The sequence below is a fragment of the Ambystoma mexicanum genome, chromosome 6p, assembly GCF_040938575.1.
Source record: "Ambystoma mexicanum isolate Mex_15411 chromosome 6p, UKY_AmexF1_1, whole genome shotgun sequence".
Lineage (NCBI taxonomy): Eukaryota > Metazoa > Chordata > Amphibia > Caudata > Ambystomatidae > Ambystoma > Ambystoma mexicanum.
The window spans coordinates 53,672,660-53,816,838 of record NC_090935.1 but is presented as its reverse complement, the minus strand read 5'-3'; positions in this window follow the sequence as shown (position 1 = coordinate 53,816,838).

Sequence of the window (144,179 nt, the reverse complement as noted above, 5' to 3'; positions counted from 1 at the left end):
CCTGAGTGGTAGTGCAGCAGATTGGTCGGTGCTGTTGGTAACCCATGACAATCCTCTATTACATAAATTTGGGGGGTTCCAGAGAGAAATGGAAAAACTTTTTGCTCGCCATGCCCAGGAACAAGCAGTAGACAATGAACTCTTGTCCCTCCGACAGGGGAATCAGGACTTGTTAACGTACATTGCTACCTTCAACACACTGTTGCCGAAGCTAGGTGGCCAGAAAACAAAAGAACCATGTTATTCCATCGAGGCTTACGAGGCGAATTAAAGGACATCTCAGCCCAGAAGGTTGATCCGCCCAGAGACTGTGCAGAATTCATAAATCTGGTTGTGCAGCTAGACCACCAGTTGCAGGACCGAAAGGCAGACCGTCTAAGATGGACCTGCGGACCGTGTATGTTCGACCAAGGGAAAACACACCCCGTGTACCTGAAAATGCTGTAGAACCCATGCAGATTGAAGGGATACGGCCTCCATTAACAAAACAGGAGCGGGACAAAAGAAGACAATAACAGCTTTGTTTGTATTGTGGGTAACCAGCACATTTCCTGAAGGACTGTCCAGTAAAACCCCCAGGAAGAACAGTCGGGCCACAGAGAAGGATGAAGCTAAGGAATCGGAAAACTACCAAGCTCGACAAACGTAGAGGTCAGTTTGTCGAGTGAGAAGAAAGAGTTGCTGACCTCGCACTTTGCAATACCAGGGATCTTAATTAAGCACCAACAGTCGTCAAGAATGCATGCCATTGAAGCATACATCGATAGCGGAGCAGTTGGAAATTATATTGATCAAGAACTGGTAGCAGAGATGGGGCTTCCTTTGTGTTCTAAGCCAACTATGGACAAGGTAACCACCGTGGATGGGACAGAAATCGCTTCCGGACCAGTAACCCAGTGCACAGCCAGGGTAACCTTGCTGTGCCAGGACGGACATCGGGAGTCTATTTCATTTGATCTCATCAAGGCACCTCAGTTCAGGTTAATACCAGGGATGCCATGGTTGGTTGCTCACAACCCTTTGATAGACTGGCAGGCATGAAAATTAACCTTCCCCGGTGACTGCTCCCTTGCCTGCTATTACCAAGAGGAAAAACCCGACGTCTGTATCCCCATGACTCCCGGAGCGACAGTATCAACCCTGGGAGCAACTAATACCTTGGCAAGTAAATACCGTGATTTCCAGGATGTTTTCCGAAAGCACCAAGCCAATACATTGCCGCCGCACAGGCCCTATGACTGTCAGATCGACCTTGTTCCTGATGCACAAATCCCTTGCGGCAGGATCTACACTCTCACAGAAGCAGAAAACCTTCATTTGAAATCCTATTTAGACCAGTACCTTGCAAACGGATTTATCCGTCCTTCGAAGTCTCCCGCAGCCAGTCCTTTGTTCTTCGTACCGAAAAAGAAAGGAGACTTGAGAACCTGTATTGACTACCGGACATTGAACCAGATCACCATGAAGAACCGCTACCCCTTGCCACTTATCCCTGAGATGCTAGACCAAGTTAAAGATGCCCAGATTTATACCAAATTGGACCTTTGAGGAGCGTACCACCTGGTCCAAGTCAGAAAAAGAGATGAATGGAAAACCGCCTGCCGTACTGAGTACGGCTTGTTTGAATATGAAGTCATGCCCTTCGGGTTATGCAACGCTCCTGCGGCATTCCAGTATTTCATGAATGACGTCTTAAGGGAGTTAATTGATGTGTGTGCCTTAGTGTACATAGACAACATCTTAGTATATACTCAGCCTCGGAACACGATCATATCAGGCACTTTCGTTCAGTCCTCACCAAGCTCCGGCAACATTGCTTGTTTGCAAAGCTTGAAAAATGCTTTTTTCACCTCACTGAAGTAGAATTTCTTGTTTTATCCTTACTCCAGGAGGCATCAGAATGGACGTGCACAAGGTAGATGCCATTCTGAAATGGCTTTCACCGACGTCTCTGAAATAGGGTACAAAGCATGCTGGGCTTTGCAAACATCTACCGCCGGTTCATCCCAGACTTCTCTCAGGTTGTGCACCCAATCACAGTACTATTACGAAAAAACAATAAAAAGTTTGCTTGGACCGAAGAAGCAGAAGAAGCCTTTCAGGAACTTAAACAAAGGTTTACCTCCGCTCCAATCCTGCGACATCCTCATCCAGACCTCACTTATGTCGTTGAAACGGATGCCTCCAGTCTCGCAATGGGGGCTGTCCTTTCACAGAGAGACCCGGAAACCGGCCAGCTACATCCTGTGGCCTTCTGGTCGAAAAAGTTCTCACCTCCAGAGATTAATTATACCATCACGGACCTCCAGGAACACATTTGCTAAAGTGGCTGCGTCTGGGAGGCCTTTGAGAGGAATAAAATGGGCCATATTCGAGAATAAGTTCCTTGGAGGGCGTGGTTAAGCTACATGGCTTCCCTTCGGTTCTGGTCTCTGATCGAGGCAGACAGTTTGTTTCAAACTTCTGGAAATAATTTTGTGCAATGGCACAGATCGACGTTCGGCTATCTACCAGTCACCATCCCCAAACAGACGGCCAAACCGAGAGAACCAATCAGACACTCAAGCAATATTTACGGTGCATGCTGCACCACAAACAAAGGAATTGGAAAGACCTACTATGGATAGCCGAATATGCATATAACAATTCTTTGCATTCAAGCACGGGACAAACGCCCTTCTATACCCTTTGTATTTGTATTTGTTTTATTTATATAGTGCAGACCAGGCCCAAGGGCAACCGGGCGCATATCTTGGCAGAAAATTACAAGTATGACATATCATCACAATGGTACCAACAGATTGTGAACAAAATATACAAAATATACAATTGGCGTTACAAATCAGGGCAATAAGCAGAATAGTAGTGCCGGAACAAAGCAGAGCTGGGTCCCAGGTGGCCCGTCCAGAGTCAGAAGAGCGGTTGTTAGTGAGATGTGACTAGCCAAAGCTTGGCTTTGTGTTTGAATAGGTTAAATGACGTTAAGGTTCTGATAGTGAGTGGTACAGTGTTCCAAAGCTTGGCTGCCAGGACAGGGAAGCTGGCACCCCCGGCTGTATGAAGCTTGAATCTATGGATTGCAAGACCGTGGGATTGTGCAGATCTAAATACTCGCGTCGGTATATGTTGAGTAAATCGCGAGGCTAGATATGAGGGGGCCTGGTGGTTAACACATTTGTATGTAAGGGCCAGTGCTTTCAGGGAGATCCTTTGGGCGACTGAGAGCCAGTTGAGGTTCTTACTGGTTTCTGAGATGTGGGCAGATCGGGGGATATTAAGAGCCGCTCTAATGGCGTTGTTTTGGGTAGTCTGTAGTTTGTTGAGATTACCCTGGTTAGTGCCTTGGTACAGTGCATTGCAATAGTCCAATTTGGACATAACCAGGGTCCTGGCCAGGATAATGCAGTTCTGGGTGGTAAGGAATGGGCGACAGGCTGAGATCAATTTGCAGGTGTAGGCAGACGCAGCAGCCACTGCATTAGTTTGTCGTGTGAGAGTCAGGGAGGCGTCCAGGTAGATACCCAGAGTTTTGGTATCTTTAGATACTTTAATTAGATTACCGTCAATGTTAAAGGAGCCGAACCGGGGACTCAGTTTGTTAAGTCCCTGTTGCGTGCTTAAGATGAGAATCTCAGTCTTGTCATCATTGAGGCATAGCTCGTGCTGGGCCATCCATGCTTGTATGACAAGGTAAATGTCATTGAGGGCTTTGGAATCAACAATGTAGTCACCAGTAATGGGTATGAGTATCTGGGTGTCATCAGCGTAATTCGTGTAGGTGACGCCCAGATAGTCAAGCACATCAAATAATGGTTTGGTGAAGACATTGTAGAGAGAAGGGGAGACACAGGACCCTTGCGGGACTCCACAAGGGACTGGTGTAGGGTCGGCCGATGCGGTAGGTGAGAAAACTCTCATGTGCCTGTTGTCGAGGAATGACCTAATCCAGTTGGATGCGTTGTCAGAGAAGTGGGCAGCGGACTTCAGGTGCCGACATAGTATTTGGTGGTTGACCAAGTCGAAGGCAGCGGATAAGTCCAGCAGTAGTAGAAGGGCCAGTTTACCGTTGTCTTTAAGGTCCTCAATTTGAGTTTTGAGGTCAAGAAGAGCTGTTTCAGTCCCGTGCTTGGGTCTGAAGCCAGATTGTCTTGAGCCGAGGAGGTTATTAGTTTCTAAGTAGTTCTGAATCTGCAGGTAAGCTGCTCTGTCAAGTATTTTAAGTAGGAACGGTACAATAGTAATAGGTCTGTAGTTAGTTGGTGTTTCGGGGTCCAAAGTCATTTTTTTAGGAGAGGGATAACCCACGCGTCCTTTAAATTGTTGGGTACCGTTCCAGTTAGGAATGAAGAGTTGATTAAGGTGGTTATAAAAGGAGCAAGGTCATGTGCCGCTTCCTTAATGATAGGTGCTGGGCAGGAGTTCCTTGGCAATTAGTGGGTTTTAGGTTGCGAATGATGTTTTCGACCTCGAGGATTGTGAGTGGGGTGAAGCTGAAAGGGGGGTGAATAAAGGAGGCCGTCGGCGTAGTGGAGGGTTTAGTGGGTGGATTGGTGAGTAGGGTAGTTTGTTTGGTGTTAATTTTCGATTGCAGGGCGGTGATTTTGTTGAGGAGAGCGTTTTGGATGTTGTTACACCATTGACTGTCTTTAGTGCAGGTATCAGGAGTGGGAGAGGGGGCTTCCAATTCTTTAAGGATTTTAAATAACTCCTTAGTGTTGGATTCTGCTTGTGTGATATGTTGGTTGTAGGTCTCCTTTTTGGCTTGTAGGATCGCTTCCTTGTAGTTGTGGGTAGCGATGATGAGGCGTTCTTTGTTAGGGTCACATTGGTGGCTCTTCCAGAGTGATTCAGCCTTGCGTTTTTCTTTGCATAAGAATCTTAACTGCGGGATGAACCAGGAATTCAAATGGGCTTGTTGTTTAGCTTTCCGTAGTTTAAGCGGTGCTTTGAACAGTGTTTGATTGAAGATGTCTACTAAGACTGTAGGGTCGTTATGTTGGGACACACATTTATTCAGGATAGGAAGGATGAGTGGGAGAAGTTTATCCCTGGTGATGTCTTTTTTGTTCCTTGTGGGAATGGCTGGAGCTATCATAGGAGTGGTGAGAGGGTTGGTCGCTGGTAGGTGGAAAATGATGATGTGGTGGTCGGACCAGGCACAAGCGTGGTTGGAACTTATGGTGGTGTTGCAATTGAGGTCAGTAATCCAATCGAGCGTTCTGCCCTTAATATGGGTAGGTTCGTCAATGCGCTGTTGGAATCCTAAATTAGCTAATGTGGTAGCGACCTCAGAAGCCAAATGATCCTTAATGTCGAGTAGGCCAAGGTTGAGGTCACCTAGAAGCAATACCTGATAGTTGGGTTTAGTTTTGACAGTCAGAATGGCTGTGATCTCATCTATGAAGGAGCCAAGTGGTCCTGGAGGTCTATAGATAAGGTGGAGAGTTGCAGTGTTAGTTGGAGATAAGGTGAGTTTCACGGCGAGGGATTCTGCAGAGCTGAGCTCTGTGTTGGGGATGATTCTAAGTGTGATGTTATTTCTATGTATGAATGCGACTCCACCTCCTTTGGATGTTGATTGTCGGTCAGCTCTAAGGATAGAGTAACCGTTGGGGATAGCGAGGGAGAGAAGTGGGCCAGAGGCTGCGTGTAACCAGGTTTCGGTGATGGCCACAAAATCGAGGTTATGAGTGGTGATGAGGTCGGAGATGTCCAATGCGTGGGCCGTAATAAATCTGGCGTTAATGAGGGCACCCTTGAGTTCTTTGGCAGAGATGGTGCTGTGGGATGGTGGTAACTTCTGTGTAGTAGTGGTAGCGTTTGTGTGCTGAGTGCAGTGGGCACGAGGCAGTCTGGATCCAAGTCTAAGATTCCTGACTTGGAACGTGCAAGGTTGATTGGGTGTGGGTTTAGTGGCGAAGTTTTGGAGCCATAGGGCAGGGTCATTGAGGTATGGGTTACTAAGGGGCATTGCGGGATGGTGTAAAGTAGGGTGATGAGGGTCGGTCTTAACGGTGCTCGGAGTAGGGGGATAAAGGGATGTGGCAATGATGAACCCTACGATGATGGCGAGAGTAAGGTGGCTAGCAGTTGGCAGTGGCCGCATATCGTGATCCAAGTGCCCTAACCGTCTGTGCGGTAGCGTAAGAGTGCACTGGAGGGGACGTAGAGGAGTTCTGTGCTGGGCAGAGGTAGGATCAGCCAGGAAGTGGCAGTCCAAGTGCAGCTTGCTAGGTAAGTACATGTGCACGAATGCAATCGATGACTCAAAAGGCAGAAGTTCAGCTAATCTGACTGGGTAAGTACATGTGCGGAATGCAATCAATAATTCAAAAGGCGGTGGTTCAGCTAATCTGACTAGGTAAGTACATGTGCAAATATGCAATCAATGACTCAAAAGGCAGTGGTTCAGCTAATCTGACTAGGTAAGTACATGTGCAAGTATGCAATCAATGACTCAAAAGGCAATGGTTCAGCTAATCTGACTAGGTAAGTACATGTGCAGATATGCAATCAATGACTCAAAAAGCAGTGGTTCAGCTAATCTGACCAGGTAAGTACATGTGCAAGTATGCAATCAATGACTCAAAAGGCAATGGTTCAGCTAATCTGACTAGTTGAATGCAGCAAGTTGCGAGCAATTAGCTTAACATCAAACGCTATGCAAGCACAGAACATAAAGGATGGTGCACGGCGTACATATGAGCATCTACAAGAGGCCGTGATTCGTAACTAGAATGGTGATAAAAATGTGGTACTAAGTTAGTGAGGGCGCTCCCGAATGAGAGAGAGGAATGTCCTTAATATCCGGTCGAGGCAACAAAGGACGTCAGGCTGGGTGAGTTCACCATACTGGGTTCAGCTAGGTCAGGTCAACGAAGAGTCTTACCGCATTTCTTGACGGCGTTCCGTATGTGCCCTAAGCTCAGGAGCGGTTACCGTAGCGGACCGGTGTCATTTGTAAGGGTTCAGCATAAGGCTCTCCCTCGCGCTCCACGGCGCGAACATGGAGCAAACAGGGGCCTTGGTATGGGCCTTCGTGTGGCCGCCGGCGCTTCCGCCTGTCGGCGGATGTGGGCAAAGGAAAAGGCCGCTAGTTGCCTAGCAGCGAGGCATCAGCCTCGGTTTCATGCCGCGCTGCGCCCGGCATTAGTAGGTCAGGCAAGGTGGGTCAGGCAGTGCGTGCTCGACAACGCCTGCCCGATGGCATCTGATTTACTGCAGGTGCAGTGATGGGTATCTGTGCCTTACCGCATGGATGGCTCGACGGAGGCATTCAGTGCGGCTGGGTACCGAGGATGGCGGTGACCGCGGCACGTGGAGTGCTCCTGCTGCTGGATGGAAGCTGCTGCAGGGGAGGAGGGGCTCCTGCCCTCTCCTCAGGGTAGCTGCTGGCGGTGATGAATGAGGCTCCAGGGGCAAACAGGGGCCTTGGTATGGGCCTTCGTGTGGCCGCCGGCGCTTCCGCCTGCCGGCGGATGTGGGCAAAGGAAAAGGCCACTAGTTGCCTAGCAGCGAGGCATCAGCCTCGGTTTCATGCTGCGCTGCGCCCGGCATTAGTAGGTCAGGCAAGGTGGGTCAGGCAGTGCGTGCTCGACAACGCCTGCCTGATGGCATCTGATTTACGAATTTTTCTTGGTGCAGGCAGGTGCAGTGAAGGGTATCTGTGCCTTACCGCATGGATGGCTCGACGGAGGCTTTCAGTGCGGCTGGGTACTGTGGATGGCGGTGACCACGGCACGTGGAGTGCTCCTGCTGCTGGATGGAAGCTGCTGCAGGGGAGGAGGGGCTCCTGCCCTCTCCTCAGGGTAGCTGCTGGCGGTGATGAATGCGGCTCCAGGGGCAAGCAGGGGCCTTGGTATGGGCCTTCGTGTGGCCGCCGGCGCTTCCGCATGGCAGACATCCACGTAACTCTGAACTAGACCTTCCAGCCAGCTTGGAAATGCCAGCGGTAAAGACTCTACACACAACCATTACTCAGGCTTTCAAAAGGGCAAAGGAACACCTTATTCATGCCAAAGAAAAACAAAAGAGATTCACCGACCAACACCGGAAAAAGGCCCCTGATTATCAAGTAGGAGACAAAGTTTGGTTAGCCGCTAAATTCGTACCCATAAAGGGAACCCGGACCTTTCATCCCAGATTCTTAGGACCCTATACCATTAAGACAATTATCAACCCAGCAGCTGTGAAACTGGATTTACCACCTAATCTGCACATCCACCCGGTATTCCATGTTTCCCTCCTGAAACCAATGCAACCCAGCACACGGATTGGGACACCACCTAAGCCCATACTTGTTGACGGAGAACCAGAATTCGAAGTCAAAAATATCTTGGACTCTAAATACTCTAGGACCAAGCTATATTATCTCGTCGATTGGAAAGGATTTGGACCACAAGATAGATCCTGGGAGCCCAGTGAGAAAATCCACGCACCACGTCTAATCAGGAAATTCCATCGGAACTTCACAACCAAACCTGGGCCAGACAGAAGGAACGCCATGGGAGGGGACTTAGGGGTGAGTGCTGTCATGACCCTCGCCCAAAACCCCCTCTGTCAAACCCATTGGCCATGTGGAGTCAGGACTTGGGCCACTAGAGCCTGGCATCCTCTTCAAAAGCCCTCATGGGGCCGGGCTCATACATTATGAAAAACAATGTGCTTGGGAACTACTTTATTGTATTGTCAGCCAACATGGAGGCATCCACATAGCTTGGTTCCTAAGAACCAAGCTATGCGGTCTAGTGTTTTGGGAGTGGTAGCCGAGGGACTACTTTACCTGGACTATTTTGTTGGGGCTATTTAAACCACACCCGAGCAAGACAACATGGTTCGCGTTACTTTGCAGCTTGCAACGTGACGCTCACCGTGTCCAGCTATTCCCTCGAACCTCGGAGAAGCAGAACCTGCAAGGAGACAAAAGGAACATCATTAGCAGCAGCATCTTACCTGCAGTCTTCATCTTTAAACACTCGCAGCTACTGAGAACAGCTTCCTCGAATCTGCACGCCTCCCGGACAGAATGACCTGAAAGAGGAAGATAGAGGCAACATTAAAGAAAGCAGTAGAGAAATTTACAAATTATGAACTGCTCAAAAGGCTTACCTGGCTGGTCGCCTCTCGGCTGGCACCACTCCGGACATTCCACTCGCACTGAAGAACACTGCGACCTACAAGGAAGGAAAACACAGGTTAGCAAAGGCAAGACTTTGCAGCGCTGCGCATAGCGCTTACTTACCGCATCATAGCGCTCTTAATGCGCCATCATTTACCAGCGGGGCTCAACCAAGCCAGTTCGCTGCGCTGAAGCTCTGCATACCTAAGGGAGAAAAAGAGACATTTTAAACAAAGAAAGGCATGCAGGATAGCAACAAAACTAAAGAACAGCAATAAGACCTACCTGAACAATATGAAACGGGCCAGCGTCAGTGAAGTAACTGGTCCGCACTCACCCATGAAAGACAATTCGCCCTTGCAAAGAAGGCAGGAAGGAGAGCATGCCTAATTCTACCACAGGGTGAGGAGAGGGCGCCAGAGGGACTGAAATCATACGGGGGTGGTGGGAGGACACTTAACCCAGTCGGTCAGTCTTGAACACAGTCCTCCTGTATTTTCAGGCAGAACCTTCCCCGCAGACCACATCAGGGCAAAGCTGAGAAGCATACCAGCGAGTAACCCGGCTTGGTGGCATCCCTGTGGATACCAGGTGAACGTAACAGATCGTGAGCCTCTGCTGATGGAGGCCATGCGTCTGCAACAAGCAGCCTTCAGGAGAATTCCACAAGTTATGGGGAATGGGATACATCATCGGGTTGGGGTTGATCATGTGGGTGGGAGTGGAGACAGGGTACGAAGTTTGGTTACACCTGGCAAATGTTTAAAATCAGAGAGTTTTGTTGTATCGGACACAGCTGTATTAGCAGATACTCCTAATAGCCCGAGTCACAGAACTATGATAAAGGAAGACTGTGGCACAGGTTGATAAAGGTATAACTATTAAACTCCTTTCATGGAACATCCGTGGCCTCAACAATCCGATTAAGGCGCGGAAAACCGCAGCATATATTACTAGACATAACCAGCAAATCTACTACTTCAAGAAACACATGCACTTCATCAAACCTGTACTGACAAATGAACCCGCCACCTTCTACCATATGATATGGGACTGCCGGGTGATAGAGGCCTTCTGGGTGGACTGTGTTAACACAATCTCAGCCGCTCCGGCGACACCAATCCCTAGGGATCCCAACATGATACTCTTGGGCATTGGGGGGGAAGTAGACCTGTCTAAATATGAGAAATTGTTTCTGGCAATTGCGTTGGGGGCAGGCAAAAGACTTATCGCAGCCAATTGGGGATCTGCCGACCCACTGAGCCTAAACCGTTGGAGCAACGAACTGGACAGGTGCGCAGCCTCAGAGCGCTGGATTTATAACGCACGAGGTTGCCCCCGTAAATTTGAAAAAGTATGGAGTAAATGGCTAGATGCTCACTGAGACCTGCGGGTGGGGGTACATCGGTAGCACTGTTAGCATTGTTTGCTGGCCTCGTCCTGTTGATGTCCTATGGCCCTTGACCAAGGGGGCCCATGCTAGCTGTTACGATTGCCATGTTGCCTTCATCCTATGTATACCGATGATTCATGTCTCATTCATGTTCGTCTCTTTATGTTGTGTTGTTCAAACTCAATAAAAAGAGTTATAAAAAAAAAAAAACCTGTACTGACTTCCTCCCAAGATGGGGTCCGCTAAGGTATTAGACTAAGTACTCGACCCATGCCAGGGGGGTTCCCACACTAATTCATCTGAAACTGGTAGTCCGGCTCCAGGACACCAAAATAGATACCCAAGGTAGATATGTGCTGGTTTGGGGGGAGATGGCAGAACGAGAGGTTGTTATTGTTAATACATGTGGTCCCAACATCGACAACCCCAAATTCTATAGCACTATACTTAGCATGCTAACTACAACTGACGACTCAACAGTAATATGGGTGGGCACTGCAACAAGATTCTCAATACAGTCCTGGATCGGTCCTCAACTTCCTTACGATCCCAAACTAAGGCTGCATTGACCATATGCCAGATTATGCAACAAATGTGCATGGTAGATATATGGCGAGAACTGCACCCCCAGGAAAAGCGCTTTACTTAATACTCATCAGTACACGATTCCAAGTCACGCATTGACTACTGGCTAATTAGCTCGACCCTCTCCGACACAGTCTCGAACTGCGAGATGTATTCGCGTACACTCTCAGACCACTCCCCAATATAAATCACCATAACTATTCGCAAAACTAAAACACAGGCTAAACATTGGAGAATGCCCCCCGCCATGCTAAGGGACCCCCACGTGTGCGAATCACTACATATCAAAATAGAGGCGTTCTTTCAACTAAACGAGGGATCGGTAGGCACATATGCCACGATATAGGAAACATTCAAAGTATGGGTGCAAGGCCCCATTATGGCCAAGTCCACTGGACTGTTGAGATCTGTCAGGAGAGAATTAGACATAGCGGAAGCAAGCTTGAAATACTTGAGTTTGAGTACACCACTACGCATAGTAAACCACCACGCATAGTAAAGAATCCCTCTCCGATATACACATAACACTGGACGAATTCAATAAAGTTGCCAAGCGGGAGATCCAGTACATGGCTACCCCACACAGCCCGGGCTCGAAGATATGGAGAAGCAACAAGGCCGGGAAATTCCTGGCTCAGATGCTCAAATCCGAGAGCCAATTTAGCCCCATCACTAACATTCAGACGCCCAATGGGAATATGGTGAATCGAGATCAGGATATTAATGATACATTTGCTGAATTCTATAAGACATTATATTCCAATCGAGACACTAAATCAAAGGAGGAGATAACAAATTACTTACACGCACTAGATCTCCCGACACTCACCCCAGAAACACAAGTGTTACTAGACACTCCCATCTCACTGGAGGAAATATTAGAGGCAATCAAAGCTTTAACCTCAGGCAGAGCTCCGGGAACAGACGGTCTGGGAGACAAACTGTATAAAGAATTCCAAGACAAACTAGTTCCGGTCTTGCTGAAAGTCTGGGAATAAGTAATGGAACGGGGAATACTACCAGACACAATACGTGAGGGAGTGATAACGGTATTCCTTAAACCCTGTCGGCCTGCACAAGTTATGGGCTCATATAGACCCCTTTCGCTTATTAATACAAATGCAAAAATCTTTGCAAAGATTCTGGTGACCAGATTACTGCCCTATATGCCCACATTGGTCCACCCCGACCAAGCCGTCTTCATACCAACTAGGTCCACGGCCTTCTGAGTAATGGCACAGATAAACCCAAAGGCGACTGCGGCTGTAGCGGCACTTGACGCCGAAAAGGCCTTCGAATCCATCTCCTGGTCCTACCTGTGCTTGGTTCTCGAGAGATTCGGATTAGCTCAGTATTTTGTAAAATGTGTCTGATTACTCTACACGTGCCCAGGTGCAAGAGTACTAACTAACCATACTATGTCATCTACATTCTTATTAAATAGAGATACCAGTCAGGGGTGTCCCTTCTCCCCCATTCTCACAATAGAACCCATGGCCGAATACGTGCGGCAAAACCATGTGAACAGGGGTCTCAGAAGGACCGGAGCCCCGCAAATAATCTCCCTCTATGCAGACGATACCCTACTATACATCTGAAACCCGAAACCCGAACATAACAAGAAAAACGAGAAAGACATAATCAACCATCCTGATATTCATTTTAAATCAAAAGTTTCCGTTATTTCCTAAAAAGAACAGTGTATTGGTCTACGTTCACTCCCCCCTTTTCTATTGGAATGAACTCCAAATCCTTAGGGCATACTTAACTTTGGGCCTATCCCTGCTCCTGTGCCAGAGGAAGGGTGCCGGTATCCTTCGCACATCACTATGGTGGACCCACTTACTTCACAGCAGATGGAGTTGTGAAAATCACACGGTATAGCCCAGGAAAACGCCGCTCATTCTAGAATCCATCGAAGGCACAGACGTAGATCATGTCCCCGGAGAGCAGTGCTGGCTGGTGTAGTTCGTCAGATTCTTTGCTGCTTTCTTCTTTAGACTGTTAATGAGAAGAGACAACATGTGAAGACATAATACTTTTGGTTAAAGCCCCAAGATACTCCCTAAACTCCTCACCCAGGACCTCTGCTAATTTATGTGCATCTGATGCTGTGCGTGCAGGTGAGAGTGGTGTGTGAAACCTACGCTCAGTCACAATCTCATGAGGACTAATGTTGTGATATTTCCCTGGTTGACTCCTCAAATAACAGAACAATAGGTAAACAATAGTTCAAATTTGTATTCAGATCATTTCATAACTTGGCTAATCGAACTTTAAGAACACCTTTTAACCTTTCTACCATTCTGTTGATCTGAGGGTAGTACACCTCAGTGAAGTCATGTCTGCGAACAAAGCATTAAAGAAGTGGGTCCCATTGCCAGACTTCAGGACATCACAAATTCCCCACTGTGGAAATACACCCTTCCCCAAACATATTGCTGCAGACTAAACATCAGGGTATACGCAGGGACAAGCCTTCAGCCATTGGGAAAATGGCCAGACTATGACAATAAGATATCAAATTGTTACAATTTTGAATCAAGACAAAGTATATGTGGAGCTCTTGGAATAACTCATCTTATCGTCCTCATGGTGTTACCAGGATTACATTCTCTGCAGACTATACAATTCCCTACAAATCTACGTACCTATTTTTGGAGGTTTGGTATGAACCATTGCTCCTGGAGCTCTGCTGCAATTTGTCACAGAGAAGTGTGCGATGAGTAATATAGTTGCTGTATGGCCACAAGAAGCAGTACTACCTTCCCCAGAGCTCCTTTCTCCACAGAAAATCACTGGGCGAGAGGGCACATCCTCTCTTTGCCCAGAGCTCCTGTTTCTCCTTAGCTGCTTTTCCCTGCATTTCTATAATTTAAAGCAAAGAGACTGCAGTGTACAGGCCTGGGACACGATTTATTTTTCCTGGGTATCTGGGCACAGCAAATATGTGTGGTCTTTCATTGCCCTGTCTACGGCACCATTTCCAGGCACTATTGGTTTAGTACAGTTAGTATGCGCAGCACATTTAACAATCCCTACCTCTATGGATAGTGTTAGTGCTTCGATTAATCTCGACAGCAGTGCAGCATACTGGACAGGGGTCCCGCCAGATCACCTAAACCCTCTTCTCACCACCAGGACAATCCTAAAGGAACAGTGGAGGTCACAAACGCAGCCAGAATAAATAGTGACTGCCTTCCCCTTACTAATTTCTAGCGCCTCTATAAGTGCCAAATCTCTGACCACGATGCGTAAACGCTGTGAGGTACTGCGAATCGAGTTGTAAGGCAACCAAGAAAAATGCATTCTACAAATCAATCACTGTGAAGTGGGTCGACCCAGTATGGTTATTACAGAGAATGGTAGCTGGATTCGGTACCACCGGGAATTCCACATCAACAAAGTAATTGAGAGGGTGCAAATCCTGGCCCATCCTCCAACTGGACCCCTTTACTTTCTTCACAGGGTAGATGACCATGGTCCAGCACTTTCTCCAAATCTTCCTTCCAATATGGCTAGGTATTTCTAGCGATGATCATGCTCTGTGGTACTTCCATTTGCTCCATCGATATCTGGCAAAGCACCCCAATCTCAGAAACCACCTCTGCTGTGTCTTCGAACAATTGCTGGTCGGACACGTGCGTTAGCAAGAAGGTGGGATTGATGCACAGAATTGTGCACCACTCTCCGTCTTCCTCGTCAGTGCCTGAGAAAATCACACTGTTCTTCTTGACTCCTGCTTCTAGAAGAACAGTAACAATGGTGCCTGGTGTTATCTCTTGTGGCACAGCAGGCCGAAAACAAAAATTCAATCGGTACCCGCCATGTCTTATCTCTGATTCTCAGCACCCAACCCAACCGAACCATAACTCCATAAAGTAACAAAGCTGAATATACAGGTACCCACCTTATCGTGCTTATCACTACAATATGCATGATAAAGCACTGCTTCTCTTACTGGATACAAACCTGGAGACAAACCTACCATAGCTTCCTTCGTGAAGGCGATCAACATGTGTCGACTAAGGAGTTCTCTGCCCCAGAGATTAGCCGGGGTATCTGTGCAATACAGCAAAGGAGCAGATACATTTTGTGTACCTCCCTTAATATGTAGATCCTCAGTGTAAAGAACTGACAGAATAGCCCCAGAGAATCCCTGTGTGTCCATTGTTTTGCTTGACAAGGAGAACTCAGCTTCCTTGATGCTAGATTTTGGAGCCCCTGTAACGACCATAAATGAAAATGTTTGGTCGCCAACCTGCACATCTATTCGGAGTTCCTCTTCCGGATCGGCAGTAACAGACAGGAGGTGACACATCAGATATCCCTGTGGGTTGTCCTCATCGAGTACATATTAGCACCAGGGAGTGGGAAAGGATTCCCTCCAAAAACACTTGCTCCAGTGTAGTGAGGATTTTTCTCACATGCTTGTACCGGTGCCTATGCCGACACAGCCAGTTGTCTACTTCATCAAGTAATTCTATGCAGGGACTTCGACCGGCAGGTCCCCTTGGTACCTTTTTGGAAAAATGTGATCTGTTTCTTGCATCTGAGGTGTTACAATGTTAAAGACTGTTGATTCTAGCGGGATTTTAAGGTATGGTGTAATGATTCTCATAACACAGATTGGTCAAGATTGAGTGAAATACTGACAGTTCATGACCAAAAATTGTTAAGTTCCTCTGTCTAACACAACCTGGGCCACTATCTGGATATTTTTTTATATAGTGGGCTGAATATGTTCCATCTGAAAAATATGCCTGTACGTTGGTCAGATCATATGGTTATGGTTTTCTCCATTTTAACCGAGCACGCAGACTTACGGAAAAGCACCCAAAGAAACTCTGTTTGTCTCTTGATGCTATCACAGGACCTCAATTGATAGATAAACTATTACCATTCACAGCCGTAAAAGACTGTGAGAACTATTATCAGATTAATACAGCATCATTGAAGAAGTGCTGTGCTGCTAGGACACCTCTGAAAATAAAAAAAACAAAACAAAACTAAATATAATCCCTGTTTCTCAGGATCTTTAAGAGAATTAAACAGAACTATCGAAGGAAAGAAAAAATCTGGCTGAAAACTAAAGATCTACTGGCAATATATAAACAAGGAATTGCTCAGGCAAAATCTCTGTTTGTTCAAAATCTAGTTATTTCTGCCCAAAAGAAATAAAATAAAATCGATACGAGGAACTATTTGCTATAATCAAGAACCTTTCGTACCAACTTGTCCCTTGTTTAAACTCTCTCTGTCTCGTACTCTGGCCAATGAGTTCAATGTTTTTTTCAACAGTAAGGTTAATTCTAGTCATGTGAACATTGACTGACAAATCATAACTACAGTAACCCTTTGCTTGACTCAGGATTGTTCAACATTTTCCACTTCTACGTTGCCCGATTTCTCCTTCTTATTGGCAGATTTGGAAGATATTGAAGCCTTGAATCATAAATTGAAACCCACGAATCACGACTAAGATCCCATAGCAGCTTATTTAGCAATGCAACATGCTTCACTCATTAACAATGTTTTGACGGACTTTGTGAGCACTTCCTTAGTTCGGGGATTGGTACCACAATTTCTAAAGAAATCAGTCCTAACACCATTGCTAAAAGAAAATACTCTGGACCACCAGGTGCTGGGAAAATATCAACCTATTGTAGGCCTGCCATGGACTTATAAGATCTTGGAAAAGATAGTCACCATACAGTTGCAGGCTTACCTGGAAGAAAACACTGTTCTGGATATTTTCCAGTCTGGTTTCAGACCCGGTCATGGCACAGACAGCTCTGGTGGCTGTGTGGGAGGGCATTCTAAGAGTCGCTGATGAAGGTGATCTGAGCTTGCTGATCATGCTCGATCTGTCAGCGGCCTCTGACACAGTAGACTTTGGTCAATTCCTGAACAGACTTTCGGTGGTTGGCCGGGTTTCCGAGTGTGCGCTGAAATGGTTTTCCTCCTTCTCAGAGCATAGGACTCATGCAGTGAAAATGAGGTTTATACTCCGATGACCTCCAAGTCTTATGTGGAGTACCACAGGTGTCGTCACTGTCCCTGATACTGTATCTTTTTTTAAAAACACTCTTTTAATTAAATTTTACAACATGTTTAACCAATCCCCCAACAATCCCTTCCCTCCCCCCTGCTCCCCAGAGGCAACTTCCACCGTGTCCCTGGTCCATTTCTCTCATGGACCAACCACTGAAGTTCATTGTAGATCTACCAGCCTCAAGCGCTGCGGACACCATATCATCCTAAAGTCATCTTTAAGAAAGGCCAGCGTTACCCACAATCCTTAGCAAAATTCTGTACATTGTTGTCCATGGCGTATGTTGCCCACAAGAGGGCTACTATTTCCCAAATCTTTCAAAGCCATTCCTGTATCATGGGAAACTCTGGTCGCTTCCACCTTTGTGCTATTATCATCATAGCCGCTAGCTTCAAGATTATTCTCGCTTTTTCCCTCGTTCTTGGATCCCCCACTCCCATGACCCGTCTAATTCCCAAGAGAATCTGTTCCGGTGGTCTATCATCCTCAGGTCTGTAGGTCTGCTCCTGCGCCCTTTGCACCTCCCTCCAAAATGGTTCAATTTTCAGACATTTCCACCAAATATGTTCCGCTGTGTCCGCCATCCCACAGCCCCTCCCGCAATTTCCTGAGGTTCCCGGATATATTCTGTGTAGTCGGGCTGGTGTATAGTGCCAGCCGAATAAGCTCTTGTACCAAGCTTCTTGTAGTTGGGAAGCTTTCGCCAGCTTGGGTATCCTCATCCACAACCTCTCCCATTCTTCCCTTCTGATCTCCCTCCCCAGAACTCGTTCCCACTTCTGCATATACTTTCACTGTTGTCCAGCATTTGTGTTGTCCAGTATCTTGTAAAAGGTTGGATATTAGCCCCTTAGCCCCGTCATTGGATAGGAGAAATGTTTCAAATTTTGTTGTTGCCCTAGTCGCTGCTTCCCTGTTCCCGGGGTGTAGCTCCCAATTCCTTATTTGCGCATACCTTAGTCTTTCCCCTTACTGTACGCATATTCCCTCTTGCAATCCTCAAAGTAAACTATCCCCCCCACCCTCGGAACATGTCACTCAATTTCCTACAGCCCCCGTCCTGCCATTGCTTAAATTCCCCCTTTTCCATCCCCGGTGTAAAATCCCTGTTATTGAAGGTAGGCATGAAAGGCGATGGAAATGTCGTTGTCCCCTTAGATCCCACCAATTTATCCCAGTTGTCTGCCATAAGCCTTGGCCTGTATTGCTTCGGTAACTTCTGCTAAGTTATGGTGTGCTACCGTCCTATCCATCTTCACCCAATGCTTGTCTTGCGTGCCCTCGTCCTCCCTTCAGCCATTCTCTAATTACACGCAACTGCGTTGCCTCATAATACTGCTGGAAGTTCGGTAACACTAGTCCTCCCTCCTGTCTGGGTGCCATTAACAAATTCCTGCTGACCCTCGCTCTTTTCCCCTCCCATAAGAACTCATTGGTCATTACCCCCAACTCCCTAAAAAAACCTGATGGTATTGCCTGCGGAATCGCTTGGAGTAAATACAGTAGTCGTGAGAGTGTAACCATCTTGATTGCTGTGACCCGCCCCAGCCATGAAACTTTGAGGCTCCTCCACCTTAGGAAGTCTTGTTTGATATCTCTCAAATGTAGGGGGTAGTTAGCCGTATACCAGCCTGCGAGGGTCGCCGTAGGCCTCACTCCCAGATACCTGATGCCCCCTAAGCTCCATAGGAAGGGGGTGCTTGCCCTCAGGGTGTCACGCTCCCCTGCCTTGAGCGTTAGGTCCAAGATTTCAGATTTGCCGACGTTGACCTTTAGGCCCGAGACCTCCCCAAACTCCTCTAACAGGGTTGTACTCACCCGGATAGATTTGGTTGGTGCTGTTAAGGTGAGCAGCATGTCATCGGCAAACGCTGCCACCTTCTGTTGTTCACCCCCGAAAGGAATGCCATGCATCCCATCTGCCTCCCTTATGGCTTGAAGGAGGGGCTCCAAATAAATCGCATAAAGCATTGGGGACAGCAGGCAGCCTTGTTCTGTGCCTCTATGAAGTTTGACAGGTCTCAATGTTGTCCCATTCACCGCTATTCTAGTGGACGGGGCCTGATAGTTGGCTTGGATCATCGTCAGGAATTTCCCTCCGAAGCCCATTTTTTGCAACACACGGAACAGAAAGGACCACTCTACGCGGTCAAATGCTTTTTCTGCATCCAACGCTAAAAGGACAGCAGGAGTATCCATTTTCTGTGCCTTTTCTACTAGGTGGGCCACGCGCCTGATGTTATCCGCCGTTTGTCTGCCCCTGATAAAGTCCGCCTGATCTGGGTGGATCAAAACCTGAGAGGTAGTTCTCTAACCTGTTTGCCAAGATCTTCGTAAAGATCTTGGCATCAATGTTTATCAGTGCGATGGGCCTATAGGATGTTCTCTCCCCCGGATCTTTATTAGGCTTAAGTATAAGGGTTACCTTAGCCTCCTCCATGGAAGGAGCTATTCTGCCTGTCAGCCTGAACGTGTTAAAGAGCGAGGTTAAGTGCAGGATCAGCTCTGTTATGAACATTTTATAGAAGGCTGCGGTATAACTGTCTGGCCCCGGGGCCTTGTTTGGTGGTAGGGCTCTGATCGCTCTTCGTATTTCGTCCTCGGTAATATCCCAATTAAGGGCATCTCCTGCCTCCTCCCAATTCTCCGCAGCTGTACCCTTTCTCGGAACCCTTCCTGTAGGTGGGCCTGGGGATTTTGTGATGCATAGAGAGAATCGTAGTACTCGGCCAATGTTTCCTGGATATCCCCCAAACGAGTGGCCTGCTCCCCTGTCCCTGTTTTCAGAGCTGTAATCACGTTCCTTGAACTCGCCCCCCTAAGTAGGTGTGCTAATAATGCATCTGCCTTATTCGCCTTGGCGTAGTACTTTTGGCGAACAGCGAGCAGAGCCCCCTCTGCCTTTTTAGTGTGGAGAACTTCTAGCTGCCCCAGCGCCCTTTTGTACTCCCTCATGGAAGACCTAGTTGGGGTTTGTTCCCGCCTTTTGCCTTGCTGCCTCCACCACTGCTTTGAGTTGCTCTTCCAATGCCTTCAATTGCTTTGCCCTCTGAGCGGGCAGCGCTATCAATTCCCCCCTGAGCGTGGCCTTAAACGCGTCCCATCTTACGTCTTCCCTTATGTCCCCTTTCTTGTTGATATCGAAGAATCTTTTGATCTTCTCTTCCATTTCCCCTCTAATCACTGGACCCCTAAGTAGGGACTTTGGATATTTCCATCCCCACACCCCCCTTTCCTTGCGTCCCAACTCAAGAATGATGGACACTGTCTTGTGGTCTGCAATCCCAATGGGGCCTGTGTTCACCTCCCGGATCCCTTCTGGATCTTTGCCCGGTCCGATATCACAGCGAGTAGAGCACTCGCTTTGACATCTGTGCAGAGCCTGCTGACGCAGGTTCGAATCCCGGCAGGGCCAAACTCAGCCTTTCATCGTTGCAAGGTCAATAAATGAGCACCACACACTGTGGGTAATAATAAGCAGCGCTCAGATACCTGAGGGTTCGTAGCGCTATATAAATGCTAAATTATTATTATTATCCCGCTGACCAGTCCCGTTGAGACCCAGATATAGTCAATTCTGGACTGCGACCCATGAACTCCCGACAGGAAGGTGTATCCCCCTCAGCTCCTGCCACGTATCTCGTAAGCCCATCCTTTCGATTCTGCCCTTCAGTTCTGCCGACATCACTGCCCCTCTCCCTCTTACTTGCCCCCGATCCTGTCCCGCTTCCTGTCCCAGGATATGTTAAGATCCCCCATCAATACTATTTGGCCCCACGCCTTTTCTTCCAGTACCCCCAAGACTTGCTGCAGAAACTGCTCCTGCCGGAATTTGAGACGTATACAACTGCTACGGTGTAGGGAAGATCCTGATACTTCCCCCTGGCCATGATGTACCTCCCCTCCTTGTCCCGTATGACGTCACTGACTCTAAAGTCAACCATATTTTTAATAGCTCCCCCTGTTTTGCTATGGCTGAAGGCGTGCAAGATTTGAGCGAACCTTCGCAATTTTAACCGCCCGTGATCTTTGTGCAAGAGGTGCGTTTCCTGTAGCCCCAAAACGTCCGGCCCTTCTTTCCTTGTGAATTGTTCCAGTTTCTTCCTCTTAAGAGGGGAGTTAAGCCCCCTAACATTATATGTTAGCCACTTGAAAAGTTACTGATCAGATCTTGTCCCATGTTTGTCGGTGACCCCCTTTCACTCTCTCTTCCGTAAGTTGCCCTTTCTCCCCCCTTCGCCTACCCCTCCCCCTCCCCCTCAATCCTCTTTCTCCCCCCCTGGAAACGCTTGCCCTTCCCGCTCCCCCTCTACTCCTATCTCAGGCATTCCCGCCATTCCCGGTTCAAAATGGTTGCTTCCCCCGATACCCCCATGCTTCATTACTCCCTTTAGAGGCCCACCACCCCTTTTACTGCTGTTTTAGATTAGGGTTCTTCTTGTGCTCCCGTCGCCTCTTCTCTGTTCTTCTCTCTCCGTGGTAATCAGCTCTCCTTCGAGCCCTTTCTCCTTTTCTCCCTGCCTGTCGTCCACTCCCAAGGTCTCGGCCTGGGCCAGCTGCCCGTTGATTGTGCTCCAGACCCTGCAGGAATTTTGTAGGATATCCGCCCCTTCCTGCACCGAGGTGATGCGTTTCTTGCTCCCCTCCCATTCAAATACCAAACCAAACGGGAAGGTCCATTTATATTGGATGGCTCTCTCATTTACGGCTTTTAGCACTGGACTCATTTGTCTCCTCTTTATAAAGGTGCTGCTCGCTAAGTCCTTGTACAGTGAAATCTGTTGTCCTTTATACATAATGGGTTCCCGCTTTCTTGCCGCTTGGAGGACGGCTTCCTTTTGGGTTTATCTGGTGAAGGCAGCCAGTACGTCTCTTGGTCTTGCGGTCCAGTTCGATCCTCTCTGGGCTCCCTCATTCCAGGATTTCTGCAAAAACCCCTTGAATTACTGATTTCAATTCTTTATCTGACACCAATTACGGCAGCATTTTCACCCTTATGTTGATCCTTCGGGATCTGTTTTCCATATCCTCCATCTGGATTTCCAAGTTCTGCGTGGCCACATCAAGTCTCTCTATGGCTTCACTGTTGGCAGTGGTTTCTTTGTCCACTTCTTGAAGGCCCTTTTCTAGGAGATCTGTCCTCTCCCCTAGTTGTCGCATCTCCTGTCTGATCTCCCCTAGGGCCTCGTTCAGGTCAGATCGCATACGTTGAAATTGATCTTGGAATGTGTTTGCCAAGCTGGTCTGTAAGGCGTGCATTTCGCCCAGGAAGTCCTGTCTTGACATCAGAGCCAAACCTTCCGTTCCCCCTCCGGTGTTGCCTTCCACTGCCTCTTCCTGGCTGCACTTGGCCCCTGTTAGGCAGAATCCTGTGCAGTTCCCCTAGGGAGCACTACACAATATTAGGACTACAGGTGAGAACAATAAATCCCCTTTGGTAACATCTGTACCACAAGGATTTAGTTGGTAGCTGTGGCTGAGCAGTCAGACTTATCTCAAGAGGGAGATGAGCAGTATTCAGGGTGTACACAATAGGCCCACTAGACTATGCAACAAGGAAACACTGATCAACGCTTTGTATTTAAAAAGTAGATATATATTTATTTTATACACTTCTAATAAAACACATGTATCACATTCATCAAGCAAGTTAAATTAAGTCGAAGGAAAAATATACACACTCCCAAGTTAAATTGTAGACCAAGTGAACCAGAGTGAAAACTGAGCAAAACGGCACAGTGACAACTACACACAAGGGGTCCTCTAACAATTCCTCACAAGGGAGGGAAAGCACAAGTTATATCGAAATAGGTTCTTACACACCCTAGCAACACTTCCCATCAGTTTGTGAACCAGTTTAAGCAAGGCAGTGCATCAGTATAAGCAATACTTAAATGAAAACTGAGCAAAATGGAATTTCACAAGGTTAGAAAATGGGAAGGAAAGGGTAGATAAAAGAAATAGGTGCACCACACAGTTCTAGCTGAGAATCAATCTAAAGAAGGCAGGTCTAACAAATGTGACCAGAGTCAGTAGGCCTGTGCCACAGTTAGTTGGTACAGGGCAAGGGACCAGGAGCAAAAATGTTCTTGTAGCTGCAGTCAAGTCTTTGGTTAACAAAGTGGAAAAGGTAGATGCAGAAGTTGAAAAGACAATGTTAAGAGAGAGGGGCGGCCAACCCAACAGGTAGGTAAAGGATTTAAAACACCTTTAGTGCTACCGCGAAGAAAGGGCAGCCTGGCGGAACAATGTATCTTAAAATGGAGAAGTGGCTCCTGCGGTGGCGGTTGTTCCTGGTAGTTCCTGCAGTTCGGGTGATCCAGCAGAGGAAGAGAGGCTCTCGTCGTAGAGGAAGGTTCGAGTTACTACAGTACCCAGGGATGAAACCAGCCACGGTGCTGCCCAACGAATAAAAGGTACGCTCCTTTAAATCGCGTTCCGGGTGGACTAGTGCCTGGCTATCCGGCCTCCGAGTACAGGGTACGGGAGATTCGACCAAGGCAGGTCTGGGACGGCGATTGGAAAACTGGTTGGCCCCACCAGTTCAAGGGAAGAAGGCTCTTGCAGGTGAAGATCTTCTCTCGTCGTGTGGAGAAAGGTGGTGAGACGCTGCAGCAGGGTTTCACTGGTGGTTCAGTCATTGTAAGTGTCTTTGGCTTCTCTCCTCTTCTGCTTCTTAGTTCCAGTGGTGACGTTTTGCTCTTCCAGTCCTCAGGACCCTGCTTTTATGCAAAAAGATCCCCATTCATACAGCCTAGCTGTCACTCACACAGGAGTGGTCATCTTGGCGGGAGAGTGCGACATGGGTTGCTGAGGCAACCCTGTCCTGGGGTCCTACTCCCCCTCGCACACAATGGACCCACCCCAGACCCAGTGGCGCTGAAAGGAGGGCTTCTCGGCAGAAGCACGCCAAAAGGATGAACAAAGGATCCCCGACCTGGGTTAGGAGTTTAGAGGAAGACACGAGAAAGAAGTTATATTAAAGTTCTGGCAATAAAAACCTACCGGAGTAAAGTTAATATTAAAATACACCGGCGGTATGTTAGAGGCTGTCAGAAAAAGTGGTAGCCTCGAGCAATGGGAAAATCCCATAGGGAAATATTTGCGGTCTAATATTTATGGTAGTAACCACTGCCACCAGCCAGAAACTTTTGAGAGAGGGACTGTACGGTACTGAGTGTGCTGTGTAACACATGTGGATAAAGATGGTTCCTATGGGGTTGAGAAAGATCCCATAGGCATTAAACACAAAAATAGCCTAGAACACACATAGCAAAAATGCCTAAGAGTGGGAAAAAGCGTCTCACTCTTAGCAGGTAAAAAGAAACAAACCATTCAAATCCAGAAAAGCTGCTGGGCGACTCTATAGGTAAGGGAAATTAGCCATAGAATGAGAATTCTCCCTAACAGCCCCTCCCTGGTGTTTTGCGTGGGCAACATGGCATGGAGGGTGCCAGGGGTGTCACCTGGGACTGGGTGGACTTTCCCCCTCTTCCTTTGGCCATTGTGGTCATAGTACCCCGGCTTTCGCTCCCGGGTGTTCCTTTGCTGGTCCACTGGATGTCTCTGGGGCTTTCTCGCCTTCCTCCGATCTCCATTTCACTGGGGGGTTAGTTATCCTTTGCCGCACTGCTGCCTCTCTACTTTATCGGGCTACTCCAGCCAGTTCTCCCGAGTCATCCCCTCTGTTCCGCTATATGCTTCCTACCGGTTCTGTGTACCCCCTTATCCCTTGCCTCCTCCACCTCTGTGCGCGGGAGGGGTAAGTTTGAGCAAGAGGCATGGACAAGGTGAGGCGGTTTTGGAGAAGCTGTTCGGGGAGCGGATTCCAGCTGCGTCCGAGAACGGGGAGGAATGTGAGTTCAACGCGGGTAGCTGCTTGCTGTATGTCAGCCTAGGGTTGGACCCTGCCAAAGACGTTCAAGCCAGCGGCTCCGGGCTCAGCATGCGTACAATTGTGGACCTAATGGACCAGACACTCACTGCGGTATCGAGCTTTTCAGGTAGTACTCTACTGGGCAAACAGATACCACCATGCCTCTGGTCTCTCCACTATGGAGGTCTCTTGATAAGGGCCCAGGCCAGGCCGTTGCCTCCAAAAGGGACACTCCTCAGAAGACCTGCGGCGGGGGCGGCCGCTTCTCCCGGGCCCCCCAGTACCACTCCCTTCCGTGCCTAGAGTCCTCTCTTCGTGGCCCACTCCCCAGTGGTCTCGCACTCATTTCCCTCGAGGCCTCCCTGGCCCTGTCGCCTCTTCACTCCTCTCCGGGGGATGAATGGGGTGGGGCCCGGCCCGCCCCGGGTGGGGCCCGCCCCCTCTTGTGACTCCAGCGTGCCCTTTACCTCTCCACCGCCGGTCCCATGCTCTGCTCTTAGGGTGCTCTCCTCCCACCGCAGTCCCTCTCAGTCCTCTCTGTGGGCTACTCCTCTCCTGAATGCCGTATAGTGTGTTCGGGCCGCTGCTCCCTTCCACAGGGCCTCCTGCTGAGCACAGCTCTGCTCCCCGCGCGTTCCTTCTCTCTTTTCGTGGGCCGTGGGGCTCGCTCCACTACTCCCCGCTGCTGGCGCCTGCAGGATTCCAAACGCCACCCGCGCCTCCACTACTGGTCCGCTTCCTCTGACCTGCAGCGGCCTGGGGGCCTTATCTTCCAATGCCGGGTGGGTGCTTCCCTCCTCCGCTTCCACTTGGTGTGAGCCGGCGGGCTCCCTCTGGTCTCCTTCCCTCCTCCTCCCTTCACGCCCAGGTCCGCTTCCACTAAGCAGAATTTGAAAATTGTGCATTACAAGGTAATGAGCTACATTGTTATGTGCTAAAAGTCGATTTGGGGGCTTGACATAGAGGTTTTTGATGCTATAGAAACACTGTTAGATGCTATTTTGACAATCTGTTGGAATTTAAAATGTCTGAAAGATAGAGTTGTCCCTGGTATGTTTGTGGTACTTAAGTGTGAATGCTTTTTTGTAGATTCCCATGAGGATTGATCCTGACCAGGAATGACATGAACTTTTACGTTCCGAATTGGAAGAATGGATTACCCCTGATGAACGTCAGACAGCAATCGGTCACTGGACAAGAAACACTTTGGGTCGTATTTAAATACACAACTAATCACTTTTTTGGGATTTTTTATGTTTCATGTTGGTTGTGAAATACTAGGTTAATGTCTTTTACTTTATGTTTGTAAGTATATGGTACACGTAAATGTTATTTGTGTATATACCTGGTTTTAGGGTTGTTCAAAGAATATACCCCTGTTTTTATACCAACATTTGATGTGTATTCTCAAAAAATATGTATTTTTTGTATATTTCAGATCTTCGTGTTTTGAGGGGACAACACTATGACTTTTTCCTGTTAATTTTGGTGCATATTTGTCTCTTTTCTCTTTGCATATTTCAAAGGTATTGTCCTAAAGACCCTAGGTGGTAGAGAAAAGTAGGGTTTCACAATAGACCCTCTGTAGGGGTCTGATTTTTTGAAAGATACACCAGTTTTTGTTCAGAGTGTTACCCCCTTCATGGATTGTGTGGGACGCCAAAGGAACCACAGTTCCGCTAAGACTGGGTGCTCCCGTATTCTACGTGGCATGGTCCGGTATGGGACCCATAGCCATTCACCCAAGGTACTGGCTTAAATACTTTGTTTTCTAGTTCAACCCATTATTTCTCTTTCTTTTCACACAAGTGGTCTGCCAAGAAGTGGAATTGAGAAGCCCCATACTATTCAAAGAGATCCGGGTATCCCATACCCCCTATGTCTTTCGGCGTGATCAAGGTCGCATACGATACCAGAGGCTTCATGTCAGCCCACAAGTATGCTAGGAGAGACCGCTTAACTTCTGCGTGGAATGCATCTGGAACCACTACCGGTAGTGATTGAAAGAGAAACAAAAATCTGGGCGTACGTTCATCTTAATGGATGTTAACCGGAGAGCGCCAATTTAGACGATCTCCCTAAATCAGTCTTGATGGTGTTCCAAAGAGGCCTATAGTTTGCATCAAATAGGTTTGCTAAATCTTTCGTGATCTCTACTCCTAGGTATTTTATCCCCTCCATCTGTATTTGGAAGCCCCACTCTGCAACAAACTGTGTTGGGAGAACTGCGTTCGGCTGGAGTGTCAACGCAACAGTTTTATTTAGGTTCCCCCGAAATCCCGATAATGGGCCATATTCCTTCAGGGTAGTAAAGAGGGCAGGCACTGCTTCCAGTGGTTGGGAAATATAGGCTAAAATATCATCCGCAAACAGTGCTAACTTGTGTTCCTTCCCACTCGACTCTGTGGACTTTAATATTTGTCCTAATTGCCTGTGCCAGTGGTTCGGCCACCAGGCCGTACAAGAGAGTAGACAAGAGACAGCCCTGTCACGTGCCTCATGTCAGGTTGAAGAGCTCTGATGCAACACCATTAATCAGAACTTCAGCAGTAGCGTTACGGTATAGAGCTGATGCCCCCCGATAGCCATAACTTACCCAATCCTGCCCAACTCATAACCGCGTGCAGAAAAGGACATTCGACTATGTAGAACGCCTGCTCTGCGTCAATCGACATCAAAATGGGACAGTCCTCTCTCTCGTCGATAGCGGCACTAAGGTCAAGAGTTTTATCTGCGCCCTGCCTGCCCATGACATAGCCCACCTGGTCTGTATGGACTAGCTGGGCTAGGATATGGGCCAGACGGCTAGCGAGAATGCTTGGGTAGATCTTTGCATCCACGTTTATGAGTGATATAGGGCGGTAGGATGCACATTTCGTAATATCTTTGCCTTCTTTAGGTATTACTATAATTCTCGATTCAGTGAATGACTGTGCGGCCTGGCTAGTATCTACGATTGAATTGAAGAGCTTGACTAGAAAGGGAGTTAGGGCATTGTTATTAGTTTTATAAAAGGCTGGAGTATGCTCATCCTGTCCTGGCGCTGGACCTGCATTCATCTTGATATATGATATGACATGCTTAATACCGAGAGGTTTTTAAGTGCAGACCCGGGCATTGAACCTGTGTTGCTCTGTGTCGTCTTGCTTCCAAGGCGAGCATGTTGCCGCTGAGCTATCCTCCCGAGACAACTCATAACCGTGCTTGGAAATGGCTGTTTGCATTTCTTCCGTTGTGATTGGGGGTTTTAACATGTCACAATTTGCCTGCGAGATTGTGCACGGGGGAATCTCTTATAAATAGCACGCAATATCGCTCTCTGTCCCCTCCCCCTCAGCTGTGTATAGGGTTGTATAGCACCTTGTGAAGCGCTTTGTAATTTCGAAAGGATCCAATAGCTCCATACATGTTTCATTTTTGATTTTGGGAATCGCCCTTTCTCCCCTCTGTTTGCACAGGAGATTGGCCAACATGGTGTGGGCCTTGTCGCCCTTTTCGTAATATTTCTGCTTTAAATATCGCAGTTGTGTTGGGGGCTTGCCCTGCCATATGTTTCTTAATTATTTTCGGAGCTCCCCAATCTGCCCTGAAATTTCTGCACCATTTGTAGGCTGAGTGCAGACTTCTAATTCCTTGTGTGTAATCTGAGCTTTCAGATCCTTCTCCCTTCTCAACCTGATCCTATTCCTGTGTGCTCCCTCCACCATCAGGATACCCCGAATTGTGGCTTTCCCCGCTTCCCATACCGTGTTCAGAGGCAGTCCACCGGTGTCATTCACAGCATAGTAGCCTTTTATTGTTTCTGTTAAGGTTTCTTTAAATAACAGGTCTTTATTATTTGTTTGTTTTATTTATTTATATTGTGCTCCCAACCTGGGGGTAACTGGGCGTATTACAAGGATATGCATAGTCTTGGTTACACAGAGGAAATGTACAGTGAGGGAATGGGGGGGAATATTACAAAGATACATAGTCATACAGTCATCAATATTAGACATTATGGAGAATACACGCTGGGCAATATACAGGAGAGCATGTAGTACAGTGGGATATAGTTAAACTTAAACATAACAAGCACATTGAGTACCACCAATGCGTTATGTATGGGTGAGGTTACGGTGGGCTGGCCGGGTCTAAAAGGGGGTATCATTGGCAATGAGCCAGCTTTTCATGTCTTTCTTGAATTTATAAAAGGACTGGACATCCCTTAGTGTAGAAGGTAGGGAGTTCCACAATTGAGCGGCCATAACCAGGAAGCTGCTGCCGCTGGCTTTATTGAGTTTGTACCTTGGAACTTTAAGGTATCCAGAGTTGGATCTAGTGGATCGGGAATGGTTATATTTGGTACATTTTTCAGTGAGGTATAATGGGACTGCATTATGGAGACATTTGTGCATCAGGGATGCTGTTTTAAGTTGTATTCTCTTGTGAACTGAGAGCCAATTGATGTCTCGTCTCGTTGAAGAGATATGGTGTCTACGAGGTATACTCAAAGCTGTTTTCAGTGCATTGTTCTGCAAGATCTGGAGCTTCTTAAGGGTGTATTTGCTAGTCCCTACATAGAGAGCATTGCAGTAATCAATGTTAGATCATGCTAAGGCAGTGGCTAAGGTAGTGCAGCTTTTGGTAGAAAGAAAGGGTTTGCAGGCTTGGATAAGCTTGCAGGTATAGGCAGTGGCCGAGGCAGTTGCACGGACCTGTTTCCACATGTTTAAAGAGGAGTCAAGGTAAATACCCAGGGTTTCTACTTCTTTAGCTACCATGATGACATTACCAGCGATGTTAAAGGAACTGTATTGATCAGTTTCTTCATGTTAAGAGGAGTCGCTAGGAGGAGGAGTTTGGTCTTGTCATCATTCAGGCACAGGCAATGGGTGGCCATCCATGCCTGAATAATGAGGTAGATTCTATTTATGAGGGCTAGGTCTCTGTCGTAATCGTCCAACATAGGTATGAGGACCTGGGAGTCATCTGCATAATTCGTGTAGGTGACACCCAGATCGTCCAAATCATCAAACAGAAGTTTAGTGAATGCATTGTACATTGTATGCGATACACATGAACCATGTGGGACTCCGCAGGAAATGGGGATAGGGTCAGCTGCTGCTTATGTGGAAAAGACCCTCATGGATCTGTTGTTAAGGAAGGATTGAATCCAGGTTGTTGCTTCTGTTGAAAAAGTGGCTGCTGTGGAAAGGTGTTTACACAGCACCATCTGATCAACCAGATCAAAGGCGGCCGACAGATCTAACAGAAACAAAAGGGCTGATTTCTCTTTGTTTTTTAGATCGTCAATCTGGATGTTTAGGTCAATCAGGGCAGTTTCAGTGCCGAGGTGGGCCAAGGTCTAGTTCTAACGCACATAATTTGTGATCCGACCAGGCTACTCTCAATGGTTGCAGCTAAAATGGTGCCCACATTCTCGGCTTCAATCAAGAGATAATCTATTCTGAGGTAGGTGAGGTGGGGGCTATAAAAAGAGAAAGCTCTCACCTTAGGGTGTGTCGTACACCAGGTATCAATTAAGTGTTTTGCCCACAGTAAGCCTAGAAATCTTTCCCCAGTTGAGCCACACGGTGCATTTGTCCCCTGTCTCCTACAATCGGTCCGCTATGAGATCACTGCCACACACTAATGTGCCTTCCTTCAAACTTTCTAGAAAATCAACCAGGGACTTGCAGAAATGTAGCTGGTGCTGGTTGGGTGCATAGGCAGAACAAAGTCTGACTGTACGCAATCTTATTCTCCCATTTAATACTAGGTGCCTCCCTTCCTCCTCCCTGTGGTCTATTTGGAGGCCTAGCGATTTCCTATAAATAATGCTGACGCCTCCCTTCTTTTGACCGCCCGAGGCCCACAGTGTGCCTTCTATGTCCCTACTTACAATCCTAAATACCTTCCCTTGCGCAAACTTTGTTTCCTGCACACAAATAACACGTCCAGTATGGAGAGTGTAAATTCCCTTGCTAACATTGAACACTTTTGCTGTGAATTTAAGCCCTTGACATTGAGGGACCCACATTTTATCCTGTCAAGTAGTGCCATGTGTATCGATTTTAACGTTTTGACCCCTTTATGGTGGGATAATGTGGTGTAAGATACTGTCCTGTGCGTATAGTATCTAAGGTTAACTAGTGTGTGAGGTCGAGTTTGAGCCCTTTTAACGATGTCTAAGTGTTTCTCTCCCTTCTCCCGGTGCATGACTCTCCCGCCTACCCCCTGCCCACAAATAATGCCATCTTGGCACTACTCTACACCCGAGACGCCTTTAGAAAAGAAAGGCCACACTCCAGGAACCCCTCTCCAGGTGGCTATAAAAAACGTTAGCAATTTAGAAGATTTGGTGGCAGGGCCATCCCAATACATAACATAACAAACAGCATTCCAAACTCTTAGAACAACTCTGGGGTTACAAACCCATTAATCACGGTCACAAACATTTTGAGCCTTCTTGAGCACCTTAATTAGACAAGCTGGGTAACTACTGTTGACTTAGAACCGTCCCCAGGGGACTGGGCTTTCAGAGTGTATTATATCATTTATACTTTATAGTTCCTGGGGCTCGGCAGCTCCTTGGTGAAGAGGGTATGTTTTCTGCATCGGACCCCCAGGTTTTCTAGCTGTGTCTCTGTCTGCTCTTAACATGGCTGCTTGAAGGCCCTCCAGCATCCCTCGATCTTCCTCCTCCTAAGTCACTCCTTATCCCTCACCTCATGCTCAAAGATTAACGAGAAAGGAAAACCCCATCTATAGTGGATTTCATGCTCCGGCAACCAGGTTGTCAGTGGCCGGCAGCTTCTCCGCCTATTAAGAATGGCTGCCAGAGGTTTTGAAATATATTAACCCTGGATCCCTCAAAGTCAATGGGTTATCTCTCTCTCTCTTGCCTTTTGTAGAATGTCCTGTCTTTGCCTGTAGTAGTGACACTTGGCAAGGAATGATCTTGGGCCATTTGGAGGCCAAGTCAGGGGGAGCTGCTGTGTTAAAGAGCGATATCACTAGGGCATTTACTCAAACTTCTAACCCAGCCGGCGTTTCTCCTTGCCTTGCCTTTTGCTGAGGCCAGTGATCCGTATGTTTGACTTCAATTCAATGTCTCTCTTTTTGCTCTAGATCCTGGAACGTGGCTTCGCAGTTCATAACATTCAGATCGCCTGACAGCTGGTTGTTCTTAACTGCCTCGATCCGGTCTTCCACCTTTGCCATTCTATCCTGCAGGTCAGTGACTCTTTCTGTAAGGCTAGATTTTATCGAGCTGATTTCCCCTAGTAAGAGTCTGATGTCCACCTTAGTGGTGCTGTCACGGTCATTTGCAAGTATATCTGGCAAGGGTTTCTCCTGGTCTTCCCCCATCTCTGTCACAACACAGCTAAACTTCCTTAGCTTTAAGACTGTGGTCAGATCCAGGGCTCCAAAAGGCAACAAGTTCAATGTTGATTCTTACTGGTAACAGCCCACGTAAGTGCTTTTCCCTTCAGGTCTCTATGTGAACTTCTGCTTTTAGTGTGGGGGCCCAATGGTGAGTTGTGTGGGCACAGCCTTTATTCCTTTTCTTCTATTTCTCATATTTTTGAACTTTTTCTTGTGTTTCCTCTTCACCAAAGTACCCTTGCTCATTCTCAGTGCCTCTCTGTTGGCCGTGATTCTCGCGTGGAGCTCTGTGCATTGGAGAGTCTTGTCTTCAAATGCTTGCACTCACTATTTAGTTTGCGCCTGTGTCGTTGGACAGTCTCAGCTGCTTGTCCCTTAGAGGGAGTGCAGAACGTGGAGCCTTAGTGCCCTGCAAAGGTGTCAGTCCTTCAAACGTTCTAGCCTGGGACAGCTTTATTTCTTGTGATACTTCCTGTGTAACCCACTCGCAGCAGGGAGCTGCTGGGGTGATCGTTCGTAGGCTCTTGTCTCTGCACCGTTTTCCTTCTGCTGGGAACTTCCTAAACTGTGCTTTGCCGTCGTGTGGGGCTCTGACAGGTGGGGCAGCATATTTCTTTATATATGACAATGGGCCGGTGCCCCTGACCCAGTGCCTCCTCCTCATGCAGCTGAATGCCCCTCTTGATTGCCCCTCCTGTGTGTTGTGGCTGTGGAGACTGCCTACCGGGTTTATCCGTGAGCCGCTATTGTTAGGAAGCATGGCCTTGCTTACATATGTTGGTACGTTTCTCCGTTCCTTCATTTAAGTATACCTCCTCAAGCCGAGTGTCTGCCTCCACGCATCAGGCGAGCTGAGGGTTCCTTGCTTCATCCAACTACGTCCGTCACCTCTGTGGAGAGTCTTGCCTCACAGGAGGCCTCGTGGCGCTCAGTCAGCATATGCCATGTTCAGCACCTTGCGTAGCTGCATGCTACGCACTTTCAGTCTTGCATTCTCCGCTTGTGCTGACTCGATCCATCTGCACACTTCGCCACCCTGTGCACAAACCAGTCAGGATTCCCGCAGTATGTTCCGAGAGCTTTGAGGACCAGTACCTCTGGGATGGCCCACACCTTTCCCGGTGCCTGGAGAGGGAGACGATGGCTCAGACAGCCATAATGTCTGAGCCCCCGGATGGTCTCCCCTGATACTGTTTAATGTTTATCTCCGGCCTCTGATGGACATTTTCTCCAGGTCCAATCTGAAATATCACTCTTGCGTCGATGAAACGCAAATCTATGTCAGATTAAAATCTGCTCCAGAAGCGACAGATCGTGTTTTAGCCTGTGCTAAAGCCAACAAAAATTCGATGATTGAAAGCAAGCTTCAGTTTAAACCCAATAGAACTGAGGTAATAGTGCTTGGTCCACAAAATCATTTTAAGGATTACCATGCCACTTCCTCCTGCCCTGCTATTTTCAATGCAGCCACTTCCTTTTCTAGTAAGGTAAATCATCTTGGCTGCATATGGCAAGCATCATTGGACTGACTATAATGCCAAGGTCTCTGAAGTAGTTAAAGCTGTCTTTTATCAACGTAGGCTTCTGAAACCTATTTTGCCGTTCATTCCCGAAGCAGATGGGGCTGTGGCCATGGGGATTGTGATGAATTCCAGGCTCGAATATGGCGACACTCTTCTTCTGGGTGCCCCAGAGATTCAATTACATAGTCTCTAGGTAGCCCAGAATACCGCTGTTTATAATTTAACAAAAATGGTTCCCCATCTCCAAATATCAGAGGAGATTGCACTGGCTACCTGTTAAGAAAAGAATCAAATTCAGATTGTTGTGCCCTATTTACAAGTGCATCCAAGGAACGGCACCCAGGTACCTGGTGTCAAAAATTCAGCTTCATCAGCCAACTCGAGGTCTACATTCATCTGGCCAAAATCTGTTGCTCGTCCCTTTTTCTCATTGCATGATCCGTGGGGATCGTTGTTTCTCTATCAAGGGCCACAGCCCATGGCACTTACTTCCAGCTGAGCTGCAGAACATCTCCTCTATCACTGCTTTCCACTCAAAGCTGAAAACCCATATCTCTCAATGAATTAGGAGCTCTATGATTATACCTAAACTGAGCAAAGGAAATTAGCATCTGGGCCTAGATGCAGGTTCTTTGCTTGTTTACGGAAGGAAGGATAATCACTAAATGTTATTTATTCAACTTAACATGCTAAAAAATGGTATGACATAATCTTTATTTACGTTTAATTAAATTTTTCTTTCCAGTCCGTTAAGGTCTTTGAAGAAGAAGATTGTCTCCTCGAAACGCGTCGCCAGTGAGAATGGACTATTGTAGATGTTTCTGTTGTATATAATTGTTTTCTGAACTGTTTCCTTTTATGAAATTGTATTTTGTGAAAAATATACTTATACTCTCTTTTTTTTTTACAAAACTCTTGTGTTGAGTTAATTCTTATTCCATTAGCTTATAAATAATTGACCAGACTCAATCCATAGAAGACAGTAGTTGGTTTATCCAACACAAGACAGTGTGCAAGGGGACGGGAGGATTCTCAGATTGAATCTTCTCCTCTTTTTTCGTATTGGGATACATGATCATGAGAACACCCCATACGTGTGCTCTGTAATTATTAAATGATGCTCTATCATGGGTGATTGTGTCGAACTGAACTCTGGGTACCCTGCTCGCCTTCAAAGCTCATCTGACGTTCTTCCATTAGAGCTGTGAATACGCTGTTCATTAAGAATATGGCCAACATGACACTGGCAGTGTGTTTCTCTAATGCATAAATCCACTTGCCCAGCCCTGCAGTGAGCAAAGGGACTGTATCAAATTATCCCGGTACTTGTGTGACCACGGGACATAATACACCCTTCCCTGACCCTTTTGGAGCAATGGAAGTTGAGTCATACCCACCTTTACTGGGGCATTCCCGGTCTCTCCCCTGCTGCTCACTGCAGCCATGCAAGTACCAGGCATACCCTAAGAACCCCATGGTGGACTCTCTGTCACTGCACTGGAGCGGGCGGTGGGGCTACTTTACCCTACTCTCCCTGTTCAACATCTGGCTACCATTCAGCCTTGTCTCCTACTCTGTTACCACGTTCCCTGGTACTTCTGTGGGCACAGAAGCATAATCTGCACTATCGTAGGGTGCCGGTCCCCGTTTACCTTGCTCAAATCCTGTACCCATAGTAACACTTCATTCCTCAAGGTCCATGTTGACTTCCTTGATAACTGATTTATCCAATCTAACAAGAACTTGTCCATGCCTCCACCTTCATTCTTCTACGTCCTTTACCTTCCTATTCACTTCTTCCCGCTCTTCACTCCTCTGCTGTCGTAACAGCACTACCTCTTCCTCCACTAGCCTCAATGCTTCTTCCAATTTTTCCTGCTCCTGCGTCTCCACTGCCATTCGCAGCCTATCCTCTGTCCTAGCGGTAGAAGGCAAAATCTACCATTTTTTCCTCATTCTCAACCCTTCATCTAGTCTTCTGGTTGCTGGCTTCACTCGCTCCTCGCTCCTCCACCCTTAATCTCACTGCTACCCTTGCAGTCAGGGGAGTTATTCTCCTTCCGCTCTCGGTTCTAAACCTTTCTGTGGACCTAACCATTGAAATAGTTAACCGTTCACTTTCCTCAGTATTCCATCGGTTAAGAATCGTAGCTGATGGAGGCGTTACCTGTGTCCATCTCGAAACCACTGGAGTGGCAGCTGTAGAAAATGGAAGTTTGAACTCAGGGTCTGAATAACCTTCTGCGTGCAATAAAGGACAGCACCCATATGGGGGCGGTGCAGAAGGATTCCTGCACCCTCCTTTTTCGACCCTTCCCCTGCCCTTTTCATACATCTTCCATAGCTCTAAGATATTTAAATGATCCTCTAACTTCGAAACCTTATGCCTAGTGACTAAGAAAGTATACAGTTATTCAAAAAAGAAAAGGCACCCTCAGCTGAGCGCCAGGCATTCTCCTAAGTCCAGGTGGTTAGTAATTAGATTAGTGAAAGATCAGAAAATGAAGAATTGTTCATTTGTAGGTAAACAGAGTTGCCCTTTTATTTGTGACATGTTTCGGCCCCACTTCGCCTTTTTCAAACCAGGTCTAAGTATATCAGAATATCACAATACACAGGTATTAGACATAGTAACAAAACCGGACAGAAATAATAATATGGTCACATTATATACACAAGAGTACCACCCAATGAAATTACGCATAAGGGTACCAAGTGGTATTAGTCATTAAACACAATACCAACCATTGTTCAAAAGGAAAAATAAGGGAAACAAAAATTCATATGCAATTCATTCAACCAATGCATCTTAATATGTTATTAGGAGTAGGCACAGAGGGGTTAATCCCATCATGATTGCACACAATCAATAAATGCAGAATGAGAATGAAAAACAAGATATATATGAGAATGCGATTCATGGAACACTATTATCATTAATCAAAAACCTGTGCCCTTCTCCGCAAACAGGCAAGTGTACTTATTTGTTAATTGGATTGTGATGTCATTAACTTTATTGCCATGCATATCCTTCAAAGACCACTGTGATACCAGTATTGCCTGTTAAGTGATAGGTTATATTAATCATGCATTTATCTCCTATATGTTCAATGAGTCCTACTTATCTAGGTTGGTGTGGTTCAATAACAAGTGCATGCTTCTTTAGCACCGAAGATTGACTCACATGTTGTGCCTTTGGCTTTAATATAGAACAAATAAATGCAAATATATTCCAATATATATATGCTCGCCTGAAGAAAGTACACAGGTTTTCTAATATCCCCTTATTATAGGTGCCCTCATTAGGTCAGGAATTGAGCAAGTTACTATTAGTTTCCTGCAGCCATTCTCGATGGTACTTAACACCAGGAAGTACCTGACACAAGTGAGTCAATGGAGTCTCCATACTCTAACCGAAACAATTTCACATCAAAATAAATGATTTAAAACACAGAAGCCTTTTTCCGGTTTCTTAATCTTCCCCACAATCACTGACCGTTCTCGCTTTTACCACAAACACCTCACTTAGTTATTCACTTTAATTACACTTTTCAGTCTTACACAAAAGACAGCATCTTTATAAAAAAAAACACACGCCATGCAATATCTCTGAGATATCGCCTGCACTCGAGCTTGGAAGGAGCGCAATGCTTTCTACAACAACACTAATGCTCATGCTCCCTTTATCGATAGCATGGTATTTTCTACTACAATTCCCTGACTACAGGAAGATACCCTTCACTAATTCGGCTAACTAAGAAAAGCGAGGCGAGGGCTCCGTCCGCACAGTCAATACAGAATGAAGGGTGCCAAGGGTATACTTCAGAAAGGTATCTACGGGTGGACTTACTATATCATGCCACCTCACCCCTAGGTGAGGGCTCCAGCCAACCAGACTATCAAACTGAAGGGTACCCTGGATGTGCTGGTGGGGATACCACCTCACACCTCTAAAATAACAAACTAGGTGAAAATATATGCAAGAGACTTACAACATAAAACAGCTCATTCACTCCTTCAAAACACTCTCCCTTTTAACTCACCTATCCTCATCTAACTCCATGCATACACGCCTACTTTACCCTTACCACACCCTTAAATCAAAGAAAACCCATTACCATCTTGCTTTACAAGCCAAAAATGCACTCATGTGAAACTGGTCCCCGAAGCGCTCCAAAGTGATGCTCCTTCAATTCACCCTGCACAGCTGGACCACCGCACCACACCTGCGGGAAGCAGATGGGCCTCCAACCAATAGGCTCCAACCAATATGGAGCCGTTAGAGCTCTGCTTTTACCGTGCATGGTAGAATGGTCCCCGCAGAGAAGCGCATCAGCCGAGTTGTGCGGACAGGAAACCCCCAATGTCTCGGAAAGACTGGGGACCCTTCGTTGTCACATCAATGTGGGGGTGGATCTCCAACCACCTTAATCCAGAGTAGGACCACCTCTTAAGAAGAAAGTGCACGTTTGTCTGTAAAGCAAGTTTATTGTACAAACGGCCGGGAGGAGCTAGATGACACTGTAGTGGCAAACTAGCCCGAATCTCCTGAACCACACAAACATTTCACTTTATATACATTTTGCAACAGTTAAAAGACTCCCATATATTTGATCCCAAATCATCCCCCCCCCACACGAAGCACTTTCTTGTGCACCCTTTTCTTAAAAAACCCTCTGCCGACCCGTCCTGCCCGGAAAACTATTGCCCAATCTCCATCACTCCTTTCCTGGGCAAACTCTTGGAAAAGCTGGCCATCTCCCAGCCCATTCTTCACACTGAATCTGTTGGTTGTCGCCATGATCATCAGTCTGGATTCAGCTCTGCCAGAAGCACAAAAACTGCTCTCTTGAACATCCATGAAGACCTGCTCTACAACCTTGATTCCAACACCCCCTGTGTCCTCATCTTACTTGATCTCTCTTCTGCCTTTGACACAGTCATGTAGGCCATCCTGCTCAACAGTCTCCATGATAACCTGGGGATCACCGGTCAGGCCCTGGTGTGGCTGTCCTCTTTCCTTTCCGACCAACCCTCCCAGGTTCAACTTGGGTCCTTCTTCTCCTCTATCTCCACCTGTGGTGTTCCCCAGGGGTCTAACCTCTCTCTCCCTGGTTGTTCAACCAATACCTGGCACTTCTTGCCCACCATATTGCCGCGTTCTGCCCCAACTTCCAGTGCTAAGCGGATGACACTGAGCTCATTTTCAGGCTACCCTCAGGCCCTCTTCTCCCTCTCTCATCTCTGACTGTCTGTCTGCTATCCAGGAGTGGAGTGCCGCCAATGATTTCTGCCTTAATGCCAGTAAGACAGAGATTCTTCTCATCGGCACACCCACTCGCTCCTTTCCTGTCACTCTCTCACCAGCCTCTCTTGGCCCTCCTCCTGCTCCCACCTGTGAGCTAAAAACCTCGGGGTCATCTTCGACTCTATGCTCTGCTTCTCTCCTCACATTTCTGACATCTCTAAGAAGTCACACTACCAGATGCACCTTCTCAGAGGTATTCTTCCTTTCCTCTCCTTCCCCCAGAAGCTCACTGTCTCCAGAGCTCTGGTGCTCTCTAGGCTGGACTACTGCAACAGCCTCTTTCTAAATCTGCTTGCTTCCACTCTCTGCCCTCTGCAACTCATCCAGAACAGGACTGCAAGACTGGTTCTTGGCCTCAAGCCCAGGGATCGTATCTTTCCAGGACTGAAATCTCTGCACTGGCTCCCAGTGGCTGCAAGGATTACGTTTAAAACCCTCTGCATTGTCCACAAGGCCTTCTGGGGCCAGGGGCCTCAATACCTCCAACTCTCTCTTCCTAAATATCTTCCTTCCCGAGCTCTTGACTCATCGACCTCCAACTCCCTCAGGGTCAGTCACTTCTCCAAGCAACAAATTGGTGGTAGATCTCTTTCTTCGGCTGGGGCCTCCCTCTGGAACAGCCTCCCTGCCTCCCTGAAACTTGAGGAGAATCATCTCCGGTTCCGGAAGCACCTCAAAACCTTTCTCTTTGCATCTGCTTTTTCTCCTCCCTCTCCCCTGCTGACCTTGTGGCTGAAACCGAAACTGCACTGGTTACCTGGCTACCCTCTGGACTCAGGCCCAGGTCCCTCCCCTGCCAGTCACACACACCTGCACTGCCTTACTGGCAACCCTGCACTTGGGGACTGTTTCTGTATCCCTACAGTCCCACTACTAGCACTTGACACCTCTTATCTGCACTTACCCTTGCACTTGCCACCTGCTGGCCGTACTTTTAATTATTGTTATTTATTCTATTATTCCATGTATATTTATATTTGATGGCTCTCTCATTTACGGCTTTTAGCACTGGACTCATTTGTCTCCTCTTTATAAAGGTGCTGCTCGCTAAGTCCTTGTACAGTGCAATCTGTTGTCCTTTATACATAATGGGTTCCCGCTTTCTTGCCGCTTGGAGGACGGCTTCCTTTTGGGTTTATCTGGTGAAGGCAGCCAGTACGTCTCTTGGTCTTGCGGTCCAGTTCGATCCTGTCTGGGCTCCCTCATTCCAGGATTTCTGCAAAAACCCCTTGAATTACTGATTTCAATTCTTTATCTGACACCAATTCCGGCAGCATTTTCACCCTTATGTTGATCCTTCGGGATCTGTTTTCCATATCCTCCATCTGGATTTCCAAGTTCTGCGTGGCCACATCAAGTCTCTCTATGGCTTCACTGTTGGCAGTGGTTTCTTTGTCCACTTCTTGAAGGCCCTTTTCTAGGAGATCTGTCCTCTCCCCTAGTTGTCGCATCTCCTGTCTGATCTCCCCTAGGGCCTCGTTCAGGTCAGATCGCATAAGTTGAAATTGATCTTGGAATGTCTTTGCCAAGCTGGTCTGTAAGGCGTGCATTTCGCCCAGGAAGTCCTGTCTTGACATTAGAGCCAAACCTTCCGTTCCCCCTCCGGTGTTGCCTTCCACTGCCTCTTCCTGGCTGCACTTGGCCCCTGTTAGGCAGAATCCTGTGCAGTTCCCTTAGGGAGCACTACACAATATTAGGACTACAGGTGAGAGCAATAAATCCCCTTTGGTAACATCTGTACCACAAGGATTTAGTTGGTAGCTGTGGCTGAGCAGTCAGACTTATCTCAAGAGGGAGATGAGCAGTATTCAGGGTGTACACAATAGGCCCACTAGACTATGCAACAAGGAAACACTGATCAACGCTTTGTATTTAAAAAGTAGATATATATTTATTTTATACACTTCTAATAAAACACATGTATCACATTCATCAAGCAAGTTAAATTAAGTCGAAGGAAAAATATACACACTCCCAAGTTAAATTGTAGACCAAGTGAACCAGAGTGAAAACTGAGCAAAACGGCACAGTGACAACTACACACAAGGGGTCCTCTAACAATTCCTCACAAGGGAGGGAAAGCACAAGTTATATCGAAATAGGTTCTTACACACCCTAGCAACACTTCCCATCAGTTTGTGAACCAGTTTAAGCAAGGCAGTGCATCAGTATAAGCAATACTTAAATGAAAACTGAGCAAAATGGAATTTCACAAGGTTAGAAAATGGGAAGGAAAGGGTAGATAAAAGAAATAGGTGCACCACACAGTTCTAGCTGAGAATCAATCTAAAGAAGGCAGGTCTAACAAATGTGACCAGAGTCAGTAGGCCTGTGCCACAGTTAGTTGGTACAGGGCAAGGGACCAGGAGCAAAAATGTTCTTGTAGCTGCAGTCAAGTCTTTGGTTAACAAAGTGGAAAAGGTGGATGCAGAAGTTGAAAAGACAATGTTAAGAGAGAGGGGCGGCCAACCCAACAGGTAGGTAAAGGATTTAAAACACCTTTAGTTTTACCGCGAAGAAAGGGCAGCCTGGCGGAACAATGTATCTTAAAATGGAGAAGTGGCTCCTGCGGTGGCGGTTGTTCCTGGTAGTTCCTGCAGTTCGGGTGATCCAGCAGAGGAAGAGAGGCTCTCGTCGTAGAGGAAGGTTCGAGTTACTACAGTACCCAGGGATGAAACCAGCCACGGTGCTGCCCAACGAATAAAAGGTACGCTCCTTTAAATCGCGTTCCGGGTGGACTAGTGCCTGGCTATCCGGCCTCCGAGTACAGGGTACGGGAGATTCGACCAAGGCAGGTCTGGGACGGCGATTGGCAAACTGGTTGGCCCCACCAGTTCAAGGGAAGAAGGCTCTTGCAGGTGAAGATCTTCTCTCGTCGTGTGGAGAAAGGTGGTGAGACGCTGCAGCAGGGTTTCACTGGTGGTTCAGTCATTGTAAGTGTCTTTGGCTTCTCTCCTCTTCAGCATCTTAGTTCCAGTGGCAACGTTTTGCTCTTCCAGTCCTCAGGACCCTGCTTTTATGCAAAAAGATCCCCATTCATACAGCCTAGCTGTCACTCACACAGGAGTGGTCATCTTGGCGGGAGAGTGCGACATGGGTTGCTGAGGCAACCCTGTCCTGGGGTCCTACTCCCCCTCGCACACAATGGACCCACCCCAGACCCAGTGGCGCTGAAAGGAGGGCTTCTCGGCAGAAGCACGCCAAAAGGATGAACAAAGGATCCCCGACCTGGGTTAGGAGTTTAGAGGAAGACACAAGAAAGAAGTTATATTAAAGTTCTGGCAATAAAAACCTACCGGAGTAAAGTTAATATTAAAATACACCGGCGGTATGTTAGAGGCTGTCAGAAAAAGTGGTAGCTTCGAGCAATGGGAAAATCCCATAGGGAAATATTTGCGGTCTAATATTTATGGTAGTAACCACTGCCACCAGCCAGAAACTTTTGAGAGAGGGACCGTACGGTACTGAGTGTGCTGTGTAACACATGTGGATAAAGATGGTTCCTATGGGGTTGAGAAAGATCCCATAGGCATTAAACACAAAAATAGCCTAGAACACACATAGCAAAAATGCCTAAGAGTGGGAAAAAGAGTCTCACTCTTAGCAGGTAAAAAGAAACAAACCATTCAAATCCAGCAAAGCTGCTGAGGGACTCTATAGGTAAGGGAAGCTAGCCATAGAATGAGAATTCTCCCTAACAGCCCCTCCCTGGTGTTTTGCGTGGGCCACATGGCATGGAGGGTGCCAGGGGTGTCACCTGGGACTGGGTGGACTTTCCCCCTCTTCCTTTGGCCATTGTGGTCATAGTCCCCCGGCTTTCGCTCCCGGGTGTTCCTTTGCTGGTCCACTGGATGTCTCTGGGGCTTTCTCGCCTTCCTCCGATCTCCATTTCACTGGGTGGTTAGTTATCCTTTGCCGCACTGCTGCCTCTCTACTTTATCGGGCTACTCCAGCCAGTTCTCCCGAGTCATCCCCTCTGTTCCGCTATATGCTTCCTACCGGTTCTGTCTACCCCCTTATCCCTTGCCTCCTCCACATCTGTGCGCGGGAGGGGTAAGTTTGAGCAAGAGGCATGGACAAGGTGAGGCGGTTTTGGAGAAGCTGTTCGGGGAGCGGATTCCAGCTGCGTCCGAGAACGGGGAGGAATGTGAGTTCAACGCGGGTAGCTGCTTGCTGTATGTCAGCCTAGGGTTGGACCCTGCCAAAGTCGTTCAAGCCAGCGGCTCCGGGCTCAGCATGCGTACCAATGTGGACCTAATGGACCAGACACTCACTGCGGTATCGAGCTTTTCAGGTAGTACTCTACTGGGCAAACAGATACCACCATGCATCTGGTCTCTCCACTATGGAGGTCTCTTGATAAGGGCCCAGGCCAGGCCGTTGCCTCCAAAAGGGACACTCCTCAGAAGACCTGCGGCGGGGGCGGCCGCTTCTCCCGGGCCCCCCAGTACCACTCCCTTCCGTGCCTAGAGTCCTCTCTTCGTGGCCCACTCCCCAGTGGTCTCGCACTCATTTCCCTCGAGGCCTCCCCGGCCCTGTCGCCTCTTCACTCCTCTCCGGGGGATGAATGGGGTGGGGCCCGGCCCGCCCCGGGTGGGGCCCGCCCCCTCTTGTGACTCCAGCGTGCCCTTTACCTCTCCACCGCCGGTCCCATGCTCTGCTCTTAGGGTGCTCTCCTCCCACCGCAGTCCCTCTCAGTCCTCTCTGTGGGCTACTCCTCTCCTGAATGCCGTATAGTGTGTTCGGGCCGCTGCTCCCTTCCACAGGGCCTCCTGCTGAGCACAGCTCTGCTCCCCGCGCGTTCCTCCTCTCTTTTTGTGGGCCGTGGGGCTCGCTCCACTACTCCCCGCTGCTGGCGCCTGCAGGATTCCAAACGCCACCCGCGCCTCCACTACTGGTCCGCTTCCTCTGACCTGCAGCGGCCTGGACACTCACAGCTGGGGGCCTTATCTTCCAATGCCGGGTGGGTGCTTCCCTCCTCCGCTTCCACTTGGTGTGAGCCGGCGGGCTCCCTCTGGTCTCCTTCCCTCCTCCTCCCTTCACGCCCAGGTCCGCTTCCACTAAGCAGAATTTGAAAATTGTGCATTACAAGGTAATGAGCTACATTGTTATGTGCTAAAAGTCGATTTGGGGGCTTGACATAGAGGTTTTTGATGCTATAGAAACACTGTTAGATGCTATTTTGACAATCTGTTGGAATTTAAAATGTCTGAAAGATAGAGTTGTCCCTGGTATGTTTGTGGTACTTAAGTGTGAATGCTTTTTTGTAGATTCCCATGAGGATTGATCCTGACCAGGAATGACATGAACTTTTACGTTCCGAATTGGAAGAATGGATTACCCCTGATGAACGTCAGACAGCAATGGGTCACTGGACAAGAAACACTTTGGGTCGTATTTAAATACACAACTAATCACTTTTTTGGGATTTTTTATGTTTCATGTTGGTTGTGAAATACTAGGTTAATGTCTTTTACTTTATGTTTGTAAGTATATGGTTCACGTAAATGTTATTTGTGTATATACCTGGTTTTAGGGTTGTTCAAAGAATATACCCCTGTTTTTATACCAACATTTGATGTGTATTCTCAAAAAATATGTATTTTTTGTATATTTCAGATCTTCGTGTTTTGAGGGGACAACACTATGACTTTTTCCTGTTAATTTTGGTCCATATTTGTCTCTTTTCTCTTTGCATATTTCAAAGGTATTGTCCTAAAGACCCTAGGTGGTAGAGAAAAGTAGGGTTTCACAATAGACCCTCTGTAGGGGTCTGATTTTTTGAAAGATACACCAGTTTTTGTTCAGAGTGTTACCCCCTTCATGGATTGTGTGGGACGCCAAAGGAACCACAGTTCCGCTAAGACTGGGTGCTCCCGTATTCTACGTGGCATGGTCAGGTATGGGACCCATAGCCATTCACCCAAGGTACTGGCTTAAATACTTTGTTTTCTAGTTCAACCCATTATTTCTCTTTCTTTTCACACAAGTGGTCTGCCAAGAAGTGGAATTGAGAAGCCCCATACTATTCAAAGAGATCCGGGTATCCCATACCCCCTATGTCTTTCAGCGTGATCAAGGTCGCATACGATACCAGAGGCTTCATGTCAGCCCACAAGTATGCTAGGAGAGACCGCTTAACTTCTGCGTGGAATGCATCTGGAACCACTACCGGTAGTGATTGAAAAAGAAACAAAAATCTGGGGCGTACGTTCATCTTAATGGATGTTAACCGGAGAGCGCCAATTTAGACGATCTCCCTAAATCAGTCTTGATGGTGTTCCAAAGAGGCCTATAGTTTGCATCAAATAGGTTTGCTAAATCTTTCGTGATCTCTACTCCTAGGTATTTTATCCCCTCCATCTGTATTTGGAAGCCCCACTCTGCAACAAACTGTGTTGGGAGAACTGCGTTCGGCTGGAGTGTCAACGCAACAGTTTTATTTAGGTTCCCCCGAAATCCCGATAATGGGCCATATTCCTTCAGGGTAGTAAAGAGGGCAGGCACTGCTTCCAGTGGTTGGGAAATATAGGCTAAAATATCATCCGCAAACAGTGCTAACTTGTGTTCCTTCCCACTCGACTCCGTGGACTTTAATATTTGTCCTAATTGCCTGTGCCAGTGGTTCGGCCACCAGGCCGTACAAGAGAGTAGACAAGAGACAGCCCTGTCACGTGCCTCATGTCAGGTTGAAGAGCTCTGATGCAACACCATTAATCAGAACTTCAGCAGTAGCGTTACGGTATAGAGCTGATGCCCCCCGATAGCCATAACTTACCCAATCCTGCCCAACTCATAACCGCGTGCAGAAAAGGACATTCGACTATGTAGAACGCCTGCTATGCGTCAATCGACATCAAAATGGGACAGTCCTCTCTCTCGTCGATAGCGGCACTAAAGTCAAGAGTTTTATCTGCGCCCTGCCTGCCCATGACATAGCCCACCTGGTCTGTATGGACTAGCTGGGCTAGGATATGGGCCAGACGGCTAGCGAGAATGCTTGGGTAGATCTTTGCATCCACGTTTATGAGTGATATAGGGCGGTAGGATGCACATTTCGTAATATCTTTGCCTTCTTTAGGTATTACTATAATTCTCGATTCAGTGAATGACCGTGCGGCCTGGCTAGTATCTACGATTGAATTGAAGAGCTTGACTAGAAAGGGAGTTAGGGCATTGTTATTAGTTTTATAAAAGGCTGGAGTATGCTCATCCTGTCCTGGCGCTGGACCTGCATTCATCTTGATATATGATATGACATGCTTAATACCGAGAGGTTTTTAAGTGCAGACCCGGGCATTGAACCTGTGTTGCTCTGTGTCGTCTTGCTTCCAAGGCGAGCATGTTGCCGCTGAGCTATCCTCCCGAGACAACTCATAACCGTGCTTGGAAATGGCTGTTTGCATTTCTTCCGTTGTGATTGGGGGTTTTAACATGTCACAATTTGCCTGCGAAATTGTGCACGGGGGAATCTCTTATAAATAGCACGCAATATCGCTCTCTGTCCCCTCCCCCTCAGCTGTGTATAGGGTTGTATAGCACCTTGTGAAGCGCTTTGTAATTTCGAAAGGATCCAATAGCTCCATACATGTTTCATTTTTGATTTTGGGAATCGCCCTTTCTCCCCTCTGTTTGCACAGGAGATTGGCCAACATGGTGTGGGCCTTGTCGCCCTTTTCGTAATATTTCTGCTTTAAATATCGCAGTTGTGTTGGGGGCTTGCCCTGCCATATGTTTCTTAATTATTTTCGGAGCTCCCCAATCAGCCCTGAAATTTCTGCACCATTTGTAGGCTGAGTGCAGACTTCTAATTCCTTGTGTGTAATCTGAGCTTTCAGATCCTTCTCCCTTCTCAACCTGATCCTATTCCTGTGTGCACCCTCCACCATCAGGATACCCCGATATGTGGCTTTCCCCGCTTCCCATACCGTGTTCAGAGGCAGTCCACCGGTGTCATTCACAGCATAGTAGCCTTTTATTGTTTCTGTTAAGGTTTCTTTAAATAACAGGTCTTTATTATTTGTTTGTTTTATTTATTTATATTGTGCTCCCAACCTGGGGGTAACTGGGCGTATTACAAGGATATGCATAGTCTTGGTTACACAGAGGAAATGTACAGTGAGGGAATGGGGGGGAATATTACAAAGATACATAGTCATACAGTCATCAATATTACACATTATGGAGAATACACGCTGGGCAATATACAGGAGAGCATGTAGTACAGTGGGATATAGTTAAACTTAAACATAACAAGCACATTGAGTACCACCAATACGTTATGTATGGGTGAGGTTACGGTGGGCTGGCCGGGTCTAAAAGGGGGTATCATTGGCAATGAGCCAGCTTTTCATGTCTTTCTTGAATTTATAAAAGGACTGGACATCCCTTAGTGTAGAAGGTAGGGAGTTCCACAATTGAGCGGCCATAACCAGGAAGCTGCTGCCGCTGGCTTTATTGAGTTTGTACCTTGGAACTTTAAGGTATCCAGAGTTGGATCTAGTGGATCGGGAATGGTTATATTTGGTACATTTTTCAGTGAGGTATAATGGGACTGCATTATGGAGACATTTGTGCATCAGGGATGCTGTTTTAAGTTGTATTCTCTTGTGAACTGAGAGCCAATTGATGTCTCGTCTCGTTGAAGAGCATTGGTGTCTACGAGGTATACTCAAAGCTGTTTTCAATGCATTGTTCTGCAAGATCTGGAGCTTCTTAAGGGTGTATTTGCTAGTCCGTACATAGAGAGCATTGCAGTAATCAATGTTAGATCATGCTAAGGCAGTGGCTAAGGTAGTGCAGCTTTTGGTAGAAAGAAAGGGTTTGCAGGCTTGGATAAGCTTGCAGGTATAGGCAGTGGCCGAGGCAGTTGCACGGACCTGTTTCCACATGTTTAAAGAGGAGTCAAGGTAAATACCCAGGGTTTTTACTTCTTTAGCTACCATGATGACATTACCAGCGATGTTAAAGGAACGGTATTGATCAGTTTCTTCATGTTAAGAGGAGTCGCTAGGAGGAGGAGTTTGGTCTTGTCATCATTCAGGCACAGGCAATGGGTGGCCATCCATGCCTGAATAATGAGGTAGATTCTATTTATGAGGGCTAGGTCTCTGTCGTAATCGTCCAACAGAGGTATGAGGACCTGGGAGTCATCTGCATAATTCGTGTAGGTGACACCCAGATCGTCCAAATCATCAAACAGAAGTTTAGTGAATGCATTGTACATTGTATGCGATACACATGAACCATGTGGGACTCCGCAGGAAATGGGGATAGGGTCAGCTGCTGCTGATGTGGAAAAGACCCTCATGGATCTGTTGTTAAGGAAGGATTGAATCCAGGTTGTTGCTTCTGTTGAAAAAGTGGCTGCTGTGGAAAGGTGTTTACACAGCACCATCTGATCAACCAGATCAAAGGCGGCTGACAGATCTAACAGAAACAAAAGGGCTGATTTCTCTTTGTTTTTTAGATCGTCAATCTGGATGTTTAGGTCAATCAGGGCAGTTTCAGTGCCGAGGTGGGCCAAGGTCTAGTTCTAACGCACATAATTTGTGATCCGACCAGGCTACTCTCAATGGTTGCAGCTAAAATGGTGCCCACATTCTCGGCTTCAATCAAGAGATAATCTATTCTGAGGTAGGTGAGGTGGGGGCTATAAAAAGAGAAAGCTCTCACCTTAGGGTGTGTCGTACACCAGGTATCAATTAAGTGGTTTGCCCACAGTAAGCCTAGAAATCTTTCCCCAGTTGAGCCACACGGTGCATTTGCCCCCTGTCTCCTACAATCGGTCCGCTATGAGATCACTGCCACACACTAATGTGCCTTCCTTCAAACTTTCTAGAAAATCAACCAGGGACTTGCAGAAATGTAAGCTGGTGCTGGTTGGGTGCATAGGCAGAACAAAGTCTGACTGTACGCAATCTTATTCTCCCATTTAATACTAGGTGCCTCCCTTCCTCCTCCCTGTGGTCTATTTGGAGGCCTAGCGATTTCCTATAAATAATGCTGACGCCTCCCTTCTTTTGACCGCCCGAGGCCCACAGTGTGCCTTCTATGTCCCTACTTACAATCCTAAATACCTTCCCTTGCGCAAACTTTGTTTCCTGCACACAAATAACACGTCCAGTATGGAGAGTGTAAATTCCCTTGCTAACATTGAACACTTTTGCTGTGAATTTAAGCCCTTGACATTGAGGGACCCACATTTTATCCTGTCAAGTAGTGCCATGTGTATCGATTTTCACGTTTTGACCCCTTTATGGTGGGATAATGTGGTGTAAGATACTGTCATGTGCGTATAGTATCTAAGGTTAACTAGTGTGTGAGGTCGAGTTTGTGCCCTTTTAACGATGTCTAAGTGTTTCTCTCCCTTCTCCCAGTGCGTGACCCTCCCGCCTACCCCCTGCCCACAAATAATGCCATCTTGGCACTCCTCTACACCCGAGACGCCTTTAGAAAAGAAAGGCCACACTCCAGGAACCCCTCTCCAGGTGGCTATAAAAAACGTTAGCAATTTAGAAGATTTGGTGGCAGGGCCATCCCAATACATAACATAACAAACAGCATTCCAAACTCTTAGAACAACTCTGAGGTTACAAACCCATTAATCACGGTCACAAACATTTTGAGCCTTCTTGTGCACCTTAATTAGACAAGCTGGGTAACTACTGTTGACTTAGAACCGTCCCCAGGGGACTGGGCTTTCAGGGTGTATTATATCATTTATACTTTATAGTTCATGGGGCTCGGCAGCTCCTTGGTGAAGAGGGTATGTTTTCTGCATCGGACCCCCAGGTTTTCTAGCTGTGTCTCTGTCTGCTCTTAACATGGCTGCTTGAAGGCCCTCCAGCATCCCTCGATCTTCCTCCTCCTAAGTCACTCCTTATCCCTCACCTCATGCTCAAAGATTAACGAGAAAGGAAAACCCCATCTATAGTGGATTTCATGCTCCAGCAACCAGGTTGTCAGTGGCCGGCAGCTTCTCCGCCTATTAAGAATGGCTGCCGAGAGGTCTTGAAATATATTAACCCTGGATCCCTCAAAGTCAATGGGTTATCTCTCTCTCTCTTGCCTTTTGTAGAATGTCCTGTCTTTGCCTGTAGTAGTGACACTTGGCAAGGAATGATCTTGGGCCATTTGGAGGGCCTCCAGCCCTGTGCATTCTGTCAAATTCCAAGTCAGGGGGAGCTGCTGTGTTAAAGAGCGATATCACTAGGGCATTTACTCAAACTTCTAACCCAGCCGGCGTTTCTCCTTGCCTTTTGCTGAGGCCAGTGATCCGTATGTTTGACTTCAATTCAATGTCTCTCTTTTTGCTCTAGATCCTGGAACGTGGCTTCGCAGTTCATAACATTCAGATCGCCTGACAGCTGGTTGTTCTTAACTGCCTCGATCCGGTCTTCCACCTTTGCCATTCTATCCTGCAGGTCAGTGACTCTTTCTGTAAGGCTAGATTTTATCGAGCTGATTTCCCCTAGTAAGAGTCTGATGTCCACCTTAGTGGTGCTGTCACGGTCATTTGCAAGTATATCTGGCAAGGGTTTCTCCTGGTCTTGCCCCATCTCTGTCACAACACAGCTAAACTTCCTTAGCTTTAAGACTGTGGTCAGATCCAGGGCTCCAAAAGGCAACAAGTTCAATGTTGATTCTTACTGGTAACAGCCCACGTAAGTGCTTTTCCCTTCAGGTCGCTATGTGAACTTCTCCTTTTAGTGTGGGGGCCCAATGGTGAGTTGTGTGGGCACAGCCTTTATTCCTTTTCTTCTATTTCTCATATTTTTGAACTTTTTCTTGTGTTTCCTCTTCACCAAAGTACCCTTGCTCATTCCCAGTGCCTCTCTGCTGGCCGTGATTCTCGCGTGGGGCTCTGTGCATTGGAGAGTCTTGTCTTCAAATGCTTGCACTCACTATTTAGTTTGCGCCTGTGTCGTTGGACAGTCTCAGCTGCTTGTCCCTTAGAGGGAGTGCAGAACGTGGAGCCTTAGTGCCCTGCAAAGGTGTCAGTCCTTCAAACGTTCTAGCCTGGGACAGCTTTATTTCTTGTGATACTTCCTGTGTAACCCACTCGCAGCAGGGAGCTGCTGGGGTGATCGTTCGTAGGCTCTTGTCTCTGCACCGTTTTCCTACTGCTGGGAACTTCCTAAACTGTGCTTTGCCGTCGTGTGGGGCTCTGACAGGTGGGGCAGCATATTTCTTTATATATGACAATGGGCCGGTGCCCCTGACCCAGTGCCTCCTCCTCATGCAGCTGAATGCCCCTCTTGATTGCCCCTCCTGTGTGTTGTGGCTGTGGAGACTGCCAACCGGGTTTATCCGTGAGCCGCTATTGTTAGGAAGCATGGCCTTGCTTACATATGTTGGTACGTTTCTCCGTTCCTTCATTTAAGTAGACCTCCTCAAGCCGAGTGTCTGCCTCCACGCATCAGGCGAGCTGAGGGTTCCTTGCTTCATCCAACTACGTCCGTCACCTCTGTGGAGAGTCTTGCCTCACAGGAGGCCTCGTGGCGCTCAGTCAGCATATGCCATGTTCAGCACCTTGCGTAGCTGATTGCTACGCACTTTCAATCTTGCATTCTCCGCTTGTGCTGACTCGATCCATCTGCACACTTCGCCACCCTGTGCACAAACCAGTCAGGATTCCCGCAGTATGTTCCGAGAGCTTTGAGGACCAGTACCTCTGGGATGGCCCACACCTTTCCCGGTGCCTGGAGAGGGAGACGATGGCTCAGACAGCCATAATGTCTGAGCCCCCGGATGGTCTCCCCTGATACTGTTTAATGTTTATCTCCGGCCTCTGATGGACATTTTCTCCAGGTCCAATCTGAAATATCACTCTTGCGTCGATGAAACGCAAATCTATGTCAGATTAAAATCTGCTCCAGAAGCGACAGATCGTGTGCCTGTGCTAAAGCCAACAAAAATTGGATGATTGAAAGCAAGCTTCAGTTTAAACCCAATAGAACTGAGGTAATAGTGCTTGGTCCACAAAATCATTTTAAGGATTACCATGCCACTTCCTCCTGCCCTGCTATTTTCAATGCAGCCACTTCCTTTTCTAGTAAGGTAAATCATCTTGGCTGCATATGGCAAGCATCATTGGACTGACTATAATGCCAAGGTCTCTGAAGTAGTTAAAGCTGTCTTTTATCAACGTAGGCTTCTGAAACCTATTTTGCCGTTCATTCCCGAAGCAGATGGGGCTGTGGCCATGGGGATTGTGATGAATTCCAGGCTCGAATATGGCGACACTCTTCTTCTGGGTGCCCCAGAGATTCAATTACATAGTCTCTAGGTAGCCCAGAATACCGCTGTTTATAATTTACCAAAAATGGTTCCCCATCTCCAAATATCAGAGGAGATTGCACTGGCTACCTGTTAGGAAAAGAATCGAATTCAGATTGTTGTGCCCTATTTACAAGTGCATCCAAGGAACGGCACCCAGGTACCTGGTGTCAAAAATTCAGCTTCATCAGCCATCTCCAGGTCTACATTCATCTGGCCAGAATCTGTTGCTCGTCCCTTTTTCTCATTGCATGATCCGTGGGGATCGTTGTTTCTCTATCAAGGGCCACAGCCCATGGCACTTACTTCCAGCTGAGCTGCAGAACATCTCCTCTATCACTGCTTTCCACTCAAAGCTGAAAACCCATATCTCTCAATGAATTAGGAGCTCTATGATTATACCTAAACTGAGCAAAGGAAATTAGCATCTGGGCCTAGATGCAGGTTCTTTGCTTGTTTACGGAAGGAAGGATAATCACTAAATGTTATTTATTCAACTTAACATGCTAAAAAATGGTATGACATAATCTTTATTTACGTTTAATTAAATTTTTCTTTCCAGTCCGTTAAGGTCTTTGAAGAAGAAGATTGTCTCCTCGAAACGCGTCGCCAGTGAGAATGGACTATTGTAGATGTTTCTGTTGTATATAATTGTTTTCTGAACTGTTTCCTTTTATGAAATTGTATTTTGTGAAAAATATACTTATACTCTCTTTTTTTTTTTACAAAACTCTTGTGTTGAGTTAATTCTTATTCCATAAGCTTATAAATAATTGACCAGACTCAATCCATAGAATACAGTAGTTGGTTTATCCAACACAAGACAGTGTGCAAGGGGACGGGAGGATTCCCAGATTGAATCTTCTCCTCTTTTTTCGTATTGGGATACATGATCATGAGAACACCCCATACGTGTGCTCTGTAATTATTAAATGATGCTCTATCATGGGTGATTGTGTCGAACTGAACTCTGGGTACCCTGCTCGCCTTCAAAGCTCATCTGACGTTCTTCCATTAGAGCTGTGAATACGCTGTTCATTAAGAATATGGCCAACATGACACTGGCAGTGTGTTTCTCTAATGCATAAATCCACTTGCCCAGCCCTGCAGTGAGCAAAGGGACTGTATCAAATTATCCCGGTACTTGTGTGACCACGGGACATAATACACCCTTCCCTGACCCTTTTGGAGCAATGGAAGTTGAGTCATACCCACCTTTACTGGGGCATTCCCGGTCTCTCCCCTGCTGCTCACTGCAGCCATGCAAGTACCAGGCATACCCTAAGAACCCCATGGTGGACTCTCTGTCACTGCACTGGAGCGGGCGGTGGGGCTACTTTACCCTACTCTCCCTGTTCAACATCTGGCTACCATTCAGCCTCGTCTCCTACTCTGTTACCACGTTCCCTGGTACTTCTGTGGGCACAGAAGCATAATCTGCACTATCGTAGGGTGCCGGTCCCCGTTTACCTTGCTCAAATCCTGTACCCATAGTAACACTTCATTCCTCAAGGTCCATGTTGACTTCCTTGATAACTGATTTATCCAATCTAACAAGAACTTGTCCATGCCTCCACCTTCATTCTTCTACGTCCTTTACCTTCCTATTCACTTCTTCCCGCTCTTCACTCCTCTGCTGTCGTAACAGCACTACCTCTTCCTCCACTAGCCTCAATGCTTCTTCCAATTTTTCCTGCTCCTGCGTCTCCACTGCCATTCGCAGCCTATCCTCTGTCCTAGCGGTAGAAGGCAAAATCTACCATTTTTTCCTCATTCTCAACCCTTCATCTAGTCTTCTGGTTGCTGGCTTCACTCGCTCCTCGCTCCTCCACCCTTAATCTCACTGCTACCCTTGCAGTCAGGGGAGTTATTCTCCTTCCGCTCTCGGTTCTAAACCTTTCTGTGGACCTAACCATTGAAATAGTTAACCGTTCACTTTCCTCAGTATTCCATCGGCTAAGAATCGTAGCTGATGGAGGTGTTACCTGTGTCCATCTCGAAACCACTGGAGTGGCAGCTGTAGAAAATGGAGGTTTGAACTCAGGGTCTGAATAACCTTCTGCGTACAATAAAGGACAGCACCCATATGGGGGCGGTGCAGAAGGATTCCTGCACCCTCCTTTTTCGACCCTTCCCCTGCCCTTTTCATACATATTCCATAGCTCTAAGATATTTAAATGATCCTCTAACTTCGAAACCTTATGCCTAGTGACTAAGAAAGTATACAGTTATTCAAAAAAGAAAAGGCACCCTCAGCTGAGCGCCAGGCATTCTCCTAAGTCCAGGTGGTTAGTAATTAGATTAGTGAAAGATCAGAAAATGAAGAATTGTTCATTTGTAGGTAAACAGAGTTGCCCTTTTATTTGTGACATGTTTCGGCCCCACTTCGCCTTTTTCAAACCAGGTCTAAGTATATCAGAATATCACAATACACAGGTATTAGACATAGTAACAAAACCGGACAGAAATAATAATATGGTCACATTAAATACACAAGAGTACCACCCAATGAAATTACGCATAAGGGTTCCAAGTGGTATCAGTCATTAAACACAATACCAACCATTGTTCAAAAGAAAAAATAAGGGAAACAAAAATTCATATGCAATTCATTCAACCAATGCATCTTAATATGTTATTAGGAGTAGGCACAGAGGGGTTGATCCCATCATGATTGCACACAATCAATAAATGCAGAATGAGAATGAAAAACAAGATATATATGAGAATGCGATTCATGGAACACTATTATCATTAATCAAAAACCTGTGCCCTTCTCCGCAAACAGGCAAGTGTACTTATTTGTTAATTGGATTGTGATGTCATTAACTTTATTGCCATGCATATCCTTCAAAGACCACTGTGATACCAGTATTGCCTGTTAAGTGATAGGTTATATTAATCATGCATTTATCTCCTATATGTTCAATGAGTCCTACTTATCTAGGTTGGTGTGGTTCAATAACAAGTGCATGCTTCTTTAGCACCGAAGATTGACTCACATGTTGTGCCTTTGGCTTTAATATAGAACAAATAAATGCAAATATATTCCAGTATATATATGCTCGCCTGAAGAAAGTACACAGGTTTTCTAATATCCCCTTATTATAGGTGCCCTCATTAGGTCAGGAATTGAGCAAGTTACTATTATTTCCTGCAGCCATTCTCGATGGTACTTAACACCAGGAAGTACCTGACACAAGTGAGTCAATGGAGTCTCCATACTCTAACCAAAACAATTTCACATCAAAATAAATGATTTAAAACACAGAAGCCCTTTTCCGGTTTCTTAATCTTCCCCACAATCACTGACCGTTCTCGCTTTTACCACAAACACCTCACTTAGTTATTGGCCCTCATTACGACCCTGGCGGAAAGGGGAAAACGATGGCGGAAATGCAATACCGCCATCGAATAGCGCTCGGTGCGACTATGACCCGTCACCGCAAAGTACGAAGCCATTAGCGACACCGTAGTGAACGCCAACGCTAACTGCACTAAGCACGGGCGCGCGCGCCATGCCAAACCGCAAACACCACCATGGTGCAACGGTACGCCAATTCCGACCCTAGCGGACATGTACCTAACGCCATCAGGCATGGCGGAATGGACCATTCCGCCATGGCGAGAAGTACGGCATCGCGAATCAACCGTAAACGGCCCCACTGAGTGCCTGTACACCGCTCCCTGCCCACAAAGTACAACTCCCTGTAGGTGCAATGAAGTCACAATGCAACCATTGAAATGTACAAAGCACCCATGCATGCCAACGAACAAAAGAAACACAAGAGGGGCCAATGGGAGCTGCAGGGCACAGATGGCACGAATACAGAAGCCATCCCAATGGACATGACCACAGTCCCCCCCCCCGAAACGCACGCAAACACAGGCACCTGTGACCAGCAACATTCCGAAAATCACATCATTCCACCAGTCCACCTGGCTGACCGCCATCTGTCACACAAAACCCAATCCCCCGCCCCTGAGCATGACAACATCCAAACTGTCATATAGGCAGCCCCCATCCCTGACCTCACGGGCTCAGTAGGCAAACGCGCCCAGCACAGTACCACGCAACTAAACCCCGAAGCAGGAACCCAATGCAGATCTCCTCACAATACATCGCCCCACATATAGGCACATGCCACATCACTTGCAAAGAAAAACGCTACACGGCCCAAATCAGATTTGAAATTTAATGCACAACAAAATCACCAAGCCCATACAGCCATCAGGCCATGAACTCCAAAACACATTTCACCATTGTGGGCTGCATCCGCAGGAAATGACCAGCCACTACTTGTGTGACGCCCTGTCCCATCATGGTACACAGAGCCACAATCACGTACGAAAAGGCAAAAAGGAAGCGCACACAACCGCAGGGCCGTCCCAATGGGGAGGCACTAGTCCAGCTGAAAGGCCGAAATGTTGCTCTGAGCCACCAGTACTGCGTAAGGGCATGTGGGCCACTGGCGATCGTCCCATAAGATCGTAATGCTGCTCCACCGATTAACACGAAGCAGCAGGTGTCGGGAGTAAAATCCATCTGCAGGAGTGGCATACAGATGGCAGTGGCAAAAGGGGAGGAGATACCTGTCAACCAAAAGAAAAGAACAAGAACAGAATGTCCATCAGAACTACATTCGAACAACTCACTTCAATGAGCACACGAAATCCACAGCCATATGCATGCTAGCCCACTCCAAAGGATCATCAACACCCCAAAGCCACTTGCGACTCATAACCATCAATACCTAGGTGTAAACACCATCACGAACGAGTGTACCTGTGCATGCGTCTGCCAAAACAGAATCCATCAGATGGGAATGTTAACGTGCATGGACACAAGTGTCTGAGGGCGCGTCGAGACAGGGAGGGCTCAACAAGGCCAGATAGACGATGGTCCCACTATGGCAGCCCTGCATCACATAGCGTAGGGGAGGCGGATAGATCCCAAGAAGCCCTGTACATGGCAAACTCTGAACCAAATCACCTGCCCATGCATCCATTCATCATTCCCTCATCCCGGGATCAAAACGCCTGAATAATTACTCACATGACATTAGAAACATCCATTGAGTCTGTGCGTAATGCAGCCTGCTAAATCCACAGTGCCCCAGCCCGTAAATCCAGTGTTGTGAAGTAACATGTATTTGGGATTGGCCGGCCTCATCGCCCACGTAGCTATTGCGCATCCCAAACTATTCATATCAATCATTGCTCCCTCGCCATGGGCCCTGTCTCAAGGACATAGAACAATAGAACGTTATATTTGCAGTCAGACCTGTGGGCATCTCCTCGCCGCTAGCTGGAAACCGAAAGCGCCGCCCTTCGAATTCCTCATTTGCAACATCACGTCGAAAAGGCATCTGTGGCCGTTTGAAATCACTAATTATTCCATCGAGTGCGGCTGTGTGTGAAAATGGCAACTGCCTTCACCCACAAATGGGACGCCCCGCCCGTCGTTGCAACTCGGTACAGTGATGCATGAGGGCCCACAGTTACTCGAGTACTACGTTCCACTGACCCTTCACAAGTCCGTTCGCGACTGCACAGATAGTATGGGAAACAATGGGACCACAGCAGAATGAACATATCAACCAATCTTACACGCCCATCGGGTACAAATACATGATTGCAATAGCAAGATACCAATCCCCGAATTGCAGCGTAGTGCGCGGGACGTGCTCGGCCAAAGGGGAGAGCAGTTTGCACAGGTGGAATGAATCACCACAGGTGGAGGCCATACAGCCTGAAAACACATAAATTGCACAGCCAGTCTCCTCCCACAACCACAGCGAAATGCTACCGGCAGGACTCGCGATGTTGGCCCTGGGGGACCTGATAGCACTGCAAGTGCTCCGACTCCAAGAAGAAGACGAACAACAACTACAACCAGCCGCACGGAGGAGACGCAGGAGGAGGAGGAGGCCAAGGCAGGGCCAGCAAGGCCCAGCAGCACAGCCACTACCACCACGCAGGCAGCCCGCAATACCACGCCTCCGAGCACATCCGTTCAACCTCACTGATGAGCAGATCCACACCCTCTACCGTCTGGACCGGGACACCATAGCCGCCATTGTGGACATGACACACGCTGACCTCGTCAGCATGATAGATAGCCCAACCGCCATCCCACCCCTACTGAAGGTGGTGTCTGTACTCCACTTCCTGGCCACAGGCACCTACCAGCACACAGTCGGACAGTTGCATGGCATTTCTCAGCCACTGTTCTCACGGACACTATTCCAAGTGCTCGATGCCCTCCTGCAGCACGCAGACGACTACATCTCTCTACCACACTCGGAGCAGGAAATAACCAACACAAAAGTGGGATTCCATGCACTTGCCGGCATACCGGGTTGCATTGGTGCCATCGACTGCACCCATGTTGAATTGGTCGTCCCACATGCCATGGAGGCCCAGTACCGCAACCGAAAACAATTTCATTCCCTGAATGTACAAATGGTGTGTGACTCCAACAGGATCATTACGCATTGTTGTGCCCGATTCCCTGGATCAACCCATGATTCCATGGTCTTGAGGAACTCTACCATACCACGCTACATGGAGCGACACGCAGGGAACAGATCCTGGCTACTCGGTGAGTCTCATTGCATGCGTGATGATGTGGGGTATGTGATTTGGCAATGTACTGGCAGGAAGGGGGGGGGGTGTGCGTACGTATCAATGGCATTCCACATCCTACGTTTATCGTCCACATACAGGTGATGCTGGATATCCACTGAAGAGATGGCTCCTCACACCAGTCCGGAACCCACGGGACCAGCATGAGGAGGACTACAACCATGCCCACTCACGTACCCGTGTAGTCATAGAACAGGCATTCGGCCTACTGAAGACTCGTTTCCGCTGCCTCAGCAGGTCTGGCGGGGCACTCCTGTACCGCCATGAGAAGGTTGCAAAGATGGTCATGGCATGTGTCATGCTCCACAACATGTGCGTACGTAGAAATGTGCCCATGCCCCCTGACGCTGAACTGCAAGCACCGGATGATGGTCATGATGAGGGTGGGGATGTGGCAGCACCTCAAGGAGTCTGCGAGGCACCGGAGGGCCGTGACATCCGTCAGCATCTCATTGATGTATGCTTCTAGCACTCATGCCTGGTGGCTGATACATGGACACGGGACACGTGGCACTGTGTGTGTCTGGGACATGCACAAAATGGACTGTACGCCTATGATGGCCTAGTACACAAAGATCAATGTCCACACATCTCATTGGTTGATCGTGCACTGTTTATGGCATATGTGATATCATGTTGTACACCCTATCGACCCGCCACCCAAGTGAGCCCAACACACCCCCTCCACCCTCCTACCTCCCCCCCGAACACCAGTGTTCAAAGATGCTCATTGTCAGTGGGCTGTCGCTATTGCATGCCCCCTCTGCGGGTATCAGGGGCACCCCTGCCCGTGGAGCGCCGGGTCCTCCCAGATCTACGTTGGGGGCTGCCCTGGACGGAACTTGCAACGGATGATGTGTCTGCCTGCTCACGTCCATGCATGTCCCTAAGGGTTTGCGAGAGCTCAGTGAGCACACGGCGCACTGCGGCAAGTTCGGCACATACGTCTTTGGACGTCGCATGCAGTTCCCCCCTCAGGCTCTCGGTGCTTCTCTCCATTTGGACTCTCAGGCTCTCGGTGCTACTCTCAATTTGTGCCCTTAGCGTCTCTGTACCTCTCTCCATTTCTGCCCTAAGTGTCTCTGTTGATGTTTCTATGTCTGCCTTGGTGCCCCCACATTCATCGGCATGGTCCTTGAGGAGTGTGGCCATTTGCTGCTGTTGGACGATTAACTTGTCGAGGGACTGTTGCCTCTGCTGGGCCATGCCCATTTGCGGGGGTGTCACAGAGGGGCTGTTGTCCTCATGTTGCCTTGCCACAGGGCTTGTGGGGGATGGCCAGTCGTCGTCTTGTGGCTGCACCTGCGTGGTATCCTCATGTTGTACGGGATGGGACAGACAGGGGGATTGGGACAGGTCATGGATGGATCTGACCTCGACATCCCCGTCTTCTGTGTCCGAGCATGCTGCCATCAATGGGGTGTCACCTATGGTGCTGCTGCCACCAGAGGCAGTGCCTTCTGTGGCATCCATTGGGGGGACCTGTGGTGGTGGTGTTGTGGCCATGCTGGCTGCTGGGGTGCCTGTTGATGTTCCCTCCTCTGTGCTGCCACCTGATTTGTGCTGCTGCCGTGTCTTGATGCATGCAGCTGAGGTGGAGGGTCTCTGCCCGTTGGTCTTGGCCCTCTTTGCAGGTGTGCTGGTAGGGGTGTCCTGTGGCTCGTCGTTTGGATCGGACCCTGTGGTGGAGTAAAGGAGGGCGAGTGTTATTGATGGGTCTGTGGGAATTGGAATGGCATTGTATCACATGCTTTGGGGTGGTACCTGAGGGTGATTTGGGTCGGGGCCTTGGAGGTGCTTTGATTTGTGTGTGGAGTGAGGGTGCAGTTGTTTGGCAGCCTGCAGTTTGGGTGTGCCTGCTGCACGTGTAGTGCGTGTATTAGGGGTTTTTAATTATTTATGTATTTATTGTGTGTTTTAACGTGCGCTATCAGGCCGATGTGTGTGGACGTTCTCCTGGACATGTGTTTCTGTTGCACTATGTGGACGCATGGTGCTTCACATGGATGGACTGTGTGGCTTGTTATATCTGGCCCACCTACCTGAATCTTCGGATGTCTGCACTCCTTTCTCCATCCCTCCGACTCCCTCAATGCTCTCCATTCCGATGGTGGAGGCACAGATTTCTTCCCAGGGGGTCAACTTGATGGGTGATTCAGGACCTCCCCCGGTGGCTGTGGCAATGTTGCGGTTGGCAGAGAGTATGCTGCGGACGCGTATCCGCAGGTCGTCCCATCGCTTGCGGCATTGCTGTGGGGTGCGGGGTGCGGTCCCCACCGCACTTACCCGCTGTGCCACCAGAGCCCATATGGCCTTCTTGTTTGCAAGTGCCGTCCTGGTCATTTGCGTGGAGAAGACCACGGCAGCATTCTCCTGGAGGGTCTCTGTTAGCACGGTGAGTTCCTCACGGGAGAAGTGGACCTGCCGCTTGCGGTCGCACGCTTTCTTCGCTGCTTTTCCCATTTTTCTTGGTTTCGCTAGGGTGGTTGACGGGGTGGGGTGTGTCTCAGGGTAGTGTTTTTAGTGGTTGTGTGGTTTTAGTGTATTTATAGGTGTACGCCGGGATGTTTCCCGTTCCGGGCCCGTGTTTTAACTTCCGTTTCCGTATATTTCCGGCCACCGTACTTTCCGGTAGGCGCACACTGCGGTGACCGCTGAGAGGGGTGGCGGTATTGCACCTGGGGCGCCGTACGGCGGCGGTGTGGGCCGTTTTGGGGTCTTTTCCGCCATCGCAGACTTTGCACTTCCGCCATGCCGTGGTGCTCGTGCCCGATGGGTCGGAATGGGCCGCACTTTGCTCCTTCGTGCAATGGCGGAAACGCTATTTACGCTGTGGCGCTCCGGTCAGTCGATTTCCGCAAGGGTCGTAATGAGGGCCATTCACTTTAATTACACTTTTCAGTCTTACACAAAAGACAGCATCTTTATAAAAAAAAACACACGCCATGCAATATCTCTGAGATATCGCCTGCACTCGAGCTTGGAAGGAGCGCAATGTTTTCTACAACAACACTAATGCTCATGCTCCCTTTATCAATGGCATGGTATTTTCTACTACAATTCCCTGACTACAGGAAGATACCCTTCACTAATTCGGCTAACTAAGAAAAGCGAGACGAGGGCTCCGTCCGCACAGTCAATACAGAATGAAGGGTGCCAAGGGTATACTTCAGAAAGGTATCTACGGATGGACTTACTATATCATGCCACCTCACCCCTAGGTGAGGGCTCCAGCTAACCAGACTATCAAACTTAAGGGTACCCTGGATGTGCTGGTGGGGATACCACCTCACACCTCTAAAATAACAAACTAGGTGAAAATATATGCAAGAGACTTACAACATAAAACAGCTCATTCACTCCTTCAAAACACTCTCCCTTTTAACTCACCTATCCTCATCTAACTCCATGCATACACGCCTACTTTACCCTTACCACACCCTTAAATCAAAGAAAACCCATTACCATCTTGCTTTACAAGCCAAAAATGCACTCATGTGAAACTGGTCCCTGAAGCGCTCCAAAGTGATGCTCCTTCAATTCCTGTCACTCTCTGGACCACCGCACCACACCTGCGGGAAGCAGATGGGCCTCCAACCAATAGGCTCCAACCAATATGGAGCCGTTAGAGCTCTGCTTTTACCGTGCATGGTAGACTGGTCCCCGCGGAGAAGCGCATCAGCCGAGTTGTGCGGACAGGAAACCCCCAATGTCTCGGAAAGACTGGGGACCCTTTGTTGTCACATCAATGTGGGGGTGGATCTCCAACCACCTTAATCCAGAGTAGGACCACCTCTTAAGAAGAAAGTGCACGTTTGTCTGTAAAGCAAGTTTATTGTACAAACGGCCGGGAGGAGCTAGATGACACTGTAGTGGCAAACTAGTCCGAATCTCCTGAACCACACAAACATTTCACTTTATATACATTTTGCAACAGTTAAAAGACTCCCATATATTTGATCCCAAATCATCCCCCCCCACACGAAGCACTTTCTTGTGCACCCTTTTCTTAAAAAACCCTCTGCCGACCCGTCCTGCCCGGAAAACTATTGCCCAATCTCCATCACTCCTTTCCTGGGCAAACTCTTGGAAAAGCTGGCCATCTCCCAGCCCATTCTTCACACTGAATCTGTTGGTTGTCGCCATGATCATCAGTCTGGATTCAGCTCTGCCAGAAGCACAAAAACTGCTCTCTTGAACATCCATGAAGACCTGCTCTACAACCTTAATTCCAACACCCCCTGTGTCCTCATCTTACTTGATCTCTCTTCTGCCTTTGACACAGTCAAGTAGGCCATCCTGCTCAACAGTCTCCATGATAACCTGGGGATCACCGGTCAGGCCCTGGTGTGGCTGTCCTCTTTCCTTTCCGACCAACCCTCCCAGGTTCAACTTGGGTCCTTCTTCTCCTCTATCTCCACCTGTGGTGTTCCCCAGGGGTCTAACCTCTCTCTCCCTGGTTGTTCAACCAATACCTGGCACTTCTTGCCCACCATATTGCCGCGTTCTGCCCCAACTTCCAGTGCTAAGCAGATGACACTGAGCTCATTTTCAGGCTACCCTCAGCCCCTCTTCTCCCTCTCTCATCTCTGACTGTCTGTCTGCTATCCAGGAGTGGAGTGCCGCCAATGATTTCTGCCTTAATGCCAGTAAGACAGAGATTCTTCTCATCGGCACACCCGCTCGCTCCTTTCCTGTCACTCTCTCACCAGCCTCTCTTGGCCCTCCTCCTGCTCCCACCTGTGAGCTAAAAACCTCGGGGTCATCTTCGACTCTATGCTCTGCTTCTCTCCTCACATTTCTGACATCTCTAAGAAGTCACACTACCAGATGCACCTTCTCAGAGGTATTCTTCGTTTCCTCTCCTTCCCCCAGAAGCTCACTGTCTCCAGAGCTCTGGTGCTCTCTAGGCTGGACTACTGCAACAGCCTCTTTCTAAATCTGCTTGCTTCCACTCTCTGCCCTCTGCAACTCATCCAGAACAGGACTGCGAGACTGGTCCTTGGCCTCAAGCCCAGGGATCGTATCTTTCCAGGACTGAAATCTCTGCACTGGCTCCCATTGGCTGCAAGGATTAAGTTTAAAACCCTCTGCATTGTCCACAAGGCCTTCTGGGGCCAGGGGCCTCAATACCTCCAACTCTCTCTTCCTAAATATCTTCCTTCCCGAGCTCTTGACTCATCGACCTCCAACTCCCTCAGGGTCAGTCACTTCTCCAAGCAACAAATTGGTGGTAGATCTCTTTCTTCGGCTGGGGCCTCCCTCTGGAACAGCCTCCCTGCCTCCCTGAAACTTGAGGAGAATCATCTCCGGTTCCGGAAGCACCTCAAAACCTTTCTCTTTGCATCTGCTTTTTCTCCTCCCTCTCCCCTGCTGACCTTGTGGCTGAAACCAAAACTGCACTGGTTACCTGGCTACCCTCTGGACTCAGGCCCAGGTCCCTCCCCTGCCAGTGACACACACCTGCACTGCCTTACTGGCAACCCTGCACTTGGGGACTGTTTCTGTATCCCTACAGTCCCACTACTAGCACTTGACACCTCTTATCTGCACTTACCCTTGCACTTGCCACCTGCTGGCCGTACTTTTAATTATTGTTATTTATTCTATTATTCCATGTACTGCACTGTCGCCCCCTTAACCCCTGCACTTTCCCCCTTCCCCCTTCCCATGCACTTGCGCGATCTGATTGACACCTGGCCTAGTAGGATTGTTGTCTGTCTCCCCCTTATCCCTCTCCCTTGCCTCGTCGCGCCTTGAAACACTTGTGTATAGGCACGTTATAAATGTCATATCATATCATATCACACATGATTGGTCAAACCTATAGAGAAGAAATCCAACCTTCTCTAATTCCCACGTTCTCATTGGTCCCATTCATTTAACTGACATCATCAGCCCATATTTGAAGCAAACTGCTTTGCAGGAGTCTTCCATGGTAATTCATGACATCATCACATAGTTACACATTTAAACACAAACATAATTCATAACAAGTTCCAGCTGGCCTGGAACCTTCTATCTCTGGTCGTGATGCACATGGTTTGCAAGAACATTTCAAACAATATGAGCAGGGGGAGAATAAACAAGTTCCCTTTGAACTGGCGATAGCTCTCACCTGCCCAGAATTGCAGGCGTCCTTGTTTCACTCTAATCTACACGACTACCAATTCAACACGCATGGCCTCTGGACACAACCTGAGAAAATACTTGAAACCCAGAAAGAATTTGTCAATTCTGCCCTAAGGTGTCTCTTCAGCCAAGGTTTATTACTCAACCCCGAACAGATGGCCAGATTCCTCTGGACAATAAATAACAAGCTTCCATGCACTTAAAAGGATTGCATCTCCATTCCGCAATAGTGCTAAACCATAAAACCCCTGAGCCTGGCTGTGGTTGACCATCTGATAATGTTGCAGCTGCTCACTACTCTTCAACAGCCTTCAACCTTGCTAAACCAGTTTTCCCAGTCAAAAAGAGTTCATCCCACCAGCTCAGGGTCCTTGGGCCCTGCGCAATTCCTAATTTATGAGAGGACTTTGAAGCATACAAATCTGTATATCCATCATGTATTCCAACTGTCTCAGAACACATTTCCCGCAAGACCCCATGTATGTCAGTGCATGCATGTTGAAAACTACAGCATCTTCTCACAGTGGTTTCCCCATTGCAAATGATGCGCAAATGAAGCGCCTCACTGCTCAACTTCTAGGTGCTACGTGGCATACCATACCTAAATTGCATTTATATTTCATGAGTGGTTTTGACATTCATCTGGCTGTGCACGTGCAATCTAAAATGTATCAATTTAAAAACAAACTAACACTAAAAGTAACATATAGCTCATTCCCATTAACTACACTAGATAAATATATATATGCAACTGTGTCAACTCTGTTGTTCTCCCCAGTCACCAATATGGCCTCTTTCTCATTGGGACCTTTACTGACCACCCCAACATTTGGCCATTTGTTTGTTGTTTTGGACGCCCCCCTGTTTGGTAGATGCCATTTATGTGAATTACATCTGACCATGACATGTGAGATGAAGATGGTTTGCATTTCTGGGCTTTGTATCAAATTCTCTGTAAGAATATAGTTTGTCTGACCTCCTGCTCGTTAATTATAGAAACTTCACCTAATATGATTTTTAAGGTACGATTCTTCATTGGTATCATCGCCGATAGTATGTGTTTTTATTGGACCCCTAAATGCCATGTTATAAAGACGTATGTGCTATTTATCTTATGTTGTTACATGACTCAGCTTATGTGCCAATGTTGAAGTGTTCTGATGCCGCAAAAAATTGAATATGACCTTGGTCCCGCTTAAATATTTCACCCCTCCGGTTTCCTTCCCCTGAGCTGCAGTTTCAGACAACAGTGTTGTAGCATGTGTTAGCAATATGCATTCAAATTGTAGGCTTTTTAACACAGGTCCCTTAACAGATAACTGTGAACATGTTCTTTTTAAAGAAGCCCTTAGCCTGCAAAATCATAGAATGTCCTTTTTAGGATTCAGCTGTTGACACATGCTCTCGAAGCAGGTACAGTTTGTTATATTAGCCTAGGAGCAGCTGTGTGAAGTAAGGTTAAACCACGGCAAGAGTTCAATTTTAACTCTGAGGCCAATATGAGTTGTAAATGTATAACGATGTGCCTCTTGTCAATGGGGGGAGAGAGAGACAAGGAGACTCAGATGGTCGTTTGTAAACCATGCTGGGCATGCTGTAGCAGAATAAACCTGTCCCTCTGAGTTTGTAAACCAACATTCTGTTCTGGTTCTTTCATTTTGTCTTAAAGTTATTTTCTGAACACAGGGAAGAATACTCAAAGTATTCTCTCACAATTGGCACCGCCAGTTGGACTAAATGTGCCACGGTCGGAGAGCAGGCACCGGTTGGGAGTCGAGCATGGGGCACACTGCAGTTATTTGGATAAGAGTTTTCCAGCAGTCACACCTTCGCTCACCAGCTGAGCTCTTCGTCACGTTGATCTCTGCAACTGAGGATCCCCGTCTGTGAGAGGAAAAGGGATTTACATTCCTGTTGAAGCAATGGCACAGAATACTGTAGAAAAAAAGGGGTGAGACTGTTTTAGAATAATGTATGTCTGATGTTATAAAAATGAAATGCATTTTCTATGAAAGCATACTATTAATGAAGCATAGAGAAATGCATTTCAATATGTAATGCTGTGTTCTCTGTGGAAGCATATTGTTAATGAACTATACAGAAACACACTTGGATATGTAATGTAGTGTTTTCTATAGGGAGAATACTGTTAATGAACTATAGGGAAATACAGTTGGTGTACACAGTTGAAACCATGGTAGAGATGAATCATGAAATAAGCAATGTATATTGCATGGAGTGTTGTCACACTGCACTTAAACCAGTCACTCTGCATATCCTCAACTGAGCAGCTGCATGGCAGCAAAGCGTCTAGAAGACACAGAGCGCAGAACTCAGGGTTCAGCTACGTCTGCAGGTTGCCAGTCATTTGGTCGAAAACCAAATGATCGAATGCCATTTGATCGAGAGTCAAATGGTCGAAGAAATGGTCGAATCTTTTTTTTTTATGGGGGCGGGGGTTCCCCCCCACCCGCCCTTTTTCTATATTATTTTTTTTTTTACCAAACAATAAATAAATACAAAAATTCGACCATTTTTTTCCCGACCATTTGACTTTCGTTCAAATGGTCATTCGATCTTTTATTTTCGACCATTTGACCGGACACCACGTCTGCAGGAGCACTCTCAAATGACAGAATGCCCAGGAGCACACAGGCTGGGTGATCCACAGCAACTTCCATCAGGAGTGGGGATCAAGCAAATTCTAGGTTCAGGGCTGTTTCTAGCCAATTTGGTTGCCAGGGAGAAACTCTAGAATGTGCCCCCGACTGGCACACGTCACTCCCAAACTACACCTCTGCCATACAACAAAACCCTCCTCAATATTAATAAATCATTGCTAAAGAAATGAAGCTGGGTTCATTACATTGTAATTCAAGTACTTTACAGAAAAAAAGCTAATGTGAAAACAAAGCTGTTGCTGCCCAAGTAAATGGTTCTTCTGTCACCTGCTTTTAACGAAGGCCTTTCCTGAATGCAGTTTCAAACTGCCTGTACTGGCACACTATGGTGTGACCAGCCTGCTGCGGTATGAGGGCCCACTGACCTGGCCCTGTGTTGCAAGTGTTCTGTTGGAACCACCTCACTTGTATTTCGCAAGGGGTAGCACTAGACTAACAATATGAATTATTTTCTGATAGAAGGTTATCATTCCGAGGTGGACAGTCTCGTATACTCATATTGTATTCTCTCAAAATACCCCTGAGAGGGAAAGGAGTCAAATGGCACCAATAATGTTCCTGTCTGTTTTGCATTCATTCACAGAGCATTTCGGGAATATAACAATGATCAGCGATCTCTATATTTTATAAACAAGTCTGTGATAAAATGGTTGTTTGTGTGAATCAGTAAATACATAACAGACACAAGGCTGGTGCTCAAATCACTGTTCACAACACTGAAATTAAAATGTTTGTAACCATGCACCATACATACTCATTCGGACACCTTAAAACGGCTGCAACATCAGCCACTCAAATGAGGTACAAGGGCTCTTTTGCTTCTGGAGAATTTTAGATGAGTGACTGGATCTCAGTCTGAGTATGCCCAGTCCCCAATGCTGACAAATCTTTAGGGAATGATATCTATAGAGCGGAACGGATATCCTACAAGAGGCACCCAATAAAGAGGGAAAATTGTACAGAAAGGATTGTACTTCTTACAAACATTAGCCTGACCAGTAATACGCTGGTGAAACGTTTTAAACAAAACCGGCTTCTGATACATGGTATAGGACCCACAGTTCCTCATCCACTACCTCCTCACAATTGCACAGGCCTCAGGGACTCTTTCTGCAAAAAAGAGCAAGCCCATGATTTATCTAATAGAGCTGGCATTGGCATCTCTTATTAGTGCTGGTCTGCAGCTAGTGAAAATCATGGAGTGGCAGTGTAGAAAGGGTGTTAGGCCTAGTGGCTGTACAATTTGATTGCTTTATGTGTTTACGTGTGGGGACAGTATGGCATTCTCATTAGAGCTTCATAAACAAACAATTCCAGTGTGTTATTTTATGGACATGGGACACAGAGAAAAACAGTCAAATGTGTTGTTTCATAGAGGAGCAGCACATAGACGTCTTAACAAACAGGCTGGTGACTTGGGCAGTGCACAAATTATTGCTGCACACATATCACTGCACTGATTCGCCGTGAATTACGGTCTGCACAGTGACACAATGAACCCTGCTTTCCTAATCAAGGTGCCAAGTCACATTGAGGTGCCATCTGTCAGTGGTTGGGTTGTTAAGAAAATGAAAAGTCCTTTGATGCCGAGTGGATGCATTAAGTCCATGTCCCAAGGCAGCCATTAGTAAACTTAGGAAAGAAAATGACAGTTAACTTTCTCAGGAATGGCCTTCAGAATAAAAATGCCCCATGTTTAATTCTTATCACTATGGTATAAAAACAATGGCTTGTTAAATGAGCCACTGATTATAAATTTGCTCCACTTTAAAGGCTCTGTCAGTACAAAGCTGGAGAGGGTGTGCAGAGGGTGCTTGTCTCCAGAGCATCTCTGAGACTGCGTTTGGAGTATGACTTCCTTCATTGAAAAAAAAGGATTAACGTTTGACCGGCAAGCTCAGAGGCAGTTGTCTGGGTGGGCCCCTACTGCCCAGATTATGGAGACTGTCAAACCCAGTGCCCTTCAGGACAAGTGGACTGGGCCTTACAGTGTGCTAGAAAAGGTCAGTGAGGTGAATTATCTCATTGACGTGAAAACACCTAAACTGTGGGGTAAAATATAGCCCCTGAATGTCAGAAATAAATAGGCCAGGCCAGTATTTAAGAGTGAAGCTGACTGGTGCTATCCATTGGAAAATGCAGGCTAGTCCCAAAACACTTTTTTCTGATTTAAGGCGAAGTGACATGGAAAGAAATGGGCCTAGTCACACTCTATTAAAATGGACAAGTGTGCAAGTGGAGAAACGCCTACTTGAAGCATCGCTTACCTACATGGTATTTCAACTGTTATATTAAAGAAAGACATTACACATGGACGGTTAAAAACTGCAGCAGAACACATGGGAGGAAAAGGAATAGTTGTGCAATTGGAAGCTAAAAGGAATGATACCTGACATTTAAGACATAAAATTAAGGCCAGAGTGCATTCATCAGGAAGAAAGGGACATTAAGCCCATCATATAAAATGATAGCATGAAGAAGGGCCTATTTCATTTGGTACAGATTTGAATACTGCTTCCTGATATAACTATGGACTATCTGTGTGGAGATAGTGAACTTATTTCTGTTCATACAGTATCTAAAGAAAAAGGGCATTTAAGAACATCGGGCCTAAATGTAATCTGAAATGCAACATGTTAAACATATAGTGCCAATCGGAAATTTTACTCCTTTCGACCATGCAGATACCTGGCTGCCGTTTGCCTCCACTGAGCTGCTGGGTGTCTAGAATTGTGACTCTGACCTTTGAGGAATGGGTTCACAAAGGCAACCGGCCTGTAAAATCAGTCAAATATAATGAAATATAAAGCTAGAGATCGAATTTGTGGAGAATTGTTGATTACACAGCCAACAGACACAACCTTTAAGGTCAGGTTCCCCACAAAAAGTGCATTTATTCTTAACAAAGACCCTTTGAAATCTGAACTCCAGACCTGTTGGGTCTGGCCCCACCAAGAAGAATGTCTGGTTGTCAATTAGTTGCTGATAACATGTCCTTCAGAAGTAAACTTGAGGTCATGCTTCTCATAAACTGTACATTAAGCACTGAGCAAGGCTTTGAAGCCCAGCATAAGGGGCCTTATTACAAGCCTGCCGATCTGGAAATAACTGTACCAGTAAGCTTGCCAGTACCATTGTTTCCAGACTGGCAAATTACGAGTTCTGCCGGAGGGTGCCATCCCACCCGCCACGTCTGACCTGGCCGGCAGAACAGCACCCGCCCGCAGACCTTGATGGTAGCACCGGCACCATTCAAAATGGTGCCGGTGCTACCACCCTCCCCATTGAGTCCAATGGGACTCAAATGGGAATGGGGAGTACGTTTTTCTGGGTCCGCCGGGCTGTAATGCCAAGGTAATTGCCCATTGACGGGTGCTGGAAAAATTCGACAGCAGCCGTGCTGTTTTTACCGGCACGGCTACTGCCGGACTTATAATAAGGGCAAAGGACATGTTAAGATAAACACAGATAAACCAGATGGCTGGTCACATGTCTTAAAAGAAATTAAACTTACTGAACTTACTGAAGCCATGTTATGCCCTGCCATTGATTAAACATTGAATACGGTTTGACCTTAATAAAAAGGAGCAGCTTGTGTCCTATAGAGCCCACCCGGGATCAAATTATACAGGAGAAAAAGGGCATTGGGTCTCTGTAAAAATGTTTTGTGATGTACATAATTTAAGTTAAGTGGAAAATGATGATTCCGCCATTTTCATACGCCTGAGCTATGGGAAAGTTGGCACAGGAATAGATCATGAAAGTGGGGTTTAAATGGGAAACTGTCCCATTTTAGCTATTTCGGGACAGCAGAAAACCGCGAAAAACAGTAGCTCCGCTCAGGAAGGGCGTGCCGAAAGTAAAATTAGTATGGTCCGATTCACCATAAAATATAGAACCCATATATATATAACATCATGGGGTTATGGGAAAAACCTAGGGAGCTATAACCGTATGAGATGTTTCAGAACAAAAGCTATAAAAACTCCCTGTCACTTGAAATGATGTATCTATTCCCCTCCCTCAGCCTACATCATACATATCTCTGAACTCCTGGTCCTATCAGCAGGCAGGGGGTGTGGTGGGGGTAGGTGAAAGGAGCAAGCTAGCCAATACTGACCATGGGAATGACCAGGTTGCAGTGTCACTAGCCCTATAAGAGGGCACGTTTGCATCAGAACTGAGCTTTTTGTGAATTTTTCCGGGGGAGAGCTTCTGCTGGACTCTTGCAAGGAACAACTAGCAGATAGGCCTCAATCCTTGCATTGAGACAGTGACTGGGAAATAGAGAAGCTAGCTGGGACCCAAACCAGAGGAGCAGAAGGAGTCTGGGTGCAGGAGAAAATCCTTGACTGAAAGCCCTTGACCAGAAGCCTCCAATGTAAGTAGGTTTCCCAAAGCCGCTAATTGCGTGGGGAGTCGCCTGCCTTTAACCCTTTCCATTGGTGGGTCAAGGAGGGAGTGAAACTGGATAGGCCCTTCACACAATTTATTAAATCCATTCAAAGTAAATTCCCCATAGAAAACAACCCTCTCTGTTGAAATTGCATTGTGTTGGAGCAGCCATAATTAAATCTTTCCATTAAAGTGTGGGGAGGGGGGAAGTTGTGTAGATCCTTAGCACATTGGATTAAAAGTAAATCAATGAATTCCCATATAGAAAATCACGGATTGAGTGTTGTTAGAATTTGAAACTAACAAAATTCATACCTGGTGTGTCATAGCTGGTATAGCCCGTAAAGGCTTGGTTGACTGTTTCTGAAATCATTGACTTCCACATAGAAAGGAGGTGGTCCCTTATCCCAAAAAGAAGTATTGTACCTCATCAGTGAGTGTGTTGCAGAACGAAATTCCCCATTCATTTTAAATCAGAATTACAAAGTATTGAATCTCATCTGCATGTGTGTACAAAACGAGATTTGCCTTTTGGTTCCTATTTTTCTCTAACTCCAAGTTATCAAGCCCTGCCTTTTATTTTCATGTGTGTTCCTTTTTCCGAACCTTGCCTTTTAAATAAAAGCTGAAAAACGATTTTCTCATTGTATTCCTTTCCCTAATATTGTATTTCTAGTATCAAGCCCAAAATGAATTTTCGCATTGAATTCCATTCCCCAACAGCGCCTTTTTAAATCAGTAGCCAAAACAATTTTCCCATTGTGCTTTCACTCCCTGCACCTTGCCTTTCAATCAAAAGGGTCATATTTAATTGAGGCCTGAGGGTGGGGGTTGCTGGGAGAAAAGTGTTGTCTCAAATTAAGTAATTCCTGTGGACCCTGTATTGTATTATGAATGTTTCCCATTGGTTGTATTGAAATTAAATCTGTTGTAAGTTCTTATTGCATGTTGCAAAATTTCATCTGTGTTGTTTGAATAGAGTTATTGTTGTGATCTTGTGTGTTGCAACAGCATTAGTGGCTGATATTAGCATTGTGTCAAATATTAAATAAGTATATATTCTTACTAGACACAGGCCTGGTTCCTAGTCCATTGGGGACACAGGGCATTTGTTGGGGATGGGTGCGAGACGGATTAGAGCCGCTTTGCTTGGGGGGGAAAGAAACTCCCTAAGTTGAGTGTGATCGCATAATAAACCACGACAAACTGGGGGCTTGTCCGGGATTGGTAGAGAGTCTTCATGCGTGAAGTGCAGCAGCAGAATATTAATTTGGGTGTAATTGCATTGCATTGGCAGGAAAGTTGTGAAGGTGCCATTCAGACCTGTACCCTGGGTTCCAGGGTGGTGTATAGATAAAACAGTGTTGATTTTTAATGGTCATTGTGAGTGTAAACTAAGCAGGAACAGGGTTGAGTTTTTTGCCCTTGCATAGAGAGTATATCAGGTGCAGAACACATTTCAGAATGAGCACCGTAGAAATCAATATGGCCAGGAAGCACCTCCTACCCGAATTGTTTATTAAAGGTGAAAGGGTAGAACAAGAGCATGAAATGTGGCAAGCTACAATGATGCAGGATGTTACCTCTGCAAATGTTGATATGTGGCACGATAATGGGCTGTTACATCAGGCCCTGACCAACTTTTACATGACACAGACTAGCAAAGAAGAGCAAATTAAAATGGCTCAGCTCACAGCATATATGTACTTCCATATGATGATCATGGAAGGAAGATACCAGGATAGTGTAGCCTCTGTGCAAAACCAGTCTGAGATTTTTAATCAAGCCCAGAGATATTTGGAACAATTAGAAGAAAAAGCGCAATAGAGCCAAAATTCAGAGTCAAAATTAGAAAATATTATTCAGCAGTTAAAAGATGAGTTAGCGACACAACAGCAAGCGAATGAAGAGCAAGAGGTTACATTTTCTGCACTGCAAGGTGAGTATCAAGAATGCACTGAAAACCTGAGCGCAAATCAAAACAAATTAAGTGTGCAGGTTGTTCACAACAGAGCCTGCTTAGAGGATATTTTCACATTTTAAGCACAGATTAAACAAATGAAAGCTGAAAACAGCCAGTTAGTCATTAGGGTCTCCTGGTCCTGCCCGATGTCAGCCCAAGTTTTGATTTGTTAGATCATAAACAGCTCCAGTCGGTTTTGGAAAACACAGCAAATTGCTCCTTAGAAGCAGTTCAATGGATAATCTCTTTCCCCGCTCCCATTCAACCTATATGTGTGGTATCTCTGCATAGTGCTTGATAACATCAGTGCTTATTTTACCAACTATGCAGACGACACCCAGTTGATGGTTGAGCTGAGTGGGTGTTACATCAAAGACAGCGCCAAAGTGGAAGCCACTTATAGAATCATTGAAACATGTATGGTGCAGAACTGAATGGGTCTCAATGGGAGAAAGACGGAGCTGATGATTTTTGAATCCAGTCATGTTTTAGCTAAACTCAGTCCGCAGTTTAAATCCTTTACTATCAAGGACGCCGTCATCCCAGTCAGTGAGAAAGTAAAAACACTTGGCCTATACTTAGAAGCCTCTCTGGGAGCAGAGGCACAGATCACATACCTACACAGAAATTGTCAATATTATCTTCGGCTACTGAAGGATATTCATCCTTACTGAAATGAGGAAAATAGTGCAACTATAGCTAGAGCAACAATTTTATCGAGACTGGACTACGGAAATGCTCGGTTATTAGGTGCAAGCCAGAGATGCCTGACTGTCAGGTTATCCAAAATAACGCGGTAATAATAGTAAAGAGGAAAAAAAGAAGAGACCATATCACCAAGGATAGAATGAACTAGCACTGGCTCGCCGTTAGAGATAGGGTCCCTTTCAAGAGCTTGACAATGGCACACAAATGCTTGTTTGGACTGGCCCCAATCTATCTTAAAGAGAAGATCATCCAATATGTTCACTCAAGATCCTTAAGATCTGAAGTACAGTTTCAGATCAAGTGCCCGTCTTCCAAACGCTCAAATGGAATGTGCAGAGCCTTCCCGTTGAGAGTAGCACAAAATTGGAACAACCTCCCTCTGAAGAAAAAAAAAGAATAGAAAAAAAAACACAACAGCTTAAAAAAAAGCTGAAAACTCATCTTTTTAAATGAGCAGCACTAAAAGAACACTCCAAACTCCTTTAACTGAGCGTAATTTTTGTCCCATTCTATGTGTAAAGCGTCTTTGTCTACGTGGACGCCCTGATGGCAGCGGGCTATGGCGCAGTACAAACTCATAAATAAAATAAAATAGGTATGTCAATTCGATCAAGTGCACCAAGATATGAACACTTAGAAACAGAGAGAGCAGTTGAGGGAAGAAAATAGCAAATTGTGACAATAGAATAGTACCCTGTTTCAGGAAGTGCATCAGTTAAGGACGGACGTGGAGAAAAGTGAGTTATGTTCTCTGGAACTGACCGATAGGAAGCTAGAAGATGAAAAATTAAGGGAACATGTGTGCTGCAAGCTACTTAAGCCCTGGTGTCAGAATTGAAAACTCAGGCCACCAAGAAGTATGGGCTGAGAAAAACAAATGTGAGAGGTTGGAAAATGAAATAGCCAAATACAAACAGGCTTTGAGGCACCCCGACCAGTTAGGGTATGGAAAGGCACTCTCTGACCACGGTGTGATGGCCTCTTTAGCAGGGACCTCAAGCCAACTCACCACTTCATATGTGCACAGGGTGCAGCTAACTTTGTACCTGCCAGTTTTCAAGAACAGGGAAACATGAGGCAACTGAACTTAACCAGGCCCAGTACAACTGAGCAAGAAGGCCAGTCCCTATCAGATATTGATGAAAATTAATCTCTCCCGAGATTTAAAAATACAGTAGCATGTACTTCTGACCAGGAGGGCTCCTATGATGAAAGGATCAGGGAGTTGGACTGGAAGAATCTGAAGTTACAAAGGGACCACCTGGTCCGCTTTGCACATAGGGAAGAACCAGAGTCCCGGACTCAAAAGAGTGTTTTAAAAACCTTCACACAGTTAGGGAGGTGGGGGGAATTCCCTACCATACCTGAAGGAGGGATAAGGAAGATGTGTACTTCCCTGTGCGAAAAGGAGAGTGCAATAGAAGTGACCCTGAGAGCCCACAGCACCACAGTGAAGAAGAGACCAGACTCTGCCATTCTGTGAGGGATCCCCAATCTCATAGAGGTAGGGAGCACCTAGAGGACAGGGAGTGGACCACCAATAGCAGCAGCTCTGAGGGTGAGTGGACTCAGGTGCAGGGGAAAATAAAGTCTGCCCAACAGAAGATCGGTCTTGTGAAAGATCCAATTCAGCAGATAAAGGCCATAAAGAGCTTTATGACTCACTACCATAAGAACGCCAAATATTCAGTATGGGAACATCTAGAGCTTTGTGACCAAATGATGACTTCATTTGGCATTAAGAATTATAAAAATTCCATGGAGTTTGTCAAATGGACATTTTACCCCTGAATACTCCAGCTTCTTTGCAGGGCTGGAGGAACTCTTTGCAGGGCTGGAGGAACAAGATCACCAAAAATGGTCCACCTACATGGCGGCCATCTTAAAGCACTTCTCCATTCACAGGAACCCTCAGGAGGCCCGCAAGTCGGCCTACAACCTGCAGTGTGGGGAAGACCAAGCACCTAGAGAGTTTGTTCAAGAGCTCAAGCAAACATCTGCCCGTCCCATAGGCGAGTGAACACCAATAGCCGGGAGTTCATCAACACTTACTTCCATGCGCTCCCTAAATATATTATGACCCAACTAGTAAGGGACTTCCATGAGCATAGGACTTTGGATTGGGTAACAGAATAGGCCACCCGGATTTATGAAGTTCAAAAACCCTCTGAAAACAAAAACAACCCTAAAAACCCCAAACCATCAAACACACCTGCTGCTGCAAAGGTAGCGAAGGTGAAAAATACTCCCATGTTGGAATTGGAAATGCCAAAAAGCAGAATGAGAGGCAGAGGAGACCCTCAGATACAGCCCAATCGGGGGGTAGCTGGCAGGGTATCAGACCAACGCTCCATCTGACCCTGTCACCCATATCAGCCCTAGATACAAGGGTAACAGACCATCCTGTGGTATGGATGGACTCATCAGGCAACAGGAGGGGTAGCCAATAAGGTAAGTACTGCCCCAGGAAACCTCCCTCAAAACTTCCTTCAGAACTTCCCTCAGGAGGGAAGAAATACACCACCCCCCACCCTCAGTTTTTTTTTCCCAGATACCCTTCAAACCTCAATTTCCGGAACAATCCTCCTCTTTCCCCAATTTCATGACAATAGATTCCCAAATCAGGGAGAAGGGACACCTAGGATCGAAGGTTATCAGGGAAACTCAATATCCAAGTTACTCTAGGAGAAGGTACAGCCACCCTTTCCGGGAGCAGCAAATGTATGAATCTAGACCCCCCTACCAACCAGAAAGGATGTCTCAGCTGGAGCGACAAGTCCAATATTTAACACAAGACCTGGGTCTTATGTTGAAGGCTCAGCAGAATCCTCAACTGGAAACTGCTGCCCAGAATAACTCAACATCCGGGGCTGATGCCCCGGAGCAATGATGGGGAGAAACCTCTGACAACCAATGGGTTTCAGAGGAGGGGGCCCGGGTGGAAAGGAGATGTGAAGCCCTAAAGGAAGCTTCCTTTATCAACAGAACAAAACCCCTGAAACATATGAACCAGAACATAAATCTCCTACCCACGAAAAGCTGGAACCTAGGGAACAGAGGGTAATTAGGAAAATCAAAAGCAAAAGACAACCCACTTTGTGGATGAAGTCCACGAATCCCTGGAGGATTCAGGGAAGAAAATCTTCAGGGATGGAGGGGTGTCATGATCTCTGCTTCCAAAAGATCAGGACTTGCCCGACTCCCTTGGAAGCAGACCCATAACCCCGGTTCCGAGTGCTAGCCAGTCCCAATTGGGACCTTTTGGACCCTGTCCTGGCACCAGTGGCACCAGGCTCATAAAGATGCCCAGTCCCAGCGCTGGAAGCGCCGGGCTCATAATGCTTGGGTGGACTTACCTGCAGCAGACCATGCTGCTTACTTACCTGCCAGTTGAACCCCTGATCCTCTTCTGTTTGGGACTACTTTTCCTGTTGGGTGGGACAGGAGCCACTCCCTAGGTTCAGAACACTGGAACTCTTCTGGAAAGCAGGAACTCTTTTCTTACCTAGGCGTGGCTGTGGAAGGAGACACCTAAGCACTACAGGAGGCTATTTAAACCACACCCGATGGATGAATATTGCTTTGTGTTATTCTGCATTCTCTGCAGCAGAACGCTCATCGTGTCTTCTGCTTCTGATCCTGGGCCTAAGGGAACAAAGGCTTACCATCCTGGAATCCAGTCTTCAGCAGCACCTGTAAAGACAAAAAAAGAACAGGTTAGCACTACGGTCTTCAGTGGCAGCGCATCTCTTACCTGGTCCATCGGCTGTCACCAACGCCTCGCGCTGCATTCTGGCATCTGAAAGACAAAGGCTTACCTACTCTTCGCATGCTCCGGAGGTCTTCGCACTGCATTCCGGCATCTGAAAGACAAAAGCTTACCAGCTCTTCACACGCTCCGGAGGCCTTCGGCGCTGCATCCCGCATCTGAAAGACAAAAGAAGGTGCGTTTAAAGACATTGGGCAACTTTATTACTCACGTGCCATTACTTCTTCCCACGCCGAATCCAGTGGGTATTCCAGCACCCTTCAGCTTCTCTAAAGCTCCGAACTTGTACCTGCAAGATAAAAGGGACAGTTAGTGCGCATCGTGAAGCAGGCTACAAGCGCTTACTTACGTGCTTCCAGGCGCTTCTATTCCTCACGCGGGTTCGATCCTCAACTCTCATCAGCCCGCCATCCGCCATCGCCGGAACCCTGCAAAACAAGAGATATCATTACAAAAGACTTTTAAGACATTTGAAGTGCCCAGAACTTACCGTTCGTGCAGTTAACGACGGACAGCAGTCCTCTGAGGTCAAGAGGCCTGCACCCTTATCCAATGAAGAAACTGGTTACGGCACCCTGCCCCGAGGCAGATGGAGAGCTCGGCGTTCACTTACCTAAGACATCTTACTCTTCGAGTCAGACATACAGTGCACAGAGGTCCAGCCCAAAGGGCCAACCGTGTGTTACACATCACCTTTGAAGATACGGCATTCACCCCGTCAAGACCGGCGCCTCTGCGGGAATCAGGTGAGCGTTACAGAACACAAAGCCCACCGCAAAACTCCCACCCAGGCACTATGGAAACCTTGGATACCGACCAGCTAGCCCAGTTACTTGGGGAACTAAGAGCAGAAGTGCATGCAGCCCGTCAGCAAACGAATGCTCTAAGAAGGGAACTGATTATTTCCAAGGAGCGAACAGACGATCTCGCTAGACAATTGCTACAGTCACAAGCCGGACAAACTCCGTTACCCGCATCAGGGGCAAATCTTCCTTCAACATCCTCTACGAACCCAGTGCAGATCAACCTACCTGGGAATGTACCTCTGGCTCCGCCCGAACGATTTTCGGGTGACCCAAAGAGGTTTGCAGTATTTATTAATCAGTGCCGGTTGCACTTCTTATGCCGGCCCGCAGCCTTTCCAACTGATCAAGCTAAAGTAGCATTCGTGCTTTCGCACCTTAGTGGCAATGCGGCAGACTGGTCGATCCCTCTAGTTAATCAAGATGATCCGGTTCTCCATGATTTTCAAGCTTTTCAGCTCAGTATGGAAAAACTGTTTGCAAGACATTCACAGGGGCAGGCCTTGGACAATGAGCTCCTTTCATTGCGACAGGGTAATCAAGACCTTTTGGCTTATATTGAGTCTTTCAACAGACTGATAGTGGAAACTCGATGGCCTGAGGACAAAAGGATTACGCTGTTTTATAGAGGTCTACGTGGAGAGCTCAAAGATGTGTTAGCCCAAGTAGTGAATCCCCCGCAAGACTGTTCGGACTATATTGACTTAGTCGTTCAAATTGACCACAGACTGCAGAACAGGAAGGCCGATCGTTCCAAGTTTGATGCTCGAGTATTTTCCAAACCACCAACTCCTACCAAAGGAGTAGACTCCGGGGAACCCATGCAAATAGGGGGACTGAAAGGACCACCAACACAAAAGGAGCGGGAAAGGAGAAAACAGCTGCAATTATGCCTCTATTGCGGAAACTCGGGGCACTTTCTTCGGGACTGTTCGGTGAAACCAGCCAAGAAGGCAGTAGGAGCTGCAGTTACCAGGGTCACAAACTCTGAGCAGGGAAACAACCTCGCCCGACAAGAATAGAGGTCCTCTTGTCGAGCGTTAAAACCAGTTCCGTGACCTCGCATTTCGTGATACCTATGGTCCTCATTAGCCCTGAACATCCGGATTGATTACATGCGATTGAAGCTTAGGTCGACAGCGGTGCCATCGACAATTATGTGGATCATGAAATGGTTTTGAGGATGAATCTGACTCTTTGTCCAAAGGCTGTAAAGGACGTCATTACTACGGTGGATGGTACGGAGATAGCCTCCGGACCAGTAACGCATACCACCCAAGAAGTGATGCTAGTAAGTCAAGATGGACACCATGAGAAGATCGTGTTCGATGTGATCAAGGCCCCTCAGTTCCAGATTATTCTAGGAATTCCTTGGTTAGAGAAGCACAATCCTCAGATCGATTGGCGAGCAAGAACGGTTCAGTTTCCAGAATGTGTCTCTACTTGTCACCCTCGACCTGGTGTTGCACTGGCAGCAATTTCCTCGGAGGCTCCCCAGTTACCTCCTGAATACCTAGAATTCCAAGATGTTTTCCGGAAGGATCAGGCTAACTCTCTACCTCCTCATAGGTCTTATGACTGCCAGATAGACCTGATACCTGGATCTACTCCTCCTTGTAGTAGAATGTATGCCCTCACCGAGCCTGAGAATCTTCACCTCCGACAATACCTGGATCAATACCTAGCGAATGGGTTTATTCGTCCTTCCATGTCCCCTGCTTCCTCAGCTTTGTTCTTCGTTCCAAAAAAAGAAGGGGACCTTAGAACTTGTATAGATTATCGCGCCCTGAACCAGATCACCGTTAAGAATAGATATCCGTTACCTTTGATCCCTGAACTCCTGGACCAAGTCAGAAAAGCATGCATATATACAAAGCTGGATCTTAGAGGAGCCTACCACTTGGTACGAGTAAAAGAGGGCGATGAATGGAAGACGGCCTTCCGCACCAAGTATGGGCTATTTGAATATCAGGTCATGCCCTTCGGACTTTGCAATGCCCCGGCCGCCTTTCAATATTTTATGAACGATGTCCTCAGAGAGCTCATAGATGTGTGTGTTGTTGTTTATATTGACGACATCCTCGTTTATTCTTCATCGGAAACTGAACATCGGAAACACGTGAAAATGGTCCTCGAGAGATTGCGTCAACACAAACTTTTCGCTAAGTTGGAAAAATGTGTTTTCAACGTGACTGAAGTTGAATTCTTGGGATTCATATTATCACCTAGCGGAATGCGTATGGATTCAAAGAAGGTCGATGCAATTCTCAAATGGCCATCGCCATCCTCCGTAAAAGGTGTTCAAAGCATGTTAGGCTTTGCTAACTTTTACCGCAGGTTTATCCCCGAATTCTCTCGAATAGTCCAGCCCATCACCACCTTGTTAAAGAAAAACAAACGTTTTGAATGGTCTACCGAGGCGGAACAAGCTTTCCAGAATTTGAAGACTAGATTTATCTCTGCACCGATCTTAAAACATCCTCGCCCAGAACTCCCCTACATCGTTGAAACTGATGCTTCGAGCCTTGCCATGGGGGCAGTTCTATCACAAAAGGACCCAGTAACCAATCAGTTGCATCCCGTGGCATTTTGGTCCCGCAAATTCTCGCCTCCTGAAATCAATTACACTATTACTGATAAGGAACTTCTAGCTATCAAGTCCGCCTTTAAGGCTTGGCGGCATTATCTTCTGGGGGCCCGACACACCGTTACTGTGATTACAGATCACCAAAACCTGCAATATTTGAAAACCGCAAAAGCTCAATCCTCTAGGCAACTCCGTTGGGCACTATTCTTTGCCGAGTTTGACTTCATAATTACCTATCGACCTGGTACAAAAAACGGTAAAGCTGATGCCCTTTCTCGGATGGGAGTGGAAGAACAGTTGATCAATCCTAAACCTGTACCTATCATTCCCGAACAAAGAATTCTAGGTGTAATCGCCACACAATCCATAGAGGAAGTTAAGGATAAAGCCAGGCTACTGGTAACTCCAGCAGACATACAGAATTGGCATCTGCAGGGAAAGGACTTTACGGTGAAGGACAACCTATTATATTTCCAAGAACGGTTATACCTGCCCAGCACAGATTTACAGAAAAAGGTAATCTCTTGTTATCACGATTCTTTAATGGAAGGACATCCCGGTATGACCAAGACCTCGGAAAAGATCAAGCGCTACTTCTGGTGGCCGTCTTGGAAAAAAGATATCAGAGACTTTATAATGTCCTGTGGAGAATGCGCCCAAAACAAGAGTCAAAAGGAAAAACCAGCTGGCCTCTTACGCCCTATTGACATCCCGCCTCGCCCTTGGCATACGCTTTCTATGGACTTCATCACCGATCTACCTCCATGCTCCGGATACAATACGATCCTAGTAATCGTGGACCTATTCTCCAAGATGGCGCATTTCATTCCACTCAAAGGCTTACCAACAGCAGCAACTCTGGCCCGAGAATTTCTAGAAAACATCGTCCGACTGCACGGTTTTCCTTCAGTTCTAATTTCGGATCGAGGTAGTCAATTTATTTCTCATTTTTGGCGAAGTTGCTGTCGGTCGGCTCAAATTGATGTGAGACTTTCGACCAGCCACCACCCTCAAACCGACGGACAAACCGAGAGGACCAATCAAACTCTGGAACAGTATTTGCGCTGCATGCTACAACAAACTGAAAAAACTTGGAAAGATATCCTTTGGATAGCCGAATATGCCTACAATAACTCTGTCCACTCGGGAACTGGGAAGACCCCGTTTTTTCTTTTATACGGTAGTCACCCTCGAACCTCGGAGTTGGATCCACTCCAAGATCTTGGAACACCAGCAGTAGACCACCTGCATTCTACAATCACCCAAGCCTTTAAGGAAGCCGTTTCTCACCTTCAAAGGGCTAGAGAACAAAACAAGAAAGGAGCAGACCAACATCGGAAGGAAGCCCCCCAATATCAAGTAGGAGATCAAGTCTGGTTATCCACCAAATATCTACCTCTAAAAGGACCACGCACATTCAACCCAAGATACCTTGGTCCCTATTCCATCACTACCATAGTAAATCCAGTAGCGGTCAAGTTGGACTTGCCCCCTCACATGAAGATACATCCGGTCTTCCATGTCTCTCTATTAAAACCCGTGCAACCTCAAACCCGACTAACTACATCTCCAAAACCTATTCTAGTTGATGGAGAACTCGAGTTTGAAGTCAAAAGCATCCTGGATTCCAAGATCTCCAAATCTAAACTATTTTACCTGATTGACTGGAAAGGCTACGGTCCCCAGGAAAGATCCTGGGAACCTGCAGAATATGCCACGCGCCTCGTCTAATCAAAAGATTTCATCGAACATTTCCTAACAAGCCCAAACCCCCGGAGAAGCCCGGTTTGGGAGAGTCCTTGAGGGGGGGTGCTGTCATGATCTCTGCTTCCAAAAGATCAGGACTTGCCCGACTCCCTTGGAAGCAGACCCATAACCCCGGTTTCGAGTGCCAGCCAGTCCCAATTGGGACCTTTTGGACCCTGTCCTGGCGCCAGTGGCACCAGGCTCATAAAGATGCCCAGTCCCAGCGCTGGAAGCGCCGGGCTCATAATGCTTGGGTGGACTTACCTGCAGCAGACCATGCTGCTTACTTACCTGCCAGTTGAACCCCTGATCCTCTTCTGTTTGGGACTACTTTTCCTGTTGGGTGGGACAGGAGCCACTCCCTAGGTTCAGAACACTGGAACTCTTCTGGAAAGCAGGAACTCTTTTCTTACCTAGGCGTGGCTGTGGAAGGAGGCACCTAAGCACTACAGGAGGCTATTTAAACCACACCCGATGGATGAATCTTGCTTTGTGTTATTCTGCATTCTCTGCAGCAGAACGCTCATCGTGTCTTCTGCTTCTGATCCTGGGCCTAAGGGAACAAAGGCTTACCATCCTGGAATCCAGTCTTCAACAGCACCTGTAAAGACAAAGAAAGAACAGGTTAGCACTACGGTCTTCAGTGGCAGCGCATCTCTTACCTGGACCATCGGCTGTCACCAACGCCTCGCGCTGCATTCTGGCATCTGATAGACAAAGGCTTACCTACTCTTCGCATGCTCCGGAGGTCTTCGCACTGCATTCCGGCATCTGAAAGACAAAAGCTTACCAGCTCTTCGCACGCTCCGGAGGCCTTCGGCACTGCATCCCGCATCTAAAAGACAAAAGAAGGTGCGTTTAAAGACATTGGGCAACTTTATTACTCACGTGCCATTACTCCTTCCCACGCCGAATCCAGTGGGTATTCCAGCACCCTTCAGCTTCTCCAAAGCTCCGAACTTGTACCTGCAAGATAAAAGGGACAGTTAGTGCGCATCGTGAAGCAGGCTACAAGCGCTTACTTACGTGCTTCCAGGCGCTTCTATTCCTCACGCGGGTTCGATCCTCAACTCTCATCAGCCCGCCATCCGCCATCGCCGGAACCCTGCAAAACAAGAGATATCATTACAAAAGACTTTTAAGACATTTGAAGTGCCCAGAACTTACCCTTCGTGCAGTTAACGACGGACAGCAGTCCTCTGAGGTCAAGAGGCCTGCACCCTTATCCAGTGAAGAAACTTGTTACCGCACCCTGCCCCGAGGCAGATGGAGAGCTCGGCGTTCACTTACCTAAGACATCTTACTCTTTGAGTCAGACATACAGTGCACAGAGGTCCAGCCCAAAGAGCCAACCGTGTGTTACACATCACCTTTGAAGATACGGCATTCACCCCGTCAAGACCGGCGCCTCTGCGGGAATCAGGTGAGCGTTACAAGGGGTCCCTCCCAAGGAAAAATGAGTGCCAAAAGACACTGCTTTAGACTGGGTAAGTATGGAGAATGACACAGTGGAACACAACTCTTAAACCCCCACAATGTCACCCAGATGACACTTAAGGAACCAAGGTATCCTCCCTCCAAACAAGTTTGGGTAACTATCCCCAGGAGAAGGGGGGACAACCAAGAATCAGGGGGCAAAAGGGGACTTCCCAATCCCAACTATTTCTGGGTGCAAAATCTTTTTTTACAGATTCCCGGAATCCTACACAGAAAACTGTACAAGATCACACAGTGTCGGAGTTCAATATATAAAAACAAAAATTAACTGCCAAGCTGGCAAGCTGGCACAAAATGCACATTTTCTTAGCCCCCTTGAGGAGAAAAAAAGAAGAGGTTATGCCTCCGTCAAGGTCCACGGCCAGAGTGCATTAACAGCGCTGGTGCATACTAGATCCCAAGCCACCCTCCCATCCAAAAAGGCCTTTGACCAACTAAAGTCAGGAAGGGGGGAAATCCCCCTCACACCTCTTCCTGGACAACTCCAAAACTTCGATGGGAATGATAATTCCATCGGAGGGACTGCGGATCTGGAGATCAAAATTGGGCAACATAGGGTGAAACCCCAGTGATAGTCGTCACTCCAGAGGGCACACCTTGTCGACTGGGGAATGACTCCTTCGGAGGCTATCACCCCTAATTTGACTGCATGAACAAGGTGCTCTGGACTAACCGGCCAATCAAATTAAAGTAAAGTACAAATTATATGAGTTCAAATGGCACCATTTAGGAACAATCAAGTCCCGGACATCCTTGTCATCTCTGTAGGAGAAGAAACGGGTGAGGGTAACCCTTCTCCATTTTTGAGAATTAACCCCCCTCCTAGTTCTAAGTGACTTTCCCCACTGGAAGGAAATACTCTGAAATGTTATACCAATCCACAATCAGAAGAAAACCCAAATCCCATGATAAAAAATGATGAAAAACCAGCTCAAAGTTTGACCGACATCCAGATAAAGAGTGAACAGCTGTTTTTCCCCATTCAGTTAAAGCAAGAGTTCTTGCCCGGGTATGCTTGAATAACGGAAGAAGCTTCATCAGTGAAGCATTATTCAGGAAACTCCCAACAGATCAGACCATTTCCACGTTTAAATTGATTGATAAGTTGTCCTGGAAACCCGAAATTCCAGATATCTCCTGCCTAGCAGGCATATGCCAAAATGTTCCATTTGCAGCAAAAGCATAGAATGTAATTGTTGAGTTGTGAGAGAAGTCTCTTCCGCCTTTTACTTAGGCAGTGACCTCCTCAATCGATTCGCAATTAATTTGGACATAATTAATCACAAAGCCTTTTCCCAACTGGGGGGTAACCCCATGGACTCACAGAGATCATTAAAACTTAGAATCCTGTGGCATAATTCGTCCAGTCCACAGTACCTTTAACAACCCGTTACCGGGGATACTCAAACCCAAGGGCCAATGCGCAGACCTTAGGAAGTTAAATAAATGGGTCTGCATGTCAAGATGGCTCCTTTCCTGCATTGCTCAGGGACTGCACAGTACCTGTGAGTAGGGAAGACCAGTACAAGCTTGCCTTTACCTTTGGGGTGCAGAAATACACCTGGACCCAAACCCCCTTTGGATACATAAACTCTGGCAATGCATGTAATATCTTCTTACATAAGGTCATGTCCGACTTGGGCGAAAGGGGAAGCCTGGCCTATGTAGATAATGTCTTAATCAAGAGCTCAACTGTGGAGGAACACATAGCTGAAATACGCTATGTTCTGACCCAGTTGCAGAAAGCCGTGGCAAAAATGTCCTTTCAGAAGGCACAGTGGTATAAGATCTGCGTGGACGTCTTGGGGCATGACATCACCCCCGAGGGTCTGAGTCCCCAGGTAAAAAAGGTGAAAGTATTATTGAAATTGAAAGACCCTACTACTCTGAGAGAACCAAGAAGCCCCTTGGACTCACTATTCATAGTAGAAAGTTCATTGAAGACTATGCAGAGGTCACTCGACCCATGGTCTATTTATTAAAGGTCAGGGTCAGGTGGGAGTGGGGACCAGAACAATCCGAGACAGTAAAACAACTAAAAAGAAGCCTTTCCCAAGCCCCTTGTTTGGCTTACCACATAAAGAACAAGGAATTCTTCTTGGGGACGGGGTTCTCGGATACTTGCTTAACGGCTGTATTATACCAAAAGCACAACAAGTTAAAAAGTAATTTCATATGCAAGCATACTTTGTCCTCTGTGGAGGAAAAATTCAATGATTGTGAAAAGGCAATCCTGGCAGCAGTGTGGGCGTTGAAGAGTTACAACCCGTTCATCCAGGGGAGCACAACATTGTGGCGACTACTCACCAACCATTGCAATATCATAATGATCGAATCCAAACAGGGAACGTGAGTAATTTCCGAATTACTTACTGGATTCTGTCCATGCAAGGCTTTCCTGTGGAACTCAGATATGGCCAAAACAAGAAGAGTCCTCTAGCACAAGGATTGCCTGACTTGCATGACTGGGCTCAAGAAAACTTTCTCAATGGTGAAAGTCTAAGGACTAAGGACAATATAGAGGCGTACATTAGCTCGCCACACAAAGTCTATGAGGAAGACACGTGTCAGGGAATACCCACATTTTATGTGGATTGGTGCTCCTACCATGTTGACAATCATGGGGTAAAATAACTAGTTACTGGCTTTGGGAATGTCATCCTCACTGCTGTGCAACACCAACTCAAACTGGTCATAATCACTGATTGATATTATGTCGGGAATGGGTTTGTGGAGCACCCAGTTAATTTCAAGGCATGCTGTGTGCGAATAACAAACCACTCAAGCACGGGAAATGAATCCAATCAATTGATGATATGGTCATCCTCTAATGAGATGACCATCTATTGGAAAAAGATCAGAGGTCACTCCAAAATAGAGGGATCAGACAAAACTGGAAATTACTTGGTTTACCAGTTGGCCAAAACCAGAGCTCTTCACAGGGATCTCCTAGTAACCAAATCCCTGTTGGGGGAAATCCATGTCGCTGCTGTCACCAGGTCCCAAACCCATGACAAAAATGAGCTCTCAACTGCCCAGTGGAGTAAAGAAACCCCAGATGCAGATATGATTACTGCACAAAAAGAGGACCCAATTATTGGGAAATGTTAACATATTGAAGACCCCGTGAACTTTCCTCTGACATAATCCGATTATATCAGAAGGAGGATCTTCGGGTGTTGATGAAGTTTTCCAAAATGTTCTGAATCCAAGACGGTTTGTTGGTATGGAGATACATATCTGGATGTGATCAGTGGGTGGTACCTACCTCATTCCAAAGCATGATGTTTAGTCACAGCCACGACGTGGCCACTGCTGGTCATAGGGGATTTCATAGTACATTAGAAATCTTGCGAGAGGTTGTATACTGGCCACACATGGGTCAGGACCTCGACCTATACAAAGGGGTGTCTTGTGTGTGGTCAGTTCTAGCCAAGTTCCCTCACACACAGAGCTCCCCTACAGAAAAGGGGAATGGCAATGCGTTGGTGGGATTTGCAAGTCGATTTAATCGGGCCCGTGATTTGCTCCTCTGCAGGAAACAAGTACATGTTGACCCTGACATGCTTGTTTAACAAGTGGGTGGAATGCCTTCCGGCCCCAAAAGGCGGAGACAGCTACTGCAAAAATGATCAATCACATTTTCTCTCGTTTCGGCCTTCCACAAGGATTGAGTCGGACCAGGGAAGTCATTTTACAAGTGAGGTGATGGCAAAGATGTGGAAAATACTAGGGGTAAAGAGAAACCTCCACATTGCTTACCACCCAGCCTCGGCAGGGGAGTTGAGAGGTACAATAAAACAAGCAACTGTGGGCATCTTGAAGTTTGTGGCAGACTCTGAACCTAGTTGACACATCCAATTACCTCTGGTCCTGATGGCCATTAGGTCTACACCATCTTCAGCAACCAAAATTTCCCCATTTGAGCTCATGAAAGGACGACAAATGGTGCTACCTCAGCATCTGCTCTACAGAACTCAAGAGCAGACCGTGATCAGCAAACCACGACCCATGAGTACATTACGAATTTACGAAAACACCTTCAGCACACTTGTGCTTACGCTCAGCGAAATTTACAAAAGTCGGCAGAGGGGATGAAAACCCACTACGACTTAAAGACTACCAAGAAGGAGTACGAAGTAGGGGAAGTTCCTTCCCTATTGGCGCAGTGCTTTTGAAATTGGCAATAAAATCTCACCAGTCGCCTATAAGATCTGTATTCCCAAAGGAAACAGAAGAAAGAGAAATGGGTCCATATCAATTAGTTGAAGAGCTGTCATACAAGACAGACTTTGTGACTGATTGAAGAATCCAGTGAGGGTAGAGCCAAGGAACAATCTGAAGAATAAAAGTAAAGAATGGAAACCCAGATGGAGAAAAGCACACATTTACAGTGAGTAAAACAACTTATACTTATGAGGAATGCACCAAAAGTAGATCATGTTGCCAGCTGTATATGCCAAGTGAAAAGTAATGTGTTACTTGTTGTTTTGTTATCAATTCGCATGTCGATAATACTAGGGACATTAGTACTGTATAAAATACTTAACCTCTGTTACTCTCGGCAGATAAAATATCTCCTTGCCTCTACAGGCCGGAGGTGGAGCTACCGGAAAGGGAGGGGTCCATGACCAAAACCCCAATATGCTGAAAAGAGTGGAGGGCAGACCAGTGTGCCGCTCCCCAAATGGGGTGGGGAAAAGAACAGATATGCTCTGACGAGGAAATTCATGGAATGAACCAAAGCCAAAAGGAAACAAAACCTCCACTCTCTCCTTGCTCTTTTCTCTGAATCAACTGAATCAATGAGCTAGGAAGGGGTGGGTTGTGTGACATAAAATATAGCCCCTGAATGTCAGAAATAGAGGCCCAGCCAGTATTTAATAGTGAAGATGACTGGTGCAATCCATTGAAAAATGCAGACCCGTCCCAAACACTTTTTTCTGACTTAAGGTCAAGTGACATGGAAAGAAATGGCTCTAGTTATACTCTATTAAAATGGATAAGTGGGAGGCCACCGGGGGGGCAGGCAAGATGGCCGCCTGAGCTGACAGCTCCGCACCCAGCCCCGGGAATTTGGCGGAGTTTAGCAGGAAGAAGGTGCCCATCTCTCGCAAGCATCTCAAGAAAGGCTGTGTGAACTCCTGCCCACCCAGGGGGTCCAAACCAGGAGTTTCTACGACACCCACGGACCGAGTTTGACCGTCCGAGGTCTCCGCGGCCCCTCCCCCTGCGGTCCTGAACAACACGCAGGCGGTGCGCGCCAAGGCTCGCCGAGGCCACAGCAGAGCACAGGAGCGGGGAAGCCTGCGGAGGGAGTACCCACTTGGAGCGAGGAGAAGCCGGAGGTGGGGGACCTCGGAGGTTCCACCGCACCCTGGGGCCCCTGGTGCCCCGTCCCCGAAGGGGCCGAGGCGGCGCGGAGCCGGCGCAAAGCCGCGCTCGACATTGAACAAAGACATCGGAGGCGCTGTACGCGCACTGAATCGCCCCGACACTCCACCCACCCAAGGGGTTGAACGGGCCCACCTAACTGCACGCCAGAACTCCCCAGCCTGGGCCGTCGCGGGAGCGGGCCCACACTTAATCCGGCTGGGGACGCTGGAGAGGGCACTAGAGAAGGCACATGCCAGTTGAGAGGCCCTCGGGCCGGGACTTCATGATTAGGCCGCTTTGCCACCGGCGTTGAACCCCTTGAGTTATTCGGCTGGCACAAACATAGACAGTCACTCCGAGGGCGCCCCCCCACCTGGCGTCCCTCCCCACACACTCAGCCGCAACCAACACCCCATGAGTTGGAAGGAGGCCCTCTCCAAGTATCAGTTTGCGGCCGGAGGGAACAAAATGGCCGCCGGGTCCCCATCGGTGCCACCTCCCGACCTGGGGGCCATCCAAAATAACATCCAGATGATTTTGAAGGAGATACATGGGATTCGAACTGACATGGGTGCTAAGTTGGCCGACCTTACCACTAAGGTCACCACCCTGGAGGATTGCGTGGAGGGAGTCGAGAACAACCAGCTCTCCATGGTGATCTTGGAGACACAAATGGAGGCCAGATTCCAGGAGGTACATCGAAGGGAGGAGGAATTACGGTTCAAGGTGAACGACATGGAGAACAGGGAAAGGAGGAAAAACTTGCGCATTTTTGGCCTTGTGGAGTCCGAAAGGGAGAGCCCGCAGGCACTGGAAGGCAAGGTCCACGACATCATAAGAATTATCATGGGGTAGGAGGCCGACATCAAGATTAAATTTGACAGGGTGCATCGAGCCGGTGGAGGTGGCAGAGGCCCGAGGCCGGTGTTGGCTCGACTGCACTACTATAGGGACAAAGCCAGGATCCTGGAGAAGGCGAGGAACTTCGGAGATATCCAATACGGAGACTCTAAGGTGGCAATCTACCAGGACCTCTCGGCCCTCACCCTCGCAATGAGAAAGAAATGCGGGGCCCTTACCAGATGGTTACAGGGTAAGGGGGTCAGTTATCGCTGGGGCCACCCCTTCTACCTGGCATTCGAGTGGTCGCGGGAAAGACACCACCTGGTGACGGAGGAGGACATCGTGTGTACCACTGGCGACCTGGTGGGAGATTGTGCCAGTCCGTCCAGTTGAGCGGGAGGTGAGGCCAGGAACCCACCGCGGGGCCCCGACAGACTGGGACAACCCAGCAGCAAGACCAAGGTCAAGGGGGCACGCAAGTTTAAAAAAACCAGGCAACCATCATCGGCCTCTGAGGATAACCTGAAATGACTGTTACTTTTCATAATGTTTGTTGTTTGGTTCGATGGACCTCCGTGTCGGGCTTGTGCCTGGGGACACGGGGGACTACGGGAGCAGGGTTACATCTCACAAGTTTTGTTTAAAGGTTCACACGCGTTCATTCTGATTTAAAAGATAATGGGTTATCTACATGGTTACACTACCCGGTGCTGGGGTAGAGTCCTTGGTGGTTCGTTGACCGTCCCCGAAGAAGATCGGGTGACATGGACTAACGCCTCAAGACGGAGGGAGGGGGAAAGGGGCAGGGGGGAGGGGGAAAGGGGCATGGGGGAGGGGGAGAACGACCATCATCAAGGCCAAAATGGGAACCTTTAGAGGGGTCCACGGAGGGCTGGGGGGACTAGCCAGCCCGAACAGGAATCCTCAATTTTTCAACGTGCCATACGCAAGCATTACACTACAGTGAAGTTAGAGATGGACTACCTAGACGACAATGGTTGAAGGCAAGATAGGCACACTCAATGTGAAGGGCCTCAATTCACAAAACAAGAGGTCCCTGACCAGTAACATGTTCCGCAAACAGCAGCTAATGGTGCTGTTCCTCCAAGAAACCCATTACAGACAGGGGAAGGAATCACCCATCAGGGGGAAGGACATCAGCGCCAACTTCTGGGCCTCCCAAAGAAGCTCGAAGAAGGAAGGCGTGGGGATTCTCTTGAGCAAGACACTCCACCTTACTAACACAGAAACCAAGAGAGGCTTTGGGCGGAGGTTCCTGGGGATACTTACGAAGGGGAACGCATAACCCTAGCCACCCTCTATGCTCCCAACTCAGGCCAGATAGGTTTCCTAACCCAGATTCTGGGGGTAATGGATGAATGGGCTGAAGGGGCCATGATACTGGGGGGGGGGATTTCAATCTCATATTGGACCCCGGGCTGGACTGGTGGACGGCATGGGTCACTGAACCAAAAGGGATAACCAAGGACAACCTAACGCTCCAGACCCTGCTGAGGGAACACTACTGGGAGGACGTCTGGCGAACGACACACCCGGAGCCCGGGGGATACTCATTCTTTTCCCCCCCACACCACACCTACACCAGAATCGATTTCCTTTTGACTTCTAAAGAGGGGAGGGGGGTGGCTACAGCTCCGAGGGTCGAGGCAATAACATGGTCTGACCACGAGCTTCTTGTGGCGGACTGGTCGCTCCCCCTATCCCCCAGGTCGGCCCGGTGGAGGTGTAATGATACCCTCCTGAGGGACCTGGTCTTCAGGGAATTCCTGAGAGGCGAAATGGAGGCGTATTTTGAGATAAACGACGATGGGGAGACGGATATGGCGACAGTGTGGGAGGCGGCGAAGGCCACCTTCCGTGGTCTCCTTATAGCCGAGGGTTCTAGGCGCAAGAAGGGGAGAGGGCTCATTGAGTCCAAGATACAGGCTGAACTCAAGAGCCTGTGGGGTAGGCTTACCCAAGAGGGGGTTGACAAGGAGTCCCTCCTATCGGAAATGCGCGAGAAAGAAACGCCAGGCTCTGCACACGGTCCTCATCGGGGAGGTGGTCAAGAAATTGAGATATATACGCGACAAAGGTACTACGAAAAGGGGGATAGGGTGGGGACCCTATTGGCATGTAGAGCTAGGGGTTGTAGACTGGAGAGGAGGGTTGGACCTATTAAAGATGGGGCATGGCTCTCAACAAAAAGGCAGAGATAGTGGGCTCCTTTGCAACCTTTTTTAGGGACCTGTACACAAAACAGGAGGGGGAATCGCTGGAGGAGATCCGGGCTTATCTGGAAGAACACCGGCTACCCCGCTTAACGGAGGCCGAGCTGCAGGGCTTGGAGGGGGACATAACGGTGGAGGAGGTGGAGGCAGCTATCAAGAGACTTAAAGCAGGGAAGGCCCCCGGGGGTGATGGATATACGGCTGATTTCTATAAACAATTCCAGCCCATCCTGACGGAACCCTTAGCCAAATTGTTCAACCACATCCGCAACAAAGAGACGATCCCCCCACATTCCTACAGGCCCTCATCTCGGTAATCCCCAAGCCAGGAAAAGACCCCACAGAACGAGGCTCCTACAGACCCATCTCCCTCTTAAACCTGGATGCTAAAATATTTGCCAGGATCCTGGCACTCGCCTGGAGAAATGCCTGCCCCGTCTGGTTCATCCAGACCAGTCGGGCTTCATATTAAACAGACAAGCCTCGGACAACATGCGCAAAACCCTCCATGTGCTGCACTCAAGGGAAACCTGGAACGAGGGGGTCCTCCTGCTGTCCCTAGACGCAGAAAAGGCCTTCGACCGGGTGAGTTGGACCTTCATGGGGGAGGTGCTCTCGGCAATAGGGATGAGCCAGAGATGGTTGGGATGGATGGCTGCACTATATTCAGCCCCCACGGCCAGGGTGGCCGCCAACGGGATGGAATCAGAAGCCTTTCCCATAGAGCGTGGAACGAGACAGGGCTGTCCACTATCCCCCCTGATATACGCCCTTGTCATGGAACCCTGGGCGATCTCGATGCGTAACAATGAGGCTATCACTGGAGTACAGATGGGCGGCTCCCACTGAAAGATCAGCCTGTTCGCCGATGACGCTCTCCTCTATGTTACTAAACCGACACTGACAGTCCCTCATGTGTTGCGGGCACTGGAGCGTTATGGGAGCTTCTCGGGGTAGAAGGTGAACCTGGGTAAATCTGTGGCTTTTATGGGAGGTCGACTACCGGACACCGAGAGAGAGTATGTGGAGGGCCTTCCCTTCCAATTGCCGAGAGAGGGGTTCCGGCACTTGGGAATCCAAATAACACCTCACCCAAAGGACTGCTTCCTGAGCAATTTCCCCCCTTTGTGGACTGAGGTCAAAAGAGATGTAGAGAAGTGGGCGGTCTCGGGGTTCTCGTGGATGGCACGACTCAACCTGATCAAAATGGTGATACTTCCCAAATTCCTATTCCTCTGCCAGATGCTCCCCACTCAGGTCCCAGCCGCGTTCCTACAGTCCATGAAACGCACCCTACTCAGGTTCCTCTGGGGGGGGGAACATAGGATCTCCTACGACGTCCTAACGAGACCCAAGGAAGACGGTGGGGTGGGATTCCCGGACTTCCATACGTATTATAGGGCCTCCCAGCTGAAGATTTTGGTCGACCATTTCAACCCTGGGTCAGAAAAGCAGTGGGTAGCACTGGACAATAGGTTACTTGCCCCGGTCACGCTCGATGAGTGGTTGTGGGTCCCCAGAGTGCACATCCCCAGGCGTGTTCTGGACCACCCGGTACTGGGTGTCCTGTGGTCTGTCTGGAAGGAGGGGGGTTACTATAGATGGCTCACAACCTGGCCTTCCCCACTAAGTTGCATCTGGGCGCCACCATTCATAGCTAAGGTTGCAGAGCCGGCCACGTATCAGAGGTGGTATGAGGCGTGCCTTGTTAGGGCTTGCCACTTGTGGGTGGGTGGCTCCTTCATGCCCCTTCTGGCCCTGGAGGAGGCCCTGGGGTTGGGTAAGCTTTCACCTTTTCGTTACCTCCAACTGAAGGGAGTCCTCTCCGAACCCTCAAGGGGGACACACTCAGGAGGGAACTCACAGACTTCGAGAAAACGATCATTTCCACACAGGGTTCCAGGGGTGTCATATCTCGTTTGTACAAACTTCTCTTGCTTTCGATACCCAGGGATCCACCGCCAGCACGGATACAATGGGAAAAAGATTTGGGCACGGCAATAGATGATAAAAGGTGGACCAATATGTGCATCCGGGCCCATCGCTCAACGACCTCCCCCCAGTACAGACACCAAGCCCTCAAGGTTTTACACAGATGGCACTACCCCCCACAGTTGATAGCCAGAATGAGTCTGGGCTACGACCCACACTGCTGGAAATGCAAAAAGAAAAAAGGGGACTACATGCACATGTGGTGGTCCTGCCCGAGGGTGCAGTCATATTGGGGAGAGGTCCGATCCTGGGTAAAGGGGGTGGATGGTGTCTCAAGGCCCCTCTGTCCCTGGTTGCTTCTATTTGGTATTGAGGTGGGTGATGACCAGGAGGACACCCAGGGCCACATGTTGCAGGTCATGCTCGTAGCGGCCAGGTGCTGCTTGGCCCAGAAGTGGAGGAATCCGCACATGCCTGATGAGAGGGAATGGGTAGCGAGGGTGCGGATGATATATGACTTAGAATTTTTAACCCACGTCCTGGATGAATCCAGATCCAACATTGAGGAACTCTGGCTTCCCTTCTTCGAAAGGTATGAGCGATCGACCTGAGGGGTGAGCCCATGAACTGTTGCCCTATTTGGGTTTTGAGTCCAGAGGAAATGGAGGACCTACTAGGTATCCGTTGTACAAGGCATGCGACCCCCCCGTGGGGTGCTACTAGGTTGAGCCCTAGACTATGTGTGCACTAATCTATTCGACAGTCCGAACTCGAAAAATGCATAACGCGTCCCTGCAAGATAAGCTTGAAAGGAGGAATGATACCTGACATTTAACAAAGAAAATGAAGGACAGAGTGCATTCATCAGGAAGAAAGGAATATTAAGTCCATCATATAAAATGACAGAATGAACAAAGAAGGGCCCATTTAATTTGATACTGCTTCCTGATGTAACTATGGACTATCTGTGTGGAGAGAGTGAACTTATTTCTGTGTATACAGTGTGTAAAGAGAAAGAGCATTTAAGAACATCAGGCCTAAATGTAATCTGAAATGCAACATGTTAAACATACAGTGCCAATGGGAAATGTTATTGCTTTAGGGCCATACAGGTAACTGGCTGCTGTTGTTTTCCTCCACTGAGCACCTAGGTATCTGGAATTGTGACCCTGACCTTTGGGGGCTGGGTTCACCAAGGCAACCGGCCTGTAAGTCAGTAAAATATAAAGAAATATAAAGCTAGAAATCAAATTTGTGGTGAATTGTTGATAATACAGCCATCAGACACAAGCTTTAAGGCCAGGTTCCCCAGAAAAAGTGACTTTAGTCGGAACAAAAACCCTTTGAAATCTGAACTCCAGACCTGTTGGGGCTGGCCCCACCAATTAGTTGCTGATAACATGTCCTGCATAAGTAACATTGAGGTCAAGCTTCATATAAACTGTACATTAAGCACTGAGCAAGGCGTTGAACCCCAGCAGAAGGACATGTTAAGATAAACACAGATAAACCAGATCGCTGGTCACATGTCTTTAGAGAAATGAAATGTACTGAGGCCATGTTATACCCTGCCATTGATTAAACATTGAATACAGGTTTTCCTTAATAAACGGAGCAGCGTGTGTCTTATAGAGCCCACCCCCAGTTCAAATTAAACAGGAGAAAAAGCTCATTGTGACCCTGTTAAAATGGAATTTCTGTGATGTACATAATTTAAGTCATGTGGGCAATTATGATTCTGCCATTTTCATACAGCTGAGCAATGTGAGAGTTGGCACAGGAGTAGATCATGAAAGTCAGGTTTAAATGGGAAACTGTCCCAATTTTAGCTATTTCAGCACAGTAGAAAACCGCAAACAACAGTAGCTCCATTCAGGAAGGGAGTGCCGGAGTAAATATGATTCGCCATAAAATATAGAACTCATATATACAAATATATATCATCATGGGATTATGGGAAAGACCTAGGGAGTTATTACCATGAGAATGTTCAGAACAAAGGATTTAGAAACTCCCTGTCACTTGAAATGATGCATCTATTCTCCTCCCTCAGCCTACATCATACATATCTCTGAACTCCTAGTCCCATCAGCAGGCTGGGGGTGTTGTGGGGGTAGGCGAAGGGAACAAGCTAGACAATCCTGACCATGGGAATTATGACCAGGTTGCAGTGTCACTAGCCCTGTAAGCGGGCAAGTTTGCATCAGAACTGATCTTTGTGTGAATCATTTCGGGAGAGCGCTGCTGCTGGACTCTTGCGAGGAACAAATAGCAGAGAGGCCTCAATCCTTGCATTGGAGACAGTGACTGGGAAGTAGAGAAGCAAGCTGGGCACCAAACCAGAGGAGCAGAAGGATTCTGGGTGCAGGAGAAAATCCTTGATTGAAAGCCCTTGAACAGACCTATGCTGTCCTCAGAGGAGCCCTGCTGTTATCCCAGACCAAAGCCTCCCATGTAAGTAGTGTAATGCATGTGCGAAAATTGTCTAAAAAACATAGCGCTGGGGCACGGCCATTTTGGACATTCACTTCCAAACCACAATGGAAATCTACGTTTCTTGGATCTCAGTTAGCAGACATGAGTTCTGCCACGGCTGCGATATGTATATTGGAAGTAGAGGAATTCATTATGGAGGATAGCTGGGGTATTGTTCAATCAAGGATGAGCCAAGAAGGGAGTCAGAGTTGTGCAGGTGCAGTAATAAGGGGTGCTGGGAACGAGCACGTGGGAGACAAACTGGGTTTTTCCACTATTAACTGGATTATTCCACTCTTTGCCTCCCATGCTTGCTGTCTGTCCTTCGGCCGGGGACGGTTGGCAACCTAGGAGGGGCAAGGATTTTAGCCCATAAGAGGAGAGGGATCCTGGTGGTAGACAGAGAATTGGAACCCCAGGTGGTTAGGTCTCGCTGAGAGGGAGGACGCTCCGCTACAGACCCCGTTAGAACGTGTGATCTCTCTGCCCACCTGCCTTCGGACGTGGTAGTGTTGTAGTGGCCGAGATGAAGTTTTCTCCTTCGACTGCACTAACAGTGATGTAACATTTCTAATATTGTCTACATATGTGCTCATGTGTAACCAACTGTATATACCTCCATAGACGTTTGCATGTTTATATTGTATCTGACTAAAGGGCCTGTAAGGATCCAATTATATTCCAACCAGTGGTCTAAGTGTATATTATTGTATCCCTGAGTCCAAGAACTTTTAGTCTGTGTAATAAGGTAAGTGGTTCTGGGGTCATTACACGTGACAGAAAAGCAAACCAGTAGAAATCCCAAATCCATCAATTGTGTGGGGGAGTGACCTGCCTTTATCCCTTTCCATTGGTGGGTCAAGGATGGAGTGAAACCGGATAGGCCCTTCGCACAATTTATTAAATCCATTCAAAGTGTATTCCCCATAGGAAACCACCATCTCTGTTGAAATTGCATTGTGTTGGGACCAGTCATGCTTAAACCTATAAATTAAAGTGTGGGGAGGGGAGATGCTGTGTAGATCCTCAGCACATTGGATTAAAGTAAATCAATTAATTCCCATATAGAAAATCACAGGTTGAGTGTTGTTAGAATTCAAAATTAACAAAATGTATTCCTAGTGGGTTCTAGCTGGTATAGCCCATAAAGACTTGGTTGACTGTTTCTGAAATCATTGACTTGCACATTGAAAGGGGGGGTCCCTAATCCCAAAAAGAAGTAATCCACAAAACACCACCTTTCAAGTCAGTGTGAAGGGTGCAAAAACAAAGTTTCCCATTCATCCTCATTTATTTTAAATCCGAATGACAAAGTATTGCACCTCATCAGTGAGTGTGTTGCAGAACGAAACCCCCATTCATTTTAAAATCAGAATTACAAAGTATTGCATCTCATGTGCATGTGTGTACAAAACGAGATGTCCCTTTTGGTTCCATTTTTATCTGACCCCAAGTTCTCAAGTCGTGTCTTTTATTTTCATGTGAGTTGAAAAACGATTTTCATTTCAGTTCCTTTTTCCCAACCTTGCCTTTTAAATAAAAGCTGAAGAACGTTTTTTTCCCATTGAATTCTATTCCCAAACAGCGCCTTTTTAAATCAGCAGCCAAAACAATTTTTCCATTGTGCTCTCACTCCCTGCATCTTGCCTTTCAATCAAAGGGGTCATATTTAATTGAGGCATGGAGGGTTACTGGGAGCAAAGTGTTGTCTCAAATTAAGTCATTCCTGTGGATCCTTTATTGTATTGTGAATGTTTTCCATTGGTTAAATTGAAATTCAATTGGTTCTAAGTTCTTATTGCATGTTTTAAAATGTCATCTGTGTGGTTTGAATAGTTATTGTTGTGGTCTTGGGTGGTGCCACAGCATTGGTGGCTGATGTTAGCATTGTGTGAAATATGAAATAAATAAATATTCTCACTACACATTGGCCTGGTCCCTAGTCCATTGGTGACACAGGGTATTTGTTGGGGTTGGGTGCAAGACGGGTTCGAGGTCTCACCAAAGATAACCTGAATAAAAAGTGCTTTATTGTGCGCCACCTTGTTTGGGAGGAAAGGAACTCCCTGAGTTGAGTGTGACCACATAATAAACCGTGGCAAAACAGATGTGCAGGGTCTTTCAGGTCAACTGGCTTAACCCCATTATAGCTGGGAGTACTTGATCATTGCATTATTGACTGACGGAGAGACTAAGACCACCAAACTCACCCCAGAGCTCTTGCACACTGAAGCCACAGATGGGTCCATTGAAGGTGTCAACCTTACAATGGACCTGTCAGAACAGCAGCTGACAGACTGTCGCTGTTTACTAGGACAGTATGCTGGTCTGTTTTCTCTGACTTCAGGTCGCTTGAGACAGTGTGCCGGGGAAGAGTAGGATTCACCGGATGTCCGATAAGGTCAGGGACACCATCAAGGAGGAATTTTCCAAGATGTTATCCCTATTAGTGATAGAGCCATCCCACAGCCCTTGGGCTAGCCCAGTGTTACAGGTCCATAAAAAGACCAGTGGTGGGAAGACTGAAGTTTGCTTTTGTGTGGACTACGGGGGAATGAATTCTGTCACGAAGACAGATGCTCACCCCATTCCTCGGGCAGATAAGCTCTTTGTCAAGCTCGGCAATGACCTTTGACCTCACAGCGGGGTACTGGCAGGTCGGCTTGACAGATGGAGCGAGAGAGAGGTCAGCATTCTCGACCCCGGAAGGACATTATCAGTTCACTGTGATGCCCTGCGGATTGAAGAATGCCCCTGCCACTTTTCAGCTGATGGGTAACCATGTTTTGTCGATTCTGGAAAACTTCAGTATTGCCTATTTAGGTGAAATTGCTGTCTTTAGCCACACCTGGGATGCTCACTTATCCCACCTGAATCAAGTGCTTCAGGCGCTGCAGAATGCAGGACTATGAAGGCCACAAAGTGCTCGATAGCGCAGGGCACAGTAACTTAACCTAGGCCACCAGGTCAATTGAGGTAAGAAAAATACTCTTGAAGCAAAAGGTACAGGCTGTGAAGGATTGGGACATCCCCACCACACAGTCGCAGGTGAGAGCCTTTTTAGGTCTCACCGGGTACTACCGGTCGTTCATCAGAGGGTATGGGGCAATCGCCATGCCCTTGAATGATGTACCCTCCAAGGAAATGCCAAAGAAGGTAACTTGGACCCCAGCCTGTCAAACCTCCTTTCAGGATTTAAAGGATGGCCTGTGCAGGGCTTCAGTTCTGAAAGTGCCAGACTATGGGTATGATATGATATATATGATAGGTTATTTATAACACGCTTAATACCCAGAGGTTACTAAGTGCTGACCCGGGGATCGAACCTGTGTTGCTCTGTGTCATCTTGCTTCCAAGGCGAGCACGTTGCCCCTGACCAAACCTCCTGAGACAAGACAGACGCCTGTGATTTTGGGATTGCAGCAGTATTAGCGCAGCTGAACTCTGAAGAAGTAGAGCAACCTGCCGCCTACTTTAGCAGGCAGTTGACAAAAAGGGAAAAGAACTGGACTGATGTAGAAAAAGAGTTGTACGTGGTCTGGGGGGCCGTAAAGAAGCTGAAACCCTACATCATTGGGTCTCACATTTTATGATCCAGACAGACCACAATCCTCTGCAATGGTTAATGACCATGCAAGGAGAGAACCCTAAGCTTTTGCGTTAGGCCCTAGCCCTACAAGGATAAAATATGTTGATCCAGCACAAGCCAGGCTCCCAGCATGGAAATGCAGATGGCCTCGGCCGGTACTTTCGCCTTGATGACAAACCAGACCCTCAGTAGGGCGGTGGTTCACATGTTGATGCTGGAGGTCAGGTGAGGAATTCGACCATCCGCACACGTAGTGTGCGCTCGCCTGGGCTTTTTGAAATTTTTTAAGAAATAGAACGATGGGAGAACAACCTCAGAAAATGTGTGGGGCTAATCCCACACATTTTCTGATGCTCGCCGCACAACAAACACATAGACAAGTGAATCCGGAGGGGACACAGCCTACAGACGCAGTCCTCCCTGTCAGATTTAGCCGGAATGTGACGGCCACAGGTACATCAAAGCATCTTAAAAGTCAAAGGTTTCATGGATCCGCCCTGCTCTATTGTCTAAGTTCTGTGTGGTGGCAGCACATACTGATGAGAGTTAAACGAAAGGAGGCCTGTGAAGATGCCTGCTCACAGAACTAACACAAGGGACAGGAAACTAACACATCTTTAATATGCAATGTGTCAACTTGAAGCTAGCTTTGATTGATGGAAGCGGGCTCTGAATCTGTGTTGTTCCTGGAGGTATGGCTTAACACTCGCATTACGTGGCAAAGGGTCCTTTCCTCTGACACTGACCAGATGTAGTGTGGACTCAGTGTGGATCGGGCAGTCGAGCGTGAAGTTGAGGAGGAGAAATGGCTGTGGAGGCTGCCGTGCATTTCTCTGTGCTGTTGCCATGTTGCTGTGTTGCCGTGTTGTCTGTGTTGACTGCATGGACTGCGGCAGTGACTGCAAGGTCCGCAAGAGAACAATCTGGGAAGACCTGACCTGTCTGGTGAGTCACAGCGGGACACGGGTGGAAAGAGGGCAAGAATACTTGGAGTGGTCAGCCCTAGTGCTGTGGTGCTGCCATAGTGCTGCCTGTGATAGCCCCCCTCTTTTTCAACCCCTCTTCAATTCAATAACATTTAAAATACCACTTAACAGTTGCCCTGATTTGCTCTTGTCCCAGACGCCAACATCGTGACATGGCTCAATTGACTTAATTGAGAGAGCGGAACGGTGGGCGCTGGAGTGGGTAGGAGTGGGTAAGAGTTTAACTCTAACTTGGCAGCTGACTTTATTCTTGTGATTGGGAAACTGTTGGGGTTATTATCCCCTTTGATCCTTAATCACTTAATCATCTACAAAATAACACTCAGACACTGTGACCCTGTGATCCTGTGACCCTTGTCGCCCTCTTCCCTGGAGACTCTGCAGAGGAACCACTAAGTAGTGGGCTCTTGGAGCGGGCCTGAGTGGATCTCCTACTCCAACTCGGCTTGACCTTTTTTTCCGCTTTGAACCGGAAGACTGTTGGGAGTCTTGAGTCCTCTATCACCTGCAACAAAACATCTTGAGTGTTGCGATCCCTTACATCCGTTCTTTTCGGAGTCCTCAAAGATCTTTTGGAAGCAGCTCAAAATATAAAGGGGAAGGAACAAAAGTAAAGGCTAACATGACGGACCCATCACCTTTAAACATGGAACAAGAACAGGCTCAACTGAGCAGTGAACGAGTAGGCCCAAGTAACCTGCTGGAGCTCTCTAAGCAAAAACAGGAGGTGGAACGGATGCAGAAGACGGACCCCTCCTCAGGGGATTTGCCTCTGACCAACATTTTCTGATGCTCTTGATGCCTTAAAAAAAATAGCATCTTTGAATGTGGACATTGACTTGGGTATGCCTCCCACAACTGCCCGATAGAAATCAGGGTTGACATAGGTGCTAAAACGATGTTACCCGAAAAAACTCTACAAAAGGTCACTCCACCCAACCAGGAGAATTATGATGACTAGGGACTCAGGACAAGACCATTAGAACACCGAGTAATGTAAATAAAAGAAAGTCCTCTGCCAAAGTTTCTCTGGACCCAGATGATGTTGAAAACACAGAAATTGATCGTAAAAACATGGGAATGGGTGGCCAGTCAGACGAGCTATGCCTCTTCTTTTCAGAAACATCCAATTTGCAAGTGTACAATTTTGGAAGATCGGAGTCAAACAGCAGACCCCAGCAAAAAAGGTGATCCGGAAACAATGGAAACCCACAACTTTGACATCAGACATATTGTTATCAAACCAAAAGTTATTTTTTTCCGAAAACAGGACCACAAACTTAATGGAAATACAGAAATTGTGGCAGGACTGCCAAAGTTGAACTTACCTAGATCGCTCCCGGTAAACTGCAACGAAACCCAACCTCTCGAAGAAGCTAGCAGACCGTAGGCCCCTAGTGAGGGAAAATAGGAGGGCCTCTTTGCCGAAGCAGAACCCTCCTTCAAGTTTGATTGGTATTCCTAGCACTAAAAGCATGGAAACACAAACCGCACAAGGTTCGATAGAGTGTAACTCCAACAAAAAATATCTTGATGTCACATCTTTAGCAGACGAGGATCTATTGGAAGCTTTGGAGTCTACCAGCATGGAACAAATATCAGATAACAAGCCAGCCACTATCAATACCGATCTGATTGCCGCGCTTACCCTAACTATAATGCCATACATGAAACTGCATGAAACACTCAACGACCAAATTAGGGACCAATCAACTATAATTGCAATGCTTCACTCTAAGCTCATATTTATTGAAGGCTTTGTAACAGCCATTCAAACTAACTTGGATAAAAATGAGAAAAGAAGTACTAATATTGTACACACCATTATTGACTCTGCTATTAAGGACAAAAACAAAAGAAAAAAGGAAATTGGGAAAAAAGACCTTACTCTTCAGGACCTGGAACAGGTACTGAGAGGGACAAAGAACGTAGGAACCGAGATGTCAGAGCAATGGAGAATTGTAAACATAAAAGATATGGCCATGACTAAACCTGTCCCGCTCATTAAAGGGAGATGGACCCTAAACATAACCATCGAAAAAACGGACGCAAATATTGCAAACATGAAAGATGGTTCTATCCAATCGAGAGTAAAATTAGGCTCAGTAATACCACAACCACTGCACAATCGTGATGAAATAAAAGAACTTTCTTGCTCTGACATGTGGTGGAAACCGCCCCAGTCCGACGTCCTACACACACACAAAACAGGATAAAACCCTCAGTTCTATTGAGGCAGCTGAGGATTTAAACCTGGGCCCCCAAAGAAAAGGAAATATGACATCTTTACAAAGATGAACGAAGTAGAAAGAAATGTAAATTCTCCAAATTCAAAAAAGCAGCTTCTAAAAGATTTGTTGATAACAAAAATAAAATGAAGAAAAAATAACAGGGTACTATTACTAGATCCTTGAACAGAATTAAGACTAATGAGAACCAAATACACTTTGGCAAAAATAAAGAAACAGAGAACAGAAGGCTAGGAACAAAAGCCCCTATGGGTAACACTACCTTGGTTACTTCGTTTTTTAGTAAAAATCTACCGAGAGATGATTTGGGTAAAAGCCACTGCGTTCAGGAGAAGGATACAAAGGAACATGATGGGGATGAGGACACAGAGGTATTTATGGACATATCTACTTACTCGATAATGGACAAAGGTGAATCGGAAGGTGAGGAAGAAGCGACCGACTACCAACTAAGAAAGACTGTTCATGTACAAGTCACTCTAGATCGTGACAAGGAAGGCTGTTACGAGGATGCCACGGCATGTCATGAAGACTGATCCAACAACTTCGTCAGACATAAATTCCTCTGAAAAGATGAGGAATACTTATTCCCTTAAACGGGAACTGAGGGAAACAACATAGAGGACGAAGAAACCTCAGTCCCTCCATCGTCAAGATCATTTACATTTAAACCCTTGCTTCCCCTGCAAAACAGGGTTAAACTGAGAAAAACAAAACAAATGTATATACCACGGAAATCACAGCCTTTAGAGTCTGAGTCAGAAGTGGAAGACTGTGCTACTAAGTTCCAACCTCTACCAGCAAAAGAGCCGCTGCAATTTTCCTCGAGGAAGAAACACGTGAATGATGAAATTGATATACAAGATGACGAATTGCCAGCAAAATTTGTTCCAACAATACCTAATGCATGTTTAAAAAAATATATAACCCTGTTCTTAACAATGGAGGAGAAAAGAGCTAATATTGATAAAACAAAAATGAAAGGCTTTAGGGAGGAGAAATTATCAAACAGATTTGAAACTACCACTGGCAAAGACAATTTCACCTATCGGTTACTATTAGAAAATGTGTACAGAAGAAAAGATGGTTTGGTGTTGAACCGAGGTAACATACTGCAATTGCTTCATTGCTTCTCGAGATTGAGAAATATTGATTCCAGTGACTTCCATTTGATTGAATTTCCAGAGGAGGAGAGAGCAAGTAAAGTTATAATCTATGTCACCTCTAGAGACAAACAAAACAGAATTATGGAAGTAGCTGGTAGTCTCATACCGATGGGGTGTGAGTTGTTTGAATATGATATGGAAGTGCTACCAGTAGGAAGACATAAAGAGACCCAACACTGGATGTCCAAGGCATCTAAAAGCCTGAGACGTGGCTCCTGGAACCCAGAATACCATCAGAAGGCAATGTAGCAGAGGCACGAAGTTTATCAACCTTGTAAGAAAAATGGAATGTGAAAACTGCTCAGGGTTGGCTGGGACACTGGCTGGTGGACACTCGACCTAATAGCCAATGGTTCCCGGACTACGAACACAAGAGACTAGTTGGAACAAAAATGTTTCACTTGCTTCTTGGAATACGCAAGGTTTTTCTCATTTGTTCTGCACAGGTGACTTCAACTTTAGCCATTTTGAGACAATATGTCTCCAAGAGACTTGGCTATCAGAAGCGCCATTAGTAGATGGCTATGATGTCTTTATCAACTGTGTAGTAAAAGGTTCGGGTGGACAAAGATTCGCCCTATCTCTGGGATCCTAGCTCCTCTTATTTTGGCAGGTCTAAAAGAGCAACACCTGTTGAAGAACCTTTTACTTATCAATCTTTACTGGAACCATGTGGGGGTTAAAGCCGAAGAGTATGTTGTTGCTGTAATGGACATTATCGGCACTACCAGGGAGGAGACTCCCGATTTTGAAATTATTATCTGTGGTGATCTGAATATTCATTGCTTTGATGAGGAAGCTAAAATCATATTAAACCGACAAATAAAATCAACTCCACAAATAGCCAGAGGATTCATCTGGAGAGATGAGATGAACGAAAGGAACATGGTCGCATACAGGTAGATGTTCCGGCAAAACCAACCTGGAAAAGAGGCATAGCAAAACAAATCCTGGATTATCTGTTTGCCTCTGACAACTTGACAGATTTCCGGGTGAGGACATCAGACAGGAGTGACCATCACATACTAACCACGATAATTGGCATCTGGCCCGTTGTCAACCAGACCATATCAAGACCCAATCTATACATCCAGTCTGGGCACAACAGACTCGCAATTGAGGAAGAAAGTGAGACCGGTGAACGAGAGACCTGCAGATTGGAGGCATATAAGGAAATATTTAGAGGCAACACTACAGGTATCTACAAACAAAGGTATGTATTTGATATTGACATTATGAGGGGAAAAAAGATCTTAAAATGGCTTTAACTAAAGCTAAGAAGGAATGTTGCGACCCAAAGATTGCCAGGAAATTGAAGCAACACTACAAAAATTAGCTAAAGAATCGCAATCGGCTTTTGCATCAAAGAGACGCTTAGAGGATTCTTAGCCTGTTTGCGACAAAGAACACCGCTGGAATATGGAAGATTTTAAATCATGTAAATGCACCACAAAACTGTATAATTTAAGATTTCTGCCATCTGCCATCTGCCCCCCCTGGGCACCCCCCTGCATCTGGCCATCTGCTCCCCCTGGGCACCTCAGCACAGAAGCCCCTACCGCCTCCTGCGCCCATAGAAACACGCGCGCCGACATTTTTTCAAAAAACAAGATGTCGGGCGCGATGCGGCCCGAAAGCGAGGCTTAGCATTACACGTTGCCTAGCAACGGTGTGTAGGCTGCTTTTAAGCCCACACATCCGCCGGCAGGCGGAAGCCGGCGGCCACTCAAGGCCAACATAAGGCTGTCTGCCCTGTTTGCCCCTGTTCGCTCCGGGGAGCTAGTGTTACTGCTAGTCCCCTGACCCACGCAAAGTTCAAAGGCAAACTCCGCATTACGGAAAAACATTTTTTAATGCACTGAACGCGGATGATCGTATATATACTGGACATTATTCCATGTGAGTACTGCTACTGTTAATCTGCTATGCTATAACTAGCCACAGTAGTGCTCCCCTGTTACCCCTGTCACGTGCTATGCCCTGGATCAGACACCCATTGTCCTATATTGTGCTTTTGATAGTTATATGGTTCATGCTATGCCTGGTGTTGTGCCTCACGGTAACCCACAAGTGAATTGTGCCCCATGGTCGCCTACAGACCAGTTTAGAATTGTATTGTGCCCTATGGTCGCCCACAGACCAGTTTAGAATTGTATTGTGCCCTATGGTTGCCCACAGACCAGTTTAGAATTGTATTGTGCCCTATGGTCGCCCACAGACCACACTTCAGTATTGTATTGTGCCCCATGGTCGCCTACAGACCAGTTTAGAATTGTATTGTGCCCTATAGTCGCCCACAGACCAGTTTAGAATTGTATTGTGCCCTATGGTCGCCCACAGACCAGTCTAGAATTGTATTGTGCCCCATGGTCGCCTACAGACCAGTTTAGAATTGTATTGTGCCCTATGGTCGCCCACAGACCACATTTCAGTTGTGTTGTGCCCCATGGTCGCCTACAGACCAATTTAGAATTGTATTGTTCCCTATGGTCATCCACAGACCACATTTCAGTAGTGTGTGCCCCTTGGTCAAAATGCTTTTTTGTGATACTGACTGCCCCAAACTGCCCTGATTTACTTTGTGATCTGAGCTACAGCGTTTTTGCCCACCTACCTGTACATCTTTTGTTTACCAATGCAGCCCCCTAGCCCACACCCAAATGCGCCTACACACATCCCTTCCACTTTTTCCATCTTTCTCACATCCCTCTCCTTCTTGGCCACCTGCAACATGCTGCATGCGCACCCAAACCAACATGCCCACCTTTGCCCTACCCCACAATCTGATCTCATACACAACACACCACCATATGCACTCCATCCCACACTCAACTTCCTTACCGATCAGGTCGGACACCAGCCACTCCACCTCAGGCTCTGTAGACTAAGAACTCGCACCAAACACCTCCTTACTCTCCGCAGTACTCCACACTCCACACTCCTTAGGAACTACAGACTCAGCTCTCGCACCCATATTTCAGCCGCCCAGACTTCCTTCCCTGACCACGCTCACTACCTTAGCTCTCATCACGCTGCATGTGCCACGCCCAAGCCTCACACACCCAAATTCACACCGCCCACCCCCAGCACCACCAACACTCACACTCTACATCCAAATTTAAGATGCGCTCTCATCAACGCGCGCTCTGTCCATGCCCATGCCATTGAAATCAATGACCTTATCACCACCCACAATCTCGACATACTTGCCATTTCCGAAACCTGGCTCCATGAAGCCTCCAGTCCTTCCATTCACCTCGCTCTCCCTGAAAACTATACCATCCTTAAACAGGACCGTAAAAACTTAAAAATTGGTGGCGGCGTGGCCCTCATCTTTAAGGACACCCTCTCCATAAGAATGTGTAATCAACAATGGGACAATAACGCCGATCTCCTCACTGCCAAACTAGCCCTTTCACCTAATTGCACCATAAACTTCTTTATCACCTACAGACCACCAGGATCTCCCCTTGACTACCAAAAGCAGCTCCTCCAAAACATAGGCAACAACCTCAAAAGCACCACCAAAAGCATCCTTCTAGGGGACATTAATCTTGGCTTAGCTGACCCGAAGGACAAAGCAGCCGCAAATTTAGCCAAAGAATTATCTAACATGGGGTTCGAACACAAAATTACTGCACCCACTCACAGCAAAGGCAGATCCATTGACTGGCTAGCTGATCACAACTGCTCATCTGCAATTACCTCCATCTCAGCCCTTCCATGGACGGACCATCACCTCATCCAATTCACCATTCCTACCACGCCCACTCATAAAACCTTAACTCATGCCCCACCCGCTAAAGTAAGAAGCTCCAAAAAACTCACTGCTGCCAACCTCGCCCCTCTCCTTGATACCCCGCAACTCAAGCATCCTTTCCCCCTTGACCCCACATCTCTAGCCAACATCTACTCCAGCACACTCACTCAAGCCATCGATTTCATTGCCCCGCTAGAAGAAAAAAAAGGAAAAAAATCAATACACTGCAATTCCTGGTTCACTGAAGAACTATCCGTCCTACGCACTAAGAAACGCAAAGCCCTATCCAGGTGGCAAGCAGCGCCTAACCAATCCTCGCTTAATGACTTTAAAGAGATCTCTCTGACCTACAAAAAAGCCATATTCCTTGCTAAATCCGAATCCTACAACCAGAGAATCACTAATGCCAGTTCCAAATCAAGAGAAATTTTCTCCATATTCAAAGAACTCACCACACCAGCCTCCAGCCCAGACGAAATCATCAAGGACGAAGCATGGTGTACAGGCATCCAGGCTGCTCTCCTCAACAAAGTTAAATTACTCCAAGACAAAATAGCCTCCCAACGCAAAGCTCTCAACACCCCCACCTGCCCGCCCATATCTCTCACCTACAACTCTCCTTCACAAACACCCCTCTTTGCCTTCAGAGAAGTCTCTGAGACGGAAGTCAAGGACCTCCTTAAAAAAATCAAACCCTCCACATGCAAAGGGGATATCTGCCCACCCTCCGTAATCAAAGAGTGCGCAGAATACCTCACCCCCATCATCACGGCTTTTATCAATGCCTCTTTCGCGTCTGGAAGTGTACCACAATGCCTAAAAGAAGCCTGGGTCCGCCCACTCCTAAAAAAACCCTCTCTCGATCCTTCCTCCCCTAACAACTATCGCCCCATCACCACCGTCCCCTTTCTCCTTAAAATCCTAGACAAAGCCGCACACAATCAAATCCAACACTACCTGGAAACCAACACCATCCTAGGAAAAAGACAGTCAGGTTTCCGCAAAGGCCATGGGACTGAATCTGCTCTTCTAGATTTAAAAAATCAAATTACTAAAATAATGGACACAGGCAAACCTGCCCTCCTCCTCCTACTCGACCTTTCAGCAGCATTCGATCTGGTCGACCACAGCATTCTCACATCGCACCTCTCCAATGCTGCACACTTCTCTCACAAGGCTACCACGTGGATCACATCCTTCCTTGAAGGCAGGGCCATGAAAGTGTACTCTGACCAGGATAGCGCCCCCCCCACCACTATCAATTGTGGAGTCCCACAAGGGTCCTGCACCGCACCGACCCTCTACAACCTATTCACCAAACCCCTCTTTGACTTACTGGACTCCCTCAACATAGCGTATACCAACTACGCTGATGACACGCAGGTCCTCCTCCCCCTCTCTGGAGACTACGACCTTGACTCAGAAGCCCTCATCAAAATCTACTCGACTATCCAAACATGGATGGCTATCAATGGTCTCTGCCTAAACGGAGACAAAACCGAAATCATCATCCTAGCCCCTAACAAAACGCTAACCAAACTCAGCCCCGATTATTCGCACATGAACATCGACAGTATTAGCATACCTGTCTCCTCTGCCGTCAAGACCTTAGGAGTCTACATTGACGCGACACTCTCAATGACAAGACAAACCAGCGCCATTGCCTCAGCTTCTGCTCTGACTACCAAACTCATCTACGCCATAAAACCCTACCTCACCAGGCCCAACTGCCTCTCCATAGCCAGAGCTACGATAGGAGCCAGATTAGACTACTGTAACGCCCTCCTGGCAGGCACTTCGTCAAAAAACCTAAACAGGCTCCAAATAGTGCAAAACAATGCCCTCCGTGCTGCACTACACATTCCCAAAACTGACCATATCTCACAGGCCAGAAGACGCGTCCACTGGCTCCCAGTCAAGGAAAGGATCAACTTTAAAATCCTCACCCTCACACACAAATGCATCAATCACACAGCACCCCCCTACCTATCTGAAACTATAACCAAGAACTCCTCCATCCGCCCCAGAAGAAGTCATCACGCCAACCAACTCCAAGTACCCACTGTAAAAAGAGCCAAAGCCGGCGGCATTGGCTTCCCTCACATAGCACCTAAGCTCTGGAATGCCCTCCCCAACTCGCTCAGAGCAGAACCATCGCTGTATCTCTTTCGCAAATCCCTCAAAACCACGCTATTCAACTAACTCCTCCTTCCCTACACCCACTTCAGCTCGCACGCATCTGATACGAAAAGTTTTCGACACGAAATGCTTGCTGTAATGAAAATTGCTTTGTAACCATCTTCCTTCCATTGTAACCAGACTATGTATGTATTCATGTAACAGCGCCACGATGCCCCCGGGCTGACGTGCGCTTTAAATAAATCCGAATAAATAAATAAATAAATAAATATAATGCTGAACGGGGTTCCTGCAGCAGTGTGGAAAAAGCATGTTGAGAAATTGTTTAACTCCAGTGGTGTTGTGGCCTCCAGGCTCAGTCTATCTAAAAGGCCTTGGTCTTTTTCGACAGAGAAATCTGAAATCAGGGCTCTGATACTGTCAGCGAGCATCTCAAAGGCCCCTGGGCCTGATGACTTGTCAAATTATAACTGAAGGAGGACCCATACAGATGGACAGATGCCCTGTATTCCCTATATGCAAAAATCAAAAGGACCAAGCAGATTCCAGTTTCTTGGAGCTCTTCTATTGTTGTGCCTATATTCAAGAAGGGCGATAGGGCTGAGCCATCGAATTATGGACCTATCGCCCTCCTTGGTGTTACGGGCAAGATCTTTGGCGCCCTGATCTTGCGAGCCCTTAACTCGTGGAGGATGAGCACGGGAAATTTTGACAAGTGGCAGGCAGGATTTGAAAAAGGAATAGGAACTGCCCTTTACCTTTTCCTAATTAGTCACATCAACGCCTGTGCAAAAGCACAATCTCAGATCTATATGGCATCAGAATACGTTTGATGTGAGCGAGAGACCAAAATTATGGGAAAAGCTAAAACGTTGAAACTGCCCAGAGGACCTGAGAGTAGCAATATTGGTTCTGCACACAAATACCAACATGTGTGTCAGATTGGATAAAAAAGGTAATCTTACTGAACCAATAGTATCAACTAACGGTCTGAAACAGGGGTGCAGACAGGCCCCCACGTTATTCAGTCAAATTATCTCAGACATACCCTCAGCCTTTGAAAAAAACAGAGTTTTCCCTCCAAGAATGGCGGGAAGTGCTGTGGGTCGTCTGTGTATGCGGACAACCTGATTCTCCTTGACCAAACAAAGGTAGGCCTACAAAGACAGCTGGATACCTAAGCGTGTTACTTGGATGAAACAGCCTAAAAGTAAACGTTGCAAAAACAAAAATTCTGACATTCTCCAGGAAAATCGCCCACAAACCTTCAGGGAAACACACATGGTTTTTCAAAAGGGGAGAAAATTGAGGAAGTAGTAAACCTTGTGTATCTGGGAATCTGTATTAACAACAGTGCAGTGGAAGTATCTCAGGAGACCTGATTAAGATTAAATATGAGAAACCTTACCGCGCAAGAAAAGATAATTGCGAAGAAATATTGCAAGTATACATTACAACCGGTCATTGACTTCTATACCATGAAGGTCGTACCAATCATGACCTACGGCTCTGAACCTACGCTACTACTTCCAACAGACCTCTGCCCAAAACTGGAGAGTATCTACTAGAGACAAATTTTGGCTCTCCCGTTAGGTACCCCTATTGATCTAGTGAGAGAAGAACTGGGAATCAATTCACTTTGGTCAATAGTGCAAAGGAAAACACTGTCATTTTTCCACAAATGCCTCCTGAACACCCGAGAAGGAGGTTTAAAGGTCTTGAACCAGGTACTCGTACAAGAACTTGATCCAAAGTTAAACACCTGGAGAAATTGTTGTTTATCCATTCTGAAAGAACTGAACACTTCGGAAGAAACTCTAATGACAAATCCTATCAAAGTTAAAGAAAAACTTTTGGATTTGGACTGGATTTATACTAGAGACAATGTCCGATTGCTAAAGTTATATGCCCAGAAAGATCCTAACCGAAGAGCAAGAGGAAAACCTCAGGAGTATTTGAAAAAATGTCCATGAGACTACGGATTAATCTAATGCCTACCAAAGAGGTAATGGAAGCAAGAAAACCCAGAGATTAGAGAGATTACTTATGCAGGCGGTGTGGACAGCAAATGGAAACTCTACCATATGCAGGTGGTGTGGACAGCAAATGCAAACTCTACAACACCTGATTATGTACTGCCCTACCTTGAACAGTCAGAGGACTAGATGGATGGGAAAAACTGTTAGAAAATCAACAGTTAGAACAGCAGTTGATTGGTGAGGAGTTCTTCTTTCTGGAGGGAGTGCCTCTCTGATTATAGATTTTTGAAAGAACTAGCTATGTGGACAGATGAAGTTGCTGCAACTACCACAAGAGGCAATAACACTGAAGCTCCCTAAAGACATACGACTTCTTTTCTTTATTTAGTACTTTGAATGCTTCCTTGCTTTCTTATGGTTTTGCATTTTGCACCTTCTATTTTTTATTTATTTTATTTACTTTCCCTTTTTAATCTGTTTGTTTGAATGATCTGTTAGCCTGTTAAAAAGCTTAAGGTTTTAGTTGTAAAATCAAATGCTAATAAAAAATTAAAAAAAAACGATCTCCCACCTCTCTGTATTCTTTATGAAGGGCAGTGAATGTCACGCCTGGGCCAACTGTTTACAGTAGGCAACCTCTGCAGGGAACCCACTTTTAGAGAAGAAGTATGTGATTTGATGGAGACAGAAAGTCTGTTCTCACCACAAACTTCAAGGGAGACCTGCGCTTTGATCAGGAGTGACAGAGTTGAATTAACCAGAGAGACAGTTTGTTCCACATCAGATAGGAAGATGGTGGGACTTAGTAGTGTATGTGGTCACCTCTTACCTTTCCTGTTGCAAAGCACTCTGGTCATGCCCTCACGCATAATAGCAGATTGTTGGCAGATACCCAGGATTGGTTCGTTAAGGTAGGCTTAGCCTGAACCAATCACTGGGGCCCATTTGGCTTTAAAAGAGGGCTGAGCCCCTCACTTATCAGAACATCTGACGACTAAGAAATGAGTAAGAAGAAGGACTCGTTTGGACCCTGGTTGAAGAGTCTGCCTTACAGCTTCCGCCAGTGAAGAAAGGCCTGGATTTCTAAGAGGGAAGCAAGATCCCTCCCCTAGACATCTCCCAGGGAACAGAGGGAAATACCAGACTCAGAGGACCCGCCCAGCAGCTCCAGAACCAGTACCTAGCCAGCACACAGCGTGCCCTGCTAGGTTCTGCCAGCAAGCTTCGTAGGTGGGAAGTGCCAGAGAGTCTCTAACCAAAGGACAAGGCTGTTGCCTACAAACACTCCTCAGCTTTGGGCCGTTCACCTTAAAGGACGACACAAGCCCAACGAAGAAGCTAGGAGTGTCACAACAAGCATCATCCAGCATCCATATTTTAAAGGACATTTTTGCGGCAGTCGAGCCCTCGTACCGCGCCCGACTGCACCATGGACTGTTGTTATGCTGCAGTCACTAAAGCCGTTTGAGACACCTCGACCAGCATTCCAGATCTGCCCACCAACCAGCTCAGAAACAACGATTCTTGATCCCGAGCCACCGTGTAGGCCAGCCTGCAGCCGTCCATCCAGCCTTGCTTGCCAAACTGCCTGCCGCCTGATACCCACAGCGGTATCCCTTCTTGAACTCTGGCGCAGGAGCTGCGAAGTATCCTGGAACCGACTTGATGCTGTTGAGCATCAAGATCATCACAAGCACCAGGTGCATTGTGGTTCTGTCCCCCCGGTACTTCTCTGAAGGCCCCTAGTGACATTTACGACCCCTTGTTCCCTTGGTGCTGAAACCAAATAACCTTGAACAGTTAAGACTGATTGCTTTACTGACTACCCTCCTATCCGTATCCAGAGTGCATCCCTTCCTCTTCGTAAAACTGTCCGTCCTCTGTGTTCCTTTATAGGGTGGGTTGTATTTTGTAGTGTGCTAGAACTGTCTGTTGTAATAATAATAAAGTAGATATTTTTATACAACCTTGACTGGACAGTCCCTTTTATCATTGGGTAATAATTCGCTGTGTTGCAACTTACCAACGATCCACGACCTTGCAGAGGTAAGCCTGCCGTTTCGTCCACATTACCAAAATTGGACAAAGTGGTTTATAATTTACTTGTGTTTCCAATCTGATCTGTACTCTTCTAGTGTACCAGAGGTGTGGGACTGATTGATGGATTAGAAACCAATATTCATCCCTGGACCACTGGTGCCCCGGAAGTTGCTTCATCACACTGCCCAAACGGATGGAATGTGGGCTTGGATCAGTAAATAAAGCCTGCATCCCTAGCATCATACATGGTTGCTGTCAAACTCCAAGCCGCTATGTAACTTCTGATAATTAAGTTGCAATGCCAGAGCCAGCACACATTATTGAAGGCAGCATCCTAAGGAAATCTTCTCCTATCACTTGTTCACTAACTTTCTCTGACCATTCATAGCAGAACTCACGCTACCACTCCTGAACTAACTTTCTTGTTTATTTAATGCACTGCTGAAGTATTTTACAGGAGAGCTTCAATCTGGATTTTACAACATATTCCACAGGGCCGCCTTCCCGAGCCCAGACAGCTCGGTGGGCGCCTGTCACTAACCGTGCCAGGCCTCTTGTTTCCTGCATGGTTCATCGGGCTGCTGACACAGAGAGGCCCTAATGGAAAGATTGATAGATCGGGTGCGGGCCGCAGAACTGTGCAGGGTGTACGATGGCCACTGCCAGGCACACCCTCGCCAGTGATTTATTGGGATGGCGCAAAGGTGTGCAATCTGTGCGCACACCCACACCCATGCTCGGTACGCTCCTGGCCAAGTCACAGAGCAGACACAATTCCCACCAGTGAGGACAGAGCTCTGAAATCCACAGACGAGAAAGACAGGGGCTTGGCTTTTTTTTTCCAAAGCTACCACTGGGTTCAGACAGGGCACTAGGGCACCGTTTTGTGTCCCCCCCCAAGCAGCCGCGCGAAAAATGAAAAAATGGCCCAGGCATGTAGTATGTAAGGATGTAAGAGGCAGTGCAAGCACTTGCTGCCGCTACTCGCCCGTGTCGCCGCATAGCCATTGCGCCCGCCACAAGTCAATCAAACCTCATCCTCCCCCCAGGGCTATCAGAACCTGCACCAGGTCAGGCAATTGTGCCCCGGACAGTCGTCAACTTCGCCAGGCGAAGAAACTGGCCTGCCTAGGTTATTGGGAGTGTGTGTGTGTGTGTGTGTGTGGCCATAACACCTAGGTCCACACATACTTCCCACCTTCCCTGCGACTGGCCGATCTGCTCCCCCGTTTTCTCGCCTTTTTGCTTGTTGATCACTTGCTGCCAAATTTCCAACCCTTCCTCCCTCTCCCGCATTGTGAGGTCCCTCTCCCTTGCATCTCTGCTTCCCTCACTGACTGTGTACTTCCCCCAATGACTCGTAAAGTGCTCCATTGCGTTCCAAAGCTAGGTCAGCACTCAATAAATACATACATGCCAACATTCGGTGATCAAAAATCTGTAGGAATCTTAAAGTTTCAAAAATAGTCTGGCGAGGAGGTAATGATAGGAATAGGGCGCGTCAGCAGCCCACTGTCATTGAATGAGCCCGCCGCTGTGGGTGCATTCAACGACAATGAGGCGCCTGCCACCACGCCAGCTCGGGGGAGCCCCTGAAAGACTCCCCCAAGCTGGCATGGTGGGGGGCTAATGGTGCCTTTTGTCAAAGGCACCCACGGTGAAGGCGCGCATTTAGCCCGCTGCCGTGGGCGCCTTTTACATCAAAAGCCTTCATGCCGCGCCTTCTCCCGCTACGCCAGCTCGGGGGAGCCCCTGAAAGACTCCCCTGAGCTGGCGTGGCAGGGGCTAATGGCACCCTGTGGGGCATGTTGCCCCGGGGGGTCACCCTGCTCGCCCTCCCCCCCCACACACCAGAGGATGCTGATCAGCTGATCATGCTGTGCTGGGCCTCAGACAGCCAGGCCAAAAAAAAAAAACCTTTTTTTTTTTAAAGTCAGTATTTGTTGCCACTAAATAGGTAGGCGGTAGGACTGCTTAAGAAGCGGCACGTTGGCAAGTATGTAAATACCCTAAAAATAATATAATCTAGAAGGCTCAGCTCTCTTGAGTGGGTGTCTCTCAAAGTCCCAACTCGAGTCAGTTGCATCCAAAACAGAGCAGACAGAGGGCAGCGCCCCTCTTTATAAGATCAGTCACCATGCTCAATGCGCTTTCAAATGTGTAACATTGTTTATATGAACGCCTGTTCTGGAATCCTCTTTCCACCTCTAGGAAGTTTGAAGTGATTATTATTAGGTTAGGGTCGGGTAGACCTAGCTTCAGGAAGCAACAGAGCGCTTTACAATCATGGGGGGAAGAACACAGTGCGGGAAGCAAAGAAAATGTGTAGTAGAGGAGGGCGAGTGTTGGCAAATGGAAGCAAGAGCTCTACAAGCAACCATGGGACAAAATAGGGTGCCGATCACCTAGTCTCAGGTTGGGTGGGGAGTGCAGGGTGTGTGGACCTAGGTGTCAGGGAGGACTAATTGGAGGTTGCATCAACCATTCTGGTGGTTCAAAGGGGGAATGACTCAATTCTAGTCACTGATAAAATCCCCTGCATGAAGAAAACAAGGATTAGCTCTGCCAACAGTTTGAGCTTTTGCTTAGGCATGGAAAAGGAAGTTTTAGTTACTTACCTGTAACTGTATTTCTCCAGCATTGGTATCTTCCATAGATTCACATGCTTGAATATTCCCCATCATCAGACTGGGAATCCTCAGTGATAAAAATTAATTAATAACATTTTTCCATATACATCCATTCTCCCTTGAGAATGCATGTAATTACACCATTGTGGCCTATGAGCCACTCTATTGTGTAGTCCCTCCACCTCACTTTGGTCCTTTATGGCCCCAACCAATGAGGTGGCAGGGCTTAAGCTTCACCCCCGGTAGCCATCTTCAGATTTTGAACCGTAGAGACTACAGTACGATGGATGCTGAGCATAGGAGCAGCCTCTCAGGGGAGGCGGGCGGGTGCATGTGAATCTATGAAAGATACCAATGCTGGAGAAATACAGTTATAGGTAAGTAACTAAAACTTCTCCAGCATTGGATCTTTCATAGATTCAGATGCTTGAATAGAATACTAAGGAGTTAAAACATGCCACCATCATATACATATATGCATAAATACAGAAAACCTAATTTCTGTTCAAACCTTTACCATGCAGCAACACAACGGTTACATACTCCGGGAAAGGTAGGAAAAAGGAGGCTGGTCTTACCTTATGCAAAGAGATGGCGCAGACACTGCCTGTCCAACTGCAGTTTCTTTGTTGGTATCTTCAGCCAGGCAGTAGTGTTTAGTGAACGTGTGCAGAGTGCTCCACGTGGCTGCTCTGCATGTGTCCTTCAAGGCCACCCCTGCGTGGAATGCTGTTGATGCCACCCTCCCTCTGGTGGAGTGCACTGATGGCGGTCTAGTTAGAGGGTCGCCTTTCATCTGATGGCAGTGGGTGATGGAGGACGAAACCCAGTGTGCCAGACCTTGTTTAGAGATATGCTGTCCCTTGGTACAGCCAGAGAAAGCAATGAACAGTCGGTTTGAGGATCGGAACTCCTTGGTTCTCTGCAAGTAAAACTTCAAAACTCTCGCAACGTCCAGAGAGTGTAATGCTCTTTCTGTTTCAGAAGTGTGATTCTGGAAAAAGGTTGGCAAAACGATGCGCTCAGTGAGTGTCATTTCCGACAGTACACTGGGAAGGAACTTAGGATGTGGCCATAAGATGACGCGGTCCCTCTGGAACAAGGTAAACGGAGGTTCAGACGATAAAGCTTGCAACTCACTGATCCTTCTGTCTGATGTTATGGCTATCAAAAAGGCTGTTTTCCAAGACAAGTACTTTACGTCGCATCTTTGTATGGGTTTGAAAGGGAGGTTCCATGAGGGCTGTCAAGACGGTATTCAGGCTCCAGGACTGGTGTAGGCGTAGGAGGATAAGTAAGCATCAGCCCTTTCAGAAAACTTTAACGGCCGGCAAAGAGAGCAAGGATTGCATCTCCAGAGTTGTTGTGTACGCCGCTATGGCTGAGAGATGGACCTTGATGGAGGACAATGAAAGCCCTGTTTTAGCTAGGTACAATAAGTAGGGTAGAATTTGGTCAACCGAAACCATGAGAGGATCGAGGGCAGATCTCTCGCTCCACTTGGAAAATCGAGTCCACTTCCTGGTGTAGGTGACTTGTGTCGATGGGGCTCTAGTGGCCCTGATGATATCCCAAAATTCTGATGGTAGCTTAAGATTCATCAGTTTACGCTGCTCAGGAACCATGCCTTGAGAGATAAGCTCCTCGGGTTGTGGTGGAGGACCTTGCGGTTCTGTTGGGTCAACAGATATTGATGTGCCTTGAGGCGAATCGGGGGCCGCTGGGATAGATGCTTCAGAGTCGAGTACCAGGCTTGTCGCGCCCAATCCGGCGCAATTAGGATCATTGAACAATTCTGTTCCTTCAGTCTGCGCAGTACCCTCGCAATGAGGGGAATGGGAGGAAAGGCATAGAGGAACCTTCCTGTCCAAGCCACTGAGAACGCGTCTCCCAGTGATTGATACTCCAGGTACGTTGCGGCAAACCTTCGGCACTTCTTGTTGTCCTTGGTGGCAAAGAGGGCGATCTGCAGATGGCCCCACAAGGCAAACATGCGTTGGATTTCCTTTTCGTCCAGCTCCCACTCGTGAGATGACATGTATTCTCTGCTTAGATTGTCCGCTAGGACACTGTTCACTCCCAGAAGATGCTCTGCTTTGATCTGCACCCGTGGTGCAAGGCCCATGCCCATAGCCTTTAGGCTTCTTGCAACAGGATCTCTGACCTCGTGCCTCATTGCTTGTTTGTGTAATGCATGGAGGTCGTGTTGTCTTTCTGGACTGGAAGTACCTGTAAAATTGGAGCTACAACAGGAACAGTTAGCCTTAAAATACGAGTTTGCCAGCTACCAGCGGCAGGAAGGCCTTCAGCGCCCACTTTGTGGCCCTGAGCTCTAACACATTGATGTGGAGTTGGGACTCTTGCGCCGACCAAGTGCCCTTGATTTGGAGGTCCGCAAGGTGAACGCCCCAGCCTGATAGTCACGCGTCCATCTGCAGTAGAAGAGTTGATGTCGGTGCTTGAAACGACATCCCTTGTTAAAGATTCCGCAGAACATTCCACCATCGAAGAGCCTTGCGTAACATAGATGGAATCTGGACGACGTCCTCCCAACGTCCGAAAGCTTGTTTCCATTGGTGGTCCAGGGCCTCCTGAATCGGTCTCATGAGGAATATGCATGATGACTTCATGCCCAGAAGGGATTTGTACGAACGTACCGATGTTGTCTGTTTCTACAGGAAGCAGGAGATTGAGCGCAGAATCGCTGCTACCCTTTCTGCCGATGGTCTCACCCTGGAAATGCTGGTGTCGAACTCGGCGCCCAGGAAAAGAGTTGTCCTGCTGGGAACGGGGCAGGACTTCTTGCTATTTATGGAGAAACCTAACCCTTTTAGGAGGTTCGTCGTCCTTAAAACTGCTGAGCGAGCCCTTGCAGTGGAACATGCTTTTATCAACCAGTCGTCCAAGTATGGGAAGACTTCCGTTCCTGTCCTCTTGAGCTTTGCAGATACTGGTGCCAAGCATTTTGTGAAAACGCTCGGTGCCGATTTTAGCCTGAACGGGAGCACACTGAACTGAAGATGAAGCTCTCCCACCGTGAACCTGAGGAACTGTCTGTGAGCTGGATGGATCGGTATATGGAAGTAAGCGTCCTCCAAGTCCAAAGTTGCCAAGAAGTTGTTCTTGTTTAACCAAGGGAGCACTCCTTGCAATGCTACCATCTTGAATGTTATGCGTTTGATATATTTGTTGAGCGCCCTCAGGTCCAAGATGGGTCTCCATTGACCGTTTTTCTTTCTGATGAGGAAGAAGCGGGAGTAGAAAACCTTTCCCCTCTGGAGGTATGGCACCGGCTCTACCGCTGCTTTCTGGAGCAGTTTTTGAACTTCGGACATGACCTGTTTTAACATGTGCACCATGCGCGAAGATGGAGGCAGGGAAGGAGGTTGGTCTAGAAATTCTAAGGTGTGACCCTCTCTGATCTCCTGCAACACCCATTTGTCCGATGTAATTGACTGCCAGGGTTGGAAGAACTGGCTTACCCTTCCCCCCACCGGGGTGTGACGTTGAGGGGACGGAATCGGATAGTCAGTTTTGTTTGCCTTGTGACTTCCCCTGGGTGAGCCACGCCTGCCTCTATGGGAGTTTCTGTTGGAGGATTGACACTTGTTCTCTTGGTACGTGCTAACTTGCGCCTTCTGACCATAAGAGGAGCGGCTGTACCCTCTGTATTTGGAAGATGAGCCCCTCAAGGGGCGAAAAGACTGACGGTCCTTATCCTTGTCCTTTAAAGAACTGATGGCTCGGGCCGTATCTGATTTGATTCCCTTCAGGTAGTCATCTATTTTCTTCCCGAAAAGCTCTTGTCCATCAAAGGGCATGTCTAATATCTGAGCTTGGACTTCAGGCCTGAAATTAGTAGCCTTCATCCAGGCCTGCCTTCTCAGTACTGTGCCATGAGAGATCTGTCTGAAGCCTGATTCGGCCACATCAACTGCTGCGTCGATCATATGATCAGAGGTTGCTTCACCATCTGTAATTATCGATCTAGCCTCTTCCTGAAGCTCTGGTGGTAACTGCTTAGCCAATTTGGACATGTGTAGGCAAAGTTTGCGATCATATCTCGCAGCCATGGCCATCGCATTACCCGCTCTGATGGTAAGTGATGCCAAAGCTGATACCTTCCTGCCCATGGCTTCTAGTTTACGCCCATCCTTGTCCGGTGGTGCCGACAGCGGCGAAGCGGGATTGGCAAGCTTCTTCCTAGCCGCAACTGTGATAACAGAACCCGGTTTTGTATGACCTCTCAAGCAAATCGGCGCAGACTCGGGTGCATTTCTTCTCTGGTCTGGACACTAGAGCCGGGGGTAGACAAGGGCGTAGATAAGACCTTGGATATGGCCTCCAAGATTGTGTCCAAGATTGTGTCGAGGAGAGGAATGGTGGTGATCGTGCTCCTGCGTTTGTCCCTGTGCTCATAAAGCACCGATTTCTTTTCCTCTGATGTAACCTGAATTTTGAACAATTCTGCAGCCTTGCCTATTATGGTGTAGAAACCGATCATCTGGAGGTGAAGCATCTACTAGGGAATCTCTCCTCCTGGGCTTCTCGACGATGTACTCGTCCCACTCACTGGCTGCATCAGGCTCCTGTGTAATTTCGCCTTCTTCTGGGTCCAAGAATTCTCTAAAAGGATCATCCTGCCAATCCGAGACTGAAATGGAGGACGGCACCATTGTGGGATCCCTATCCGGAGATCGGGGTCTATGCGATGATGGTGGTGATGGGACCCTTGTCGGTGAAGCACTGTGAGTCCTGCTCCTAGACCTTCGAGGAAGCTCAGGTGATCGTGCCCTCTTCTGAGGTCTACTCCTGTGAGGTGAACTTCTTGATGTGCCTGGAGTTGGAGACATGTCTCTCCGACGGGGTTCCGGTTCTAAGGGATCAGACGACATGCTCTTCTCCCTTTCACGCCTGTATAACTCATCCATGATCCCCTGTATGGACAACATCAGTATCGGGTCATGAGGATAGTCGGCCTCTTCCGTAAAGGGCTGCCAACGGGGACTGTGCTGCTTAGGGGAAGGACAAGGTTGTTCTTCCACCACTTCTGCATCTGAAAATTCCTCCTGGAGAATTACATCAGGAAGCTCTGCCATGTCCCCCAAAGGAGAAACTTGCGCTACCATTGGTTCAGCAGCTTCAGCAGCCTCAAGGAACATGTCCTCAATGACTGGTGTCCCCCCGGCGTGAGTGGAAGGTGCCTCAAGCTCCAAATCCTCCGTGTTCGATGATACTTTCGTCGACGAGCGTCCCACCGACGGTAGTTCCGTCGAGGCACGTGGCTTGGATGGTTTCTCCCCCGTGGACGAGTGCTCCGTGGACGAGCGTTTCGTGGAGTGCTTCGTGGACGAATGGTGTGTTTCCTTCATCGATGACTGTTTCGTGGAGGATAAATCCAACGACGAGGATCTTGCCGTAGACGATGACTTATATGTAATCGTCATCGATGAGGGTTTCGTCAACGGTGTGGCCGACGACGGGCCTTTATCTTTCACATCGCTCGATGGAATGCTGGAGTGGACAGGAGCTGTTCTGTTTCATCCGAAGATTGATCCCTGGCTTCCAGATGTAAAAGAAGTCTTCTATGCCTGTCCTGAAGAGTCTTGTTGGAAAAAGTCTTGCAAATATCACATTTCTGAAGTTCATGTGGGTACAAGCAGTAAATGCAATGTTAATGGGGGTCTTTCATGTAGACTAACTTCTTCTTGCACCTCGTGCAGTCCCTGAATAGGGAAGGCTTCTTAACAGCTTGAGATGCAGCCATTCTGAAGAGAAGGTTTACACAACGATTTTGGGTCAAAAACTAGAGATATTTGTCTCAAAACCCACCTGAGACCAAAGCCCCTAAACAGGGGAACAAAGTGGAATATATTAGAAAAATACATTCCACACAAAAGTAGAAAAAGAATTGAAGAGCTCAGAGAGCTTGAGGATTCCCTATGTCTGTTAGACTGCAGTGAAAAATCTGAAGATGGCTGCCGGGGGCGGAGCTTAAGCCCTGCCACCTCATTGGTTGGGGACATAAAGGACCAAAGTGAAGTGGAGGGACTACACAATAGAGTGGCTCATAGGCCACAATGGAGTAATTACATGCATTCTCAAGGGAAAATGGATGTATATGGAAAATTTGTATTAATTAATTTTTATCACCGAGGATTCTCAGTCTAACGACGGGGAATATTCAAGCATCTGAATCTATGAAAGATACAATGCTGTAGAACTTCTAATAATTTAGCAATTTATTTACTGGGTCTCACTTTCTTAAAATGTTAACGACTACCTTGAATACCTCGACTATTTTTGAAATGACGGTCCGCCTATGCCTGCAGTTACAGCTATTACCAGGTACCATTATTCGGAGGAGGTTTATCCATTCTATCTTGACACTTAGCGAGGAGTAGCACTAATCAACAATATATAATGTTTTGCTTGTAGCTGTAATTGTTGTAAAGCAGGACTAGAACAGGTGAAGGAGACTCACTACAGTTCCGCAGAGTAACCCACAATCCACCCTCTTGGGTCTGACCGAGAGTATATTTATGAGGTATCTTAAAGCTGCATCACTGTATGGGTGATGGTTTGAAGGTTTTATATAAGAGCTAACACGCTTTTGGTGGTTTGGAGCAAATAATGTTTTGTGGGCTATGGATGCATATTTTAGGCACCTTTATCTAACATTTACAGGTTCCAACATAGGGTCTCCACGTAGCATGCGGTTATTTGAGCTGGAGGGAACTACCTTTCCACGCGTGGTTAGGTGGGATAGCATTGAAAATGGTTGCTTTGGTACACAATCCATCGCTGCGTTGTTCACAGTCAGGATTTGGCTTCTGTTAAAATGTTAGATTTTAAAATGTTTGGTTAGATTGTCAGTAACTATATATCCTTTTTCTTTTAAATTGGCATACATAGGAGGGTATTTTCCTTGATGATGGCACTTGCAGTCCTGAAGCGCATGGGATTTACTTCAACAGTAATGCGTACTACAGTGAATTAGGAAACAATTATAAGAGTGTTTATTTTTTTCTTTTATGAAACATTAGCTTTTTCCTTCTTTTGGAGAGTGCAACAGGAAGTGTTGTGCAACCAGAACTGGTTGGTGTGTCATTTCAGCTATTTAACATCTAATTCTGGGATTAGCTTTTCTTTTGTTCAAAACTCTCACTAAAGTTTGCGGTTTGTTTGTGATTGCTTGGAATGCAAATAATTATTAATTTTCCTTTCTGTATAAAAGTATGGTTTGATTAAATGTTTTCATATACGCAACCTGAAACCGTCTGTGTCAAATTAGTAGGATATTGTATCCACATTAAGGGTGATTGTGCAGGTACGGTTCTGAATTGTGCAGGTTCAGACATTCTTTTTGGTAATTTTGACATATGGGCAGGGAGCCAACCCCTTCTTTTCTACCGGCACCTCATAAATTATTGTATATTAATTAAAGTGTGACCTGAAGTTGTTAACTTGCGGAACCAGCAAGTGCAGTCACCATCTACGATTGTGCATATTTCTTTTGGCTCCACATTAGAAGGACCTTGGACCATTTGAATCACTTTTTCCTTGAAAGAATTGTTCCTTTAGAGTATGTCTTTTTCTAAAATCGATCATCTTACTGATAAATGTGCAGAGACACTAGCCTTCTCGAGTGAGGAAGCTACTCGTATCCTGAATTTGATTAAAGACACTCACCAGGAGAGACCATTCAAAGACAATCCTAACCAATTAGTCCGTCAACTTGAGTCCCTTATACAGCGAGAAATCAATCAAAAGCTGCATGCTACTACCTTAAGTCAATATCATACAGCTCAATGAATACCAAGAGGCCTGAGGGTTTCACTCCACCCTACTCTATGCAAAGATAGTCCTGTATTTGTGAGGAAATGGTATGTGATTCTTAATAAATGTTCATTGGATTTAATTTTAATTAGTATTGAAGAACTGGCCAATAATTTATCATCATTAGACGAAGAGATAACAGCTATAAAGACTTCACTTTCATCTTTGATGAATGCAGAAGAAATGAATGCAGTATTAGAAAATGTGAACAATAAATTAGAAAGTAATCAGAAACATTTGTAGGCTAGAAAACTCAGCAAGTTTAGAAGAGGCACTCTAGATTATAAATATGATGTAGTCTATATACATGGCAAGATATTCACCAACAGAAAACACCATTCAATAAACCCAAGGGAGGCTCATCGTCATCAGAGGTTTGGTCCTCTGACAGCGATTTGAGCAGAGTACCGAGCAAAACCAGTCCTATGGTGGATGTGACTAATGTTAAGACAAAAGGGAGTGATCCAGGGACAACTCCTACAGCCAACGCGGGGACAGGATTACAGATTCCACGGATTCCTTTTTTAGAAAGACGTACCCTTTAGACGAGAGCAGAAGAAAACAACCTGTCCGCAAACAACCACCAGTTGGAACATCTTGGTGAGCCTAGCGGGAGTATAGTATAGTCTAATCAGAATTTTAAATTGCATGAACTTAAACCTCAAGTTTAGTGACACCTTCTTGATATCTGTGCACATGTGTAGCCACTGAGCATCAGTGAGATTTATACCCATTTCCTCGGACCAACGAGCCCAAGCTGGCGATGGGGGGGTGGTGGTCGTCTTATCCAGTATCAATTCAGTAGAGGATGTGTCTACAGTCCCCAGAGTTGGCTATGTACGCTAGTGTCAGTGTCTCAGGGGGTTCGCAAAGGTATTGCGGTCATCTAGCCAATACTGCTGAACGGATCCTACAATATTGGTGCTACTCCCTTGCAGCCCCCCCCCATGTCCAGGCCTCCAGGTAGTAGTCGTAATGAATTTCCCATCCGGGAATGGGTCTGCCAATACTCTATACCCCAATCCCTCCCACTGCGTCTGAATTGCTCTATTCCACATTGGTCTTAGCCCGGGGAACTACCACAGTGGGAGCCAGTGGTAATAGGGGAAATATGCCCCTGTGAGGATGAAAATTAATCGCCACGCTATAAGTGTGGTTGCAACAGGGTCATATGAGCAGTCGTCTTTATACTGTCAGTCAAGTAGTATTGTTTTAAGGTCCGTATGTCCCGCTGCTAGTGCTTCTAACTTGATGTTGGGACGGGGATGGTCAGAAACGTACCAGAATGAGGCGAATTGTGCTTGGGAAGCTATCCAGTAGTGTTCTAGCTGAGGCGCTTAGAACCCACCTTGTTCATATGGCAAAGTTAACTCCACCCATTTTTTTTTCAACATGCCACTTTATTGGCATTTATGAATAACAAGAGCTTTATCATGCTTTATGACATGCTGTTAAGAACTAATAAGACAAACACAACAGTAACATAGCCTCAACTGAGGCTAACGTAAACATAAGGGGGGATGTTCCGGGGTGGGCTGGAGGGGGTTGCATCCGTCTCGTTTCAGTGTTACAGGGCATCAGTTCACTGGTCGCAGTTGGGGAGACCGCTATGTGTCTGCGCCGGGGCGACCCTAGCCTGTTAGTCTTTTTTCGTCAGCCATCTGAGTGATGGTGGTTGTCTGGCTATGCCTGGAAATTTCTGTACAAAGTCAAAGAATGGGTCCCAGATGTTGTTGAACTTGTTCCTGTTTCCCTGCGGATGGCGGTGATTTTCTCGGCTGCGGCGATGTCCCAACATTTTACCCACCACACCGGGATCGCTGGGCGTTTAGGAAGTTTCCATAGTTTGGCAATTGAGATTTTGGCTGCAGTTAGTAGGTGTGTGCAGTGGACCGCCAAGTTGCCGGTCAACGGGAATTGGCCTTCTCTCGTGTCTCCCAGTAGGATAATGCCTGGGTCCCATGGGATCGATAGGCCTGTGATCTGTCGGATTTGTTCCAGGACCTCCCTCCAGAATCTTTCCGCTTTCGGGCATGACCAGAGGAGGTGGAACAGCGAACCTGTGTCTGCGCAGCCTCTCCAGCACTGTGGTGAAATAGCAGGGTTGCATTTGTGTACCATTTCGGGGGTCATGTACCACCTGTAGCAGACCTTGATGGCTCCCTCTTTCTTCGTTACACATTTGGGGGCCTTGTGAGTTCTTGCCCAGGTGTGGGTCCATCTGGTCATGTCCAGTTCTCTGGCCAGATCTCTCTCCCACTGCTTCATGTAGGGTTCCTTGTTTCGGGATTTGTCTTGTCCAGTAGCCTGTACAGGGTCGAGATCTTCCCCTTGGGTGGGGTTGTGATTAATGTGTGTTCCAGTGCGGTGAGTTCTCTGTGGCTGTGCGCCCGCATCGTGTCATGGGACAACCAATGTCGGATTTGGGTGTATGGGAACCTCTCGGAACCTCTCGGCCTCTGCACCTGGAATTTGCCCCTGGCCTGGGGTGAAGTCCGAGTTCTCCCAGACTGGAGAGAGCGGGCCTATCGTACTTCCACACTTCCACTTCCTGGCTGCCTGCTACCAGCTGTTTACCGTGTTCCTCGTGGTTGATAGTGGACCGGCGTTTGGGGGGTATTTAGGCCATCTGATGTGTGGGAGGGATTCTACTGGGTGTTGGCTCCAGTCCTCCTCCAGTTTCAGCCAGCGGGGTTTGCCGTCTCCCTGTTGCCACATAAATGCTGCTGAGAGCTGGACAGACAGGCAGTACCTCTCGACCATGGGGACTCCCAGGCCTCCGGACCCGGGGCTTCTGAGCAGGACCTTCCTGGTTACCCAGGGCTTCTTGCCCCCCCCAGACGAATTTTAGCATGTTTGCCTGCAGTTTCTGTTTGGCTTTTTTGGGGAGAGTTACTAGGAGTGCCTGACAGTGATATAGCAGTCTGGGGGATCAAATTCATTTTGAGTGTTGTGATCCTCCCCAACCAGGATATCTCTTGGTCTTGCCATCGGCGCATGTCCGCTTGCAGGTCCTTCAGTAGGGGCGGGAAGTTCAGCTTGTAAGTGCGTTCTGCCTGCTTGGGTAGGTGGATGCCTAGATAGTTCAGGTGTGATTTGGCCCATGGGATCGGGAGACTGGATGCTAGAGAGTCCAGTGTTGGTTTCGGGATGTTGATGCCCAGTGCTATGGACTTTCTAGGATTAATCGAGAACCCGGAGGCCTCTTTGAAGCGGCTCAGCTCTTCCCAAAGTGCTGTCAGGGATGTGTCTGGATGCTCTAGTGTCAACAGCACATCATCGGCATACAGGGCTGCTTTGTAAGTGTCGTTCTTGAACTTGAGACCCTGGATTGCGGGGCTTTGTTGAATCCTGTCTGTGAATGGTTGCATCGATAGGGCAAAGTTGAGGGGTGACAGGGGGCAGCCTTGACGGGTGCCTCTAGTGATCTTGATCCTACGGGACATGACTCCGTTAATTCTCTGATTTTTGGTGGGGTGCTGATAATTTGCCATTGTACATTTCCGGGATTTTGGGCCCAACCCATAATGTTTCAGTGTTTCTCCTATGTAGCCCCAGTCCAGCATGTCAAACGCCTTGTGTGCGTTGAGCGATACCACTGCTGGTTCCCTTCCGGTTCTGTTGGCTGTCTCAATGATGTTTAAGGTACGTCTGATGTTGTCCATGGTGTTACGTCCCGGGATGAAGCCTGTTTGGTCCGAGTGGATGAGGTCTGGGAGATGTCTGGCGAGCCTACTTGCCAGTAGCTTCGAGAAGATTTTGGAGTCCACATTCATTAAGGCAATGGGGCGGTATGACGAGCAGAGTTCTGGGTTCGCCCCTGGTTTCGGGATCAGGTTCGTGATTGATGGAGCCCGTTTTCCAGAAAAGAGTTGAAGAGTGAGGCTAAGTGGGGTGCCAGGATGTGGTTACATTTTTTGTAGAATGGTGCCGGCGATCCGTCGGGGCCAGGGGCCATGTTCTTCAATGAACGGATCACTCACTTCCGCTACCTCCTCTGGGGTTGTGGGGTCTTCCAGGGAGTCCATCTGCGGATGACATGCCGGGCTTGGGAGCTTTTACAGGTAGGCAAATGTGTGCGGCTGTCTTTGTCTTCCCTGACATCACGTTTCTGTGGTGTTCGGTCATGATGGTCAGTTTTGCGGGGTCTGAGCAGCGGGGAATCCCATCTCGGTCCCTTAGGGATGTTTCTGGTGTGTACTTTCTTGAGCTTGTGCACAAGCAAGCGGTTGGCTTTATTGCTGTTCAGGTAGTAGTACTGCTTTGTGTATGTTAGCACTCGGGTGGTTTGGCCTGCCAGGTGCATTTCCAGGATTACTTTAGCTTTGCGAAGCTCGCCCCATGACCTTGTTGATAGGCGCTTTTTGTGGTTTGTTTCCTTCTGAGCCACCTCCGCTTCCAGCACTTCTAGTCTGCGCTGGTGACTGCCCTTGCGTGCCGCTGCGCAGTTTATGGCTACCCCCCGAACCACCGGTTTCATGGCGTTCCAAACCGTAGCCTCCGTGGGTCCTTTACCTAAGTTCTCCGCAAAGTAGTTGATTAATGTTTCTGCTAGTTCCTGGCTGTCTGCTATGTCCGTGAGGAGATAGTCCTGCAGCTTCCAGGTCCTTTGCCGTGGTGCTGGTAGACCCTCTGTTAGGAGTTGTGCTACGACTGGGCAATGGTCGGAAATTACCCTTAGCCCAATGTGGATGTTAGCAATGCAGGGGAATAGCACGCTTGATACGAGTAGGAGGTCTATCCTGGAGAGGCCTCTGTGGACATGAGGGAAGAAGGTGTAGTCGCAAGCTTTATCCTTAGCCAGCCTCCAGGCATCCACCATTCCTGTCTCTCTCAGAAACTCTGCGAACCCCAGTGCCTTCAAGAAGTCTGTTACGGAGGGTGGAAGGGTTTTGTCCATGGTTGGTTCCGGGGCGAGGTTGAAATCGCCTCCGATTAGCAGATTGTCTTCTGCAAAAGAAGTTATCACTGGGAGAATCCTACGTAGGAAGCGTTCCTGGGCTTCGTTTGGGCAGTAGATCACTATGATAGTTATTGGGAGTTCAACCAAGAGGCCCTTGATTAGCAAAAACCTTCCCTCAGGTCCCCCTTTACTGTGACCCTTGATAGGATCGCTGATTGACAGAGCAGGATCGCTACTCCTCCTCTCTTCTGACCAGAGGATGCAAAATATCTTTTCAGAAATCTTTGGTATTTGACACGTTGCTCATCCGTTGCCAGGAGGAGGGTTTCTTGTAGGCAGACTATATCTGCATCCAGTTGGTTTAAGCGGTGCTCCACGGACTTCCATTTTCTGGGAGAATTTAAGCCCTGGACATTCCAGGTGGTCATAGTCAGATTTTTTATGAGTGCACCCATTTAGGGTTGATTTGGGTGCGGATGGTGGGTGCTGTTAAGCTCTGTCTCTCCCTGGCCTGCTAAGGCGGCCCTTGTTTGCTTTGGGTCCTGTTCTGATGAGTTATGCCCCAATCGGTGTCCGCCCCATTTCACCCCACGTAGAACAAAGCTTGGTCGTTTGGGCCAGCCTTCGACCAACGGAGACTCCGGCTGGACCAACACATCTTGCTGCAAATAAGGCCCTTAGGCCTCTGCTGTATGGCGGTGATGGCTGCCTGAAGGATTTGTGTATTACTTTGCTTCGGGGGTATTAAGTGTAGTTTGGGGTCGCGGCTGTCGTCTGGAATTTGGTGGTGCTTGTTTGGTGCTTTAGCCAACTTTACTTGGGCGTTTACCTCTGAGTGGAGGGCCCCTGATTCTCCTGTGCCGCCTCTCAGTGGTCGACCATGAGTGGGTGGGCTCCTGTGGTTCTTCCTGTTCTGAGGGATCGTCCTCGTCGTTAATTCCCTTTCTCGCGTCTGGATTCAGTAGTCTCTCTGCTTCGTGCACTTTACATATGTGGTGGACACTCCCATTACAGGTGAAGATTTGGGCTGTGGGGAAGCCCCAATGGTACGGTGTGCCTTTCTCCCTCAGCCATTCCGTGACTGAGATCTTGGTATAGGGAGATAGAGGCGTCTCGGAATAGCATTCGCGGGGAATTTCTTTCCTCCTGCATGATTTCTTCCTTGACTTTGAAATAGTGTAGTCTGGCTAGAACATCTGGTGGGGTTCAGGAGTTGGCCCTGACTCTGGTTCAGTGGACTCTGTCAAGCATTAGGGGAAGCGGGGGGAGTTGTCTGGTAGCGTAAGGATAAAGTGAAAGAGGTTGCTTACGTAACGCTCCAACTCCGCCTCCAGAATGGATGTGGGGATACCTCTCAGGTATATATTATAGCGGCGGGAGCAGTTTTAGGCATCTTCCTGTTTGAGATCAAGGGCTTCACACCTAGCTTCTAACATTGCCAGCCTGTCCACTCCCTTTTCAATCTCATAGCTGTGTTCGCACACAGATGTTTTGACCTCTGATGTCCTGGTTTCCAGCTCCCCCACTCGCCTCCAGGAGTGTGATGGTGCTCTTCACCTCTTTGGTGCCCCTCTGGAATTCCTTGGTTAAAGCTGCCAGGAGGTCCAGGAGGTTCTGGAGGTCCGATTTCGTGACCGTCTGACTTGGGGCTTCCCGATGTGATTCCACTTGTGTGCTCTCGGGGGAAAGTTAGCCAGGCGTGCAAACGCTAAATTCGGGTACTGAGCTGCGTCCGTATGTGCCTGGTTAACTTTTTATGGGACCCTCCACAGGCCAGGGCTTACCATTGTTGGGGGGTTACCTACCCCTAGACGCTACCTGGGTGGGGCCCTTGTACCTTCCTGTAGCATTGGCACTGATGCTCTGGGCTTGCGGCTATTGGCGGTGATGTGCTTCGCAGGCTATGGGTCAGTTCGTGGTGTCCGGGGCTTTATGCTGCCCCTGTAGGCGTGTATGATGATGGCCCGGGACATTCCTGGGCTTGGTTTGCCTAGTGTTCAATGCTGTCCTGGGGTCACGGGTGGGGACGCGGTGTACCCCCTTTAGGCGGGCAAAACCTCTTATTATGTAGCAGGGGGTAGGGCTGTGCGGCTTGCTGAGGCTTTCGCAGAGCCCACTAGCCCACGGCAGAGTTGATAGTCTTTGGACCCCCCGGGTCCAATCCCTGCCAAGTTTACCTCCTGTGGGTGAGTCTTCGCTGCTCTTGCTAAATGGGGGTGGGGATGGCGCTGCAGAGAGGGACTGGGCCGTGCCTGCTACTGCATCTAGCTTCCCTTAGGAGCGCTGGATGGACTTTGTTGAAGTGGCATACCTCGCCGTGCCTCACTCGGCTGGTGTGTGCCGTCTGGATGGGGCCCAGGGCCGCTGCAGCTGCTCCCATGAGGTGTTTTGCAGGTTCTTGGGGTTCTGCCGCTCGTAGGCCAATGGGGATTGCTGATTTCCAAGTGAGTGGGGGCGAGAATTGTCGCTGTTTCTGTCCTCGCTGTGGCCCAGTTCAGTCCCTGCACTGGGGGGGTGCGCGCTCAGGACCGCCCCCACCTCCCGTCCATTGTGCACTCCCACGGGTAGGGCTACAGGGTGGGGGAACGCCCGGCCCCAGCTTGTGGCTGCCTGTCCCCCGCCTCTCACCTTGTGCTGGGTGCCGTCCGATCACTGGACACCCTAGAGGGCGAGTTGGACGCCGGCCACCTCTTCAGTTTCACTTCTGGAGCTTCTGCTGCGCTATGATGCACCGCAGTTGGTCCCCGTTCCCAGGGGGCGCTTGGAGTGTCTCCAGCTCAGTGGCTCCCCCGGTGCGTTGTGGCTCGAAGGTCTGGGGGGACTCAACACGCCAGGGTGCAGAGTTGAGAAAGGTGCAGCTGCTTGTTGCAGGCTGTCGGCATCAGTCAGCTGTTGCTGTTACGGTGGGACGCTGTGGCTGGAGCAATCCGCGGCTATTTCCCTCCTCCACTCTAGACTGATGCGCCGCAAGCTAAAGGTTCCTTCATCCCAGAGGCTGATTATGGCTCAGTGCGCCTCCATTGCTGCTAGGCGGGCTTTGTGGAGCCGCCCGCCATTTTGAGAGCAGGTAATCTCAGCCCCTGGCACCGCTTCACACCCGAATCGCCCGCCGTTCCAGGCGTCCGGCAGTGCCCGGAGTTAGGTCTTCTTATCGCTTTTGCCATCAGGAACCTCATCGGGATGTGCTCTATGAAGCCTATCACCGGAGCATTATGTTTGGATGCGTGGCATAAGCCGGGAGCTCTTATGGAGCAGAACCGACCGTCATGGCTCCAAGCCACGCCCCTCCACCCATTTATTTTACGAACAGCCCCGGAATACCATAAGAATTGCGTGAGAAGCGCATGCAGTTTGAAGAGGTAGGGTTTCCCGGGCCATATCGGCTTGTTAATAAATATATATAGCAGTTTAGGTTGTAGTGTCACTTTAATTAGTGAGAGTTTGGCGGCGGTGGAGAGCGGAAGAAACTCCCATCTGTTAAGTTTGTTTACAACGTGAGCCCTTACTCTGTCATAATTGTCTTGGAGCAATAAAGTGTCTGTTCTAAATATCAACATCACCAGGTATTTAATGCGGTCCGGGGACCACCGGAGGGGGAAGGTAAACGGGCAATCGTGGGTTTTATCTGTAAGTGGGAACATTTCAGATTCGGAGCAATCAATAGTGAAACTGGAAAATTCACCATTTCATTTAATGTCCAATAAAATGGGATCAAGGTTTGTGTGTGGGTCTCTGGCGTAGAGCAGTACATCATCTGCATATAGATTATCTCTGGAGGGCCATCCAGTTGGATACCGTGTTGACCGTGGTGCTCTCCGATGAAATCAGCCATGGGCTCAATGGCGAGAGCGAATAGGACAGGGGAGAGAGGGCAACCCTGTTGAGTGCCTCTTCCCAAATGAAACTGCTCGGATGTGCAAGAGTTGACTAGCACCCTGGCCAGTGGTTGTGTGTACAATAATTTAATATAACTTACCATGGTCGGGCCTAACCCCATCTTCCCCAGTGTGATCAGCAACAATTCCCATGACACCATATGGAAGGCCTTTTGAGCATCAATAATCACTGCCACCGCCTCAGCATGGGGGACTATCCTGGCCATGACGATGAATAGCCGTCTAACATTCAGCGATGTTGATCCTCCAGATATGAATCCGGTTTGATCAGAATAGAGCATGTATGGCATCAGAGGGAGCAGGTGATTGGCAAGTACCTTAGCATAGATTTTGGTATCACAATTCATGAGGGACAGAGGCCTATTGGAGCCGCGTTGATTGCTAGGCTTATCTGGTTTAAGGAGTACCGTAATCACAGCTTTCTGAAGCGATTCCAGCAGGAGTGAATCCCAAAGAGATTCCTCCCATACGCTAAGGAGAATGGGGGCCACTACAGCTGAGTGTTCCTGGTAGAACTCTGAAGTGAGGCCATCCAGACCTGGGGCTTTCCCTTTGGGTAAGTTGGCAATGACCACCATATTTCTTCAAGCGTGACAGGGCTATCAAGGTTTTCCCTCGTCTGGTCGTAAAGGTGCGATAGCGGGATATCCTCTAGTAGTGCATGTATGGCCTGTTCCCCCCAAGGTTGTTCTGCGGTATATAACATACGGTAAAAGTCGCAGAATACCCATACCACCTCTGCGCTCAACCACTTAGTGTTACCCCGGTCATCCCGGACAAAGTCCACCTGGGACCGTCCTCTCTCAGCCTGATCAACAGTGTTCTCCCCGGCCTGTCCCCTTCTCCATATCTCATGGCCTCCTGTGGGCGGGAGAAGTAACAGACTTCCCTCATAGCGTGCGCATCAAATGTTTTCAATTCATTGTGTATTTGTAATAACACCTGGGGGTACGGGGACCAGGAATATTCTGTTTCGAGCCCCTTTGGAGCATTTTCAGATTTCTCCAAGTCGCTCCTTATGCTTTTAAGAACCCCAGCCTCCCTTGAAATCGCCATCCGCCTAATATAGACTTTAAAGGCCTGACACCTGATGCCGTGGGAGGTGGATTCAGCCGCATTGAGGCGAAGAAGCTATCTATATCGGCCTTAAAATCTGCAAGGAACACTATGTCTTCCAGAGCGGCTGACGTAAACCTCCATGTGCAACCCGTACGCGTGCTACCAATCTTCAGTGCCAATATCACCAGGGAGTGGTTGGGCAATGTACGAGGTCTGATGTCCACATCAAGAACTTTCCCCATTAAAGAGCCGGAGATCAGGAATGAGGGATGACATATCATGCACTGAGGAGTAAAAGGTGTATTGCCTCACCAATGTGTGTACTATGCGCCATGCATCGCGTAGGTCCAGAGTCTGTGTAAGGGACAGCAGTCGACAAGTGGCACTGGGTTGGGGTCTAAATGCTGGGTTTGTCCTGTCAAGTGTGCGAGACAGTATCAAATTCATGTCTCTCCCCCCATATCACAGGTATTTCACAGTACCCAGACAAAAGCGTACTGATACGGTCAAAAACCTCAGGGAGTCAATGTTAGGGCAGTATGTGTTCAAAAGTATTAGTTCGGTACCTTCAAGTATACAGTGGATTACCACATACCTCCCCTCTGGGTCAATGTGAACTTTTTTCCACTAATTTTAGGGCCTTTTGTATAAGTTTCATGACTCCCCTAGACTGTGAGGAGTATGAGGTGAAATACCTTCCTTATGCATTGGGCATAGTGGGACATGTGCTGTCTCTGGCAAACTCTGGGGTGGGTTTCTTGCGTTTTGGTGAAATTCCCCAGGCTCCGGATATTCCAACATAATATTTCCAACTGTTCGGCCATAGCTGTTGTATTAACTCGTGATGCACACTGTGTTCACTAATAGTCCAATATGCCATGTAACCAGGAACCATACCCTCCATGCACTCAGTTGCCAACCTTTTAACAGTTTCAACCTGTCGATACACTTAAGTGCGCAACTGACGTTCAGACTCTTTATGGGCCTCCTCACAGTGGCCGGGCCCTGACCCCCCCTCCGTCTTCCCCGCAGCCTCACCCAACCGTGCAGTGTATCTGCCCCACCCACCCCTCCTCCAACTGTCACCTTGTTCCAACCTGACCCAGGGTGGGGAGGGTGTATTTCCCTCAAACCACACAAAGCAACTGCAATGGGCTAGGCTGTTGCCGCTCGGCATCGACCATTGTACTAGGAATGTACCTTCCGGTATATATAGAGTGAAGAGGCGGTGGTTTAGCAATGTACACTACTATCAACTCCTGTTGAGCCTGGGAAACAAAATCTGTAGATTAGGCAGTATAACCCATTAGTCGGGCATATTCGCTTCAGCTGGACCGGCTACCGGATTATCCAGGGGGATCTTAACTTCAAGAAGCTTCACAACTTCCCCCGGGACAGTGATAAAGTAAAGTTTGCCCCGGAACTGGAGTCTTAGACGATCCAGGAAAAGCATAACATGCTGGATGTTACACCCCCAAAACAATTTCTTTAAGCCTGCAAATTGTTGACGTTTCTGTTGCACCGGGATAGAAAAGTCAGGGAAAATACGGATGATTTGGGAGACCAGTCTCAGTTCTTTCTTCTCTCGGGCTAACTGAAGCAGATGATCACTGTCACGATAACTCAGTATTTTCGCGGTTATGGGCCTCAGGAAGTCGCCGGTTCAGGTCTAGGGGCCAGTGCACAGTGAGCCCGCTTAACGACAGAGAAGGGGGATAGCTCCGGGCACCCCAGGAGGTCTTTAAGCAGGTTTTCAGCAGCCAGTTCCATGTTGCCGGTAAGGGCGTCCTCAGGGACAGACTATTTGGATATTGTTCCTTCGGAAGCGGGACTCAAGGTCATCACATTTGTTTTAACATATTTCATGTCTCTAGTGAGAGTAGTCACAGTATCCCAAAGCTCTTGCAAGTTGTCCTCAGTGGCCCCAATTCTGGTTTCCTCCTTCGTGAGCCAGTTTAGAACGCATGGATGACACATTTGCTGTAATCGGGCTTCTCATGTATGGCAGCAAATCCCTTCGCCATAGCCTCCATCATACTTGTAATATCAGGTGCAGTGATTTGTATGGCGGGTTCCCCTTGAGCCTGGCACGATTGCCCCTGTTCACCCCAGAGCGCAGACCTCACAAATGTATCCATGGTGCTGGTCTTCCCCCCCCCACCAGATCCTGTAGTCATGGTGAGGTACCGGGTCCTATTCCGGGAGTCCGGCAGCAAGTGTCAGCAGGCCCTGGTCAGAATGTAAGTCGGAGAAACCAAGTTAACAACTCTCACAGGGAGGGAGCCATCTGGCTGACACAGGTGATTAATAGGGCATCTCCCAGAGCCAGGGGCCCATCACCGTCAGGAGTGAGAGTCACCACCGCTGTATCTCCCACCGTAGTATCCACTGCCTGCTCTTTTTATGGCGTAGGTGTGTGCTTCCGGGGGAAGAGGTGAACTGCAACAAGGCCAACCAGCATGTGCAGAGCTCCAGTAACCAGGGCTTTGGGGTCTAATCACAGGATTGCGGATTCCACCCAGGATTTGGTAAAATGATGGGGTAAGAGGTGCAAATTCCCCTTATATGGGCGCACCATCATAGAGTTAATTTACCAGGCTCAGGGCGTGGACATTTCCTTAGTATTGGGGGAGACCCCCTATTCACTGTTTGGTAGTGTGGAGCCTTGGAGCGCTGATATTCACGAGGAGGGAAATTAAACTGCGACCCTCCCCAGCCCCAGCAGGCCCTGCCACGATACTTCCATCAGCTGACGTGTGGCCTGGGCTCCATAGATCCAGATATGGTTGCAGGCTGGGCCAAAGGCAAACATTGTATAGTGAGGGAGGGGTAGTCCTCACCTCTAGCCTTGCGCTGCCCCCTCCGTTGCCGCTCCGATCACCGTCTACAGCCGGGCCAGCCCTTGGATGTCTGGATGTCTTCACTCTGTTGATCCAGTCACTGCCTGCAGCCAGGGCGATCCGCCGCCAGCATGGCTCCTCCCATCGGGGGTGCAGATGCGCCCGTTAACCGGACACTCGTTCCTCACTCCCCGGCCGTTACCCCAAGTCCCGTGGGATGGGGTTGCAATTCTTCCTGCACCCTCCGTTCAGGGGGTCCAGGCCGGGATGTGGATACACCCCGGCGGGGACCGGTGCACGAACGCAGCCTCCAAGTTGCACCAGGGAACATAGGAGGATCCCACTGCTTACACAGCGCGGTGTCTCGTAGCATGCAGACTGGCCTGTGCCTGCCACGCGCTCCTCACATGAGCCGGTCACACTACACAGCTGGCAACAACTCAGCATCCCAGGCCGCCAGGGGCTCGTATCTCGGTACAACGTCCTTTTATCGCAGGATGTTTTTTCACTGGTTTTTTTACCGTGAATTTGTTAATGAAAATATCCATCAAATTTTTTAGGGGTGTTAGAAAATTATATTTATGCGGTGTGGGTGTTTGGGAATAGATACAAAAATTAGAGTCAGTGGGCAGTTTAGGGGGGACACCCCCCAAGATTAATTGAAAACAATTTTGATAGGTTTTTTCATGAACAATTTTGCGGTAAAAAACCCTGCGATGAAATGACATGGAACCCGTATCTCAGATCAGACCTGCACCAGTGTTCTACCAGCTTTGCCGTGTAGTTATAGCGCAGAGTGAGTTTGGATATCGCCACCTCTTTAAAGGATATTTCACTTTAACGCAGAGCTCCTGAGCTAGGCAGACATTTCTCTTGGCTGCTAAACAGCTCCCCCACCAGGTACCATTATTCGAGTGAGGCTTATCCATTCTATCTTGACAGTTAGCGATGGGTGGCACTTATTGCTTTTAGCTGATATTATTTAAAGCAGGGCTAGAACGGATCAAAGAGACTCACTACATTTCCGCAGATTAACCCAGGATCCACCCTCTGGGGTTGGACTGAGAAGGATTGTTGTATTCTATGTTTATGGGGTATCTTAACAGCTACATCACTGTATGGGTGATGGTGTGAAGGTTTTATATAAGGGCTAACACACTTTTGGTGGTTTGAAGCAAATAATGTTTTGTGGGCTATGGATGCATATTTTAAGCACCTTTATCTCTTAACATTTCTAGGTTCCAACATAGGTTCTCCATGTAGCATGCCATTATTTGATCTGGAGGGACCTACATTTCCACGCGTAGTTAGGTGGTAAAGCATTGTAAATGGTTGCTTTGGTGCATGATGCATCGCTGTGTTGTTCACAGTCAGGATTTGGCTTGTGTTAAAATGTTAGATTTGAAACTGTTTGGTTAGATTGAGGTTTGCCAGTAACTATATTTCCTTTTTATTTTAAATTGGCACACATATGAGGGTATTTTCCCAGATGAAGGGACTTGTAGTGCCAAAACGCGTAGGATTTACTTCAACAGTATCCCTCATTTTTTTAATGCAATATGGTATGGGAAAAAGCAGGGTTTTTTTCCTAGGTATCTGACGAAGTTCCCAGATGTAAAAGGAAGGCAGAATTTCTTGCGAGTACGCCTGAATTTGATCAAGACGGGCGCAGTATTGACCAAATGGGGACTCACAGAAGCGACTCGCAGTCTATGCACGGAATACTCAGACCCAAGTAAACAAACGCTTGAGCACTTATTGATATTCTGCAAAGGTACCTGGGACATAAGGGTTAAATACCTGGGTAATTCAGTTGGGTCACTCGATCGGTTGTCATCAAGTGCCTTCTGGGAAAGAATGATTGCCGGCCATGAAACCAAATTGACACTAAATGTAATAAGAGTACTGCAATACACAAAAATACTGGTAAATCAATTGTTGTAGTGGGTAGGAGATGTGTTTGTATGTTTATTTTATTCTTGACTGTTGTTCAATTATATTCATTCCATTTTTTATCATGTGAGAATTGTACGAATTTGTATGAATATGTATGAATATGCTGTAATGGACTTTGAGCAATTTTTTTATTAAGAAGTATGTGTAAAAAACCCAAATGTGGTTATATCACAATAAAAAAAAAATGCATTCATGTGCAGATACTCCTACACTGAATTAGGAAACTGTTATAAAAGTGTTTCGTTTTTTCTTTTCTTTTATGAAATATTAACTTTTTCCCTCTCTTCTGGAGAGTGAGACAACAGGAAGTGTTGTGCAACTAGAACTGGTTGGCGTATCATTTCGGATATTTGCCATCTAATTCTGGGATTAGGTTTTCTTTTGTTAAAAAAAAAAACTCACTAAAGGTTGCAGTTGGTTTGTGATCGCGTGGAATGCAAATAATTATTGATTTTCCTTTCTGTATAAAAGTATGGTTTGATTAAATGTTTTCATATACGCAACCTGAAACCGTCTGTGTTAAATTAGTAGGATATTGTATCCACACTAGGGGTGATTGTGCAGGTGGGGTTCTGAACTGTGTAGGTTCAACATTATTTTTGGTACTTTTGACGTAGGGGCAGGGAGCCAACCCCTTCTTTACTACCGGCAAATGATAGTATATGAATTAAACTGTGACCTTGAGTTGTTAACTTGTTGAACCAGCGAGTGCAGTACCCATCTACGATTGTGCATCTTTCTTTTGGCTCCACATTAGAGGGATCTTGCACCATTTGAATCACTTTTTCCTTGAAAGAATTGTTCCTTTAGAGTATGTCTTTTTCCTAAAATCGATCATCTTACTGATAAACGTGCAGCAGCACTAGCTTTCTTGAGCGAGGAAGCTACTCGTATCCTGAATTTGATGAACTCACTAGGAGAGACCATTCAAAGACAATCCTGACAAATTAGTCCATTAACTTGTGTACCTTACACGGCGATAAATCAATCAAACGCTGCATGCTGCTACCTTAAGTCAATATCATACAGCTCAACGAATCCCAGGAGGCCTGAGGGTTTCACTCCACCCTACTCTATGCAAAGATAGTCCTGTATTTGTGAAGAAATGGTATGCAATTCTTAATAAATATTTTTTGGATTTTATTTGACTTATCATTAGATGAAGATATAGCTATAAAGACTTCACTTTCATCTTAGATGAATGCAGAAGACATTAAAGCAGTATACTAAAATGAGAACAATAAATTAGAAAGTTATCAGAAAGATTTGCAGGCTAGAAAACTCTGCAAATGGCTCTTCATTATCAGAGGTTTTGTGAAGTGACAGTGATTTGAGCAAAGTACTGTGCAAAACCGGTCCTACAGTGGATATGACTAATATTGAGTCTGGGACAACTCCTCCTACAGCCGAAGCGGGGACAGGATTATAGATTCCACAGATTACGTTTTTAGAAAGACATCCGCCATTAGATGAGGGCAGAAGAAAACAACCTGTCCGCAAACAACCATTGCGCAAGATTTATGATTTGTGAGAAAAATTAAGTTATTTTTTGTGACTACTGAACTACAATCTAATTCAGAAAAGTTACATTTATCCAATAAAGCTTTGGAAGCGTTTGAACAATCAGTCCTTGAGGATTTTAAGAGAATCAACTATAGACCCCACAAGCAAGGTAATCGTAGTATGAATCAAAAGAATGTCTTAAAACAGTTAGCAACTAATGCAAACATACATTCAAACCTGCTGATAAAGGGGGTGCCTTAGTGATTCTTAATACTAGTGACTACATCCATGAATGTGAGAGACAGTTTGCCGACAAGGAGACATATGAAAATCGAGTTTGATCCTACCCCAGCGGTACAGACACTTATAAAGGAAGTATTAGAGAGAGCGGAGCAGGAGGGACTTATCTCGAGTAAAACTAAGATGTTTCTGACCAACCTACATCCATTGATACAATTTTGTATATCCTACCTAAGATACACACGTCACTCACTATCCCACCAGGGAGGCCCATAGTAGTGGCCACAGAAAGGGTATTAGAACCACTGACTATTTATATTTACAGGATACTTAAAACCCTAATAACTGCAACACCAACCTTTTTGAAAGATACACCCGATTTCCTGAGACAATCGAATTCCTTATCCGTCTCAAACTCTGAGGTTTTACCATTTACATGTGATGTAACAAGCCTGTATACATTCATTCCACATGAGGAGGGGATGAATGCAATGGAATTGTTTTTGCTCCAACATGAAGAGATTGTGGCTGATAAAGTGTTTGTTTTGATGTTACTCACATTTTATTTCTGTTCAGAAATTACATTTATCTGTATATCACAGGGACATCGATATTTGATATTTTTTATAATTGATATTTTATTTATATTGCGCTCATACACAAGTGTTTCAGAGCGCAACAAGGCAAGGGAGGGGAACAGTGGAGAACAAAGCAACGATCTTACTAGGCCCAGTGACATGGAGAACACGCAAGTGCATGGGAAAGGAAAAGGGGAGAAGTGCATGCAAAGTGTGGAGAAGTGGAAAGTGCGGAGCAGCGGAGAAACAGATGAATAATAAATAAATAAAATAAACAAATAATAAAGGCAATAAAAGGTGGTTGTGCGGCCAGCAAGTGGCAAGTGCTGGGTTTAAGGCAGCAGACAGGGTATGTCTGATAAGTGCAGAAAGAAAAGAAAGGGTTGGGGACTGTATGGGTACAGATACAGACCCTTGTGCAATCTGTGGCCCGGAGGCAGTGCAGGAGGGTGGCAGAGTGGGCAGGTATCTGGGCCTGGAGGAAAGAGGGTTGCCAGGTGCACGGTGCAGAGAGAGAAACAGATCAGC